Source organism: Bos indicus x Bos taurus, chromosome 7 (genome assembly GCF_003369695.1).
Source record: "Bos indicus x Bos taurus breed Angus x Brahman F1 hybrid chromosome 7, Bos_hybrid_MaternalHap_v2.0, whole genome shotgun sequence".
In the NCBI taxonomy this organism is placed as follows: domain Eukaryota; kingdom Metazoa; phylum Chordata; class Mammalia; order Artiodactyla; family Bovidae; genus Bos; species Bos indicus x Bos taurus.
Genome location: NC_040082.1, coordinates 19,359,166 through 19,503,344, shown reverse-complemented (window position 1 = coordinate 19,503,344; position 144,179 = coordinate 19,359,166). Strand labels below are relative to the sequence as shown.

General features: G+C 37.0%; 1 long non-coding RNA gene across 1 annotated transcript; it reads left to right on the top strand.

The window, feature by feature from the left end:
• Nucleotides 1-36,984: 36,984 nt before the first annotated feature.
• On the top strand, nt 36,985-83,125 carry LOC113896546. Its single transcript, XR_003512048.1, has 3 exons — nt 36,985-37,076; nt 42,057-42,216; nt 83,048-83,125. It is a non-coding gene; the product is annotated as an uncharacterized LOC113896546 (long non-coding RNA).
• The last annotated feature ends 61,054 nt before the right edge of the window (nt 83,126-144,179 follow it).

The following is a 144,179-nucleotide window of genomic DNA, read 5'->3' as shown; positions in this document are numbered from 1 at the left end:
TCACTTAACAGCTTAATTTTCCTGCCACATAGGTGACAATTTTTATCCATGTTATATTCATTTATGTTAAAACTCATCATACCTTTGGTAAAATAGGTATTTGTATTGATTATTCCACATCAATTTATTATGGGGTACAATGTGGTATTTCAATCTGTATATTCAAGTGTTCTTTTATTTTGAAATGATTTTCCTGATTTGTACATTTAAACTTTTGATCCACTATTTTATTTCCCATCTCTGGTGTTACCAGTGTGTATAGTCAGAATCTCCTCCCCCACCTTTTTCTAAGCTACATTAGATCTTTGTTTCAGCGTTTGGGCTCCTGTTGCAGTGCACAGGCTTTCTCTCTAGTTGCAGTGTGTGGGCTTCTCTCGTATCAGCACCCGGACTCTAGAACATACGTATCAATAGCTGTGACGTGCGGGCTTAGTTGCTCCATGGCATATGGGATCTGAGTTCCCCAACCAGGATTCGAATTCATGTCCCTTGCATTGGCAGGCAAATTCTTAACTACCAAGGAAGTTCCTCCCTGGTCTTTTTTTTTAAAAGCCAAATTTATTGATATATAATTTACAGCCGGTCAAGATGCAGAATATCATCTCTCACCCAGAACTTCCCACATGCCTCTCTGTAGTCCCAGAAGTCTGCTTTCGTATAACATTTTGCACCAGTGATCCTGTTTTTTGATAGGTCCATTCTTTGTGGCCTGGGAAAAGGCTTACTTTAAATATTCATGAAATACAAATTAAGCAACAATAAATATCACTTTGCTCTGTTTTACTGGAACATATTAAAAATATGAGATCCATGATAAACATAGTATAGTTGGCAATGTTTTTATCTTACTTGTGGGAATAAATATCAACATATTTTTGGAGGGAATGATAAAACTTTTAAAATATCTAGTTTATTAAACTTATCCATTTTTAAAGGAAGTGTTGGAGATATGCATTGGTATTAATATATAAAGCTATTAATCACAGCATTTTTTTATAAAACTCAAAAGCTATTGCCAAATGAACATTCAGCTATATGAAATTTTTTATATTGTATCTGTTTAATGGGGTATCATGTAGCTATTAAAATATATTAATATGTGCTAAGTCGCTTCAGTCATGTCTGATTCTTTGTGACTTTGTGATTCATGGACTGTAACCTGCTAGGCTCCTTTGTCCATGGGATTCTCCAGATAACAATGCTGTAGTGGGTTGCCATTTCATAACTGTTATAGGATATGATCATTTTAATAGGTAAAAATTGAGTTAGGATTGATTCCTTGGCTTATAAATATTAGACTTCTCCAGGGGCACAATGGTAAAGAATCTGCCTGCAATGCAGGAGATCCAAGAAATGCAGGTTCAATCCCTGGGTTGGGAAGATCCCCTGGAGGAGGAAATGACAACCCACTCCAGTATTCTGGCCTGGAGAATTCCATGGACAGAGGAGCCTGACAGACGACAGTCCACAGGCCCACAGAGTTGGACATGATTGAGCATGCATGCACACATAAATATTACTCCTTTCTCAGAGATGGCCTGACTCCCAAAGATTCTGTCTCTACCACACCTTGTTGATCTGAATTTTCCAAAATTTCTATAATCAACATGGTTTCTTTTACAACCCCATGTAAAAAAGGAAGTTCAGCTATTTCCTGTGGATGTTATATAATGAATATTTGTTGTTGTTTAGTCCCTAGATCGTCTATAGATGACATTGTCATCTGTAATGAATATAGATGCTTCTATATTCTTCCATAATGAATAATGATGCTTCCCCAGTGGCTCAGACAGTAAAGAGTCTGCCTGCAATGCGGGAGACCCTGGTTCGATCCCTGAGTTGGGAAGGTTCCCTGGATAAGGAAATGGTGACCCACTCTAGTGTTCTTGCCTGGAAAATTTCATGGACAGAGGAGCCTGGTGGACTACAGTTCAAGAGGATCACAAAGAGTTGGACATGTCTGAAGTGACTTAGCATACATAATGAATATAAATGGTATATAATTAATATCATGAATAAATGCTTCTGAGGCCACAATGCCAAGTTTGTATGCCAAAAATAATTTTTAAATACAAGGCTTTCTAGAGTTCATTAAAAATTTTAGAAACTACTTTTATAACAAATAAGATGTCAAGGAAAAATTATAGGTCTTTAAATGCTAAAGTAATACCATTCATTTAAGAACTATTTTAAGAGAAAGTACCTTGAGAGAAAAGACCTGAGCTAATTAAGTTTCCTTTAATGGCTTTTGTGGGAGACATTTTATTTTTTGTTGGTCTTTTGATCTTGATGGCAATCCTTAGACTTTAATTCATGGATATATAAACATGAAAGGCATATTTGATACAACATTTGGCTGGAATTGATCTACATAGTCATCTGAATAAATCTTCAAAAATCTGTCATGGCAACAAGAATGCAGAGCATAAACTCCTTGACACATGTGACCTGCTCATGTCGGAATTGTTTAAAACGTCTCTTTAGTTTCAGCCCAGTCCTTCCTAGTGGAGCTTTCTTTATCACTTCTCACTTTCATCCTTCTGGATGTTTATATCTAATAAGAACACACTTGTTTACTTGTTTCAGTTAAAATTATTTTTACATTTTTTTCACATTTCAAAAAAGCAAATATTCACTTTAATTTCCAAGTCAGATTATGTGTAGCAAATGTCTGTTTTTTTTTCAAGACATGAATTATGTTCACAGGAATAAAATATCATTAACGATGCAAACTGAATTGTCTTTTTATCTGAGCTGTGAATCCTTGAGAGTAGAGAATGTATGTTTTGTTCACTATGATTTTTTTTTTTTTGCTTAGAAAATAAGGATCAATAGCTACTGGTTATAAATGAATATCATACTTACATTATGAAAAATCAACCTAAATGACAGGGTGTCAAAATAATCTCAGTGACATAGGCGTATTCAAATTCTCTCTAATTTTTTAAAAGAATGCTTATTTTTTCCAGATATTATAAAGTGGATATATGAAAAATAGAAATGAAGGAGCATAGAGTTGATCTGATCAAGCAAAACTCTGTTGTTCTTCTCTGTTCTTTCACATGTCATCACATGACTTTTTCTTGTTTCTAAATGGAATGATTTCCCCTTTATTTAAATCCTACAAAACAGCCAAGAGTCATGGAACATTTTGGTTCCTCTTCACTTGAGCACTGCTTGCGTTCATAAATTGCTTTCTAGGATGACATGCCTTTAGAGTCTTATGAATCATTAGTTGGTTATGGTTATAATTTGAGAAAGGGACAAGGTCTCACATTTCAGCACTCCCTGGGTATGTAAGGATATTAAGATTTTTCTATCTAGCATAATCTAAGTCTAGTAGGACCTTTCGTCAATAGTAATTACTGGGATTCTGTTAGTCAACTTACAAATAAAAAGAGACTGTAGATTCATAGAACAAACTAATATAAAACCAATTTTGTCATATTTTTAGTAGATCATGCTCTAAATTAGGTGCTCCTTAGATATCTCAACTGTATGGACTAGTTAAACCAAACTCTAGGAAGTCCAGTGTCCCTATGCGTAAACTATACCCTTAAATCTTCCTTTCCCAGCATATCAAGTCACCTTGACACCATTGGTGAATTCTGCTTTTTCTTTGTCAGTGTAGCTGAAAATCTGGTTTGTTTCTAAACAAACCTCTATCAACTCACTGACTTCCTTGGTGAAATACTTCTTGGATACATCCTTTGGGCTAAGTTTCGATCACACTGAGGGCTTCCCTCATAGCTCAGTTTGTAAAGAGTTCACCCACAATGCAGGAGACCCTGGTTTGATTCCTGGATCAGGAAGATCTACTGGAGAAGGAATAGGCTACTTACTCCAGTATTCTTGGGCTTCCCTTGTGGCTCAGTGGGTAGAGTCCACCTGCAATGTGGTAGACCTGGGTTCAATCCCTGGGTTGGGAAGATCCCCTGGAGAAGGGAAAGGCTACCCATTCCAGTACTCTGGCCTGGAGAATTCCAAGGACTATGTCCTCCATGGGGTAGCAATGAGTAGGACAAGACTGAGTGACTTTCACTTTCACGTTCAATCACATTATCAAGACTTTGCTTAAAAGATGTTTGGAAAGTGTTAAGTGTTGTATGTCCATTGTTCTAACTACTCAAAAACCTTTAAAGACAGAAATATAGATAGAAACATAGACATTAGAGGCATTGAAAGAACAATTTATTTTCTGAGACATAGTCACCAAAAGTGGCCCCTGTTCAACCCTTTCTTTAAGAGAAAACGTTGGAGTTATGGATGGCATTATGAAAAGAAGAATTACAATGGTGAAACACTAAAAGATATTTTAAAATAATACCTCTTTTAATGTACTTGTTCCCCAAGGATGAGGGACCAGCCATGATCTTGTTTAGACTCATCCCCAAGCTTGCTCCATAAATGTAAGAACTCTGCTGTTTTTGTCCCAGGCGTATGCTAAATGCTTCTGTTATTCATAGGCTCGCATCTGTTTATATACTATCACATTGTCATGGGAAAGACCAAAATGGCAGTGAGAAATTAATCAGAGCTCTACTTAAGGTGAAACCTGAAGATTATTATATACATTCTAAATTGGCAAAATGTTATTTAGGCAAGTTCAGCCTATCAGGTGAACTCTATATTTCTTTGGAGCCTACTGGCTCCTATTAGCTATCAGAAGAATGGCATACATGTATCTTACAGAAAGGTGTGATTGGACTTATCATGATTGACTGCTCTCTAGTCCCGTGGTCTAGTCAAGATTCATCCCAGAGCCCCACACAACAGTTGACATGTACCATACAGAGATAAACTGTATCTTCTTAGGGTTAGTATATTTTTATTTTCAAGAGTGTTAAAGAAAGATAAGAATTGAGAAGTCTGTAACTATCCTTATCTTATTTCTATGGCCTGGAAAAATGTGCATAGTTTGTCTTTACTCTAGATTTTAAAAATATAAATAAATCAAAAAGGAATCCTGTTTTCTACTCTACTTCTAAAAGCAAGACTTAATAACATTTCATTCAGGGTTTGATCCTTTATACCAACACAAAAGGATAGATAATGTCCTAGAAGATTATCTCAAGGCAATAGCCTTTGCCATGTGTGTTTCATCATAGAACTTTTGCTCCATCCTTGACTGATGGTCATGTTCTGCTATAAGCAGGACAGTGACACCAGTCAACTCTACATCAGATCTGCTTCTCGAGGTTTGCAGAATTGTCCAATAAAGGTCATTCAATTCCTGAGAAAACAGACTAAAATAGACTTTTCACAGGATTGGTGTTTTTATGAATATGGTGAAATTTTCCTAAGGTCTTTAAGCTATGCAATTAGGTACCTTTTTGAGATAGACTGGGCTGGATGGAAATAAAAACTAGTGGCCATTCAATATAAAAAGATGAATAGTCTGACTCTGAAGTCTTACTTTGGTAGAAAATGACTTGTTTTTCATGCCATCAAAATCAAAACTGCTGATCAATGGAGAAATGAAGTTAGCTCAAAAAAAAAAAAACTCTCCTTTTCTGACACTGTTTATAAGAAGACATACTTGTGTTATATCATTGAACAAGACAGACTTTTCTCTAAATCATCTGTTGTGATCTGGCATCTTAAAATGGAAACTATTTTTTTTCATAATCTATTAGTTTTTTTTTTTTTTAAATGATTGACAAATTTAATTTTCTTGGGCTCCAAAATCACTGAGCATGGTGGTTGCAGCCATGAAATTAAAAGAAGCTTGCTCCTTGGAAGAAAAGCTATGACAAATCTAGATAGCATGTTAAAAAGTAGAGACATCACTTTGCCAACAAAGGTCTGTCTAGTCAAGGCTATGGTTTTTCCAGTAATCATGTATAGATGTGAGAACTAGACTGTAAAGAAGGTTGAGCGCCAAAGAATTGATGGTTTTGAACTGTGGTGCTGGAGAAGACTCTTGAGAGTTCCTTGCACTGCAAGGAGATCTGACCAGTCAATCCTAATGGAAATCTATCCTATATATTCTTTGGAAGGACTAATGCTGAAGCTGAAGGTCCAATATGTTTGCCACCTGATGGGAAGAGTCAACTGACTGGAAAAGACTCTAATGCTGGGAAAGATTGACGGCAGAAGAAAAGGGGGTGGCATAGGATGAGATGCTTAAATAGCATCACTGACTCAATGGACTTGAGTTTGAGCAAACTCAGGGAGATGGTGAAGGACAGGGAAGCCTGTCATGCTGCAGTCCTTTGGATTGCAGAGGTGAACATTACTTAGTGACTGAACAGCAACAACAATTGGCGTAAATGGTTAAAAAAAAGAGGTTAAAAATAAATCTATAAGTTTCTCTTTCCTAAAAAACAGTAACAAAATGCACCATTTATATCCTTCAAATTAATTATTTAATTGATAAAAAAGACTGCTTAAAGGCTTGGTCAATGTAAATGTGGCATAATTATTGTGTTGGGGAGCTTTTTTTGTTTTAATTAGAAAATAAAAATATTTGAAAATTTCTTTTGCCTATTGATTTTACCCTGGGATATTTGTGAAAATAGTTGCATTGATAATTCATAGATGAAGGAAGTTTATTCTTAATATATCAAGATACTTTTATAATAATTTTTTTTTTCTTGCTGTTGTTTCCCCATCTCTTATCCCTGTCTTGCTGCCACTTCCTATGTCCCCTCCCCATAAAGAGTTTGCTGACTTTGGAGAATTGTTTCTCTCCAGAGTCAGCATGTAGTGAGTTGATTTTTTAAAAAATTTATTTATTTTTAATTGGAGGATAATTGCTTTATAATACTGTGTTGGTTTCTCGCATGAAACAATATGAATCAACCATAGGTATATGTATGTTACCTCCCTCTTGAATCTCCCTCCCACCTCCCACTCCAATCCACTGCTCTAGTTTGATTATTATAACATATCCAGAAAGAAGCTTATACAAGGTCTTACATGCAGGACAGAAGGATACCTCTAAAGACTTCTTGACAGATTGGCTACCTAATTTGTGGGCCCACAAATTGAAATGAAATGAAAATGCAGAATTTCTTGTTCATAAATGATGAGGAATTTTAAGATGGTGACAGCAGAGCATTAGAGCAAGTGAGGGCCCTTTGTGACTGACTGTGTGGGTCAATGCCTATGAAGCTAATCCTGGCTCCTTGTTCTGGAGGCCTCTTAACTCTTCTCTTTCTCTGCTCTTTACATCACCGAGGAACATTTATTCCCTCATTTATCATAGAATTTGTATTTTCTGTCCCTTCAGTAGTTAGGATCCTTAATTTTGCCTTTCTGTCATTTTTGGATTCATATGTTGCCTAGAAACTGTCCACAGTATCTTTTTTGACAACTTATTCCAGTATATCTTTGTTTCTTTTTTTAATGTATTTTTTTAAAATTTTATTTTATTTTTAAACTTTACATAATTGTATTAGTTTTGCCAAATATCAAAATGAATCCATCACAGGTATACATGTGCTCCCCATCCTGAACCCTCCTCCCTCCTCCCTCCCCATACCATCCCTCTGGGTCGTCCCAGTGCACTAGCCCCAAGCATCCAGTATCGTGCATCGAACCTGGACTGGCATCTCGTTTCATACATGATATTTTACATGTTTCAATGCCATTCTCCCAAATCTTCCCACCCTCTCCCTCTGCAACAGAGTCCATAAGACTGTTCCATACATCAGTGTCTCTTTTGCTGCCTTGTACACAGGGTTATTGTTATCATCTTTCTAAATTCCATATATATGCGTTAGTATACTGTATTGGTGTTTTTCCTTCTGGCTTACTTCACTCTGTATAATAGGTTCCAGTTTCATCCACCTCATTAGAACTGATTCAAATGAATTCTTTTTAATGGCTGAGTAATATTCCATTGTATATGTGTACCACAGCTTTCTTATCCATTCATCTGCTGATGGACATCTAGGTTGCTTCCATGTCCTGGCTATTATAAACAGTGCTGCGATGAACATTGGGGTACACGTGTCTCTTTCCCTTCTGGTTTCCTCAGTGTGTATGCCCAGCAGTGGGATTGCTGGATCATAAGGCAGTTCTATTTCCAGTTTTTTAAGGAATCTCCACACTGTTCTCCATATGATTCAACCACTTGTTTGGTTTTCTTCTTTCCGTTGAAAGCAGATTTTTCTCCTACCCCACCTTGTGTGATCTGGTTCCCACACCGTGTTCTTTGTCCTTCATCCAGCCCCTTGATTGTGGGGCTCTGGGATGAACCTTGACTGGACTGTGGGACTAGAGAGCAGTCCCAGCGTTCCATTGCCCTCACAGGCCACTTTCCCTGAGGATTCCCTCAGATGCTCTCAGGTTATAGAGAGATCTAAGAAACAAATATGCACTTTAAATTTCCAGATGTGGTTTAGTTTTGCATTTATGACCTCATTTCTACTTTTATGTGACCTAAACTAGACACTCGCTTAGAAGGAGACTAAGGTTCCCTTTCATCATCACCAGGAACTCTTAAGAAAACTTGAAACCTTTGGCTTTTTTGTTATTTGTTTTTATCTCTCCTGGGCCCCACCAAGTCTCTTCTAGCTCTGTAGATCAAAAACTAATTCTCAAGGAGGAAGAGGAGGACAGCTCAACAGAAAAGGAAAAGGATGTTTTTAAAAGTGTATACCCTAGTTCAGCACCTCAAGTACTCAACCTGGACAAGTAAGGCCAAGGAACCAAAGAACATATTAAGATTCTTTTCAGTATTATCTCTTCTAGCAGTTAGGTCATCTTCTCCAGACAGCAGTTCAAGGATCTGAGCCAAGGAGATAAGTGAGGTTATTTGTAATTCATCCAGCCCTTTATGTTCCAAAAATAGTTTTAAGTGTCTAAGTTCAGTCGCTCAGTCATGTCCGACTCTTTGTGACCCCATGAATCGCAGCACGCCAGGCCTCCCTGTCCATCACCAACTCCCGGAGTTCACTGAGACTCACGTCCATCGAGTCAGAGATGCCATCCAGCCATCTCATCCTCTGTCATCCCCTTCTCCTCCTGCCCCCAATCCCTCTCAGCATCAGAGTCTTTTCCAATGAGTCAACTCTTCGCATGAGGTGGCCAAAGTACTGGAGTTTCAGCTTTAGCATCATTCCCTCCAAAGAACACCCAGGGCTGATCTCCTTCAGAATGGACTGGTTGGATCTCCTTGCAGTCCAAGGGACTCTCAAGACTCTTCTCCAACACCACAGTTCAAAAGCATCAATTCTTTGGCGCTCAGCTTTCTTCACAGTCCAACTCTCACATCCATACATGACCACTGGGAAAACCATAGCCTTGACTAGACGGACCTTTGTTGGCAAAATAATGTCTCTGCTTTTGAATATACTGTCTAGGTTGGTCATAACTTTTCTTCCAAGGAGTAAGCGTCTTTTAATTTCATGGCTGCAGTCACCATCTGCAGTGATTTTGGAGCCCCCCAAAATAAAGTCTGACACTGTTTCCACTGTTTCCCCATCTATTTCCTAAAGCAGCTTCTTAATTCCTCCCAGTAACCCAATAAGGTAAGACAGGTAGTGATAATCAGTTTTTGTTTGTAAGGAAACTGAGCCTCATGTGACTTGTTTTTTCCAAAGTCACAAAATGAGGGATGGAATGGGGAGGGAGGTGGGAGGGGGATTCAGAATGGGGGACACATGTACACCCATGGCTGATTCATGTGAATGTATGGCAGAAACCACTACAATATTGTAAAGTAATTAGCCTGCAATTCAAATAAGTAAATTAAACAATTTGAGAACTCAGAATTCTCCATTACCTAATTAAAAAATATTGTTGCTGTCATCAAGATATTTACCAGTAGAAAAAAAATTATGTCACTTTTGTCACAGACATCCATATTATCTCTCTAGGTTAGTATCATCTGCGTCTCTAACATAATTTGCTATATTCTACTCCTTTCCAATTCTCATCATTCCTAAATATGATAATTCTTTAGTTTATATGCTTATAATTTTAAAAAATAAATTCCTTTTTAAGCATTTGAGGTTAATTCTTAGATATTCATTATTTTGATAGTGAGGCAAAATAGTAACTTGTTATTGCAATTTTGAGCTGAACTGATAACTAAAGTTTCCATATGTGATTGGGTATTGGGTGCCACATGTGATCTCTCAGTCACTTTTAATACTTTTTTGCCATGAGCTATTTTTTAGCATTAAGTATCATCCTGCACTTAGATGGGGATCTGAAGATTGTACAGTTGCTTAGTTATTTGCTTTTTTCATTGCTTCCCATTTAAGCCAATGACTAAATGAACAATTAGGACTTCGGTTGTGTGAAATAACGTGTTTTATTTGGCATGGACCCTAATGATCAGATAATGAACAGCTTCATTCCTATCAAGAGGATATTCTAAGGGATGGTTTCATTTCTTAATGTTGACCCTCACTCTGAGAGGCAGGCTGCTCTAATCATGATAGTTAATGACCAATAAGTGGCCATTTGTCACATTTTCATTCTTTATTCCAGGCCCCAGCCAATCTCTAACATAAAGGATTCAAGCTATGATGAAATGCTTTAACAGGTAATGATGAGAGAGATGATGAGAATTTTTAGGGCAGGGTTCATGCTCCGTATGTTCACTGTAGTAATCAAGTTGAAAAATAGTAGTTTAGTTCTGAGGCACTACACAGTTTCATTTACTGGATGTTTTTTGACTACCTTACATGTAAGTTGCAACAGTTGAAAAAGAAATGAATTTCAAGGCACAAATCTCTGCCTCGAGTAATTCTATAGTAGGAAGTCAAGTTCTGATCAAAATTTAAATAAAATAGTCCACGATCTACTTGGTTACTAGACCTGTGTGCAAAAAATATAAATTCAAAGGAAATATCAGAAGTATCTGAAAGGTATGAAGACTTTTGAGTTATGTCTTATGTACCCTTGGCTTCTGCATACTTGACTTTAAATATAAACATAACCCAACATTTGAAAAGTTCACAGTTAAATTGTGGAAGTTCATTAACTGCATGATTAAAGCTGATTTGTTATGTTTCAATTTCCATAATCCATTTACAAGGTTTATCCATTTAAAATCTCTAAATTAGCAGTTTTCTCTGCTTCTATTATTCAGGTCATTGCATCTTAGGTAAGCTAAATGTTTAAGTGCTCCCTGTAAAGAAAGCAAACAAAATTTAAATATCTGCCATAGGAAGGTCAAAACAAGGAAAATAATCAGCAGTCTGAATAGAAAACTTCTATTAGTTTTTTATTTCATCTTTCCCACCTCATCACCATAAATAATTACAACTGAGTAAATAAAATTTTGTAAAATATTTTCTTTTAAAACAAATATTTTAATTCTAAAAGAGAAATTGTAATGTGTAAAACTTAGGTCATTTGGATTCCTTTGGCACATAGTATTATCAATAACAGGCACTAAAAGAGGCCTTTTAGTTTATTTTCATTTTAAATTTTAGTTGGAAAATGCATCATGAGAAAGAATATAGGATATATGGCACATCATATCCAATTGAAAAATGATGTAACATTTTATTCCTTATTAAATATTTTCCTCTAATTTATATTTTGCACTATTGATTAGATAGAAGAACACACATAAGTGGAAATCAATAAAATGCAAAGCATCATTGGTTTCCAAGTGTTAACCTCTCAAAAAGGGGTCTTTGTAACAAGAGAGAATTAACAGTTCATAAATTCTTTTTTTAAAAGAAATTTTCTAAAGTTACAGAAAATATCAAAATATAAAATTATTGACTATATTTTTAAGCATTAAGAGAAGTTTTATGAGAACTTTTTGATTCTTTTAAAGAAATATGTATTTACTTAGTTTCTGCTGTGTGTGTCAGACTTTGTAGGATATACAAATATCTTTCCTAAGAATCTTAAAATCAAATAGGAGAAGTAAAATGTCAATATAAGTAACTTCAGTAGTATGTAGAACACACACACACAAAACATAATTGAGGAACACAAAAAGTAATATGAATACTGAAAGATGCAGGTATCACTCCCAGCTGGTGTGACGGGGAGTGAGCTGAATCACCAGAGATTCCACCGATGAAATGCCAGGGCACTGAGATGGACCTTTTAGTGATGAAAGTATAAAGGAAAGTGTTAGTCACTCAATCATGTCTGACTCTTTGCATCCCCATGTAGAGTGAGCTAAATCATCAAAGATTTCACAGATCAAGTGGTGGTGTACCGAGATGGTCCATTTACGGATGACATACGTCAAATTTAGAGGTGCCACTCTACAGAAACAAAGGGCATAGTGACATTCTGACTGACTGAGACGAAGTGGAATTGAAGATCAGGAGTTGAAAACTTTTGAAAAATATGTGTGTGAGTTTATGTATAGAGAGCCTTGAATGCCAAATTAAAAGAATGAATATATATCAATATATCAATGAATAAAATGCTTTACTCTTTCTGCTGTACTAAATCTGTGGCTATTTAAAAAATTGAGGCAGCAAGGTCTTTCGCCTCAGAAAGCTCACTTTAGGCATTGTGTAGATGCCATAAAAATCAGGAATGGAGTAAGTTAGATGATTATTAACCAGTGGAGGTGATGGAATTCCAGTTGAGCTATTTCAAATCTTAAAAGATGATGCTTTTCAAGTGCTGCATTAAATATGCCAGCAAATTTGGAAAACTCAGTAGTGGCCACAGGACTGGAAAAGGTCAGATTTCATTCCAGTCCTAAAGAGAAGCAATGCCAAAGAATGTGTGAACGACCGCATAATTGCACTCATCTCACACGCTAGCAAAGTAATGCTCAAAATTCTCCAAGCCAGGCTTCAAAGTACGTGAATCAAGAACTTCCAGATGTTCAATCTGGATTTAGAAAAGGCAGAGGAATCAGAGATCAAATTGCCAACATCTGTTGGATTGTTGAAAAAGAAAGAGAATACCAGAAAAACATCTGCTGCTGCTGCTGCTAAGTCGCTTCTGTCGTGTCCGACTCTGTGCGACCCCAATGACGGCAGCCCACCAGGCTTCCCTGTCCATCTACTTCTTCTCTATTGACTATGCCAAAGCCTTTGACTGTGTAGATCACAGCAAACTGTGGAAAATTCTTCTAAGAGGTGAGAATACCAGACCATCTGACTGGCCTCCTGAGAAATCTGTATGCAGGTCAAGAAGCAACAGTTAGAACTGGACATAGAACCAAAGACTACTTCCAAATTGGGAAAGGAGTATTTCAAGGCTGTATATTGTCACCCTGCTTATTTAACTTATATGTAGAGTACATTATATGAAATGCCAGGCTGGATGAAGTACAAGCTGGAATCAAGATTTCTGGGAGAAGCATCAATAACCTCAGATATGCAGATGACACCACCCTTATGTTAGAAAGTGAAGACCTAAAGAGCCTCTTGATGAAAGTGAAAGAGGAGAGTGAAAAAGTTGGCTTAAAACTCAGCATTCAAAAAACAAAGATCATGGCATCTGGTCCCATCACTTCATGGCAAATAGATGGGGAAACAGTGGAAACAGTGACAGACTTTATTTTTTTGGACTCCCAAATCACTGCAGATGGTGACTGCAGCCATGAAATTAAAAGATGCTTGCTCCTTGGAAGAAAAGTTATGACCAACTTAGCATATTAATAAGGACAGACATTACTTTGCTGACAAAGGTCCATATAGTCAAAGCTGCGGTTTTTCCAGTAGTCATGTATGGATGTAAGAGCTGAACTATAAAGAAAGCTGAGCGCCAAAGAATTGATGCTTTTGAACTGTCGTGTTGAGAAAAACTCTTGAGAGTCCCTTGGACAGAAAGGAGATCCAACCAGTCCATCCTAAAGGAAATCAGTCCTGAATATCCTTTGGAAGGATTGATGCTGAAGCTGAAGCTCCAATATTTTGGCCACCTGATGTGAAGAACTGACTCATTGGAAAAGACCTGATGCTGGGAAAGATAGAGGGCAGGAGGAGAAGGGGACGACAGAGGATGAGATGTTTGAATGGCATCATTAACTTAATGGATGTGAGTTTGAGTAAGCTCTGGCAGTTGGTAATGGACAGGGAAGCCTGGCATGCTGCAGTCCATGGGGTTGCAAAGAGTCAGACATGACTGAGCGACTGAACTGAACTGAACTGTAGAGAGCATTTCTAAGTGGAATGAGGCTTTTTTTTTTTTCCCCCAGGACTCATGCTAATGTTCTAATTTCATGTAAGTGAAGGTACTTCTGACATGGAGTAGTCACTAGAATGATTTATTTCTTTTCTCTGCACGACTGCATTCACTAATGAGGCCAGAGGCATGGTGTCAGACCACGCAAGTTCCAATGTTCTGCCCTTCCAAAGGTGATCTTCTCAGCAGCTCGAGATCATAGCAGGAGAGAATAAGTGATAGCAAGGACTTGGGTGAGAGGGGAGAGCGTGATGGAAGATGGGAAGAAAGATTTTTTTTTGAAATTAAAGAATGGAATAAATTGGTAAAAAATATTAATACAGCAGTTTTAGACTGAGGGACTATGACACACTTGAATGCTAAATTATTGCTGTAAAATTCTGCTGCTGAATTATTAAAGTAATTTGACTTTTCTTCTTATGGTAGGCAGAATTCTAAGATATCCCCTAAGATTCCTACTGGCTGAAGGGCATGTCCTGTATAGTTCCTTCTCCTTGAGGGTAGATGGGACTTCTGAGTTGTGAGGCTGTCTCTCTCGTGAGTAAATTAAATTATATGGTAAAAGTGATGGAATTTTTGCAGTTGTGATTATGACTCCTTTAATTAGTTAACTTCGAGTCATTCAGAATTCTGAGTGAGCTTGAACTAATCAGACGAGCTCTTAAAAAAGGGTCTAGAATTCAGAAATGCTCTCTGCTGTTGGATTTGAAGGATACTGCTAATTCTAGGGACAGCGGGAAGGCAATTAAGGCTTCAGGGGACAGAGGAAAAGTAGATGCTTCAGAGGACAGCAATCGGGAGGTGGCAACAAAAGTAACAGATTCCAAACAAAGGCCAGAAGTGGAGTTTTAATAAAGCATTTGGACAGCAATCTGAAGTAGAGGATTTATTTGGCAAAAACAGAATGACGTTCAGCAACATGGAACTGAACATTATTTTTCATGCAAAGTTAAAAAAGTGGTCAGTTCTTCCTGACCACTTGCCCAGTCCCTATCTCTTCGAGAGAGACAGGCTTCATCTAAATTATTTCATCTGATTGATGATTGTCATTTATAACTGTATTGCTACTTCTGTCTCCGGTATGCCTTTGGAAAAGGTGAATGGATTCATTACATATTCTAATATATTGTCTATAGATTATATGATAAAGTCAAGCATGTATCAGCTGATACTTTTTAAGTTGACCTGTCTTTATATTTAGGAATGTGTCTTAATAGTAGGTTCTCCTGGTGGCTCAGATGGTAAAGAATCTGCCTGCAATGCAGAAGACACGTGTTCAATCCCAGTGTCGGGAAGATCCCCTGGAGAAGGAAATGGCAACCCACTCCAGTATTCTTGCCTGGAGAATCCCATGGACAGAGAAGCCTGTCGGACTACAGTCCATGGGGTCACAAAGAGTTGGACACGACTGACTGACTATAACTCACACTGGATTGGAAGAGTAAGACACCATGAGTTATCCAGCTGCAGATAAATGAATTCTGCCAATGACTGCATGAGCTTAGAAGAGGATCTCAAGCCTCAGATAAGACCATGGCTCTGGCTGACGTCTTGTTTACTGCCTTGTCAAATCCCAAGCAAAGGACCCAGCTAAGAATGGTCCAGACTTCTAATCTGTAGAAACTGTGAGATAACTTACATTTCTTTTCCCTACGTTGCTAAGCCTGTGGTAGTTTGTCACACAGCAATACAAATTTAACATGTTCCTCATTGGATAAATGCTCTGAGAACAGCAGGATGGGCATAATATATACGGAAAATATTTTTACTAAAAATTGAGTGAGAACCCATTGTCATTGCTCAGTGGCTTAGTTCACCTTAACGTATTCAGGCAAGTAGACTTATTTCCCCCAACATCTGGATGTTACTTTTCAGAGTTAGGTGTAGTTTGGGACAGAGTAGTTCATCAGCTAGGGCATAACATGGCCATGTGATACTGTGACAGAGAAAAAATATACCCCTCTTTATCTCACTTAATGATCATTGGGAAATGATCATTGGTTTGCTAAAGGGAGAAAATGGGCTATTTTGGTTAGAAATGGACATGGGTTCGTTAACATTATCAGTTAATTTATTATGAAACTCTATAATTCATTCTACCTCTTTGCTTCTGTCTGGAAAGCATTTTCTTATATTGCACTGAAGAATGTAATTAAGAGCTGAATCAATCATTGGTGTATCGTAGAGATAGAAATAATGGTTATTAGTTTTATGACTTAGCAGGTAAAGAATTAGTCTGCAAAGCAGGAGACACAGGAGATGCAGGTTCAATCCTTGGGTCAGGAAGATTCCATGGAGAAGGAAATAGCAACCCCACTCCAGTATTCTTGCCTGAAAAATCCCATGGACAGAGGAGCCTGGAGGGCTACACCCAAATGCCTGCAAAGAGTTGGACACAGCCGAGTGACTAAGCACACACACGCACTGCTCCTTTCCTGCCAGCTTTCCTACTTGATTCTAAAATAATAAAAATTGATTCTTAAAAAGGATGAATAAATTAACAAAAACACTGTAAGAAGAGTAAAGTTCCAAAGTTATACTAAGAAACAGCTTGGCAGTTTTTTAGGAATGAAGAGAAAATAGGGTGGTTCTCTATAGGGTATAGCACATGGAATTCATTTATAAGAAGTGCTTCAATGGGATAGCAGAAAGGTTTAGTAGTCCCCTAATTGTGTCCTCAGGAACATGAGCTTGGAAAGGTTGCTTTACCCTTTTCTTCTGAAGTCTAGATTTGAAGCCCCATGCCTTATTGTAGGAGAAGGAAATGGCACCCCTCTCCAGTACTCTTCCCTGGAAAATCCCATGGACAGAGGAGACTGGTGGGCTGCAGTCCATGGGGTCCCTAGGAGTCAGACACGATTGAGCGACTTCACTTTCACTTTTCACTTTCATGCACTGGAGAAGGAAATGGCAACCCACTCCAGTGTTCTTGCCTGGAGAATCCCAGGGACGGGGGAGCCTGGTGGGCTGTCATCTCTGGGGTTGCACAGAGTCGGACATGACTGAAGCGACTTAGCAGCCTTATTGTAACAATAGGAATGGAAATCAGATAGTAACAGAATCTCTCAAAAAATGGAATCAGAGGCTAAGAGGAGATACAGGAACCCAAACAGGGAAGGCAGAAGAGTAAGAGGAGGGAAGGAAAAAAAAGAGGGAGCAAGAGAGAAGGCGTACCCTAGTGTCCTTTGATGAACATGTTCTGAACTGTCTCAGTTCAATCCAATGTTCAGTCCTGTCCACTCTTTGACCCCATGGGCTGTAGCATACCAGGCTTCCTTGTCCATAACCAATTCCCAGAGCTTGTTCAAACTCAGGTCCATCGAGTTGATGATGCCATCCAACCATCTCATCCTCTGTCGTCCCCTTCTCCTCCTGCCTTCAATCTTTCCCAGCTTCAGGGTCTTTTCCAAGGAATCAGCTCTTTGCATCAGGTGGCCAAAGTATTGGAGTTTAAGCTTCAACCTCAGTCCTTCCAATGTATATTCAGGACTGATTTCCTTTAGGATGGACTGGTTGCATCTCCTTGCAGTCCAAGGGACTCTCAAGAGCCTTCTCCAACACCGCAGTTCAAAAGCATCAATTCTTCAGTGCTCAGCTTTCTTTATAGTCCAACTCTCACATGACCCCACAGTGAGAGATTTTCTTTGCCCTCATCTACCATGTTCCTTCCTGAATAATATCCAATTCAATATTTTTCGTCTTCATGGGGAACTAAAGTTTACAAGTCATTTTTACTGGAATTATGACATTTTAGGGTACAAAGTATATACATGCACGCTTTCATATTCAGTTAGCCTTATTTAGCTTAAAGTTTCTCATCCTCTGCATTGTTTTCCTACAACCACATGTTGACTACCTACAGCCTTTGGGTCATTCTAATGTTTCAGGATACCACCCTTGTACTTCTCATCCCACCTAAGCCAGAAGCTCAAGGTATTTTTTTAAACAATTTTCTAATTGGGTTATAGGTAATTTACAGTGTTGTGTTAGTTTCAAGTGTTCAGCAAAGTGAATGCTATACATATATCTATTCTTTTTCTGATTCTTTTCCTGTACAGGCTGTCACAGAATATTGAGTAGAGTTTCCTATTCTGTAAAATAGGTTCTTGTTGTTTATCTACTTTATATATAATCGTAATGTGTATATGTTAATTTCAAACTCTTAATTTATCTCCTTCTTCCTCCATGCCCTGCTAAAAGTACTTTTACCACGTGCTTTGTCCTGAAAAGGTAGTGTACTTTCTCTTTGGTCTCTCTTGTTTTTATGACAAAAATATTATCCTTTAATTATCTATATGTGAATTCATTTATATGTTCTGCAGAGAAATGTGAATACAAATACTTCTCACAGAGCAATGTCATTGGTAACAAATACGTTGAGTTGTGCAGGAAACCAAGGTCGTGTTTCACTGAGCTTGAAGATGGGAGCCTATTCCAGGCCTCTGACCACAGAAAGTTTGTTGTCACGTCTTGGCCTATCCGTGCTTTTAAAAATTCTTTGTCCCTTGTCTAAAGTGGTATCCAATGCAGGGCCATGACCTGCAGTAATCATACTCTTCCTCTGGAATCTCAATGTGTAACTTCTTTGAAATAAATTTTGTTCCCCATGCTCTCCATCACCCTCTGTTCTCTGCCTGAATCCAATAGCTTTGTTGTGTCAAAATCACGAGTCTCTAATCACAGTCCATCAGGAAACCACTCGAGATAAATTTTTCTTGGATATGCTGTCTTTAAAAAGGAACACCAGAATAGGATGTGAACATCCCTGTTACTATTATCGTGTGGTTATTCAGACTCCTATCACCCCTGTTCTTTTATTTTTTTAAATACTATATTTTTTTTGAAGAGGGAGAAATGCTTACCACACAATTAGAGGACAGTATACAAACTGGATAAAGGAATTTTTGAACTGTATGAAAGACTCCCTTAAAGCTGACATCCTTTTTAACAGTTCCATCAGTAGCTTGGTTGAAAATATGAAATGAACGCTCATTAAAAATATGCCTCATCAAAGCTTGAAGAGGGGATGGAAATATTTGAGGTCAGAATTAGGACTTCAAGAAAATGAATGATGGCTAAAATAATCAAAAGGAAATATAAGGATATATGTACATACTGAATTTGAGCCCCAAATGTCAATCGCATAAGTACAGGTTAGGGCAATACCTGGCTTGGGAGCAGGTGTTCATCAATATTAATTAATAACAAAGCAAAACAAGAAACAGAATAAGCTACATCTGCTGCAGCTGCTAAGTCACTTCAGTCGTGTCCGACTCTGTGCAACCCCATATACGGCAGCCCACCAGGCTCTCCCGTCCCTGGGATTCTCCAGGCAAGAACACTGGAGTGGGTTGCCATTTCCTTCTCCAATGCATGAAAGTGAAAAGTGAAAGTGAAGTCGCTCAGTCGTGTCTGACTCCTAGCGACCCCATGGACTGCAGCCCACCAGGCTCCTTGGTCCATGGGATTTTCTAGGCAAGAGTACTGACGTTGGGTGCCATTGCCTTCTCTGAATAAGCTACAGAGTTTCTACTTAAGCAGTAAGATGATGTTTTCTCTAAAATAGATTATGTAATCTTATCCTACATAATATTATTAAAAAGAATAAAATATCCTAGCAACCCACTCCAGTACTCTTGCCTGGAAACTCCCATGGACGGAGGAGCCTGGTAGGCTGCAGTCCATGGGGTCGCTAAGAGTCTGGCACGACTGAGCGACTTCATTTTCCTTTTTGATTTTCATGCATTGGAGAAGGAAATGGCACCCCACTCCAGTACTCTTGCCTGGAAACTCCCATGGACGGAGGAGCCTGGCGGGCTGCCGTCTATGGGGTCGCACAGAGTTGGACATGACTGAAGCAACTTAGCAGCAGCAGCAGCAGCAGTAGCAAATATATATATATATATATATATATATACACACAAGTATATTCATAATTTATATGTGTTGATATGAATTGTAGGGTGAGGCAAGGGAAACCACACAGAAAACCATCACATTGGTTAACTTTGGAGACAAGTTGTTTTTTTATCTAATCTTGCTTTGAAAATTTGAAGTTATAATTGCCATATATAAAATAATGTCAAGGGTATATAGAACTCCTAAATAAGTAAAAATAATAATAGCATCTATATTTCTGTTATATTTGTATAGAAAACTACAGTTTATATTATATAATAAATTAACATTCTTAATTGAAATTATTCTTTAATTTTGACTTTAATTGTTTCCCTATAACTCTGTAAGATATGTAAGGCAGGACTTTTTTACTTTTAGGTGTCAATGTAAACTCGTAGAGGCAAAGTAACTTAATTTGATCTGAGTTCCAGTGATCATAAGAATAACACAAATATGTCTTTCCAGAAGCACTGTTCTGGTTGAGTCAGATTAGCAACAGAGGAAGAGAAGCCTCATTTGGTATTCTGTGTTGAATGTATGCATGTCTAAATGGGAAAATATAATATACAGTGTAAAATAATATCTTAATGTATATTTTATCTGTATAAGTAGTGTAATAGAAAATAATGCCCTATAATGTAAAATCACATAATAAAGTTAGAGATTTAATCATATATTCAGTTCATTTAATGTTTTAGTAGGGATATTAAAAAACTGAAACTCATCAAAGATAATCATCGAAAAGTGTGCTAACATTCTAAAAATCATGGTTTAAAATATTAATGTGAAAGAATTGAGAAATGTTTTTAAAGAGCAAGCTTCAAAGGAGTAGAGACCATTTCTATAGGCACAGAATAATTATTTGTTCAATGACATAATTTCTGTCATTTATTTGAAGAAAAGACATTTGCATTACTTTAGGGGATAGTCATAGAAATAAGTACTGAAAGTTATAGTGAGACAAATTCCAGCTATGTTTCTATAAAGAAGAAATTTCTCATGATAAGTGGTTTTTTGAGGCTTTTAAAAATATTTGGGTCTTGCCTGGAGAATCCCATGGACGGAGGAGCCTGGTAGGCTGCAGTCCATGGGGCAGCTAAGAGTCGGACAGGACTGAGCGACTTCACTTTCACTTTTCACTTTTCACTTTCATGGATTGGAGAAGGAAATGGCAACCCACTCCAGTGTTCTTGCCTGGAGAATCCCAGGGACACAGGAGCCTGTTGGGCTGCCGTCTATGGGGTCGCACGGAATCAGACATGACTTGATGCGACTTAGCAGCAGCAGCAGCCACTGCAGAAGTCTCTTAATTTTAAGTGTCTACTTTTCAGTTTAAGTACTAAAAGCTGTTTTGCTAGTAGCAGAATATTTGCAGGTAAATAATAAGCCATATACATGTGATATTTTTACTGAAACTTAGACTATTATCAAAACTCATTATTTCCATGACCTCAAGGAAAGACTAAATAATTCAGTGAGTGCCTAGGCTCAGTAGTTGTGAGTGCAAGCTCAGTTGCTCCAGGGCATGTTGGATCTTAGTTCCTGAGCGGGGATGGAACCTGCATTCCCTGCATTGCAATGCGAATACTTAACCACTGAAACTGCAGGGAAATCCCATAGTTTTTCCAATTTTTAATGTAAAATGGCCAAAAAGAAAAAGGACCATAACTGGAGGAAAGCTTTATGTTTGGGTTGGAGAGTGATTATGGATAACATGCATAGTGTATATGTGTGTGTGTGTGTGTGTGCGCGCACGTGCACTCACACACACACACACACACACGTTGCAGTCCAACTCTCTGCAACCCCGTGGACTGTAGCCCACCAGGCTCCTCTGTCCATGGAATTTCCCAGGCAAGCATAATGAGGCAGGTTGCCATTTCCTCCTCTAGGGGATCTTCTTGGCCCAGGGACTGAACCTGCTTCTCTTGTGTCTCCTGCATTGGCAGGTGGATTCTTTACCACTGCACCGCCTGGGGAGCCCCAAAATGCACAGTATACTTTGTTTATTGGGAGGAAAATATGTTTTGATGACATACCAACAATTATAAATTTTATTTTTAGTTTCCTTTATTATGGATAAATCCTTTGAAGTGTTGCATACATCAGGACATTGTATATGGGATATTGTTGGAGCTTCATTTTACCTTTCAGAAGAGCTGAATTTAGAGAAGCTCAGTATGCTTTAAGTGTGTAATGGATCTTGATAGTCACCAAGGGAACATATTTTTGTCTTGCTTGCTTTAAAATAAATGGCCTATCTCTTTTTTCTTTGATGGTCAGTTTATTTCTTAAATATATATCAAACCAAATTGATTTTGTTGAGAGTTAACCTCATTATCCAGTTCATTTAAGAGAACATCTGTAAAATGCAAGTTAAAAAATTACTTGAAATTTAAGCCAAAACTATTGATGCCGACAGATTATTTATATATATATATAATCAAATTTTGAATCACGTTTAAAAATCTACAGATTAAAGAACAGAAATTTATACATGAAAGACAAGCCCAGAGATCTGATTTTTTTGGAGTGATAAAACTTTTCATCTTAGAAGTTAAAATATTATACATTGAACTATGTGTTATATATTTTATATATGTGTGTATATGTATGTATAAATATACATACACACACGTGCACACACACACACATATATATATATATTTGGTGGTGTAGAAGGGTTATAGACTCATTTTCTTAGGACATATTATATAATAACTTAGAAATATCTTTTTTGATCAAGTGAGTATAAACTCAGGGTTCAGGGCAGCTTAAAGTTTTGTGGTGGATGTATTTCATACACACAATATATACTAAAAACTGTCATGGTAAATATAAAATATGAACAAGACTCTTGAAAGAATTAGAGTGAAAGTTTATAGTATTATAGCATGTGTTTCTCAAAATCACTGTATTGCCTGATCACTGCTTCAATGTTTACAATTAGTTGAAGGCTTAGCTTGCCTATCTGAATGGTGAAATTTTGATCTTTTTACTTAGCTTGTGTTTCAGGAAGGCAGCTCTGAATCCTTTGTCTACCTTCATAGACTAAGAAAGACTTCTTGAGGCCATACAGAAGCAACAGAACAGAATTTATAACTATGATTTTCAGAGTAATACTGTGTCTCAAGGAGTGATACAAATAACTGGCTCATTTTTTTCTAGTTGTGTGATAGGATGGCAATCTTTTGCTTAAAGGTTCTCCATGTAAAAAATGGATATATCACGAATACCATCTATCTTTTTGTGAATGAAAATAATTTATAGGATGTGTAAGAGTACTTTGTAGTGTATAATTTTCTGCAAAGGCTCAGTAATTAAGAGAACAGCTCATTTAAAAATATAAATCGAGCATCTTAGAGGGGGAAGAATTCCAGGAAATAAACCAGGCAAAGTGCCACTGTGTCACCGTTCTGGGCAGATTGTTTCGCTGCGGCGAGGTGTGGTAGTTTTATCAACTCCTTGAAGCATCAACCTGGCAGACACCAGGTTACCCTTTAGAGCTGACCTTTCTGTTGACAAGATCTCCGACTTGAAGTTCTATGCAGTTACTCAGTGTGAGTCATTCTGCGAATAAAGAACATGAGGTTTTCAAGAAGCTTTTGGTTTAGTAGGGAAAGCCAGGGTTAAATAAATCTTGATAATGTCTTGCATGGAACTGACAAGTGGCAGGGCAAGTGCAGGCTGCTCAGAGCACACAGTAGGAACACAGAAGCTCTTTCCATGTGGATTAAGAATTGGTTGGAAAAACCTTTCCAGGGATGTGCCTTGTATTTAGCTCTCTGCTACTGGGCACAAGTTTGTGATGGGAAGGGGCATAGGCTCCAAGGAGGTAGCACTATGTATCAGAAAAATTCCAAATAAGATTACTTAAGAATTTTTGTTTATTCTATTTATATCATTTGTTGACTGTTGTCTCTCTTCAGTCTGTATTTTATCGTGTGTCCTCCCACCCTACCTTCCAGGTTTTTACAGTTTCCTTATGCACAATAAAGTCCCGAGTTTAGCTTCCAAGTTTCCCCACAATCTGACACTTACTCATAAATCTTAAAATTCAATCAAAAAGAAGCACCCTCTAGACAGGATGGTATTTGAGATTTCTTGTATGTGAATTTTGGTCTTCACATATCTGGGCCTGTAAAAATAATTTAAGACATAACCCAAATCCTATCTTCTTCATAAATTTTCTGATTCCACTCTTTGGAAGAAGACCTTCTTTCCAGAGAAAAAGATTTATTGTCTATAATGTTAATTTGTTACTCACTCCATGGGATATTTTCTGGGATTTCACTCACAGAAAATATTCAAATTATAGAATTATTTAATCTGAAAAGAAAGCATGACTACTTCAAAAATAAGTGAGAAAGTTATTTATAGGCCATAATTATATTTTGAGCTCATGAGTCTTAATACCATAAAGTTTTCACATACTTTTATCCCTGCTCTGCCTCAAACATTGACTAACTCATTCCGAAGAATACAGCACATCTATTTTATAGCTTGAGAATTTTTTTTAACAGTTCTGATTTTAAAATTATAAAGTTATGCCTAAGATATTATACTTTTCTGAATGCTTATATTTGGTTCTCTGGCTAGGTTTTTTACAAGCCCTATTAGATAAGAACTTTTATTCCTTCTTTCCTGTCTTCCTTGTCTTTTCCCTTGCTTTTTCTCTCTGTTTTCCCACCCTTCATTCTTTTTTCCTTCTCATCCCTTTGTGTTTATTCAGTAAATATGGTTAAAATACACATGCCTTTAGGGAGGATGTGAATAGGAAAGGACTGGCTTTCATTAAATAGTCTAAGATAAAGAACTACCAGGATACACCATGGAAACCTTGTGGAGGTAATATAGTTAGATTTCAAGAGATTCTAGAATTAGACTCTGGAAGATGTTTACTTACCAAAAATAGCTACTCCATTTCTTTTTTTCTCCCTGTAAGAAAAACGTATTCTCTTATCTCCAGTTGTCTCTTTTGTATCTGCCCCAATTTCTCCTTTTCTTTGTAAATCTGTCTCAACTAGCTTGTAATCACAAATAACACAAAAAATGCCAGCACATCTTTCTTTCTCTGAGAAGCATGATCTAGATTCAGAGCCACAGCCAACTGATGGGTATATTTGTATTTCAGAGTCCAAATTCTAGAGAGAGAGAGAGAGAGAGAGAATTGAGTTTGCTCAGTTCATGAGTTAGGTCTCCACTCTTAATTCAAACAGAAGAGGGCAAGGATTATGAAGGGACAGACTTGTCAAGTGATGCTACTCCTTCTGGCTAGACTCATGGCAGTATGGGGCTAGTTCATCAGACAAGAGAGCATCCTGAACCTGTCAACTGTATTTGTCATATGTAGGCGTTATGACTACCAAAGGGTGACATTTCAGGAGGCAAAAGTCGAGCTAGAATAAAGGAATGAAATTAAAAAAGAAATAATGAGTATAGAACTTCATAAGTACATCAACTGCTGCTGCTGCTGCTGCTAAGTCACTTCAGTCATGTCCGACTCTGTGTGACCCCGTAGATGGCAGTCCACCAGGCTCCCCTGTCCCTGGGATTCTCCAGGCAAGAACACTGGAGTGGGTTGCCATTTCCTTCTCCAATGTGTGAAAGTGAAAAGTGAAAGTGAAGTCGCTCAGTCGTGTCTGACCCTTAGCAACCCCATGGACTGCAGCCTACCAGGCTCCTCCATCCATGGGATTTTCCAGGCAAGAATTCTGGAGTGGGGTCCCATTGCCTTCTCCGAGTACATCAACAAATTTAAACTATTATTGACACATTAAATGAAAACATGATTTGAGAAGAATAAAAGTGCAATACAATTTTAAGTGAAATATATTTTTTGAATTACTTTCCTTTAAAACTAACAAATATGGATTAGATGTTTCAAGATAATTCCTTCAGCTATTTAATGAAATATATACATCATATATATTTGTGTATATTTATATAATGTATATTGTGTATATTTATATACTGTGTGTGTGTGTGTGTGTGTATATGCTACCATATTTTATTTTCAGTGATAGATTTTAAGGAGATAATAGTGAAAATATTATTGTAGGTGATTTCTTCAAGTAGTACTGTTGTTAGGGGAAACAGACAAGTGAACAGAAAATTACAATGTATTACAACTTATGTGAAAGAACAGGTTGATTATGGGCGTGCATAAGGAGCAATTATCTTAGGATTCTGGGAAAGCTTGCTGAAAGATATTGCATGTAAGTTGAAACCTTAAGAATGAGTAGGAATTAGAGAAAGAGGGAGGGAAAAGAATTGCAGACAGAGGAACTGCATGTGTAAAGTCCCTAAGACTAGAGAGACCGTGATTGGTTTACGGGATTTAAAGACACTAACAAGTCTGAAACGTGGAGAAGCAGCAAGGGATGTGGCTTGAGAGAGGAATCACAGATCAGGAAGCACCTGGTAAGACATGGTAGAGTTTATAGGGTGGAAACTTACAACACTATAGAGCCCTTATAACGTTTTATTCAGGGGCAGAACATGATCAGATTTGCCATTTGTAAAGAAGGAAAACTGTTCAGCGTGGCAAAAATGGAAAGAAAGCAACTTGAATTTTGAGAGTGTTGCAACAATTCTCCTGTAGGGTTATCTGAGTTTATAAAAGAAGTTTACAGTGGGAATGGAGAGAAGCAGAGGGGTCAAGAAGTATTTTGAAATAAAATATGTAGAACTTGTTGCTTGTAGAAAGTAATGAAGATAAAATTGTTCCCTATGGCTCTCAGGTTTCCATTTGAGGATACTGTCTGAATTGTGGTATCATTCATTAATATAAAAACCCTGGAAGAAGAAAAGCAGGCTCCTTGGAAAAGGAAAACAATAATTTGAGTACTGAATAGGTAAAACTCAAGAAACTGAAAGGCACGTAAAAGTGTCCTTAGTTGCGGAAAGTCATTGTTTGCTACCAATATTTAGTAGCAATTTCTTATTTTTAAGATACAGTTTAGTCCTGATACTGCTACTGCTAAGTCACTTCAGTCGTGTCCGACTCTGTGCAACCCCATAGACGGCAGCCCACCAGGCTCCTCTGTCCCCAGGATTCTCCAGGCAAGAACACTGGAGTGGGTTGCCATTTCCCTCTCCAATGCATGAAAGTGAAAAGTGAAAGTGAAGTCGCTCAGTCGTGTCCGACTCTTAGCGACCCCATGGACTGCAGCCTACCAGGCTCCTCCGTCCATGGGATTTTCCAGGCAAGAGTACTGGAGTGGGGTGCCATTGCCTTCTCCATAGTCCTGATAAGAATACGTTAAATACCTATTAACTTTCTAACTTTAATCTAGCCACATCCCACCCCTTGATTGAGTTTTCTAAAACACATTTCTGATTATGTTACTTACCATTCAATATCTTTGAAAGTGAAAGTGAAGTCACTCAGTCATGTCCGACTCTTTACAACTCCTTGGACTGTAGCCCACCAGGCTCCTCAGTCCATGGGGTTTTCCAGGCAAGAATACTGGAGTGGGTTGCCATTTCCTTTTCCAGGAGATCTTCCTGACCCAGGGATTGAACTCAGGTCTCCCGCATTGTAGGCAGACGCTTTACCTTCTGAGCCACCAGGGAAGTCGTTTAATAAATATTGCTGCTAAATGGAAAATAAGTAGTTTATTTATTATTATTGTTTTGCTACCATTTTATAAATAGAAGATACTAAAATTTTGTAATGATTCATAGTTTTCTTTAAATTTACTTATTCAGTGCCTATAATATGCAACACACTACTGATAAACAGAAAGGAAAATGGAATAAGGTAATGATCTTCAGTAGAGTTTAAATCTGTATAACATTCAGTTTAATTTTATATAATTGTGTATCACAAGAGTGAAGTAGAAATAATCAAAATAAAGAGTGCCTTGAAAGTGCTGTCATTCAATAGAGCCTCAGAAACCCAGAAATGTTAAGGAATTCATAAGGGAATAAAGTTTAACCATGTGGGTATTGAAGATACTGAAAATATGAAAAAACTAGATTCTCATTTATCTAGTGATGAAAAAGGTCATTCATTATTTCTGTGAGGGCAATTTCAGGAGATCAGTGAGTCCCTAAGTCAATCGTGAGAATATCATAGAGAGAAATGAAGAGAGCAACCATAGTCTACATTCAATTGCCTTTTATATAAACGGATGAAGTTGATGGATAAAAGCTGGGACTAAAAATGTGATTGATGTGTATATGTGTCTCTGTGTGAATATACATGTAAGAGTGCATATATATATCATTGTGAATCTTATAAAGAATTCAGACAATTGGGATCTTCAGAGAGAATATTGTGACAATGCTTATGAATTAAAAATAATATTCAGTATCCTATGTTCTTGAGTTGGAATAATTAATATTGAGAAAATGACCATATTACAGAAGGCAATCTGTTGGTTTAATGCAATCCCTATCAAATTAGTCATGATGTTTTTCACAGAACTGAACAAATAATTCTAAAATTTATATGGAATCACAAAATTGCTTTGGTAATTCTGAGGAAAAAGAGTAAAGCTGGAGGCATAACCTTCCTGGGCTTTGGATACTACTATAAAGCCGCAGCAACCAAAACAGCATGGTGTTGGTGCAAAAACAGACATATGGGTCAATGGAACAGAACGTACATCCCCAAAAGAAATCCACCTATCTGCAGTCACTGAATCTTCAACAAAGGAGGCAGGAATACACGTTGGCAAAACAAAAGTCTCTTCAGCAAGTAGTATTGGGAAGGTTGGGCAGCTGTATATAAATAAATGAAGTTAGAGCACTCCCTCACACCATACACAAAAATAAAAATGACTTACAGTCTTAAATATAAGGCAAGACCCCCAAAACTCCTGGAAGAGAATATAGGCAAAATATTTTCTGACATAAATTGTAGCAATGTTTACTTCGGTCAGTCTTCCAAAGCAAAACAGATACACACATGGTGCCTAATAAAAAGTATAAGCTTATGCATAGCAAGTGAATCCATAAGCAAAACAAAAAGACAACCTACAGAATAGGAGAAAGTATTTGCAAATTATGCTACTGACAAGGGCTTAATTTTCAAAATACAAGAATAGCTCAAGCAGTTCAATATCAGAAAAACAACGCCCTCCCCTCCAAGTGAACAGAAGACTTAAATAGACATTTCTCCAAAGAGACATACAGGTGGTCAACAGACATACGAAAAGATGCTCAATATCACTAATTATTAGAGAAATGCAAATCAAAACTATATTGAGGTATCACCTTACACCAGTCAGAATGACCATCATCAAAAGTCTACAAATAACAAATGCTGGAGAAATGGTGGAGAAAAAGGAGCCCTTCTACACTCTTGGTGGGAATGTAAATTGATGCAGTCACCATGGAAAACAGTAGGGAGATCCCTTAAGAAACTAAAAATAGAGTTACCCTATGATCCAGTATTTCCACTCCTGGACATATATCCAGAAAAAATGAAAACTCTAATTTAAAAAGATGCATACACCCTTTTGTTCATAGCAGTACTATTTACTGCTATCTGTGTAGTAGCTAGATAGGCAAGCAGCCTAAGTATCTAGTGACAGTTGAGTGGATAAAGAAGATATGGAGCATAAACACAACGGAATATTCCTCAGCCATGAAAAAGAATGCAATAATGCCGTTTGCAGCAACATGCATGGACTTGGAGGTTATCATACTAAACGGAGTAAGTCAAAGACAGATATCATATGACAGTGTTTATATGTGGAATCTAAAAAAGACATGTGTGTGTTAGTTGCTCAGTGGTGTCTGACTCTTTGTGACCCCGTGGATGTAGCTACCCAGGTTCCTCTGTCTATGGAATTCTCCAGGCATGAATACTGGAGTGGGTTGCCATTCCCTTCTCCAGGGGATCTTCCCGACCCAGGGATTGAACCTGGGTCTTCCACGTTGAGGGCAGATTCTGATAAAAAGAAGATATAAATGAAATTATTTCCAAACAGAAACAGATTCATAAATATAGGAAATAAGCTCTTAGTTATCAGAGGAGAAGGGGAGGGATAAATTAGGAGCTTGGGATGAATAGGTACACACTACTGTGTTTAAAAGAGAGAAATGGCAAGGTCCCACTCTATAGCACAGGGAACCATATTCATTGTCTTGTAATTACCTATAATGAAAGGAATCTGAAAAAGAATATATGTATCTATGTACACATATATCTTATATGAGTAAATACATATTAAAAGAGTTTTGGACAATTTCATAGATGTGGAAAGACTATACAATAGAGTTCAAGACTGCCAAAGCAATCAGGACTTGAGGAAGCAAGGTCCTAGATAAATGGCAGATACAACCAAGGGTCCAATGTTCACCAGCTTTCTCTCTTGAGAAGTTTTTGGGATTCTTAAGTTTCACAAGGTAAAACAAGCAGAATGCCTCTAAAAAGCAGAGAGCCAAATTTAAAATTCCAAGGAGACGAAAAGCATAGATCCAGAATTGCCAATGAAGAAAGTGAACATGAAGTTGCTCAGTCATGTCAGACTCTTTGCGACCCCATGGACTGTAGCCTATCAGGTTCCTCTGTCCATGGGATTTTCCAGGCAAGAGTGCTGGAGTGGATTGCCATTTCCTTCTCCAGGGGATCTTCCTGACCCAGGAATCGATCCCGGGTCTCCTGCGATTGCAGGCAGACGCTTTACTGTCTGGGAAAGGTCCTTCTGAATAACCCAGGTTTTTCGATCTGAAGGGCTAGGTTCTAATCATAGTCATTAATTAGAGGCAGAGAATCAACCTTAAAAAAACTGAAGCCCAACCCTGAGTCATGCACAGACAAGGAAAAAAAAAATATTGTTAGCAGAGAGAGAAAAAAAGCCATAAATTTTAGAAGAGCAAAATAAAACTGAGGACTACATTTTCAAGCAAAATGAAAGCAATCAGAAAATGATGGAATAGCATTTTAAAAATTGTGAAAGAAGACAGCTGTTTACTTGGAGTTTTAGAAACTAGTCAAACTATCCTTCAAAGGTGAAGATACAAATAAATATTTCGCGACAAAAATGGGAGAATTTTTCCAATACAAATTAAATTTTGCACATTGAATAATACTGAGGGGCATTCTTAAGGTTAAATAAAATGCTGGGGGATGGAAATACAAATACACATGAAGAAGTTAGACCCCTGAAAGGGCAAACGTGTGAGTCAATATGAATGAATATTCACTGCACAAAAAAGTAGCAAAAATGCATTCCTACACTAGCACTAGAATAGGTAGGTATATGGAGTAAAAGTGAATATTGTAATCTCTAGGACAGGTCTTTCTCACTATTTTTATCCTAGAAAAACCCAAATGGAATAATAATTTTGGGGTCTCAGGAAAGTTCTACATAATAGCTGTCATAACTCTATTTCACATCACATTAGTATGATCAGTTAAATTGTAGATAGAATGATGTAATATTGTTTTCAATGCTCTTTTTGACAGAAAATGGCATTTTCTGTTCATTTTTTCACTATTATATTAGCCTTTTCTTTTTGTGTTATTTCTTTTTTCCACAAAAGGAAATTCAATAGCGTAAGTAAAAAAAAAAAATTAGTTTCCCCTTTAAAAAGTTATAATTGTCTTTTATCTAAGAATGTCTATACAAAGTAGAAGATATGGTACATAGCATGTGCTATGCATAAGAATGGTTTTTCCTCCTATTTAAAAATACAAATATTTTTTTACTCAACTTTCTCTTAAAAATAAGATAAAGTTAGCTAACTTTTCTTAAAATTAATTGTCATTCTTCACAGATTTTAGATCAGATAAGTTTACATATATATATATATATATATATATATATATATATATATAAGAGAGAGAGAGAAGGCAATGGCAACCCACTCCAGGACTCTTGCCTGGAAAATCCCGTGGACGGAGGGGCCTGGTAGGCTGCAGTCCATGGGGTCGCTAGGAGTCTGACACGACTGAACGACTTCACTTTCACTTTTCACTTTCATGCATTGGAGAAGGAAACGGCAACCCACTCCAGTGTTCTTGCCTGGAGAATCCCAGGGACGGAGAGCCTGGTGGGCTGCCGTCTATGGGGTCGCACAGAGTCGGACACGACTGAAGCGACTTAGCAGCATATATATATATATATATATATATATATATATATATAGTTTAACTAAAACCATCAAGCCAAGAATACAGAAAATTCTATAAGCACAGGGAAGGATAAATACACACAAAAATGAGGTTCTAAGCACATTATCCTAATACACACTTAAAGGCAAAGACAAAAAATATTAGTAGAGAGAAAAAAGACGTTGATGTGCTTTTCTCTTAGGCATTGTATTGTTGGGTCTTATCTTTGTAACCAGTCTGATAATGGCTTCATTTTAAATGGACTTTTAATGTTATCATATATTTAATGTGATTAGTGATATGACTAGGTTATAATCTAGGGGCTTCCCTCATAGCTCAGTTGGTAAATAGTCTGCCTGCAATCCAGGAGACTTGGGTTTGATTCCTGTGTCGGAAAGATCCTCTGGAGAAGGAAACAGCAACCCACTCCAGTATTCTTGCCTAGAGAATCCCCATGGACAGAGGAGCCTGGCAGGCCATACTCCATGGGGTTGCAAGAATAGCACACACTTTAGTGACTAAACCACCACCACCTAGATTTTAATCTACTATCATGTTATTTCTTTTCTGTTTGTCCCTTCTGTTCTTTGTCATTTCTTCCCTTATTTTCTCTCTTCTATTGTTTAATAATCTCTTATGATTTGTTTCATCTCCTTTTGGCTTATTTCAGTGAACCAATATTTTAGCGTTTGTTTATACTAAAACAATCACTCAAATAACAGAACAATTACAGCAGTGTTTGTTGTGTTATCTGAATGATTGCTTAAGTGTTAATAGTGTGTATTTTTAATTTATCACATTTTACCTCCAATTACTGTTATAATACCTCATGTATAGGGCTTCCCTAGTGGCTCAGACAGTGAAAAATCCACCTGCAGTGCAGGAGATCCAGGTTCGATCCCTGGGCTGGGATGATTCCCTGGGGAAGGGAAGGGCTACATACTCCAGTAACTTGCCTGGAGAATTCCATGGACTGAAGAGCCTGGCAGTTTACAGTCTATGGCTTGCAAAGAATTGAACATGACTGAGCAACTAACACTTTCATGTATAGTAAAGTAACTTTAAAACGTTATACATTTGCTTTTCCTCTCCTGGTTTTTGTACTATTGTTGTCTTATGTTTGGTGTTTATATATGTTATTAAACTCCTAGATACATTGTTCTAATTTTTTATTTAAACAACTAATTATCCTTGGAAGAGATTTAACTAATGAAAAGTTTTACATTTATCCACATATTTACAATTTCTGGTGGCCTTGATTTTTTTTGTTGATCTAGGTTTCAATCTGGTCATATTTTTTTTTTTTTTTCTGATTGAAGGACCTACTGTAATTTTTCTTACACTGCAGATCTGGTAACGAGGAACTATTTCACATGTTATAAGAATTGATGCTTTTGAACTGTGGTGTTGGAGAAGACTCTTGAGAGTCCCTTGGACTGCAAGGAGATCCAACCAGTCCATTCTGAAGGAGATCAGCCCTGGGTGTTCTTTGGCAGGAGATGCAAAAGCTGAAACTCCAGTACTTTGGCCACCTCATGCGAAGAGTTGACTCATTGGAAAAGACTCTGACACTGAGAGGGATTGGGGGCAGGAGGAGAAGGGGACAACAGAGGATGAGATGGCTGGATGGCATCCCTGACTTGATGGACGTGAGTCTCAGTGAACTCTGGGAGCTGGTGATGGGCAGGGAGGCCTGGCGGCTGCGATTCATGGGGTCGAAAAGAGTCGGACACGACTGAGCGACTGATCTGATCTGATCTGATCTGATCTCTTAAAAAGTTATTATGATGCCTTCATATTTGGAAGATATTTTGACTGGGGAAGAAATTACAGGCCAAATCTTCCCCAGGACTTAAAGATGTTGCTCCACTGTTTATATCACGTTGATTGATTGATACTTGTATCTTAGTAAAGATGAATTTCAAATGACTTAGTGGTGCTAGTTGAAATCGGCTATTATTTGACATCAGTCTGAAGAAGTTTTCTTGTCTGTTTGTAGAGGCAAGTTTGCATTCAAGGGCATTTTCCCAGAAGGGATAAAACATGAAGTAGTGATGAAAGGAGAAAATTGTCTAGCCAACTATACTGACTTATTTAATTCTTATGGCAGTAAATAACACACGATCTATTTTTTTTTTTCCAGAAAGAAATTTTAGTGGTCAACATCCAAATTCAAGGAGACTTAGGAAAGAGATATTCTGTTGGAAGTTTAGAAAAATGACAGTATATTTCAATATAAATGCTGTACTATTTTGTAAGCTTTTATTTCAAATAAAGTTGCATATTATACATTCGGTCAATGTGAGCATTTGGGAGTTGTTCACAAAACCTGTACAGATTCTTTCTAAGTGTGAAAGAAAAAAAAAGATAAACTAAAGTTTGTTGAACTTTGGGCAATAAGATTAATTGTTTTGCACTTTCACTTCAAGAGAGACAACTCATTTGTTGCTTTGTTTTGCTTCCAGAATGTAATTTATCTTGTGCCGAAGAGAGCCAACAGGGAATCCAAATCAGACAATGAATGTAGAACACTTGGTTTTCTACCCAAGTACAACTAAAATGATGGCAAGAATACAAAAAGCATTTTCATAAACCCATTAGGCAAAAGATAATGAGTGGGAGTGAGCGGGATAACATAGCAGGTGATGGAGATCAACCTGATATTTTAAAATATAACTAAAACGTGCAAGTGGCAAGTCCCCCAGCAAACCAGAAAAACCTCAGGTTTTAGTTTACATTTTGTAATGAGGATCAATCAAGAAATAATCATATTTGTCCCACAGGGTCTTGGGATTGGCAGCAACGGCATATTGGATAATGGGACATAGTGATGGGAGGATGGGTAGAAGCAAAGAAGGTTGGAAGTTGGTAATCCAAAGCAATTCAGTGACTTGTTCTATTTCTCTGCTCCAAACAACTGACAGACTACTGCTCCCTCCCCAACTGTAGCATAGATCTGTATGTTTATTCTTCTGGGAAAATGAACCAGAACAACCTTGGATTTAGGGATAGTGGGCACGGTTGAACAAAATGGTACTATACTCAGATCATGGGTTTGTACCTCCATGGGTTAATTTGCAGAAATCAGTAAAACCAAGAGAAATACTACATTTTGAAGCCCTTCAGCTAATAAGCTCTCCTCACGTAAAGTAGGATTTTAATCAACTTTGAAAGTGTTAGTCCTTCAGTCGTGTCCGGCTGTTTGGGACTCCATGGACTGTAGCCCACAGGCTCCTCTGTCCATAGAATTCTCCAGGCAAGGATACTAGAGTGGGTTGCTATTTCCTTCTCCAGGGGATCTTCCCAACCCAGGAATCAAACCCAGGTCTCCTGCATTTCAAACAGATTCCTTATTGTCTGAGCCATGAGGGAAGCCCCTATGGAGGAGAATCGGGTAGCCTATGATCACTAGATATTTAAGAACATCTCTTACATGGGAGACAGAGACCAAAATAACAATTCATAGGAGGCTGAAACAATTCAGGAGATTAAATCAATCCCAACAGATATAAGATCCACAGATGAGAGAATATAATGTTATCCTTGATTTAAAAAGTCTACAATGTAAAAGGAATAATCAGAGAACAAAAAAGAGCTCTTGAAAATGAAAATGTTGTAACAAAGATATAAAAGATAAACATATAAGAGTTAGAATATAAAGAACTTGAAGAAATTACCAGGAAAGTAAAAAGAAGTCAAAGAGAATGTTGGTGCATACATGATCATGTAATTTACAAAAAAAGGGCATCACTGCAAACCCACTTGTTAAAAATGGGCTTAGGAAATTATGTGTTTCATTTGAAATGAAAAAAAAAAAGAAAAAATTCATTTTCAGGTGAAAAAAACTCTAAAACTCCTTACTGTACACTCTGCACCAAAATTAATTTGACATGGATCATAGGCCTAAATGTAAGCAATACAACATGAATACAATATTAAGAGTTTTGGGGAAAATTTAGGAAAGTATATTCATAAGGTGGATAATAAAAAATTTCCTAAATAGAACATAAAGCACTAACCATTAAGTTATGTAAAAAATTGAAAACTGAAATTCACTAAAATTAGTAAATTCTGTTCAGCTTGCAATGTTTTTCACTAAAAGATATGTATGGTAAAGTTTATGGCAGCTTTGTTCATAACAACCCGACTAGAAATAACCTCAATGTCCAACAGCAGTTGAATGAATAAATAAAAGGTTTTATATTCATATATAATCAAGTGTAACACAAAAGTACTTTGTTATGTGCTGTTATTGATGCATATCATCAATACATGTCTGAGTAAAAGAACTCAGACACAAAAGAGGTTATGATTCTCTTCATATTTTGTTCAAAACTGGCATAATTAATCTGTGATGATAGAGGTCAGATTAGTGGTTACCTTTGGGAGTATTGACTGAAAGAGGACAGGATGAAGTCTTTGGGGTGTTGGGGATATTCTTGATTTGGATCATGAAGCACAGGTATATAGCGTTAGTCGCTCAGTCATGTCCAACTCTTTGCAACCCAACAGACTAGCCCGCCAGGCTCCTCTGTCCATGGAGTTCTCCAGGCAAGAATACTGGAATGGGTTGCCATTTCCTTCTCCAGTCATAGGTATATACATATGCAGTAATTCATCAATATATGTACTTAAATTGTGTACACTTTAATCTCATATAAGATGAGTTGCATAAGTAAAAAAGAAAAGAGAGAAGCATATTAGAGTATCCTTCTAGGAGACTTGTTATAGCACTTAGGTTTGTTCTTTAATATTCTAGTTGTCTTCCTTTCAAGGACCTTGTGAGGTTACACTTTCCCACTCTTTTGCAATTAGGCATAGACATGTTACTTTCTGTATTCGATAAAGTGTGAAGACAAATGCAAGTTACTTCTGGGTGGAGGGTTTTAAAGTCATCATATGACTTGTCATGTTGCTTTTTCTCTGGTGCAGGCTTGAGATCCTTTGGAGAGTGGAGACTCTGTCACCTTAACCGCTGTGTCAAGTCAGCATGGAACAAAGCCCTCAGCTGGTTTCTTCTGGATACAGTGTCAGTGAGAAACAAATCTTTGCTGTATTATTAAACCACTGATGTTTGGGTTTGCTTTTTACTGCAGTACAATACAGCTTGTTTTGACTCATTCTAGGGTGCAACATTCAGAAGGAGAGACAATGGTCAAAGAAATAAGGGAAAGCATTTTCTAGAATTGATGGACTTTAATTTCAAGTTTGAAAGCCCCTCCTAGAACTAAGTACAATAAATGAATGAAACACGACCCACATAATGCATGCCACTGTGACATTTTAGAATACAGGAGTAAAGAGACTCTCCTAAAGTTTCACAGAGCAGTGTACAAAAGGATCACAGACAAAGACAGGAATTACAGGAGACACAGAGTTCTCAGCATCAACTCTGGAACCTAGAAGACAAACATTTTCAAAATTCTATTAAAAAACATTTACAATCTATTTTTATATACCAGCCACGTCTATCGATCAAGTGATAAATAAAAATAAAGACATTTTTAAAGAAGCCAAAGCCTCAGAAAAATGGATCTCTAGCTTACTCATTTTTAGTAACCCAAATATTGTCCCTCCTCCTTTCTTTGTAGTTCAGTTCATTCAGTTCAGTCACTCAGTCATGTCTGACTCTTTGCAACCCCTTGTATCACAGCACGCCAGGCCTCCCTGTCCATCACCAACTCCCGGAGTTCACACAAACCCATGTCCATTGAATCGGTGATGCCATCCAACCATCTCATCCTCTGTCATCCCCTTCTCCTTCTACCCTCAATTTTTCCCAGGATCAGGGTCTTTTCAAATTAGTCAGCTCTTTGCATCAGGTGGCCAAAGTATTGGAGTTTCAGCTTCAACATCAGTCCTACCAATGAACACCCAGGACTGATCTCCTTTAGGATGGACTGGTTGGATCTCCTTGCAGCCCAAGGGACTCAAGAGTAAAGAGACACTGATGTATAGAACAGTCTTATGGACTCTGTGGGAGAGGGAGAGGGTGGGAAGATTTGGGAGAATGGCAATGAAACATATAAAATATCATGTAGGAAACGAGTTGCCAGTCCAGGTTCGATGCATGATGCTGGATGCTTGGGGCTGGTGCACTGGGACGGCCCAGAGGGATGGTATGGGGAGGGAGGAGGGAGGAGGGTTCGGGATGGGGAACGCATGTATACCTGTGGAGGATTCATTTTGATATTTGGCAAAACTAATACAATTATGTAAAGTTTAAAAATAAAATAAAATTGGAAGAAAAAAAAAAATAAATAAAAAAAAAAAAAAAAAAAAAAGTCTTCTCCAACACCACAGTTCAAAAGCATCAATTCTTCCATGCTCAGCTTTCTGTATAGTCCAACTCTCACATCCATACATGACCACTGGAAAAACCATAGCCTTGACTAGACGGACTTTTGTTGACAAAGTAATGTCTCTGCTTTTTAATATGCTGTCTAGGTTGGTCATAGCTTTCCTTCCAAGGAGTAAGCATCTTTTAATTTCATGGCTGCAATCACTATCTGCAGTGATTTTGGAGCCCCCCAAAAATAAAGTCAGCCACTGTTTCTACTGTTTCCCCATCTATTTGCCATGAAGTGATGGGACCAGATGCCATGATCTTAGTTTTCTGAATGTTGAGCTTTAAGCCAACTTTTTCACTCTCCACTTTCACTTTCATCAAGAGGATCTTTAGTTCTTCTCCACTTTCTGCCATAAGGGTGGTGTCATCTGCATATCTGAGGTTATTGATATTTCTCCCGGAAATCTTGATTCCAGCTTGTGCTTCTTCCAGCCCAGCGTTTCTCATGATGTACTCTGCATATAAGTTAAATAAGCAGGGTGACCATATACAGCCTTGATGTACTCTTTTTCCTATTTGGAACCAGTCTGTTGTTCCATGTCCAGTTTTAACTGTTGCTTCCTGACCTGCATACAGGTTTCTCAAGAGGCAGGTCAGGTGGTCTGGTATTCCCATCTGCTACAACAAAGACCTCAATTTCCTATCTCCTTGCAAATTGGCATGGTCTTGTGATGAAGTGCTGCTTATGGGGTTTAAATGGAGATAGTGTGTGCAGCTTCCAGGAAGAGTTTTAAAAGGGAGTGGACTTGCACTTCTTTTCTCTACTGTACACACAAAAATGGCAGAAACTCGGGCAGCCAGCTTTCACTGTGTCTCAGGAAATGAAAAGCATCAAGACAAAACAAGGAGATTGGAGGGTCACTTTACCCCTGGATCACTTGTTTTTTTGCTGGTAATAAGTAGACTCTTGTTTGATCCCTTCTGTGGAGTTTCTGTTTCTCAGAAACAAAGGAAATTCTCACTCAAAGGGATTCTGTGAAAGAGGAGTGAATACGAGTCACAGAGGAGAGCTCCAGAACTGATAATGACGGAGAATCTTAGGTTCTGAGGGTGTGGCCTTCTAAAAGGGCTGGATCTTATTTTTTGTTCTAGAGAGTCAAAATGTAATGTCTGAAATTGAAACATAGCGATTTAGCAATATAGAAGAATTATTTAGGAAAATGCGTTAACAATACCAGAGAGAACTTCTAAGAGTTCCAAAATGGGTTGCCTCTGGGGAATGGGAAGCAAAGGGGAAAGGGGTGAAAATGGGTGTCACAGAGGCATGTTATTTTCCATTATGAGCCCTGGTGAGCTAAGTCAACTAAACTCTGCTCATGTATTACCTTATCATTTCCTGTATTTAGAGTGATAAATTAAAAAAAAATAGATATTTAAACCTATGATTTGTATTTTCCACTGCATCTGAATGAGAATGGTAAGAAAGTTCTATTGTTTGTGCTAGTTGACTTACCAGGAGGTGATTTAAGGAAATGGCATTCTTAAATTGAGAGACAAAGGTCAAAGACAAGCAATGCCTTAGCTGTTAAAACGTATATCATGAGGCCCGGATCCTTAACTGCGTACAGCGGCAGTCCACGGGGAGTGGGGAGGAGTGCCTTTAGTTTGTATCTGTGACTTATTGCTGTGACATGACACTATTACATTTTGGTTTTTAGCATTTTTAAAGAGGAAGTAATAGTTATGAGAGATGAAGAACTCAGAATTAAGTACTGTAGTTATACACAGAAGGGTAATTCGGTTTTGATGTATTGGCTCGAGGCTGTTAACTAATAATACCAAATTTTAAGTAGCATCTCACCAGTATGAAAAAGAGGTAGCATCATTATTAATGTCTAAACTATAGTGTGTTTCACACAGGATTATGGTAAAGGTCAGGCCATGTTTCTCTGAATTAAAAGCTATTCTGAGCTATCGCATTCCTAATCAACTCAGACCTAAAGGTGCATAGCTCAGTTATAATGAGGCACAATGAATTTAAATAAACTGCAAGACACTGTATAGTGATTTATATGTGCACTGTGGTATCCTTTTAACTCATTAGCAATGAATGATACGATGTGTTTGCAACTGTTTTTTGCTGTATAACTATTTTTTAATCACAATATTTCTTAGTAAAAGTGCCTTATGCTCCCATTTTCTTCCTGTATGTGTAAAGTAAAAGGTGATGGGTGCTCCTGGCATATACCCAAACATGAGTCACGGCAGAAAGAAACCAGCACATATCCACTCAAATAAATTTTGTAAATTAACCATTTGTGACTATGCTTACATGTTTATGGTTTCATGGTATGGAATGGCCATGGAATTGAGAATAAGAATTGAAGGTTCTATGGAGGTTTCTGAATTACACTTCAGACTTATCTTTGTGGAGGAATTAAAAAAAAATCATTGACCACATTTGAACATATGTTTAAAAAGCATCAAAATTTACGAACAAAATTTTCTGCCTAATAATTCAGTAGTTTATTTACCATCTTTCATCATCTTATGTATACCCAATAATTTTTATAAACAACAGATCCCTATAGCTTTCTCATTCACCAGGCTTTCATACACTCTAGGGCTTTATTTTATTTAGTAAAATCCTTTTGTTGCCTTTATTTCTAGATTAAGAGAAAATCTTATGCATGGCATACATAATCAAACACTTAACTAGAAAGGGGAAATGATCGCATTGGTAATATTCTTTTTATAACTGGCTCAGTTATGTCTACTTTCTTTGTGGTTGTCAAAGGAGACTGGTTATAATATCCTAAAAAAATCCGTTTCTCCCAATGATCAAGAAACCTATTCAGATACTATATTTATCTTCAGTTATACTCTCCACACATGAAATAGCTTCACTACTTTTAAAACTGATTTAGTTTAATACAACCAGATCATTGTATTAATATAGGATTTCTGTCTTGGGGCTCAACTGCTTTTGAGTTTCATCGTCAATTATTTATCCTTCCCATTCTTTTTCTTGGTGAGTTTTTATCTAATATAGATTTGGCTTTATACGTATTAATTCTAGAATAATGGGACAGATGTTTCTAAATATTCCTCAATATCTATTCTCTTTCCTTTCCTTTAAGAAATAGGAGTAAAGTTGCAGTTAGCTAAATGGCCATCCTACTACAAACTTAGTCTTCCTTGAAGTTAGTTATTATGGGCTGAATCATGTCCTCTCAAAATTCATATGTTGGCTTTCTTACCCTCAGTACCTCAGAATGTGACTGTTGAGACTGGGCTTTGAAAAAGATAATTAAGGTTAACAATGTAATTAGCATGGGTCCTAAGCCAGTATGACTGTTGTCCTTATTAAAAAGAGGAGACTAGGAGACAGACAAACTTAGAGAAAAACCACATGAAGACACCAGAGAAGGCGGCCATCTTTAAGCTATGAAGAAAGGCCGCAGAGGAAAGCCACCCTTTGATACCTTGACCTCACTCTTTTATCCTTCAGAATTGTGAGGCAAATACATTTCTGTTGTTTAAACCGCTCAATTAGTGACACTTTGTTATGGCAACCCTAGCAAACTAATACAGTGGGAGTGGCCATGGGATTGAATTTGGGTTTCTGGGGTATAAGCAAAAGTGATGTGTGAATTTTCTATGTCATTCTTTAGAAGACAAGTTAGAATATGCTGGCTTATCTCATTTTCCTTCTCACAGGCTTGAACACAGATGTGACAGGGACTTCACTTTGAGTGTTCAAATAAGGATAATACATGGGACGTCGTGGAGCAACAATATGGAAGAAACCTGGCCCCTGAATGACTTTGTGGTGAAGAGCCAGCCAGCCAGCCAGGACTACTCATATCTGAACTATTATGTAAGAGATAAGTAAACTTTTGTCTTGTTTAAGCCACCGAATTTTGGGGGTCTCTATTACTATAGTTTAGCATTTTGTTGTTTAGTCGCTAAGTCCTGTCCGACTCTCTTGCCATCCCATGGTTGTAGCCTGCCAGCTCCACTGTCCGTGACATTATTCAGGCAAGAATACCGGAGTGGGTTGCCATTTCCACCTCCAGAGGATCTTCCTGACCCAGAGACTGAACCTGTGTCTCCTGCTTGGCAGGCAGATTCTTTACTACTGAGCCACCAGGGAAGGCCAGTTTAGCCCTTACCCAAATTAATAAAACATGTATTGAGTAAGTGCAGGCAGAGAACCTCTATGCTGCTTCCACTTTAATTTTTCATTTATATTCTATACATAATAAATAATGTATATATAATAAACTGTAAACATTTATAATTTAAATATATAAATGATAACATCTATATACTATTTGATTGTATATTACATTGTCCACAACTTCTATTTTCATTACAATTTCGTTGACGTTCTAGCAGTAATATATCTAATGGGTGCTGGTCTTTTTTCCTTTTTTGGGGGGTCATTCTCCAGGTGGTCTTTATGAACTAGATTAAACTCAGTTTTATCCTTCACAAAGATCATCTGAGGGACCAAAGACATCACATAGTCATCATTGTGCCTGGGGTCTATTCACAGCCCACCCCTAGCCAAGCACTTGTCTGAGGTTTTTATGATTAAGTTCTATTATTACTCTTCTTATCCATATTTTACCAAATTATGAATCTGGAAAACATGGTGCTTTTCCCACAGGCAGGCTTATTGATGTTCCACATTTTCACTGCTAATCATGCCGTGTGGGTTTCTTTTTTTGACAGACACTGATAGCCATGGTATGTGAGTTCAGTGGACATAATATCCATCCATTCTGTCTCTTACTTATTTCTAAGTGTACTAGATGATTTATACTAATTTTAAGAAACTTCATTGTATAGAGCTCTTTTCTTATTGTTTTTGTAGTCAGAAAGTCCAACTCTCTTTCTAACCTAACTTTACATAATATTCCTGCTCTTTTTTGTTATCTATTATGTGTTGAATAGGCCTGTCTTACTGCTTCAATCCTAAAATTCGCAGCAAAGGGAAAAATGATCCTCCTGGAATGAAGTAGGGCATCGAATGCTACTAGAAGCCATTTAGAAATTCTTTCCCTTGTGACTTATATAAAAACAGCTTGCAAGCAAAGCAGCCTCACAACCACATTTTAACTGGAGTACTAAATGATGGGCATTTGCTTCCTCTCTAAAGAAAAGGATAAGTTTAGCTTCACTGGTGGTAATTCCATATCCCCACTCTTGCATTAAGTGATTAATCCACTGGAAGTGTGTGATCTGTTTTAGAGTCCCTAGCATTGAAAGACACCCCACATGAGACCAATTCATGTAAATCTGAATTTGTCTAAATAGAAAAAAAAATCTGCATTTACTCTTAAATTTTTTTCAGTTGATGAAATGTCTTTGAGCATCAATTAAATTTTGAGATTACCATAATTTCTTCTCAAATGCAGTACTGAGCAAGTAGAGCTTGAAGGTCCTGGTACATAGGGTTTATATCTTAGTATGAAATAATACATCACATAGTCTTTTGGAACATGAAGGATCCAGGGTATCATAGGAACTGGAAAGTTGTGCTAGAGAGTAGCAGAGGGAGGAGAATGCTGAGAGTGTGGTTCTTGAAAGATTTCTACAGAACTAATAGGTGTCATTTAGTATAACCTAAATGATCCACATAAAATGGATGCTCACAGAACCAAAATTGTTAGCATTATCTGCAAAATTAGAGAATGACAATGGTGAAAAGAAATTGATTGATTTGAGGTCGAAACTACAGCTTCCAAAAAGACATGATTAAATATGCTGTTTATTGTGATTTTGGCTTAGGCATATCTGGTTCTTATTATCTATTGGGACGAATGTGTTGGTTTCTCCCAATATAGCTGCCACATATTTACCTTTCCATTTTTTTCTTCTTTCTCCCTTAATCTCTAACTTTTCTACTAAAAATGAAATATTTGTGTGTATATATAAGTGCTGCTGTGCTGTGTAGTATGCTCAATAGTGTCTCTTTGCTACCCCATGGACTGCAGCAAGCTAGTCTCCTCTGTCCGTGGAATTCTTTAGGCAAGGATACCATTTCTGTCCCAGGACATCTTCCCAACCTAAGGATCAAACCTGCTTCTCCTGCATTGGCAGGCAAATTCTTTACCATTGCGCCACCCGGGAAGCCTGTATATGTTCATGTATACATTTATTTTTAGCTTTATTGAGGTATATTTGACAAATTTGTAATATATCTAAAGTGCATAATGTCATGATTTGATATTTATATTGTATATATATCTAAAGTGCAGAATGTAATGATTTGATATATATATTGTATATGTGTGTGTGTGTATGTATGTTAGTCACTTAGTCATGTCTGACTCTTTGTGACCCTATGGCTGTAGCCTACCAGGCTCCTCTGTCCATGGGATTCTCTGGGCAAGAATACTGGAGTGGGTTGCCATTTCCTTCATATATATATATATATATATATATATATATATATAATATGCACACACACACACACATATGTTGTGAAAGGATTCCCACAATCTACTAAATTATTTTCCTTTTTTTTCTTCAAAATTCCACACACAAGTGATACCATTATGCAGTATTTGTCTTTCTTTGTCTGATTATTTCACTTTACATAATGCTCTCCAGGTTCATCCATGCTGTCACAAGTGACAGAATTTCTTTCTTCTTTAAGACTGAATAATATACTGCTATATTTGTATGTGTGCATGTGTATAAAATACTGTTTTTCAATTCAATATATATGTATAGATATACTTAGCTTTCGTTTTTATCAGTTCATCCATCAGCAAGCATTTAGGTTATTTCCATACCTTGGTTACTGTGAATAATGCTGCAGTGAACATGTGAGCACAGGTGTCTCTGTGAGATAATAATTTCTTTTGCTTTGGATATATCATGAAGTGGGATTGATCTATCATTTGGTAGTACTAGTTTTAATTTCTTGAGGACCCCCATACTATCCAGAGGCGAATTATTTTTAAAGTAATGTAAGTTTGTGTGATATGAAGAAATTCCATCTGATAGGAACATTAGCCTAAAAAGGGACTTGTACACATTGTATGTTAACCCAGAATGCCTTGCCCTTAGGCATTTACCAGGCTACCTTCCTTTTGTCACTCAGATCTCACCTTACATTACCTCTTTTTTTTTTAGATTTTATTTTTAATTATTTTAATTGTAGGCTAATTACTTTGCAATATTGTGGTGGTTTTTGCCATACATTGACATGAGTCAGCCATAGGTGTACATCACAGTACCTCTTTCTTGAGGTTTCTCTTAGTCACTAAGGGCTTCCCTGGTGGCTTATTGGTAAAGAATCTACCTGCAAGGAAGGAGAATAGGCAGGAGACACTGGCTCCATACCTGGGTTGGGAAAATCCCGTGGAGAAAGGAAATGGCAAATTCACTACCAGTATTCTTGCCTGGAAAAATCACAGTCCATGGGGTCACAAGAGTCAGACCTGACTGAGCGACTAAACAACAGCTTAGTCACCAAAGATGAGTAGCTGTCTCCTCACACTCTGCTGTTATCACAGACAGATTCTGTCCCACCAGTCTAGTTTATATTATTCTTCAGAACATTTATTGCTGCCTCGCATTATTCTTTCTCTGGCATATTTACTTCTTCATTAACTGTTTCCTCCGTTAGTAAATAAGTTTCATGAAATAATGAATGTTGTTTGCTTTGTTCAGTGTTATTTTGAAAGTGCCCAAATTATTTCTGATGCACAGCACACTCTCATAAATTAAGGAAACCACACTAAATTCATTTTTTTCCCCTAAGTATATTAACTGATTTTTCTCCCCTTTTTGTCATGAATCAGTTCACCATTATTTGAATTCCATATTTTATATTTTCACTAAGATTTTCTTTTTCTTCTTTTCCCAATTAAGTCTTCTCAATTCTAGTCGAGGAATAAATGTTTGTTTGCAGTTCTGTTTATTTTCCATTTGTATTTGTGGCCTAGACCGTTGGGAAAATAAATGAAAACTAGAATCTGTCTTATTATGAACAATTTATTTCAAAAGTATGAAGGTTATATGAGGAACAGGGCTTTATCAAAACTTAATTTGTAGGATGAAAAGAGTTGCCAAGTTCCATCACCAACTCATATATACCGTATGAAAAGATTAGCCCCCACGAGAGGCCCTTCAAAGACATACTTTCTGGTTTTGTTTACTGCAATCTAGTTTGCTTTGTTCGGTAGGTTGCTTAATATATCATTTGGTTCTACATGTTTCTTTTTCTTGATATTTCTTTTATACTGTCAGATCCTGCCATGTCCATTCAAATCTAAAATTGTCTGAAACTATCTAAGTCACAACAAATCTGCTGTGTGAATAAAATCTTTATGGAGAGCTGTGAGGTTTCCAAGGCACATGCATAATAGAAATTCAATATCACTTCATTTGAGTACAAGCAGAACTACCAATAGCTTCATATCACAGAGACCTACAAATTTGTGCTAAGAAAAGAATGATTATGACAGAATGCCAGGCCTGTGTACAGGAGCCTGGTAATATATTCCACAGGCAGTTGTGTGGTCACCCCAGGGTGCTGGTGTTAGGAGAAAGGGGCACTCCTGAATTTACTGTAGTATTAGAAGCTTCTAATATTAATCAAATCTGATTTTTAATAACATATTCCTCAGTATAAAAGTTAAAAGGAAATAGGAAAAATAACAGTCTCTACAATCTACTTTAAAATGGAGACTCTGGCATTAGCTTCTTTAGCTTTAGTGCTAACAAAGCAATTAGCACAAAAGAAAAGCTTATAAACAGAAAGTTTAACATGTTATCTATTTTACACTTAAAGTATTAGTAAGAAGTAATTCTCTGGACATAAACTAAGGTAGGAAAAATATCTTATGTGTTTGTGTATACAGAAGAGGCAGAGAAAGTTCAAATGCAATTAGGATAAATATTACAAAGTTTATTTTCTTAGGATAATTTTGTTGGAATAAATGTTGCTCTAAATAAGGAGGAAAAAGTTAAAAGTTAATGAGGATTAAAATCATTTAAGGGCTATTTCAGACCAATTTGTGATTAAATTTACCTTATGTAGACTATGACCTTTATGAATGTAACTAGTATCAAATTGAATATACTGAATTATGTTTATATCAATATTTTTCATTTTGGAGAACATTTTTTTAACTGATATTTTTGCCTAATACCTACATTTTCAAAATAATTATAGAATCTAAATTTACAGTTTTAGCTAGCAACATATATGAAAAATTAATGATCTAATGATACTCCTTGGTTAGTTCATACGTAATTTTTCTAAAAACTTAAATGAACACCTAAGATAAGTCTTATAATTCCTGAAGTCATATTAAAGCTCAGAAGTCTAAAGTCATTATTATAATTGATCTTAATTTAATATGGAAATGTATGTCTATATATTACCCCATCTTAAAACTAGAACACCTTTGGATAACTCTGACACAGTTATTTTTTATAACTTGTAAAAGCAAAACAACTCAATAATATATAATTATAAAGCAATAATGAATTCGAATCTTTGTTAAGTTGATCTAAGATCAACTTTATCCATTGATTACTTTGCAATAGTCACCATTTCTGTGAGATCTGAGTCACAAAGAGTTAAGATGATTTTAGGCAGAAATGCATTCAAGATATAGGAATAGATGATGGAATAGGAAGTGGCAACTCATTCTAGTATTCATGCCTGTAAAATTCCATGGACGGAGGAGCCTAGCAGGCTATACAGTCAATGGCGTCTCAAAGAGCTGGACATGACTAAGCAACTGAGCACGCAAAAAGCATGCACATTCAAGATATAGATGCAATTTTTTAAGTTAAAACTTGGTAAAAGGGTGCAATTTTCAGTTATAAGATGATTGAAGTCTGAGGATCTAATGTCAAACATGGTGACTGTAGAGATAATACTGTATTATTCAATCGGAATTTATCAAGAAAGTAGAACTTAAATGATCTTAAAAAAATAATATATGAGGTGATGGATTTGTTAATTAGGTGGTGTGAACCCCTTCAAAGTATCTACATATACCAGGCCAGCAAGATGTAAACTTCAAATAGCTTACCATGTTATTGTCAATTATACCTCAGTAAAGCTGGGGAAAAAAAAAAAAAAAACAACACTTGATTGTGGAATGAAAAAATAAATAAGTCTAGCCATAAAATTTGACCAGCAAAAATTCTACCCAAATCCTTAAAAAACCATGATTTAACAAAGAGTGTTCTGATTACGTAAGAAAACAACTTCTGTTATGTTAATATCTCTTAAGATTTAAAATAATAAATTCTAGAAGCATAAAAAGAGGTTTTATTTTCCCATTCAAGGACTGCTGCCAACAAATTTAATCCATTTAAAGTAAAGGAACCATGATAGGAAGAGTAAGTATGGTTTGGTTTCTCTGAATTAATTAGGTCTCTATGAATTGTGGACCAAATCTGAAACTCTTTGAAATACTTTTTAAAAAGTGACTAAGCATGAAAAGTGTGATCCTAAATAGTACTGCTGAAATAACGTTTTACCAGAAAATGAAAAGTTCATGTGCTGTATTATCAAATATTTTAAAAAATATGTCAATTATTAATGTGATTCTAACTATATATGTAGTTTATTTAAATTGGTTTAACAAGCATGACACTTTATTCAACAGTATTTCTGGACATCTATAGGATAATTATAATCATTATTTTTATTGATCCAGATGATAATAATAGCTGTCACTTATTGAACACCTACAATTTTCCAAACATTGTATGCTGGTATTATATGATGTTTAAGGCTATTGATTTTTAAGTCAGAAACTTTATTCAAATCCTGTTTCTGTCATTTACCTTTGGCGACTTAGGGAGATAATTTGGGCCTCATTTACATTTTCTGCAAAAGAGTAATTTTAACTAGCTCATAGTTTTCTGGTGAGGAAAATTACAGAAGTTAATTCATTAAACACCTTAGACTAATGACTGGAACATAGTGTTCGATAAATTTTAGTTAATAGTACTTGATAGTTTAGATATTTTATTGTGATAGAAGATTTGCTATAATTATTTTACAGGTTAGGAAACTATGACTAAGAGATTTTATGCAAGTTGCCCCAAGTCACATAGCTAATAATAGAATTAAAAACTCCCAAGTTTATTCTCTTTCCGTTGTATTGTACTGTCTCCAAAAGCATTGCAAGATTCTGAATTCTTTCTGTTTTTATACATTTATTTTTTTAAATTGAAATACAGTTGATTTACAATACTATATTGGTTGAAAGTATACAACATAGTGATTCAGCGTTTTTACAGCCTACACTCTATTGAAAGTAATTATTATAAGATAATGACTATACTTCCCTGTGTTATACAATATATCCTTGTTGCTTATTGATTTTATGCATAGTAGTTTGTATCTCTTAATTCCATACCTCCAATTTTCCCCTCCCAACTCCCTCCACCTTTTGATAGCTGCTAGTTTGCCTTTTATATCTGTGAGTCTGTTTCTATTTTGTACATAAATTCTAATATTTTTTAGATTCCATGTATAAGTGATATCATATAATATTTGTCTTTTTCTCTTTGATTTATTTCACTAAGCATTATATTCTCTAGGTTCATCAACATTGTTGCAAATGGCAGAATTTCATTCTTTTTTATGGCTGAGTAATATTCCATTATATATATACACACACATATATATACATACACACATACTGCTGCTGCTGCTGCTAAGTCGCTTCAGTCGTGTCCGACTCTGTGCGACCCCAGAGACAGCAGCCCACCAGGTTCCCCTGTCCCTGGGATTCTCCAGGCAAGAACAGTGGAGTGGGTTGCCATTTCCTTCTCCAATGCATGAAAGTGAAAAGTCAAAGTGAAGTCGCTCAGTCATGTCCGACTCTTAGCGGCCCCACGGACTGCCGCCCACCAGGCTCCTCCATCCATGGGATTTTCCAGGCAAGAATACTGGAGTGGGGTGCCATTGCCTTCTCCGACATGTTCCTTATTCTTGTCTGTTGATGGGCCCTTGGGTTGTTTACATATCGTGGCTATTATAAATAGTGCTGTCATAAACACTGGGATGCATGCATGGTGTCCTTTGAAATTAATGCTTTTTGAATATATACCCAGGAGTGGAATTGCTGGATTATGTGGTAGTTCTCTCTTTCTTTTCTTAAGCACCCCATAGTGTTTTCCATAGGGGTTGCACCACTTTCCATCAACAGTGTGTAAGGATTCCCTTTTCTTCACATCCTCACCAACATTTTTGATTTGTAGACTTTTTGATGATGGCCATTCTGACAGATGTGAGGTGATACCTTACTGTTGTTTTGTTTTGGTTTGCATTTCTCTAGTGATTAGCAGTGTTGAGCATCTTTCCATGTGCCTGCTCGCTAAGGATATGTCTCTTCTTGGAAAAGTGTCTCTTCAGGTCTGCTGTCTATTTGTTTTAATTGAGGTTTTTTTTTTTATATTAAGTTGGATGAAATGTTTATACATTTGGATATTAACTCCTATCAGCCATTTTATTTGCCAATATTTTCTCCATTGCATAGATTGTCTTTTCATTTTGCCAATGCTTTCCTTTGCTGTGCAAAAGGTTTTAAGTTTAATTGGGTCCTACTTGTTTATTTTTGCTTTTATTTCTTTTGCCTTTGGACACCAATCTAAGAAAATGTTGCTATATTTTTGTCAAAGAATGTTCTGTGTTCTCTTCTAGGAGTTTTATGATTTCAGATATTACATTTATGTCTTAATCCACTTTAAGTTTATTTTTGTATGTTATGTGAGGAAATGTTCTAATTTCATTGTTTTATGTGTAGCTGTCCAGTTTATTAGATCTAAATTGAAAAGAGTGTCTTTCCTCCATTATCTATTCCTGCCTTCTCTGTTGTAGATTCATTAGCCATAAATACATTGGTTAATTTGAGGGTTCTCTCTTCTAATTCCATTTATGTATGTGTCTGCTTTTGTCCCAGTACCATACTGTTTTGACTGTTAGCTTTGTATGATAATCTGAAATCAGGGAGGGTGATAGTTCCAGCGTTGTTCTTTTTTGTCAGGATTCCTTTGACAATTTGGGATCTTTTGTGCACGTGAAAGTCGTTCAGTCATATCTTTGTGACCCCATGGACTGTAGTCCATGGAATTCTTCAGGCCAGAATACTGGAGAGGGTGGCCTTTCCCTTCTCCAGGGGATCTTCCCAACCCAGGGATTGAAGCCATGTCTCCCGCATTGCAGGTGGATTCTTTACCAGCTGAGCCACAAGGAAAGCCCAAGAATAGTGGAGTGGGTAGCCTATCCCTTCTCCAGCAGATCTTCCTGACTCAGGAATTGATCCGTGATCTCCTGCATTGCAGGCAGATTCTTTACCAACTGAGCTATCAGGGAAATTTATCACCAAATATAATATATATATGTGATATGTATATCTTACATATATATAGCTATATATATGTATAGTTATATATATAGTTCAGATGAGCTGACCCCAGCTCCTGGCTTTAGATTGGGATGTCACTCAGATCAATGAACATACACTGCATCGATTGGATCAGCACAGGGAATGTGACATGAACTGTGACAGTCAAAATGCTTCACCTTTTGCTTGGCCTATACAGAGTACTATTAAGTCCAGTAGAGTCACTGTTGACCATCTTTGCCACCACATAAGAAGAACCTGCTTGAGAATAAAACCAACAAAGAAAAGAACCAAACAAGAAGGGTGGAGAGGAATAAGTCTTGAGAATGCTGATTTTTAGTTGTGGGACTTTTTACTAATGTAAATTGATCCCTTCCCTTTGGTCTCTAAGAATTGAGTTGGGTATTTTCATCTGCAAGAATCCTTCTAAGAGGGAATAATAAAATTGGAACTGTAAGTGAACTTTCCTAATGCACACTTAAACAAAAACCTTGAATTCCCATTTGAAAAATTAGCCTTGGTTGTTTAACCTTACATTAAAAAAAAATCTGTAACTAATTTTTGTCTTAATATTACTCATGTCAATGATAACTTTTTAATTAAATGTAATAAAAGTTTCATTGATATTCTTATTTCTCTTCTTTTTTCTCTCTCTTCTTAACATGCTCCCTCTCTCCTTTCATACATCAGATTTAGAGAATAAAAAAAATTAGCTTCCATTAATAAAATAAATAAATATAGCTTTTATTTTTATAATATTAGATTTTAACAGGCTATCCACTCAGAGGGAAAAAAGCAACTCTGTCAAAATACTGTTTTCATTACTCTCATCAATTAATTAATTATTTGCTAACTGATTAGTTCATAAGTGATTTGGAATTGCTGCTTGGTTGACCAGTAAACTAAGGGCTTCCCAGGTGGCTCAGTGATAAAGAATCTGCCTGCAATGCAGGAGACCTGGGTTCAATCCCTGGGTCAGGAAGGTCCTCTAAAGAAGGAAATGGCAACCCACTCCAGTATTCTTGCCTGAAGAATTCCATGGATAGAGGAGCCTGGTAGGTTACAATCCATGAGGTCGCAAAGAGTTGGACACGACTGAAGCGACTCAGTATGCATGTATGAATGGCTTAGTGGTTTTCCCTACTTTCTTCAATTTAAGTCTGAATTTGGCAATAAGGAGTTCATGATCTGAGCCAAAGTCAGTTCCTGGGTCTGACCAGTAAAGCATTATTTTGCCAAAGCCTTGTATGCCATGGTGGCAAGTTTCAGTCTTGCTTCTTGAGACATTGCTCGCTCCTTATGTCTGACTTTTGCAGACTTAGAAATTTAGAAACAGAACTATGTTAAATAACTTGAAATTATGAAAGTTCAAATATGAATCCAATGTTTGATATTCAAGTATTTCAAAAGCTTCCCAGATGCGATATTGTGCTCTTAATTTGTATTGTATCCTTTGAAGATATTTTATTCAGAAGTGTCTGATTTTTTTCTCATTGTTAAAATAGTAAATAGTTATACATATTTGAAGTCATCCTGCTGAAAAGAGTCATCCCATGCTTTCTCTTTTGACTAAATATATTTAATCTAAAGAATATAATGCAGGTATACTCTTTTAAAATATTAATTTAATATAGTTAATTATATAAAAATAATGTATAATGCAAATATTTAAATTCCAAATGATATTCCTCATGGATTTACTGAAATGGCAAGTTCTTAGAAGCATTAAATATTTTATAATAATACTCTGCTTTATTTATTTCCTCTGTATTTGCATAATAAGTTTCTATGTTGTAGAAATAATAGATCAAAAGGAAAGTTTCATTTTATTTAATAGTCAAACAGAATTTCTTGAATGTTGATTGTGAATCAGGAATTTTTGTAAGCATTGAACTATCCCTTAAGGAGCTCTGAGTATAAATAAGGGTACAGAGAAATTATATAAGTGACAGTGTTCATGACATTTCTTTGTGTATGAAGAAAAATAAATTATAGTTATCATCTTCCAAGAAACTTAAAATAGAGTTTGGGAAAGAACGCATACAAACAGTGAATGATAAAAATATTGTCGTAGGGTAAATTATAAATACAATTCTATTGTATTGGCAGTGCTCTATGAAAACAGAAAAAGAAGTTATCACTTTTAATTGGAAACACAACTAGTAAAATTTGGATGTACAGGTGGCATATCCAAGTGGCAGAATATTCCAAATTAGAGCAAAGGTGCATTAAAAACCTCAGAGATGTGAGAACCCCAGAAGGGATATTTAAGAGAAGGTATTTTTACTTGACTGGAACATAAAACAATTGGCAACTTAAATGTAAAGTTGGAGTGCTTTTGAGATGAGTAGTTGGAGAATGGCAGTGGTATTTAAAAAAAATCTGGTGATGGGTGTATAAATAGGAATAAAGATGAGTTACCTAGGAGCAACTGTACTTTTCTTTGAAGGCAGTTTCATGAATAGTAATACGAAGGGATAGTAATATGAAGTAGGTAAGACAGGGTAATGTAAAAGGATACAAGGAATTGATGGCAGGATCATTATTGTAATTGTATAGTTCATGTGTCTTTCTGGCTAACTGAATGTGAAAGAGAAATGGAAGAAATTACATTCTAGGTTATATCCAGTATTATGAAGTTTAGTGTGCTAAAGAGTGCTAGTTATAAAACTATGGCTAGCATTAACTTCATTTCTTTAGCACTTCCATGACTGCTGACCATACTGTTAGCTACTCTTTACTATAAATGCCGTTTCTCTCAGTGGTGAGCTGCGGTTTGGATGCCTCTAGGCAAAAGTGCTAGAATAAATATGACACCATTTAGATAATAGAAAACGATGTCAGTTCACATATAAAGAATTATATACTTGGTATACTTCACTACCTGAAGAATTATATGCTCTAAAATCAGAGTAAGAATATTACTGTTTCCTTAATGATAGTGGAAGTAAAATTAAAATTATTATACCAATATCTAATCATAAATCAATTAGATATTAATAAATCATGAAATACTAGTGTGGTTCTTAGAACCATGTCGCTGGAATATATTTTTTAGCTAATTGTGTGATATTTAGTTTTTTCTTTATTGTGGAACATGATAGTCGCATTAATCACACAACAGTCGTTGAAGATTATAATAGTTATTGAAGACATAATGGACATAATATTATTGAAGAGTTATTGAAGAGTTGCTTCATGTTGAAGAAGGAAACAGTTAAGTCCTTTAAAAACAGTCTAGGTTGAAATTTCATAGATAATCTGAGAGAAAGAGTCCTTTTCAACAAAACTTGAGGAATTCCTCTTGGGGCCTTTATACACCCAAAGCAAAATTATTTTTCTCATTTGAATTTTTTTCTAATCTTTTTTTAACTCTTGAAAAACTTATCTAATGACTTTAATTTAAAAATGGTGACTTCCTATTGGGTTTTAATGACAATGTCAGTTTTAGAACAGATCCTGGTTTCTTAAAAGAAGACAAAGGTTAATGAATCCTGTAAAAGCCTAGTAAATGAGTTTTTCTAATTTTTTTTTAACATGCAGAGAGTTTCTGAATTGTAGATTTTTTTTTATATGGAGAGTGTCTGTGTGTATCCTTGAAAGACCACGTACATCTGGAGCTACTCCATATAATGAAGCAAGTAAAACTGTGTGGAATATGTGTATAAACTAACTTTATGTTTATGTGACTCATGCATGCATGCGTGCATTTATTTCAGTGTGTGGTTATTTGATAATTTCAATTCACACATTAAAGTTTTTCCTTTAAAAATATGTAATGAAATCCATTGCCAAAAAAATCTACCATCCTAAGGTTTGTAATATTGAATACCCTCCAAACTGTCGGAATCAAATATTAAATACTTAAGTATATTTTGTTCTTGACTTTGGATTGTTATCAACTTCTATTAAAACTATTACAGCTCCATAATATAAAATGTGCTGTTAGTGAAAAACTGTAATCAGGTCCTGATTTTCTCTCTTGGTTTAACTTTGAGTTACTCTGATTAGATTATGGGCATAAATTAGCCTCTGTTATTACTTCCATTTCCACTAAGCAAGTTGGCAAGGGGGAATCAGAAGTTCCCTGGCCCTGGACATAGATAGGAATGCAGTGGAGGAGCAGTAGAACAGAAAAGGCAGATGTTTTGTTTTTTCTAATGGCACCCCACTCCAGTACTCTTGCCTGGAAAATCCCATGGACAGAGGAGCCTGGTAGGCTACAGTCCATGGGGTCACAAAGAGTTGGACATGACTGGGAGACTTCATTTTAGCACAGATTCTAAATAGATTGTGAGGGCTATTGTGAGGGTTTGGTGAGGAAGATTCTTTGACAGTACCAGGGTTGGGGGGCTGGCAGTTACAGAACTTCTTATAAAACATTATCCTCACACATACTCTTTTATGGATAATTGTGAGTTCCTACAATGTGCCCAAATTTGTTCTACATGTTTGGTAAGCCTTGGTGAGCAAAACTGAAGAAGGAGGGCTTACACCTCATTGCAGGGTCAAATGTTAACAGGTGTTTTACATCTAACAGGGACAGGACAAGTCATGTTTATTACTTACGTCCTAGAATGTGACCATTTCTTCCTTCTTCTAACAACCACGTGAAGCAGGTATACTGACCCAGATTTATAGATGAGAAAAGAGCCCATAACATTTAAATAAATTACCCAAAGTCATATAATCAGTAAGTGATAGACTATGATTTAAGCATGTCATTCAGATTGAAAATGCTCTTCTTTTTTACCACAGCACACATGCCTGAAGAAGTTTGTGGAATATTATAAACTTTATGTGGTTCAGCAAAATCACTGGGAATGTGGGCTTTGGAGAGGCCATCTTTTTTGTGACATTCAGCGTTGCCACTTAGATCTGTGACCTTAGGCTGGTTACTTAAAATTATTAGCCTCAGTGGAGTAATCATATATCTGTCGCATCGGATTATTGTGAGGATAAAGACAATAAATATAAAACATCTAGCACAGTGACTGGGACAGAGTAAGTAAGTGTTAAAATATGCTGTCTCTTCTTATCATGATCATCATTATTTACAATATTTTATTATTCTTTCCTGGTGAGAAAAGCTGTTTACCCATTTAAAATTTGTAACTAGGATTAAGAATCCTGGCTCATGGAGCAAGAAAGAATCTAAGTGTAGATTTAAAGATACAAAATTTGAGAAATACCAGGTATGTAGAGAAGTGTGCTATTGATTTCAACATTTAAACAATTTTAGCTGACCTGTCACCAAATCCTTGGATCATTATGGTGTTTTCCAACATTAAATATTTAAATTAGATACATATTTTCCATTATTAAATTATTTTCATTTGCGAATAAATGAGTACATTTAATGAAGGCATTGTTTAAAAAAGCACAGCATATTTAACTGAAAACATAAATGAGTGAGTTATAATATTTACATAATACATTTGTGCCATATACATCCCTGTTTTCTAAATTTAACGTAATGTTGTACTGCAGTTGCACATTAACCTTACAATTAGACACAAGCTATGCAATTAAATGCTCACTTAAAATTAGCAATTATAAATGTCCTTGCATATATAGTAGCTCCTAAAGAATGCAATGCACTTGCAGTAATATCTACTATATTGTGTGTTGCTTTTCTGCTGTTCAGCAGAGGAATTGAATGGGGAAATAATTTCACACTGCATATAATGCATCTGATATGAAGGAAACTTGAAAATTATTTAGTTACAGATTTCTCTGACCAGGCTTGCAAAGTGGCATATATTATGTTAATGGGCAAGCATTTGAAAATGAATTTGAATATTAAATGCACTAAATTTGGGTTCTGACATGAAGGCAGGCAGAGTTTGAGATACAATTTACAAACAGGTTCTCTTTAACTCTTTCATTGCTATGGCTCACCGTCATGCTTTGAGCTTAACATTTTTAGTCTCACAATTTTTTCATCACTGAAAATTCCATAATATTGGAATCTAATGATTAGCCTGTACAAATGAAGTTCCACTATAGTATTAGATTTTTTTATTCTATATTTAGTTGTACTGCATGTTGTTCAGTGAAAAATAGTTGCTTATTCATGAAAGTTATAAGTAGGAAAGAAATGAGCCACATCAATCACTTTATTAACGGCACACTATATTTTTTCGCTTTCGTTTGTAAAATAACATTTGGGTTGACGTCCATTGGAATGTATGCTACCAAGCCACCATTATATACTCAACCGAAATATCTTGGTTTCAAGTGGAAGCAGAGATCACCAATTTACTACTAGTGGAATTATCATGTTTAAATTTATAGGAAATGAATAGTTAATAGTAAACCTACCCACCAAAGCATATTTTTATTGAAAGAGCAAAGTATTACAGTACACCGGATGTTTTAGGTCATTTATTTTGTTTTTGCTCTGGGTCATTTTACAAAAGCACTTCTGCTCTCTAGCGTTAAAATGAGAGCCACTCTACTCCCCAGATATTACCCAGCAGCACTTGGGGGCTCTTAATGATTAATACCATCACCGTCCAGCCACAAACCTTTCTGCCGCAGATAATGCCAGGCAGCAAGCGCGCTTGACACTTTTAATGTATAATTAAGTAGGAAAAGTCAGCACTCAGTATGCAAATTTTTCAAAATGATAAATGATGCCATACAGCAGTAGGGATTGATTTGGTGTAAATGAAACTAATTAAGGAAATGTCAAACATAATTAATAAAACAGGTTTAAGCTGCAAAACATTGTCAATTGAATGAATGAGGAGGCATTGGCTCCTATTGTTTCTGCTTTATTTAGGTCTTGTGTTTAGCTTGTACTCTTCCTAAATGCACTTTCGCTACCTCACACCCTCCACTACCAATTCCCAGAGAGGGGGAAAATAAATTTGCTTGTCTCTCCACTGACTGCCGAAATTAATTGCAGAAATCTTGTCCCATCCAAGTGTTACATTCACTCACAGGACATTAACATAACTAATTTGAAAGAGCCCAAATGACTGCATAATAGAGCACTGTCAGTATGCCTGACAGTCTTTGGTCATACCAAATTAGCTTGGTTTTCTAATTGAAATTTTTTTCCTTAGACTCTTTTTATAATTTTTTCCTCAGCTATTCATTTTTGATAAGAACAAAGGTTTTATAATTTACAAAAGAGTGCTTGACCTATAATTACTAGGAGGAAATTAGGGGAGGTAGAAAAGTCAGATTTAGTCCTGGTAATGATGCTAGAGACCTTGCTCCCTCTAGGGAGCCTGAAGAATAATGGAATCTTCTATTTTTACGGGCGACCTGTGCACTGGTGCTGACTCTAACTGTGAATCCACTTTACTTTGCAGATCACTTGCTTAACACTAAAAGTGCCAGCCGCATGGCAGGCCATTACTCCAAATGTCATTCAAACCAATGCCATTTCCACACGCCCTTCCCATTCAAAGAGTGAATTGAAGAACATCTGTCAGTCCTCACGGCTCACCCTTGTAATTTTCCATGTGGAATCTCATGCAACTTTGTGAAGCATTTAGGTAGATAAGGGTGAAAGGAGTAAAGGGTTTGTTGAGAGTAGGAAATTTAAAGAGTGCTGAAATGGGGCAATATTATTACCTGCATGCTATGGATGACGCAATCTTATCATGCATGACACAGTTTTTCAAAAGAAGGATTCTGCTACCACTCAATCTTCAGTTTAGAGAGCTGAAGGATAGTTTCCTCAAAGGATAGTTTTCCTTTTGTGTATGTCATAAAATGATTCAATATATAAGAATGGAATCAGTTCACTGTTTTAATACTTTAATTATGAGTTATACACTCCCATGTTATTGTAGATTAATTGAGGAAATTGTATGGAACTGCAGATATGGAGTGCATAAGAACACAGATGGAATATAAACTCTCTTAGTCCCTGAAGTTTCTGCTGAATAGATGGGTAGAGGTGCAAGTGCTGTGGCATGGTTTTATTTGTTTAAAGTCTTGCTTCTATTAAACACTCTACTTCTATGTCTTCTTTCATTTGGATCCAAGAAAGTAAGTAATGTTTACATGTGTATATAAGATTGTAGAGACTCCTGACTTTGAGCTGTCCAAGTCTTTTGGGGCTCATTCCTAGATGCTCTCCACTATATTCTTTCTAGTTTTAAAATAATACCTGCTTGCATGCGTCAGTTGCTCAGTCGTGTCTCACTCTTTAGGACCCCACAGACCGTAGCATGCCAGGCTCCTTTGTTCATGTGATTTTTCAGGCAAGAATATGGAGTGGGTTTGCCATTTTTCTCCTTCAGGGGATCTCCTGACCCAGGGATCAAACCTGTGTCTCCATTGTCTCCTGCATTGCAGTGGATTCTTTACCTGCTGAGCCATCAAGGAAGCCTACATGTAATTATCTATTAATTTTATAAGATTGATTCATTCCATTTTTTTAATCAGCATAAAATTTTATATGTTGTATGCAACTGAAAGGAAAGATGGGTGGTTGCTTTATGTAACTTTAAATGGAATAGATATGGAATAAATCAGTAAGATTCAAAATAAATCAATTATTACTTCTTTTCTCTTTGTCTAAATAGGACACAAAGAAGTACCTCAGGTTTATTTTATCCAACGTTTATGTTGGTAACTTTGAAAAAGTTTTTCTGAGGCACATTTCATATGATCTAATTCTAATTCCACTCCCCTGTGCCCAGTTATAAAATAGGAGTTAAGGCATTTATTGACCAAGAAATATCTAGGGTCAGTTTTCCAGGACACTCTTTAGCCATAGCTAAGCACAGTAGGTTAAACAATGTCATCAAGACCAGAGAGTTCTCTTTCTCATCCCTTGGTTCTGCTTTCCACTGGGTTGATTGCATCTTCAGACTCCACTCTTGGGTCCCAATAGCTTCACGATTAAGAGTGTAGCAGTCCAACAGTTCATTGCAATGAGAGAGAGTTGTTTTCCAGGCAATTAAAGAATTGTTCCAGGATTATCCTTGAATGAACCACCAAGAAAGAGGTAGTCATCCTAAAATCCATTACTAGTACAGACATCTGGAACCAGTTTAAAGACCAAGTCTTGGACTTTATGCCTCCCCTAAAACAGCCCCATCCAAAACCAACTGAACTGAGGGTGGGGAAGAGGGATTCCCCAGGGAAAATTGTGCTGTTTTTATCAAATGAAAGAAAAAATGAGAAAATTCTGGTAAAAGCAGTAGATATACACTCCATAAGTATATAATATAGTTTCTTTAAGCAGAATATATATTGTGTGGTATTCTTATTCACTGCTGGATGTTACTGAATACTTAATTAAAAAATAGGAAATTTTAAGACTTCTGTGAGTGAAAGGATTGCTTTATTCTTATGATGAATTCACTTAAAGGAGGAGATAAAGAGAATATTGATTTTTTTGATGGTTAATGCTTAGGCATTTATAACTGAACAAATGGAAATATGTTTTTTAGACTTTTTGTTTAAATTTACACAAGAGTCACAAAGACTGTATGGAGAATTCACTATCCACTTCACAAATCTTCCCCAAATGTTAGCTTACATACTTCTGGTATACTTGTCAAAACTTAGAAACTGACATGGTACATGGATATTAACTATAGATTGTATCAGATTTTTACCAGTTTTTCACTGTTTTTTTTTTTCTTTTAATTCCTCATTTTTAATACAGAATGCCCTGTGCATTGGGCTTCCCTGGTGACTCTGTGGTAAAGAATTTATCTCCCAATGCAGGAGACATGGGTTCAATCTTTGGCAGCCCACTCCAGTATTCACGCCTGGAAAAATCGCATAGACAGAGGAACCTGGTTGGCTGCAATACGTGGTGTTGCAAGAGTCAAACACAACTTAGTGACTGAACAACTACAACAACCCTGTGTATTCGGTCATTGTGTCTCTATAATTCTGTCCAATTTTTGATAGTCTCTCAGTTTTTCTCACCTTCCATGACCTTGACAGTTTTGAGGAGGACTGGGCAGTATTTTATAGCCATTTGGGTTTGTCTGATGTTTTTTCATGATCAGTTTGAGGTTATGTACCACTGGGAAGGATACCACAGAGGCAATGCTCCTTTTTCACTGTATCATATCAGAGAAACTAGTATCAGCATGATTTATTACTGGTGATTCTAACCATAGTTACTTGGTTACAGTGCTATCTGCCTGGATCATCCACTGTAAAATTATGATTTTTCCCTTTCCATAGTCTATTTGTTAGAGGCGAATCATTAAATCCAGTTCACGTTTAAGGGGAGAAGAATTAAACTCCATCTCTTCAGGGAGGAGTATCAGATAATTTGAAAATATATGTTAAAAGCACTATGTACGTGCTCAGTTGCTCAGTCGTGTCCAACTCTTTGTGATCCCACAGACTGTAAGCCTCTAGGCTTTTCTGTCCATGGATTTCCCAGACAAGAACACTGAAGTGGGTTGCCATTTCCTTCTCTAGGGGATCTTCCCAACCTAGGTATTGAACCTATGTTTCCTGCATTGCAGGCGAATTCTTTACTGCTGAGCCACTGGGGAAATGCCTAAAACCACCATAGTAACATGAATATTGATCTCTGGTTCCTCTCCCTTTTCTAAATCTGACTTGAACATCTGGAATTTCTCAGTTCATGTACTGCTGAAGCCTAGCTTGAAGGATTTTGAGCATAAGCTTGCTGGCATGTGAAATGAGTGCAATTGTACACTAATTTGAACATTCTTTGGCATTGTCTTTCTTTGAGATCGGAAATAAAACTGATCTTTTCCAGTCCTGTGGCCACTGATGAGTTTTCCAAATTTCCTGGCATAATGAGTGCAGCCCTTTAACAGCATTATGTTTTAAGATTTGAAATAGCTCAGCTGAAATTCTTCCACTAGCTTTGTTCATAGTAATGCTTCCTAAGGCCCACTTGACTTCACTCTCGAGGATGTCTGGCTCTAGGTGAGTAACCACACCATCGTGGTTATCTGGGTCATTGAGAGCTTTTTTTGTACAGTTCTTCTGTGTGTTCTTGGCACTTTTTCTTAATCTCTTCTGCTTCTGTTTTTTGTCCTTTATTGTGCCTATCTTTGTATGAAATGTTCCCTTAGTATCTCCAGTTTTCTTAAAGAGATTTCTGGTCTTTCCCTTTCGATTGTTTCCCTCTATTTCTTCACATTGGTCACTTAAGAAGCCTTTCTTATCTCTTCTTGCTGTTTTCTAAATCTCTGCATTCAGTTGGGTATATCTTTCCCTTTCTCCTTTGCCCTTAACTTCTCTTCTTTTCTCAGCTATTTGTAAGGCCTCCTCACACAATCACTTTGCCTTCTTGCATTTCTTTTTCTTGGAGATGGTTTTGGGTCATCACCTCCTGTACAATGTTATGAACCTCTGTCCATAGTTCTTCAGGCATTCTACCAGTTCTAGTCCCTTGAATCTATTCATCACCTCCACTGTAAAATCAAAAGGGATTTGATTTAGGTCATACCTGAATGGCCTAGTGGTTTTCCTTACTTTCTTCAATTTTAGTCTGAATTTTGCAATAAGGAGCTGATGATCTGAGCCACAGTCAGCTCCCAGTCTTGTTTTTGCTGACTGTATAGAGCTTTTTCATCTTTGACTGCAAAGAATATAATCAACCTGATTTTGGTACTGACCATCTTGTGGTGTCTGTGTGTACAATCATCTCTTGTGTTGTTGGAAGAGGGTGTTTGCTATGACCAGTAAATTCTCTTGGCAAAACTTTGTTAGCCTATGCCCTGCTTCATTTTGTTCTCCAAGGCCAAACATACCTGTTATTCCAGGTGTCTATTGACTTCTTGCTTTTGTATTCCAGCCCCCTATCATGAAAAGGACATCTATTTTTGGTGTTAATTCTAGAAGACCTGGTCGGTCTTCATAGAAGTGTTCAACTTCAGCTTCTTCAGCATTACTGGTCAGGGCATAGACTTGGATTACTGTGATGTTGAATGGTTGGCCTTGGCAATGAACTGAGATCATTCTGTCATTTTTGAGACTGCAGCCAAGTACTGCATTTTGAATTCTTTTGTTGACTATGAGGGATACTCCATTCCTTCTAAGGGATTCTTGTCCATAGTAGTAGATACGATGATCATCTGAATTAAATTCTCCCAATACAGTCCATGGAAGCAAAGTTATGACCAACCTAGATAGCATATTGAAAAGCAGAGACATTACTTTGCCAACAAAGGTCTGTGTAGTCAAGGCTATGGTTTTTCCAGTGGTCATGTATGGATGTGAGAGTTGGACTGTGAAGAAAGCTGAATGCTGAAGAATTGATGCTTTTGAACTGTAGTGTTGGAGAAGACTCTTGAGAGTCCCTTGGCCTGCAAGGAGGTCCAACCAGTCCATCCTAAAGGAGACCAGTCCTGGGTGTTCATTGGAAGGACTGATGCTAAAGCTGAAACTCCAATATTTTGGCCAACTCATGCTAAGAGTTGACTCATTGGAAAAGACCCTGATGCTGGGAGGGATTGAGGGCAGGAGGAGAAGGCGGTGACGAAGGATGAGATGGCTGGATGGCATCACTGACTCGATGGACGTGAGTCTCAGTGAACTCTGGGAGTTGGTGATGGACAGGGAGGCCTGGCGTGCTGCGATTCATGGGGTCACAAAGAGTCGGACACGACTGAGCAACTGAACTGAACTGAATACAGTCCATTTTAATTCACTGATTCCTAAAATATCGATGTTTACTCGTGCCATTTCCTGTTTCACCACATCCAGTTGAACTTATTTCGTGGACCTAACATTCCATGTTCCTGTGTGTTATTGTTCTTTAGGGCATTGGACTTTACTTTCACCACCAGATACATCCACAATCAGGCATTGTTTCTGCTTGGGCTCAGCCTCTTTGTTCTTTCTGTAGTTATTTCTCTGCTCTACCCCAGTAGACTATTGGGCACCTAATGACCTGGGGGGATTCATCTTTTAGTTTTCTACCTTTTTGCCTTTTCATACTGTTCATGGAGTTCTCAAGGCAAGAATACTGAAGTGATTTGCCATTCCCTTCTCCAGTGGACCACATTTTGTCAGGTACTAGCTAGCAGGGATATGGCCTTCAGGCACTCAGTGTAGCTGGACAACATGCCTGGTGCCCTGACTGTCCCAGTGCTGGTCCTTGTTGAGTGTTTAAACCTTCACTGGCCATCGGGTGTTGGTCAATATGTGGCCAGAGGTTGAGACAAAGGCCCTGCTGGAGTGACTGGGAAGGGAGTTGGGTAAGGTTGGAGCTGATGTTGGATGATGCCCAAAGATCAAATTGCCAATATATGGTGATCATACAAAAAGCAAGGGAAGCAGGGCATTCCAAAAAAAAAAAAAAATCTACTTCTTCAATGACCATACTAAAGCCTTTGACTGTGTGCATCACAACAAACTGTGGAAAGTTCTTAAAGAGATGGGAACACCAGACCACCTGACCTGCCTCCTAAGAAACCTGAATGCAGGGCAAGAAGCAACAGTTAGAACTGGACATGGAACAATGAAAGTAAAACAAAAGTCACTGAGTCATGTCTGACTCTTTGCAACCCCATGGACTATGTAGTCCATAGAATTCTCCAGGCCACAGTACTGGAGTGGGTAGCCTTTCCCTTCTCTAAGGATCTTCCCAACCCAGCAATGAACCCAGATCTCCCTCATTGCAGGTGAATTCTTTACCAGCTGAGCCACAAGGAAAGCCCTAGATTACTGGAGTGGGTAGCCTATCCCTTCTCCAGCGGATCTTCTTAAGCCAGGAATTGAACTGGGGTCTCTTGCATTGCAGGCAGATTCTTTACCAACTGAGCTATCAGGGAAGCATGGAACAATGGACTGGTTCAAAATTGGGAAAGGAGTATGTCCAGGCTGTATATTTTCACTTTGGTTATTTAACATCTGTGCAGAGCACATCATGTGAAATGCCAGACTGGATGAAGTACAAGCTGCAATCAAAATTTCTGGGAGAAATATCAACAACCTCCCATATGCAGATGACACCACCCTTATGGCAGAAAGTGAAGAGGCTTTACCAATAGCTCTCCTCCACACCTGCATTGCCCCTAAGGAACAGATTGGTCTTAGTCCTTATGAGATGCTATATGGGAGACCTTTTGTTTATGTCAATGACCTCTTCCTAGATCCAGAGGTTCAGACCCTCCAGTCATACCATGGCCATTGGGCAATTCCAACAGGATATACGCTTGTGGGATATGAACCAGGACCCAAAAGATTCTAAAGAGTCATCACTATATGTTCCAGGGACTCAAGTCCTAATTAAAGTCTGGAAAGACGGGTCCCCAAAAGCTCAACTCCAGCCCACATGGAAGGGCCCCTACACTGTAATACTTTCTACCCCCACAGCAGTCAAGGTACCAGGACATGACTCCTGGATTCACTACTCATGAGTCAAGCCGTGGAAGAAAACAGAAGAGGACACTCAATACACCTGTGAGCCCCTGGGAAATCTCAGATACCTATTCAGGACTACCAATGAGTGTCATTCTAATGAACACCCTCAAAATCTGGTTTCTGGGGATAAGATTTCTCAGGATAACTCTAAAGAGCTAACACAGCTTGACAGAGACTGTACTCCAAAACAGGAGATAGATCTTCTGATCCCTGAACAAGGAGGACTTGAGCCATCCTGGCCATGTGAATGCTATTATTCCATGTACTATCAATTGTCTAACCTGTTTTGTCTCTGCCCAGGTCAACCAGCTACAACATGCAGTGCCAGTTCAACAAAGATATAAAACTACAGCTGATGACAGAAAATATCACACACCCTTGGACACCGCTATAAGGACTCTGAGGATTGAGACTAGCAAGAGGGGGAGGCCCAATACCCCTCGCCATCCCAGTTCAGCAGGAAGTAGCCAGAAAGACCTCGACGCTCCTATTCCTAAAGAATTGGGCCTCCCATCTCTTGAGGGGGGAATGTTAGGTAATTAGAATAGGGAAAAGGAGTCCAAAGTGGCGGTGGCTAAAAGACAAGCAAGGTCAAAGGAAGGTCCAAGGACCAGAGTGAAGACTTCAGGCAGAACAAACAGCACTCCTGGCTAAGCCCAATTTGCATAGGGCAGGCCCAGGTGGAGGAAAAACATATAAAAGGAGGAGTCAAAGCGCTTTCTCATGGACTCTCTCTCTCCCGCGTGCGTGCGCTCTCTTTTTCTCTCCCTCTCCCTCCCTCCCTCCCTCTCTCCCCCATGCGCTCCTCCACTCTCTTCTCTTCGAGTCTTGGATTCTCCTGCTATCTTCTAAATAAAATGGAGCTGTAACACAGTTTATCTAAGACCCGAGAGCTGTGACACGCCAAGGGCTTTAGTGTCCATTGCTCCAAATCTTTGTTGTGATGAGACAAAGAACCGAGGAACATACACTTTCGTGGCAGGAAGTAAATCCATAGACTACTGCTTGACTCAGCAATAAAATCAAAACAAAGTAAAACAAATGATATGTCTTCTTGATGATGAAAAGCTGGCACCACAGAATTAACCAAAAGTGAGTTACAGCTGAATACCAACGGCTGAAGGAGAGGACACACGTTTGGAGGTGATGGATGATAAAAGAGCCCTAAATTCTAATTTCTAAATGGTTGGAATATGATGGGAAATTTCTAAAACTGAAAGATTAAGAAACAGCACAATCATTTAAAGACTAATAATGTAAGTAAATAAGGAATAACTACAAGAATTGTAAATGATTGTCAGTGGAAATTGATTGAGGAGGGAACCATAATTTTTCTTTGTATGGACTGCTCTTTCCTTTTTAGCACTCAAAATAGCTTAAAAATAAATAAAATTTAAATGTAAACAAGCTTAACAACAACAACAAAAAAGAGCCTCTTGATGAAGGTGAAAGAGGAGAGTGAAAAAACTGATTTAAACTCAGCATCATTCAAAAACTAAGATCATGGCATCTGATCCTAGCACTTCATTGCACATAGATGGGGGAAATGTGGAAACACTGTCAGATTTCATCTGCCAGACTGATGATGAAGCTGAAGCTCCAATACTTTGGCTACCTGATGAGAAGAGATGACTCGTTGGAAAAGACCCTGATGCTGGGAAAAACTAAGGGCAAGAGGTAAAGAGAGTGACAGAGGATAAGATGGTTGGATGGAATCGCCAACTCAATGGACATGAGTTTGAGCAAACTTAATGAGATAGTGATGGACAGAGAAGCCTGGCGTGCTACAGTCCATGGTTGCAAAGAGTCGGACACAAGTTAGTGAGTGAACAACAACAACAGCATGAATATTTGGGGAAGATACCTAGAGGCCCTACAACTATCCCGTTCCTCTTTAATGTTTTGCCCATTAAAATTTTTTTAGCATTCATTAGTGGATATTGAGGAGAAGGAAATGGCACCCCACTCCAGTACTCCTGCCTGGAAAATCCTATGGACAGAGGAGCCTGGTGGGCTGCAGTCCATGGGGTCGCTGAGGGTCGGACACGACTGAGCGACTTCACTTTGACTTTTCACTTTCATGCATTGGAGAAGGAAATGGCAACCCACTCCAGTGTTCTTGCCTAGAGAATCCCAGGGACCGGGGAGCCTGGTGGGCTGCCGTCTATGGGGTCGCACAGAGTCAGACACGACTGAAGTGACTTAGCAGCAGCAGCAGCAGCAGTGGCTATTGGCTGGAACAATTATTAATGTGATGTCATAATGGTGATTTTATATTTTCCTTTTCCTTCAAATTATTTTCAACTCTTCATTAAGTAGGTTCTACTCCTTTCTTTTTCTCTCTCATTCTTTCTTTTTTATTCCTTCCCTTCTTTCCTCCTGCCTGTCTTTCTTCCTTTCTCTCTCTCTCTTTTCCTCCCCGCCTCTATTCCTTCCTTCCTTTTAACATGTTTATATGATAACGAAAAGTACTTGATAAATAAATAGATTTGGAGAAATTGCGTTACTTGATTTAAAGACTTACTGTGTGTTCTCAGTCATTCAATCTCATCTGACTCTTTGCAACCCCATGGACTGTAACCCTCCAGGCTCCTCTGTCCATGGGGTTATCCTGGCAAGAATACTAGAGTGACTTGTCATTTCCCCTCCAGGGGATCTTCCTGACCCAGGGATTGAATCCATATCTCCTGCCCCTCTAGCGTTGGCAGATAGATTCTTTACCACTGAGTCACCTGAGAAGCCCCAATACTTACTATGTACAACTACCATTATCAAGGAATTGTGACATTGGTATAGAGAGACGTGGATGAAAGAAACAGAAAGAAAAAGTGAAACTTGGCCTAAACCTCTAACCTTATACAAAAAAATTCACTCAGAAAGGGATCATAGATCTAAATGTAAAACATAAAACTGTAAAACTTTTATAAGAAAATAGAATATCTATGTGGCCTGTGGTAGATGAAGGAGTCTTAAATGTGACACTAAAAATGTGGTTCATAAAAGAAAGAGAAAAGATAAATTAGGATTTATCAAAATTAAAAAAATCTTTCTCTTTGTAAAAGACAATTTAAGAAAATGAAGACAGGCTACAGACTAAGTAAAAATATTTGTAAATTACATATCCAATAAATAAAATGTATTTTGAATGTATGAAGAACTCTCAAGATTCTACAGTCATAAAACAATACATTTAAAAATAGGTCAGAGGATTTGAATAAACACATGAAAAGGAGATACAATGATGGCAAAAAAAAAAAAAAAGGGCCCATGAAGATACATTCACTTCATTCCTTTACTGAAATGCAAATTAAAGTCCTGGTAAGATACCATTGTGCTTCCCAGGCGGCGCTAGTGGGAAAGAACCCGGTTGCCAATGCAGGTAGACATAAGAGACACAGGTTCAATTCCTGGGTCAGGAAAATCTCCTGCAAAGGAAATGGCAACCCACTCCAGTATTCTTGCCTGGAGAATCCCATGGACAGAGAAGCTGGCAGGCTGCAGTCCACAGGGTCGCACAGAGTCTGACATGACTGAAGCGACTTAGTACACACCCTTGCATACAAAATACCACTACACATCTGTTATCATGGCCAAGGGAAAAAAATATTGGCAATCATGAAAAGTGAAGATCATAACATTTGCTGGTGGCAAAATGGTATAGTCTCTCTGAAAGCATTTTGGAAGTTTCCTATAAGAGTTAAACATGTGCTTATCATTTGACCCAGCTATCCTGCTCCTGGGTTTTTAACCTAGAGAATTGAAAACCAATGTTTACACAAATATCTGCATAAATATATTTGTGACAGCTCTATTCATATTTGCCAGAACCAAACCAAAACAAACATAAATGGGAAGAACTCAAACGTCCTTCGGTGGGTGAATGGATAAACAGAATGTTCTCATCTATTCAATGGGATATTACTCAGCAACAAAAAAGACAAACTGCTGATATATCCAACAACTTGGGTGAATTTCAGAGGTATTAGGCTGAGTTCTTATTAGGCTGTTTGTTTCAATTTGTATGACATTTTCAAAAAGAAAACAAAAAACCCCTATAGTTTTTGAGAACAGATCAGTGGTTACCAGATGTAAGGTTACAGGAGGAAGTAACTACATGAGGATTGCAAAAGTGAGTTCTGTATAGTGAAGAAACTGTTCTGTATCTTGACTGTGGTGGTGGTTACACAAATCCAATATATATTAGAATTTATTGAGCTGTATTTTGAAAGAAAAAAGTCAATCAGTTCAGTACAGTTGCTCAGTCATGTCTGACTCTTTGCAATCCCATGGACTGCAGCATACTAGGCTTCTCTGTCCATCACCAATTCCCAGAACTTGCTCAAACTCATGTTCATCGAGTCAGTGATGCCATCCAACTATCTCATCCTCTGTCGTCCCCTTCTCCTCCTGACTTCAATCTTTCCCAGCATCAGGGTCTTTTCAAATGAGTCAGTTTTTCGCATCAGGTGGCCAAAGTATTGGAGCCTCAGCTTCAGCATCAGTCCTTCAAATGAATATTCAGGACTGATTTCCTTTAGGATGGACTGGTTGGATCTCCTTGCTGTTCAAGGGACTCTTAAGAGTCTTCTCCAACACCACAGTTCAAGAGTATCAATTCTTTGGTGCTCAGCTTTCTTTATAGTCCAACTCTCAAATCCATGCATGACTACTAGAAAAGCCATAGTTTTGACTAGATGGATCTTTCTCAGTAAAGCAATGTCTCTGCATTTTAATATGCTGTCTAGGTTTGTCATAGCTTCTCTTCCAAGGAATAAGCGTCTTTTAATTTCATGACTGCAGTAACCATCCACAGTGATTTTGGAGCCCACGAAAATAAAGTCTGTCACTGTTTCCATTGTTTCCCCATCTATTTGCCATGAAGTGATGGGACCGGATGCCATGATTTTAGTTTTAAGAATGTTGAGTTTTAAGCCAGCTTTTTCACTCTCCTCTTTCACTTTCATCAAGAGTCTCTTTAGTTCCACTTTGCTTTCTGCCATAAGGGTGGTATCATCTGCATGATGGTATCATCTGAGGTTATTGATATTTTTCCCAGAAATCTTGATTCCAACTTGTGTTTCATCAAGACTAGTATTTTGCATGATGTACTCCTCATGACAGTGAAAGCGAAAGCCGCTTAGTCGTGACTGACTCTTTACAACCATGGACTATAGAGCCCATGGAATTCTCTAAGCCAGAGAATTCTGGAGTGGATAGCCTTTCCCTTCCCCAGGGATCTTCCCAACCCAAGGATTGAACCCAGGTCTCCCACATTGCAGGCAGATCCTTTACCAGCTGAGCCACAAGGGAAGCCCAATAATACTGGAGTGCATAGCCTATCCCTTCTCCAGCTGATCTTCCTGGCCCAAGAGTCAACCCAGGGTCTCCTGCATTGCAGGCAGATTCTTCCCAATTGATCTATGAGCATAGAAGTTAAATAAGCGGGGTGACAATATACAGCCTTGACATATTCCTTTCCCAATTTGGAACCAGTCCATTGTTCCATGTTCAGGTCTAACTGTTGCTTCTTGACTTGCATACAGATTTCTCAGGAGGCAGGTAAGGTGGTCTGGTATCCCCATTTCTTTAAGAATTTTCCACAGTTTGTTGTGATCCACACAGTCAAAGGCTTCAGCATAGTCAGTGAAACAGAAGTAGATGTTTTTCTGGATGATCCAACGGATGTTGGCAATTTGATCTGTGTACTTTGAGACTGAACTGTACTGCAAAAGAAAAAAGTCAATATCATTATATGGAAATTTTAAATATAAAAACTGAAAAGTAAAATTAATACAGATGCAAACTAATTATTTTATTCTTTGTTAAACCCAGTACTGTGGTAATGTTTTTATTTTTGCTCAGGTTATTTCAGCTTTGGCTACTGGGAGGTCTTCCAGAGATCCATGTAAACATGATTTTTATTGAGACTGTTTCATGAAGATTTTATCTGTGAAATTCTAGTATTAACTAAAATGTTGAAAAGACAATTGATTATATAATTGTTCATTGGAAATGACTAAATTCTTCTGATTATTCAGTTCTGTTACAGATAGCATCTGGTTGGTTCAGATTAGTTACTAATAGATTACTTCCTGTGATAGACATTTTTGCCAATTTGTGAGTTCTTGCTTTGTAGCAATTAATTCATATTTTTCATTTTAAGATGACATATATTGATTTGTACAATTTCCTACTTTACCTTGTAGGACTGTCTTACAACTGATTTTCCCCAAGTTATTGCACTGAGTAGGTGGATACTTATTTGGGATCCAAAGAAATAGTTACTGGCAATTACATAACATTATTTGATCAATTTATAAAAAGCAGGAAAATGACTATGAACTTTCTACCAGGAATTGATATTAATATTTCTTAAAACATAATTAAAGACTGCATGATTCATCTGGTTAGCATGAATTTTGGTAAATAAATCATTTCCTTTACTTGGTAAATGAAATACTAAATGATGTATGTACTAAACAATTATGCTGCAAAGTACTAATTATAAGTAAAATAATATGACAGAAAATTATTTGATGTATTTTAAAAGAGATAATAAGGACTTCCATGTACTTTTGGGACGGACAATGGTGGTGGTTCAGTCACTAAGTCGTGTCCAACTCTTGTAACCCCATGGACTATAGCCTGCCAGACTCCTATGTCTGTGGGATTCTCCAGGCAAGAATACTGGAGTGGGCTGCCATTTCCTTCTCCAGGGGATCTTCCCGACCCAGGGATTGAACCCAGGTCTCCTGCTTTGCAGGCAGATTCTTTACTAACTGAGCTACTTGGGACAATATCATCTTGAAAATAGTGTAAACAATTCTAGGTATAATAATCAAAATGCATTTCAGAATTCCAAATACCTTTCTACCACTGTTTTTGAGAAACATAACTTAATGTTTATAACTTGTTTAATAGCTATCACTTTTTATAATAAGTCAAGAAGAAAAACATTAATGGATATGTTTGAGGGAAAGTGTGTGTGTGTGTATGTATATGTGTGTGAGAACTATACTGACTACTTTTATGTTGACTTGTGTGGCCTACATGCTGTATATCTTTTGGATGTTTGGAAGGATTGTTATATGTGGGAGAACATGATATGATTGGTTATAGGCTATGAACAAAATAAATAGTTTAATTGACACTGATAATAATGATTGACCCTGAGGTAAGCAAAAAATTAAAGGGACAGAGGCTCCATTTTCTATATGCTTGTGTGTTTTAATATCTTGATGCTCTGATTATCCATTAGAAATAGTAGCAATAGCTGTTCAAATCAAAATAATATCAGCATTACCTGAGTCTACCTGTACTCATCAAAGATGTGGGCCTATAATTTTCTTTTCCTGTGGTATCTTTGTCTGGTTTTGATATCAGGGTAATGGTGGTCTTGTAAGGTGAATTTGATAGTGTTTTGTCCTCTTCAGTTTTTTAAAATAGTTTGAGATGGATAGTTATGAGTTCTCTTATGTATGTTCACAAATATGTAACACAGTTCAGTCCTGGACTTTTGTTTGCTGGAATTTTTAAAAAATTACAAATTCAATTTCATTATTATTGATTGCTGCTGCTGCTAAGTCGCTTCAGTCGTGTCCGACTCTGTGCGACCCCATAGACGGAAGCCCACCAGGCTCCCCTGTCCCTGGGATTCTCCAGGCAAGAACACTGGAGTGGGTTGCCATTTCCTTCTCCAATGCGTGAAAGTGAAAAGTGAAAGGGAAGTCGTTCAGTCGTGTCCGACTCTTAGCGACTCCATGGACTGCAGCCTACCAGGATCCTCTGTCCATGGGATTTTCCAGGCAGGAGTACTGGAGTGGGGTGCCATTATTGATTAGCTTGTTCATATTGTCTGTTTCTTCTTGATTCAGCCTCGGCAGTTTGTAAATTTCTAGAAATTTGTACATTTCTTCTAGGTTGTCCAATTTGCTGGCCTGTAACTGTTTATAATATTCTCTTATACTTTTTTGTATTTCTGTGGTATCAGTTGTTATTTCTCCTCTTTCATTTCTAATTTGTTTATTTGGGTCCTCTCTTCCTTCTTCTTGGTGAGCCAGCTAAATGTTATCGATTTTGTTTATCTTTCAAAAACCAACGCTTGGTTTCATTGATCTTTTCTATTGTTTGTTGATCTTTGTTTTACTTATTTCCTCTCTGGTCTTTGTTATTTGCGTCTTTCTGCTGACCTTGTGATTTTTGTTCTTCTTTTGCTAATTTCTTTATGTGGTAGGTTAGGTTGTTTATTTGAGATTTTTCTTGTTTCTTGAAGAAGATCTGTATGGTAAACTTCCCTCTGAGGACTGCTTTTGCTGCCTCCCGTGGACTTTGGAGTGTTGTGTTTCCATTTTCACTTGTTTCAAGGTATTTCTAACTTTCCCTATGGTTTCTTCACTGACCCAGTGATTTTTCAGTCGTATGTTGTTTAGTCTTCACGTGTTTGTTTATTTTCCCACTTGTTCTTCCTGTAATGGATTTCTAGTTTTATACTATTGTGGTTACAAAAAATGCTTGATATAATTTCTATCCTTTAAAATTGGTTGGAATTCATTTTGTGGCCTTGAATGTGATCTGTCTTAGAAAATGTTCTATGTGCCCTTGAAAACTGTGTGTTTTGCTGTTTTTGTTTGGAATACTCTACATCTGTAAGTCCAGTTGGTCTGTTGTGTCATTTAAGACTAATGTTTTCTTATTGGTTTCTGTCTGAGTGATCTGTCCACTGTTGTAAGTGGGGTTTAAACTCTCCTACTGTTACTGTATTATTGTCACTTTCTCCTTTTATATCTGTTAGTATTTGCTTTGTATATTGAAGTGTTCTGCTTTTGGGTGCCTCTGTGTTTATGAGTGTGATATCCTCTTTTGTATTGATCCCTTTATCACATAATCCCCTTCTTTGTCTTTTCTTATAGTTTTTGCTTCAAAGTCTGTTTCATCTGATATTAGTATCACTTCCCTGACTTTCTAGTCATTTCTGATAATTCGAATGTTAGCTATTTCATAACATGACTGAAACAAATTAACACACACATGTCCTTGCTGCCATCTTATTACTTGGTTTCCATTTATTTTACAGTTCTTATCTGTTCTTGTTTTTTGTCTTCTCTTGTGGTTTGCTGGTTTTCTGTAATAGTATCTGTGTTTCTTTCTTTTTTTTTGTGTGTGTATCTATTGTAGGTTTTTGATTTGTGGTTGCCATGGATATCCTGTGTGTTGACCTTTAACTATATCTACCTGTTTTAAACTGGTAGTCATTTAAGTCTCAACATATTCTAAAAGATCTAAACTTTTTACTCCCATCACTCACATTTTTGTTTTTCATATTTTATAGCTTCATGTTTACCCCTAAACTATTTAATACGTCTATAGTTGGTTTTTCAATTTTTTGTCTTTTAATGTTCATACTAGCTTATTTAAGTGGTTGATTGTCAGTCCTTCTTATATATATTTTCCTTTCCTAGTGGGGTTTTTCTTTTCCTGTAGATTCTACTTTTCCACTTAGAGAAGACCCTTTTACATTTCTTTTATGGCAGGTTTAGGGTTGATGAACTCTTTCATCAGTACAGAGTATATCCTTTTGTATGTTCACAAATATGTAACACAGTTCAGTCCTGGACTTTCGTTTGCTGGAATTTTTAAAAACTTAAAATCCTTTTAAAAATAGTTATATATGTAGAATATCCATGTAAATCCATCATAGACTAATAAATATTTGCTCCTAATATAAAGATAGAAATTTTCCTCTATTTTTATTTTCCAATAATTGTTGTTATTGTTCAGTCACCCAGTCATGTCCAGCTCTTTGTGACTCCATGGACTGCAGCCTGCCAGGCCTTCCTGTCCCTCACCATCTCCCAGAGTCTGCCCATGTGTATGTCCATTGCATCAGTGATGCCATCCAGTCGTCTCATCCTCTGGCACCGTCTTCTCATTCTGCTCTCAGTCTTTTCCAGCATTAGAGACTTTTCCAATGAGTTGGCATTGAAGTATTGGAGTTTCAGACTCAGTATCAGTCCTTCTAATGAGTATTCAGGGTTGAATTTAAGATTTTCTTTAAGATTTCCTTTAAGATTGACTGGTTTAATCCCCTCTCCAATAATTAACAGCTAGAAAATAAATATAATTTTAATAAGGAAAGATTCATCAGAGCAGCAAATATATAAAATATTTTGCGATACAATTGAATTTTAATATGTGGAAAAACTAAATGTAAACTATACAATCTTAGGAGATTTAAATGAAAATTTGAATAGTTGGCTATATAGAGTATAATCCTGGAAAGGGCTATTTTATATTATCAAAAATATCAGTTTTAATGAATGCATAGAAAACGTTACAATTTAAATACATCAAAATTTGATTTGAACATGGTAGTGTTACTCTTCATAAAGTATAAACTTGAAATTTTTTTAGGAAAAAAGTATGAAATTAAGACATAAGAAAAAAGTAACTGTCTGCATTAGACATTAGAAAATGTAATTTAGTATCAGTGCATAAAGATATATACATTTAATATCAATGTAATTTAGTATCATTGCATAAGCTGTTAGTGGCTCTGTCCTGTCTGACTCTTTTCAACCCCATGGACTATATATAACCTGTCAGGCTTCTCTGTCCATGGACTTCTCCAGGCAAGCATGCTGGAGTGGTTTGCCATTTCCTCCTCCAGGGGATCTTCCCAACCCAGGGTTTGAACTCAAGTCTCTTACATCTCCTGCGTTGTCAGGCGGGTTCTTTACCGCTAGTGGCACCTGGTGAAACCCATCAATACATAAAACACTGTATAATTTGTTCAACATTTTGAACATTGAATAATGTAAGTTAAAGTTTTGAAATATCAAGAATTATATATCAACTCATATGACAGAATATACTTTCTAAGTAAAACAGAATTAAAACAGTATTATTACAACTTTAAAGAAAAAGCTATCTGCATGGAAGTTATGATGAAATCCAATAAGAAGGTGAACAGTTCTATAGCTTTTGATTGCTACAGTGTACCAGACGCTAGAAAGCCACAATTATATTAAATTTTCATATGGTTATTATCATTCCCCAACCACATTATTATATACCTGAAAAAGATAAGTAGTAATAAAAGTCAACAAATCCTATATTTCAGTGTTTATAAGACAACAAGGCAAATTTAGCATGCATATCCAGCATGTTTATATTTGAAATAATTCTATTTTAGGGTGTACAGTAGTATTTATCTATTAAAAAGCACATTTGTTTTAAAATTCTCTTTATGTCCATAAAGACAGAAATTAATCAAACAACTTGCTAAGGATATCACAGGAACTCTATGGCCACTGTGGCAATCATATATTTATTTAGGTTCTCTTCCTCGATGGCTCAGCAGTAAAGAGTCCTCCTGTGATGCAGAAGACACAGAAGACACGGGTTCGATCCCTGTGTGGGGAGGATCCCCTGGAGGAGGGCATGGCAACCCACTCCAGTATTCTTGCCTGAAGAATCCCGTGGACAGAAAAGCCTGCTGGGTTGCAGCCCACAGGGTCGCAAAGAGTGGGACATGACTGAGCGCAAAGCACATTCAGGCATTAATTCTAGGAAAATAAATTAAACATCCAAATATGATACTTGTCAAGTCCCTTGGGAAAAGTTATGTTTTTAATATTAATAGTTTTTCCAGATGTTTGTATCATCAGTATCTTTGGATGATCTTCATTTTAGACTTCTGGATTCTGTAATTACGTAAGAGAAAACAGTCTATTATGGGGCAGAATTGGAAAAGTTATTTACAAACATTGACATTTTCTTTTGGACTTACCAGTAGATAGAGTTTATATTATTGTTATTAAAAGCATTTCAAAAGTCATAAGAAAAAGCATTTTCCAAGCATTTACACAGAAAATAGAAAAGGAAGTACTTCCCTTGTTATGGATTTGTCAATATTTTCCAGTCGTTCATTTTTTTCTTTCGTATTTGGAAGCTATGTTTTAGATGCACACCAATTTGGAATATTGTATCTTGGTGAATTAAACATACTATCAATATATGTAGTTTCTCTTTAGCTCTAATTATTTTCCCTAAAATTTATGTTATGATAAAATTAAATGGTTGTATTGGTTTCTGTGGTTACTATGGTTATGTTTTGGTGTAAAATATTTCCCCTATCCTTTTATCTTCTGTCTTTCAGTACTGTGGTTACTAGTGTTTATTATAGATAGCATATAGTTGGATTTTGCGGGTATGCAGTGTAGCTCTTAAAATGAGAGTTCAAAATGCTTTAACTGCAAACATTCTTCCTCTCATTACATGGTATTATTGCCCAGAATTTTTCACTATTTTTAAAAACTTTTTAACCTCCTAAACTAGACAGTTATATTATTTACTCTACCCATATTATTTTAGATTTATCCATATGCTTATCATTTTTTCTAGGTTGATTTTCTCTCATCCTAAAGTCCATCTTTATTATTTCCTTTAGTGAAGGTCTTATTCTAGCAAAGTGTCTCAATTTTTATTTGCTTAAAAGTATTCTTTTTCACTTATTATTGAAAGATAATTTCTCAGGATATATAGATCTATTCTACTTTATATTATTATTTAAATATAATATTCCAATGATTTGTGGTTTTCATTGTTACTATTAGATTTTAATTTGTCTTCAAAATTATGAGTGCATTTTTGGATGGCTTTTAAAATACTATATTTTTCTTTAGCATTATACATTTAATTGAGGTGAGTCTAGGTTCTAACTTATTTTGAGACAATGATAATCTCAGTGGAGAAGGGACACATTATTGGGGACAAGAACTCACTGAGTTTCAAATGTGTGGGAACTATTTTACTTCTTAAGCTGGGTGATGAGTTTTATGTATCATATTTGGAGATATTAAATACACATGAAAATTTAAATTTAAGAGTGTCTCATTCTCTAACCAGTCATGCTATAAAACTAGGTACATTATTATTTGTAACAATATTATACACTTATATTTTAACATAATATTCATTAATTTTATCATGCCCCATTTCCTCAACTGGAGTGTGAGCTGGTTTATTCTACATTGCCTTGTTCATTTTTTAGACTCTTGGGCATGGAGTTCTTCAATGAATAAGCTTCAGTCGATTTACTCATTAGAAAATGATATGAAATAATGTTAAGAATACAGTTTTCTCAGCTAAATCTCTACAGTATTTAATCTAGTTTCACATTCTGAAAATTTTGAGTTGTTAATTAATTATGCTTAGCCTTTTCATTTTGCATATTACTCGCTTGTTTCTTGCCTAGATTCTGACTTAATATACCTTTTCATATAAGCAACTCCCATCTTCAGAATGAATATGTCCTGCATAAAACCACATAAAACAAGTAAATAACATACTGTGGGGGCTAAGTACAATATCAGGTTAGTCTGTTTCCTTCAAAGAGCCCTGGATCCAAGAGCCCTGCAGTTTTATAATTTGTTGAGGTATAAGACAGTTCTTAGCTGAGCTGACTCTTTAAAAAAGAAAGGAAAAAGAAGCTTTACTAAAACAAGTGCGCACTTAACCCCCACCACAGCTTCATTTGCAGTGGTATTTAAACTACAATGGCATTTAGTGCAAATTTTCTATTTTCTCTTGTAAACGTTTGGAAAATGCTTTCCATTGTAACTTTTAAAATACTTTTAATAACAATAATATAAATTTTATCTACTATTAAGTCCAAAAGAAAATGGCAATGTTTATAAATAATTTTAATTTTTCCTTCTTGACAGTTATTGTCCTTCATGTATCTTGAGTTTATGACTTTCTGGAAAATCTTCTATTACCATTCCACCATTCTGCATATACTCTTTCTCTAGTCTTCCTCTCTTCCTAGAATTTTCTGATGAGTTTTGAACCTTTCTTTTCCTCCACGTCTCACAACCTCTCTCTCAACTAAATTTTCTCCATGTTGTATTTTTTTTTTTTTTAATTTCTTCAGATCTATCTTCTTCAACTTCTCAACTTCGCATGTGGTAAGAGAACCTAAAGTTCTAATCCTGAGGTAATGTAGTAATGGATTGGCCAAAGTGTTCTGTAACATCTTACAGAAAACCCAAACAAACGTTTTGGTCAACCTAATGTCTGCCTATCGGCTGAGGAGTCCCTTTCTGAGCTGTTTTCTCCTAAAGCATGAGGTTTTAAATGTGTTTGTTTAAATATTATATTCCCATTCTGAATGTTAGTTTTTTCCGTTTTGTGGTTTTACTGAAAATAAAGCTTATGTTCCCAATAAGCTTCATATAAACAAGAGAAGATTCATTATTCAAACCACACATAATTTAACTAACAACAATATACAGACTGGCCAGAGGTGATGTTTCATCTGTGTTCTTTAAAAAAACAAAAAATTCCCTGGTATGGCCATCTTCAGGCAGGATTTTAAATTTGGGAGAAAAATAAAGGAAGGTATTTGGATTCTAACCTTTGCTACAGTCTGGCCGTGGGAACATTCCAAATATATTTTGGGGTCCTTTAAACTCATTTCACCAGGACTGAAATGCTTTCACTAAAGATGGACTTTGCATAAGAGTTTATTATTCAATCTAGGAGGTGATTTAGTTATTCTTCTAATATTAGTAATTTTTTGTAAACTGGGAGTAAGTGATGGAATTCGGGCAATAGGGTATATATATCTAAAGTTGACTGCTATCATTATTGCAAAGTTGCCAGTCTGTTCATTAGAGATTAGGGGAATATTCAGGAAATAAGATTATTGATTCTTCTAAGTACAGGGAGGATTTATAATAACAATGCGTTTTAATTCTTTATCTTCGTCTGTAACATATTGCTAATATTTCTATTTGAAGTGATAAACAGGGCAGTCTTCTTGCTTTTATAAAGGCTCACTCTTTTCAAGGTTGTGCCAATTGTGCTAGTCAAAATGACAAATGCCACGTATTACTTTTCCTTTAACTCTCCCCCCATAAGCAATTCTGAGAAGAGACAAAATTCTTCTGTGTCTCTGAGACTTTGCACGAGGTCCTCACTGTGGGAAATGTTCCTCTTTTCGTCACCATTCCTCAGCCTTACTCCTATAGCACACCCAGGTTTTTACTCTGTCTTTGTAACTTGTGATTATCCTGTGGGATATAGTCTGTATATATTCAGTCTGAGATAGACAGATATTCTCTGAATTCTCTTAACACTGTATGCAGGGTACTGTATTATAATTATCTATTTATTTGAATGATTCTTTACTACTCTCTGATTATTAGATTAGGAGCTCATTGAAAGCAGAGATTTTCATCATCTCAGTTTTTCCAGTGCCCAGCATACTACAAATAGAGTAAACGAAGAAAAAAATACGATCTGGTTTAATTACTAGGTTTTAAATAAAGGGTTTATTATATTATAAAAATGATGTTTGAATACAGCTGCTATAGAGTTTCTACTATTCTCCTAAGAAGGACAGCATTTCATGACAGCTATGTTTAGCTAAGCAAAATCATTAGTCAATCTGAGTGTGGACACAGGAACAATTTTGTTAATTTCCTTTCTCAGTTTACCTTCAGTTGTTTGTGTTATCCTTCAGTCACTAAGTTGTGTCCGACTGCGATCCCATGGACTGCAGCATATCAGGCACCCCTGTCCTTCACTATCTCCCAGAGTTTGCTCAGATCTTCAGTTACTGAAGATTGCACAAAATTTACCTGCTGACTTATATCAAAACCTTTTCATGGTAACAATGGTGGAATTATAAATACTTTATTCTCACTATGTATAAAATTTGGGGACTGAAGACTGATTCAGATTGAAGAATGCAGAAGTTTACTTTTGTTCTGACTCCCCTCTCAGTTATGAAAATCTTCATCCTACTACCTTTTGGTCCAGAAAAACTGATATAAAAAACAAAAACTCAAGCCTTGGTTAACGAATTTATGGACATATTTGTATAATTTACATAAGTATATGTTTATTATCTGTCTTACAGAAATTCAGTTATGTCCTAACTGGAAATTTATGGAGGATAATTCTCATAAATTCAGTTTACACATTGCCTGGTCCAGCACCATGACAGATGTGTAATGCATGCTTTTTTATAATGATGTAAAAATGTTCAGTTGCAAAGGTGGGCTGTGGTCACATAATCTTCCTGTTCCCTGCTCAATGAATAATTCAAGTAGTATAATTCCCCATAAGGTTGAGAAGATACACCTATTCCCAAGTCTTGTTTTCTATTATTGAGATGTAAGGAGCTACTGCAAATGCAGAGTCTCTGGGGCCTTGTTACAGGGGCCAGCTTCAAGTTTCTATTGTGAACTCAAAAGGATATGTCAGGAGAAACTTTAGAATAGAATCCCTAGCGAAAGAGCAGGCATACTTTCAGGGGCAGTGTCTGTATTACATGGAGAGTGTGTATGTATTTGGCAAAATAGTGTATGTGTTGAGGGGTGTTCCTTCACTTGCTTTGTGTTTTATGAACATAGCCAGATATTGAAATCTCTCTAAGGATGTTATTTGAAAATATATAATCTTACATGGGGAAATATGGATACCATATTTTGAAATTATGTATCTTATATATGGTTATAATATGGTGCTACACCTTAATTAGATAGCTATAATTGACATATATGAGAATTTTAAATAGTTGTATGGTTATGTGAGGGGAGAAAATAAAAAAATAAAATGTAAACCTAAATGCAAACCTATATGTGATGTGGCTATCTGAGTGATTTTGTAACAATTATCCACTGGACAACAGCAAATGAGGCCATTCATTAGGTTTTTGGAACCTGGGGAGAAGCTGTATGTAATGAAAAATGTTCTGCCTTGAATCAAAATTTTATATCTGTACATTATTGGAGCCTTCAAATTTCACTCCAAATATAACAATTATAACAAAATAAATTTTCTGTGTTTATAAAAGATATTAAATATTTCATGAGGGAAAATAGTGCTAAACTTTAGTAACAGATTTCCCATAATCAAGAAAAACAACTTACTGTGTTTTTTTTTCCCCTGACCAAGGTTCTGATTTACTGAACCAACCACTTTCTACACTGCTAAGTTTCCTTTCGCAAGCATTGCCTGGAAAGAAAGTCCTAGGTGAGTAGTCTCAAAAATATTGCTTCATTTACAATTTTAAATGATATTTTCATAAGAAGTCTGTTGACAAAGACAGCCAAAACAGGAAAACAATAGAAAACTTTATGATGTATAAAATGAATTCTTCAGAAGAATTTGGTTTCGAAATGCCAAGGGTTATAAGTCAAATGTATGCAGCACATATTACTATTTATTACCTTGCATTGGCTGAAATTCATCTCTTCTGACAACCCTGGGTAAATCATGTTACATATTTCATAAAATATGAGTGCTGGTCCTTTTCTGAAGATGCCACTTAGTGTGTGAACTCACTGCCATTGGCTGCCTCCTAGTTGCTGTAAGCTCCCTTAAGACCACTACTTCTGCAGAGTCCTATGGCAGTTGAATCAGAGAAGAAAAGGTATTTATAGAAAACATATGCAAAAGGTTGATAGCTCGTCCAGTTTTTAGTGCACAGACTGACAGCTAAATACAAATTGAGAAATGTAAGTTTCACTTCAAGCAAATTTACTGGGTGAAAACCTCATTTTTTCATTTCATTTGAATACATTCACTGGCTTCTCAGAATATGCAACTTTATAGTGAGCATATTTTTTATTCTTGAAGGCTCATTATTTTACAGTGAGGTTACTGAACCTAGACCACGTAGAGCAGATTACCCAGCATAATATTAATCAAAATATACATGGCAAATGGGATTCCATACAGGCGTCTGTTTTTAACACAGAATAAAAAAGTGTGTTTAGCTCCTTTATTAAAAGGTATTATGGACAATTTATTTTTAAGCCATCTCTCTAAGACTGTTAACTGGCATATAATTTAATGTACTCTCAAGGAACTTGACTTTTACTGTTTCTTTCAAAACAATGATATATAAAAGCACCTTGATATAAAGATGCCTTTGACCCTGAGAAAAGACTTAAATAGATAAGAATAAATTAAATAATATTTTAGATGCATGTAACAGTTACTCTGGATCTTGTAAAATATTTTCTGTTGCCATGTATGCCTTGATGGAAAAATGAGGCCAGTTCTGTTTCTAAAGGCATAACTTTTGTTTTCTGAATAAACCATATCAGCTTTGTAAGTTTTGCTTAAATCTGACAGAGTTGCCAAATGCCTAAATATTTCTAAACCAACAAATGAAAGGAGATCCTGTGAATTTTTATGAGAGAAATAAATTCTAGTATGTCTGTTTAGGAAATTTGGGACAGTTTAGAGGGTACTGGATTTTATACTATCTTTATTCAGTTCAGTTCAGTTCAGTAGCTCAGTCGTGTCCGACTCTTTGCGACCCCATGAATTGCAGCACGCCAGGCCTCCCTGTCCATCACCAACTCCCAGAGTTCACCCAAACCCACATCCATCAAGTCAGTGATACCATCCAGCCATCTCATCCTCTGTCGTCCCCTTTTCCTCCTGCCCCCAATCCCTCCCAGCATCACAGTCTTTTCCAATGAGTCAACCTTTCGCATGAGGTGGCCAAAGTACTGGAGTTTCAGCTTTAGCATCATTCCTTCCAAAGAAATCCCAGGGCTGATCTCATTTAGGATGGACTGGTTGGATCTCCTTGCAGTCCAAGGGACTCTCAAGAGTCTTCTCCAACACCACAGTTCAAAAGCATCAATAGTATTTTCTTAATAGAGAAAAGGAAGCCAGTTCACTTCCACTGAAATATAGCCAGATAATTTAATACTAAATAGGCAATAGGGATAATGATAGGAGAAAAACACTAGGCTAAGAAGTGTAAAACAAAGCTAAACGTTGTGACATTTTTAATTGAGTAAATTTTTTGAATGCTAAGTGGCAACAAAACATAAATCATAAAGGTAATGCAAGAATGCATGCTCTTTTCAAAGAAGTGAAAATATTTGAGAATAATACTAGTAAGTGAAAAACAACAACAAAAGCAGCAGTAAAACCTTGGCATCACCCCTTATTCCTCTGGCAATAAGATTGCATGTCTTGCTCTAGGTACCCAACATAAATGATTTGGAAGGCATCCTAAAAACCTTTTCTATATATTTGCATAGTTATATATATTATTATTTATATCTATATATTGAATGTCCAGGAGATCTTCCCAACCCAGGGATTGAACCCCGGTCTCCCACATTGCAAGCAGATACATTACCATCTGAGCCACCAGGGAAGTCCATATATTATTATTTATATCTATATATTGAATGTGTATACATGCATGTTTACATATATGTATTATACACTACATATGTTTGTACATGTGTATGGGCTTCCCAGGTGGTACTAGTGGTAAAGAACCTGGTTGCCACTTCAAGAGACATAAGAGATATGGGTTTGATCCCTGGGTTGGGAAGACCTCCCGGAGGAGAGCAGGGCCACCCACTCCAGTATTCTTGCCTGGAGAATCCCATGGACAGAGGAGCCTGGTGGGCTACAGTCCATAGGGTCACAAAGAGTCAGACGTGACTGAAGTGATAGCACAGCACACACATGTGTGTGTGTGTGTGTGTGTGTGTGTGTGTATTCCACATATAATTTAAAAAATTTTTTCACTTGAAGTAAAATGAATCAATATTTTGGTATATGTGTCTTTTGTCGGCTTTTTCATACTGTTTTTAAGTGTGGCTAGCAGAGACATTACTTTGCCAACAAAGGTCCATCTAGTCAAGGCTATGGTTTTCCCTGTGGTCATGTATGGATGTGAGAGTTAGACTGTGAAGAAGGCTGAGTGCTGAAGAATTGATGTCTTTGAACTGTGGTTTTGGAGAAGACTCTTGAGTCCCTTGGACTGCAAGGAGATCCAACCTGTCCATTCTGAAGGAGATCAGCCCTGGGATTTCTTTGGAAGGAATGATGCTAAAGCTGAAACTCCAGTACTTTGGCCACCTCATGCGAAGAGTTGACTCATTGGAAAAGACTGTGATGCTGGGAGGGATTGGGGGCAGGAGGAGAAGGGGACGACAAAGGATGAGATGGCTGGATGGCATTACTGACTTGATGGACGTGAGTCTCAGTGAACTCTGGGAGTTGGTGATGGACAGGGAGGCCTGGCATGCTGCAGTTCATGGGGTCGCAAAGACTGAGCGACTGAACTGAACTGAACTGAGTACTAAGTATCTTAACTATTTCCCTACTGATAGACATTGGACTAATTTAAATTTTTGTTTACAAATGTAAAGAAATCTTTATGTCTCTGAGATAGATTTTTTTTTTTTTTGAGATAGATTTCTAAGTGATTGATTGATTTTCCTGGATATTCTAAAATTTTCTCTAAGCAGTTTATGCTTGTTTGTATCTCTTCCCCCAATGGTAAGAGAACTCCTCTCACATCCTCATCAACACTTTATATTATCAGCCTTTATTGATAATCTACTGGTAAAATTTTTCATTAATTTAACGTGCATTTCCGTTACTACCAGTGAAACTGAGTATTTGTACCTGTTTATTGCATACACACAGACATACACAGACACACACTCTTACAAGGATTGTAATCTTAATCCCCCTGAAACAACTCATCCTGGTCGATTTTATTTTCTTTATTTTATGGAAAAGAAAACAGGGTGCAGAAGCATTATGCGGCTTGCCTCAGGAGTTCTGGTATGGTTCTGCAGGAGGTCTCTACCTCAAGGTCTTTTATAAACCTGCTATCAATGTGCCAGCTGGGGCTGCAGTCATCTCAAGGCTAGACTGGGGTAGACCGCTTTCAGGTTGGTGTCAGGATCCAGTTCTTCGGGGCCTGTCAGTGTTTTGCTGTATGGGTTTCACTACAAGTCAGCAACATGGCCTCCGACTTCCTTCAGAACCAGAGAGAGAATGATAGAGGCTGAGCAAACAGAAACTAGAGTCTTTTTGTAACTGATCTCAGAAATGATAGATCTCAGAAGCCCATTACTTTTGCCGTATTCCATTCAACAGAAGTGAATGATTATGTCCAGTTTACAAAGTTAGGGCATTGTGCAGGGGATATACACCGGGAGGTAAGCCTCCTCAGGGTGTTAGAGGCTACCTCCCACAAATGCGGAGGATGATGGAGGCCTGCTTTACAGTATTGAATTCTTCCCACAGAAGAATATGGTAGGATTCCTTAATGGAATAGTTTTAATTATTTTGTTATTGTGAATGTGTTTAGTCAGTCAGTCGTGTTTGACCCTTTGCAACCCAATGGACTGTAGCCCACCCGGCTCCTCCGTCCACGGGCATTCTCCAGGCAAGAAAACTGGAGTGGGTTGCCATGTCCTCCTCCAGGGGATCTTCCCAACCCAGGGATCGAACTGAGGCCTCCCATATTGCGGGCGGATTCTTTACCGTCTGAGTGAATGGGATTTTACAGATTTCTACTTGGAGATGGCATTGCTGTTAAACAAAAGTTTCTCTCTCTGTGTATGAAACGTTTATAAATTTTATTTTTATTTTACTTTTTGAATTCAATTAGCATTTTGATCTGCAAATAATAATGATTTAAGTTCATTTATTTTAATGAAGTATAACTGATTTACAATTTCATATTAGTTTCAGGTAGGTATTCTGCATTGTGGCTGAACATGTTTGCTGATTATACTCCACTTAAAATCATCACAAAATAATAGCTATATTTCCCTGTGCTGTACAGTACCTCCCTGTAGCCTATCCATTTTACACATAGTAGATTGTACCTCTCAGTCACCTATCCCCACCCTGCGTCTCTTCCATTCCCTCTGGTAAATATCAGTGTGTTCTCCATACTTGTGAGTCTCTTTCTGTTTTGCTATATTTATTTGTTTCATTTTTTAAGATTTCACATTAGTGAAATGTGATATTCTCCAGGTTCATCCATACTGCTCCAAATCTCAGCCACTAATTTTACAGCGGAGAAATAGTTCATTGTGTATATATTAATCTTCTTTACTCGTGTATCCATTAATGGAATAGTTTGCTTCTGATCTTTAGTATTACAAATAATGTTGCTATGAATATTGGGGTGCATGTATCTTTTTGAGTTAGTGTTTTCATTCTGTTAGACATATACCTAGGAGTGGAGTTGCTGGATTGTATGGAAGTTCTATTTTCACTTTTATGAGGAATCACCATACTTTTTTCCACAATGGCTTATATTCCCACCAACAGTGTGCCAGGGTTCCCTTTTCTCCACATCTTCACCAACATTTGTTATTTGTGCTCTTTTTGATGATAACCGTTTTGACAGGTGTGAAATGACACCTCATTCTGGATTTAATTAGCATTTTCTAATAATTAGTGATGTTGAGCACATTTTTACATGCCTGTTCGCCATCTGTGTCTTCCAAGGGAAAATGTCTATTCAGATCTTCTGCCCAGTTTTAAATTGGTTGCCATTGTTGTTATTGAGTTGCGTAAGTTGTTTATGTAGTTTGAATGTTAACTCTTTGTTGGTTATATCTTTTGCTAATATTTTATCCTATTCTGTAGGTTGTCTTTTTGTTTTGTTGATGGACTCCTTTATGTAAAAAGCTTAATTTGGTACCATTTAAACTTATGTAAAAAGTTTAATTTGGTACCATTTATTTTTGCTTTTATTTATTTTGCCTTAGGAGACAGATTCAAAAAATATTGCTATGATTTATGTCAAAGAATATTGTTCCTCTGTTTTCTTCCAGGAGTTTTATGGTTTCAGATTTTGCACTTAGATCTTTAATACATTTTGCATTTATTTTTCTATATGGTGTGAGGAAATATTCTAATTTCATTGTTTTATGTGTAGCTTTCTAGATTTCCCAGCACCACTTATTGAAGAGACTATATTTTCTCCATTATCTATTTCTGCTTCTTTTTGTAGATTGACTGACCATTAGTTCATGGGTTTATTTCTGGGCTCTTTATTCTATTCCGTTGAGATATGTGTCTGTGCCGATACCATACTGAGTTGATTACTGTGACTTCGTTCTTTTTTTCTCAGTATTGCTTTAGCAATTCAGAAACTTTTGTGGTTCCATGCACATTTTAGAATTATTTGTTCTAGTTTTGTGAAAAATATCATTGGTATTTAATAGAAAGTGAAAGTGTTAGTCGCTTAGTCACATCCAACTTTTGTGACCCCATGGACGTAGCCCTCCAGGCTCCTTTGTCCATGGGATTCTCCAGGCAAGAATACTAGAGCGGGTTACCATTTTCTCCTCCAGGGGATCTTCACAACCCAGGGATCGAACCCAGGTCTCCTGCATTGCAGGCAGACTGTTTACTGTCTGAGCCGCAAGCTTGGAATTTAGTAAGAATTGCATTAAATCTGTAGATTGCTTTTGTTAATATTTTAACAATATTAATTCCTCCAGTACAAGAGCTCAGGATATCTTTCCATTTCTTTGTATCATTTTTAATTTCCTCTATCAAGGTTTTGTAGTTTTCAGAAACTAGTTTTTTGCCCTGCTTAGACTTATTTCTAGGTGTTTAATTTCTTTTGATGCAATTTTAAAGAGGATTTTTTCCTACTTTCTCACAGTTCATTATTATTGTATAGAAAAGCAACAGATTTCTGTATGTTAAGCTTATATCCTGCAACTTTACTGAATTCATTTATTCCAATAGCCTTTGAGGGGGTCTTTAGTGGTCTCTGTATATAGTATTGTGTCATCTACATATAATGATAGTTTACTGCTTCCCTTTCAATTTGGATGCTTTTATATCTTGTATGACTGCTATGGCTAGGACTTTCAACTATGTTAAATATCACTTCTAATGTATGTTAAATAGGCTGTGAGTTTGTCATAAATTGCCTTTATTATGATATGTTCCTTCTGTATCAACTTTGATGAGAGTTTTTTTTTTCCACAAATGAATGTTAAATTTTGTCAAATGCTCTTGCTGTGTCTATTGAGATGCTCATGCGTTTTATTCTTTCTTGTGTTAATACGGTATATCACATTGATTGGCTGACTTGAAATCATTCTTGCATCCCTAGGATAAATCTTACTTGATCATGGTGTGTGAACCTTTTATGTATTGTTGAATTTGGTTTGCTAGTATTTTGTTGAGAATTTTTCCCCTTTTTTAAAAAAATTTATTTTTTAATTGGAGGAAAATTGCTTTACAATGTTGTATTGGTTTCTGCCATATAAGAACACAAATCAGCTATAATTATACACATATGACCTCCCTCTTGAACTTCCCTCCCCTGTCCCCCTCCACCCCTCTAGGTCATCACAGAGCAGAACTTCCCCGTGTTATATAGCAATTCCCACCAGCTCTCTATTTTACACATGGTAGTGTATATGTGTCAAGGCTACTTTCTCCATTGTCCCACTCTCTCCTTACCCCACTGTATCCACAAGTCTGTCTCTGCATCTGTGTCTTCATTCCTTCCCTGCAAATAGGTTTATTAATACCATTTTCTAGATTCCATATATGTGCATTAATATACATTTTTTTTCTCTTTCTGAATTACTTTACTCTGCATAACAGGTTCTAGGTACATCCATCTCACTCACCTACACAAAATCATTCATTTTATGGTTAAGCAGTATTCCACTGTGTATATGTACCACATCTTCTTTATCCGTTCATCTGTCCGTGGACGTCTAGGTTGCTTCCATGTCCTAGCTATTGTAAATAGTGCTGCTATGAACGTTGGGGTACATGTGTCTTTTAGAATTGAGGTTTTCCCAGGGTATATGCCCAGTAGTGAAATTATTGGATCATAAGGCAGTTCTATTCCTAGTTTTTAAAGGAGTGTCCCTACTGTTCTCATAGTGGCTGTATCAATTTACATTTCCACCAACAGTGTAAGAGGGTTCCCTCTTCTCCACATCCTCTCCAGCATTGATTGTTTGTAGATTTTTTGATGATGGCCATTCTGACAGGTGTGAGGTGATACCTCACTGTACTTTTGTTTTGCATTTCTCTAATATTTAGTGATGTTGAGCATCTTTTTGTGTGTTTATTGGCTATCTGTATATCTCCTTGGAGAAGCATCTGTTTAGGTCTTCTGCCCATTTTTTGATTGGGCTTTTGTTTACCTGATATTGAACTGTGTGAACTGCTTATATATTCTGGAGATTAATCCTTTGTCAGTTGTTTCATTTACAGTTATTTTATCCCATTTATTGAGACTTTTTGCATCTATATTCATCAGAGCTATTGACCTGTAATTTTCATTTGTTGTAGTTTCTTTTTCTTAATTTGGTATCACAGTAATGGTGACTTCATAGAATGCATTTGAGTTTCATCCTCTTCAATTTTTAAAACTAGTTTGAGAAGGAGAAATATCAATAACCTCAGATATGCAGATGACACCACCCTTATGGCAGAAAGTGAAGAGGAACTTAAGAGCCTCTTGATGAAGGTGAAAGAGGAGAGTTAAAAGCTGGCTTAAACTCAATATTCCAAAACCAAAGATCATGGCATCCAGTCCCATAACTTCATGGTAAAGAGATGGGAAGCAATGGAAACAGTGACAGACTTTATTTTCTTGGGCTCCAAAATAATTGCAGATGGTGACTGTGGCCATGAAATTAAAAGATGCTTGCTTCTTAGAAGAAAAGCTATGACTAACCTAGACAGCATATTAAAAAGCAAAGACATTGCTTTGCTGACAAAGGTCCATCTAGTCAAAGCTATGGTTTTTCCAGTAGTCCTGTATGGATGTAAGAGTTGGACCATAAAGAAGTGTGAGCACAGAAGAATTGATGCTTTTGAACTGTGGTGTTGGAGAAGACTCTTGAGAGTCCCTTGGACAGCAAGGAGGTCAAACCATTCAATCCTGAAGGAAATCAATCCTGAATGTTCATTGGAAGGACTGATGCTGAAACTGAAGTTCCAACACTTTGGTCACTGGATGCAAAAAGCCTACTCATTGGGAAAGACCCTGATGCTGGGAAAGACTGAGGGCCAGAGAAGGGGGCAACAGAACATGAGATGATTGGATAGCATCACTGACTCAATGGACATGAGTCTGAGCAAACTCTGGGAGACAGTGAAGGACAGGGAAGCCTAACTCACTGCAGTCCTTGGGGTCACAAAGAGTCAGACACAACTTGGTGACTGAACAACAAAAAGATATATTAAAAAATATATATATAGTATAATAACATAAATATATAGTGAATATATAAACAATATACAGTAAAATAATATAAACATTATATTATTTGAATGTCTAGTTTCAACACTAATGTACCAGATTTGCAAAGAAGCAGACAAGTATGGCCCATGCACAGGAAAAAATTTAATCAATAGAACCTGTTCTTGAGTAAGCCAAGATACTGTAGTTGAGAAAGATCTAAAATAACTATTATAAATATGTGAAAAGAACTAAAAGAAAGAGTGTCTAAAAATTAAAAGAAAGTAAGGTCTTCCCAGGTGGCAACAGTAGTAAAGAATCCACCTGCCAATGCAGGAGACACCAGAGATGCGGGTTTGATCCCTGGCTTGAGAAGATCTTCTGAAGTAGGAAATGGCAACCTACTCCAGTGTTCTTGTCTGGAAAATTCCATGGATAGAGGAGTCTGGCAGGCTACAGTCTAGGGGGTCCACAAAACATCAAACATATCTAGCAACTGAGCACTCATGAGAATAATGTACCAATATATAGACAATGTCTGTAAGGAGGTAAAATTTATTTTAAAAAGGACCAAATAGATAGTCAGAAATTGAAAGTACAATACCTAAAGTGAAAAATACAAAGTAGAGACTGAAGAGTAGATTTGTATTGTCAGAGGAAAAAAAAATCAGTAAACCTGAAAGCAGCTTAACTGAGATTATATAATCTGAAACAGAAAAAAAAAAAAAGCAATGAAGAAAAATAACTAGAAAATTAGAGATATATAAGTCACCATCAATAATAAAAATATATATGTAATGAGAGTTGCAGAAGCCAAGGAGAGAGGTAAAGGATCAGAAACAATATTTAGAGATTAGGGTCAACAGTTTCCCAGATTTGATTAAAAGCTTGGGCTTCCCTTGTGGCTCAGCTGGTAAAGAATCCACTTGCAGTGTGGGAGGCCTGGGTTTGACCCCTGACTTGGAAAGATCTCTTGGTTAAGGGAAAGGCTACCCACTCCAATATTCTGGCCTAGAGAATTCTATGGACTGTATAGTCCATGGAGTTGCAAAGAGTCAGACATAACTGAGCAACTTTCACTTCACTTCACTTTAATCAATATATCCAAGAACTTCAAAGAGCTCCAAGTAGGATAGAGTTGTAGGTTCACATCTAAGCACATCATAAAAAAACCACTGAAACTAAAGGCAAAGAGAGGAATGTTGAATGCAGCAAGGGAAAAATGATTTATCACTTGAAATTATCCTCAATAAGATTAACATTAGGTTTCGCATCAAAAACCATTGTTGGCTAGAAAGCAGTGTGTGCATTTGTTCTCTGTAGTGTCCAACATTGAAATAACCTATTTCGGTGTTGAAAGAAAAAGACTGTTAATCAAGAATCCTGTATCCAACAAAACAGTCAGAAAATTAAGGAGAAATTAAAACATTCCCAGATAAACAAAAACTAAGATTGTTTTCCATTAGAAGACTTGCTATACAAGAAATACTAAAGGGGTTCTTTAAGAAGAAATGAAAAAATCTCAGGCACTTACTTGAATGAATATAAAAAAATAACGATCACAAAGAGGAAATGCAAATGGCAAACAGGCACATGCTCAACATCACTATTTATCAGGGAAATGCAAATCAAAACTACCTTGAGACAGCACCTCACCTATCAGAATGGTATCATCAAAAAGAAGATAAATAACAATCACTGATGGAGATGAGGAGTAAAGGGAACTCTCCTACAGGGCTAGAGGGAATGTAAATTGATGCAGCCATTGTGGAAAACAATATACAGATTTGTCAAAAACCTAAAAATCGACTGTCGTAAGACACAATTCCACTCCAGGGTATGTATCTGAAAAAAACAAAAGTCTTATTCAAAATGAAAAATGTACCCCAATGTTCATGGGAGCATTATTTATAATTGTCACGATATGGAAGCAACCTAAGTGTCCATCAACAGATGAATGGATAAAGAAGATGTGGTGTGATTATATATTTATCTATGATGAAATACTACTCAGCCATGGAAAAGAATGAAATTTTGCCATTGACATCAACATGGATGGATTTGGTAGGCATTATGCTAAGTGAAATAAGTCAGATAAAAGACGTATACTGTATGATATCACTTATATGTGAAATCTAAAAAAAAATGCATCCAACTAGAGACTAAAACAAAGAAGAAGCAGCCTCTGTGTGTATGCCCAGCAGTGAGGAAACCAGAAGGGAAAGAGACACGTGTACCCCAATGTTCATCGCAGCACTGTTTATAATAGCCAGGACATGGAAGCAACCTAGATGTCCATCAGCAGATGAATGGATAAGAAAGCTGTGGTACGTATACACAATGGAGTATTACTCAGCCATTAAAAAGAATACATTTGAATCAGTTCTAATGAGGTGGATGAAACTGGAGCCTATTATACAGAGTGAAGTAAGCCAGAAAGAAAAACACCAATACAGTATACTAATGCATATATATGGAATTTAGAAAGATGCTAACAATAACCCTGTGTACGAGACAGCAAAAGAGACACTGATGTATAGAACGGTCTTATGGATTCTGTTGCAGAGGGAGAGGATGGGAAGATTTGTGAGAATGGCATTGAAACATGTATAATATCATGTATGAAACGAGTTGCCAGTCCAGGTTCGATGCACGATACTGGATGCTTGGGGCTAGTGCACTGGGACGACCCAGAGGGATGGTATGGGGAGGGAGGAGGGAGGAGGGTTCAGGATGGGGAACACATGTATACCTGTGGCAGATTCATTTTGATATTTGGCAAAACTAATACAATTTGTAAAGTTTAAAAATAAAATAAAATTAAAAAAAAAAAAAAAAGAAGCAGCCTCACAGATATAGAGAATAAGCTAGTGGTTGCCAGTGGGGAGAGGGAAGGAAGGAGGGGCAGTATAAAGGTAGCAGATTAAAGAAAAAATTATTATGGATTATGTGAAATCATGTATGACAAACTTTTGAAATCTGTGAAGCACTATAAAATTTAAAGAATCTTCCATTTAACTAGGAAAAAAGTTACCAAAAAAAGCACCAGTAATGGGACTAGATAAACCTAAACATTGGTAATCCTCTTCTTCTATTAATAATTAACATAAAAGACATCTTCACAAAGCATAATTTTAAAACTGTATTGATTATTCTGGACAGTGTGAGTTCCTGGCATTTCCATAGGAATTTTAGTATTAGTTTGTCAGTTCTGCAGAAAAGCTAGCTAGAATTTTAATATGAATTACTTTAAATCTGTAGACCAATTTGGAAAGTATTCCCTTTTTTACAATATTAAGTTTTTGGAATATGAGATGTCTTTCCATTTATTTAGGGTCTCTTTAACTTTCTCAACAGTATTTTATAGTTTTTAAGAGTACAAATTTTCTACTTTCATTATATTTACTTCTAAGCATTTTATTATGTTTATGCTATTATAAATGACTTGTGCTCTTAATTTTCTGTTGTATTGCTCATTCCTGCAACTGATTTTAAAATTTCTTTATAATAATATATTTATTCACTGCTAGGTATCTTGGATATTAAATTTGACTTTATTAATGGGAAAAATAGGTTGATTCAAGATTCTTATGTATATCTTGAATGATGATCCTATAATTTAGAAGTATTTTGGCCATGTCACCATTTTGAAAGAGATGCTGAGATAGATAACTATGCCAGTGTTTCAGTGCTAAAATACATTTTTATGAGGGTTGATACAGACTTTACCAGATGACCTCTTGGGTTTGAGGACAATGATACTGATAAAAATTCAAGTCATATTCTTATAAAATTCAGTTACTCATTTATGCCATTCTGTAATTCTATAAAGATGTTGTAAAGTGAACCATGAGAGCTTTGATATCATTTTCTAAAGTATATTTATGTGAGGTTTTATTTTAAAGCCTTGCTACCATAAAAATACAAAATGTGAAATCATTTAATATCTAAATAAATTGAACATACCATACATGTTTTTAGTTTCTCAAGCTAAACAATGGCAGCTGTCTGTTGAAATTAACTTTTATGCAGAAATAAAATTTATATTTGATTTTATTTGCGCAATTTGCTAAAATTATTTTTCAGGAAGTGTTATTTTGCATGAAAAATTATAATGAGAAAGCTGTAATTTTGTCAACAGTGTTTTTATGACTTATGTGGATAAAATAAAATTTCCAAGCATAAAAATTAAATGTATGCACATTTTATGTGCATGTGTTCATATGTCTGTCATCAGCTTCTGGAGAGATCTCAAATATCTACTAAGTTAGAAACAACTGATGTATCCGATGGGTTCAGTTAACTCAGTATAGGCTCCATGGATTAGTACATTCGTTTTTGAATTTCTGCTTTGTATTCTTTCTTTTCTATTTTATATCCAGCTGCTTTCCCAAAGTATACTTTCAAATATTTAAAATAATTTCCAAAGTAACATTGCCAATATTGAACTCCTGAATTATTCCCTCAAAAGTGTTTGTCCTGGTTTTCTCATTGCTCAGGAAAAAAAGCCTTAAGAGTCATCCTGGACACCTCTTGCTCTCATATCTTACATCCAATTTACCAGATAATTATTAGTTGTTGTACATTTATTGTCTAATTTAGTGCTAATATGAAGTAGATATTATGATCCTATTTTCAGATAAATAGAAGATATCGATAATTATCTTCGCAAAGACACAGTTCTTACTACACCAGGCACTGTTGAACACTTTGAACTATTTTACTTATTGTAACCCAAATAATTCTCCTAATAACCATGTGTGGGAGGCTCAATTACTATATCCATTTTACAAGTGGGAAAATGAGGCACAGATTAAGTATAAGAATTTGTTGCCTTAATTCTTATAAATAATGTGTGTAGAAGCCAAATTTGAAACCTAAACATGGCACCCAAATGCAGTAAGTTCCTTTCAGCTGAAAGGAGGAAGTTTTAGGGAAACTTAAATGAAGTACTGCACTAAATGTATAAAATTTTAGTTTTCCTCCCTTACCAGTATCCGACAGGCATTTACCTGATACCCGACACGTGCCAGGCATTAATGCACAAAGATGGGCACAGCGTGCTTCTTGCACACAGGAAGATTATGATCTTGTTTGAGAGATCAGTGAAACATAAATAACTGAATATATTGTCATCACTAAATATATGAAACATATGGAGATGAGAGAGAGAGAGAAAAGCTGCAATAAATACTTGTGAAAGACAAATCACTATTTGTAAAATAGTAGTCAAGGTATTCATATATAAATGTAAGAAAGAATGTATTCTATTCTTACTCTCTGTTTTCAATGATCCAGTGGATGTTGGAAATTTGATCTCTGGTTCCTCAGCGTTTTCTAAAACCAGCTTGAACATCTGGAAATTCACGGTTCACATATTGCTGAAGCCTGGCTTGGAGAATTTTGAGCATTACTTTACTAGCATGTGAGATGAGTGCAATTGTGCAGTAGTTTGAGCATTCTTTAGCATTGCCTTTCTTTGGGATTGGAATGAAAATGACCTTTTCCAGTCCTGTGGCCACTGCTGAGTTTTCCAAATTTGTTGGCATATTGAGTGCAGCACTTTCACAGCATCATCTTTCAGGATTTGAAATAGCTCAACTAGAATTCCATCACCTCCACTAGCTTTGTTCATAGTGATGCTTCCTAAGGCCCACTTGACTTCGCATTCCAGGATGTCTGGCTCTAGGTGAGTGATCACACCATCATGATTACCTGGGTAGTGAAGATATTTTTTGTACAGTTCTTCTGTGTATTCTTGCCACCTCTTCTTAATATCTTCTGCTTCTGTTAGATCCCTACCATTTCTGTCCTTTCCTGAGCCCATCTTTGCATTAAATGTTCCCTTGGTATCTCTAATCTTCTTGAAGAGATCTCTAGTCTTTCCTATTCTGTTGTTTTCCTCTATTTCTTTGCATTAATCACTGTGGAAGACTTTCTTATCTCTGCTTGCTATTCTTTGGAACTCTGCATTCAGATGCTTATATCTTTCTTTTTCTCCTTTGCTTTTCACTTCCCTTCTTTTCACAGCTATTTGTAAGGCCTCCTCAGACAGCCAACTTGCTTTTTTGCATTTCTTTTTCTTGGGGATAGTCTTCGGGATCCCTGTCTCCTGTATAATGTCACGAACCTCCGTCCATAGTTCATCAGGCACTCTGTCTGTCAGATCTAGTCCCTAAAATCTATTTCTCACTTCCACTGTATAGTCATAGGGGATCTGATTTAGGTCATACCTGAATGGTCTAGTGGTTTTTTCCACTTTATTCAATTTCAGTCTGAATTTGGCAATAAGGAGTTCATGATCTGAGTCACAGTCAGCTCCAGGTCTTGTTTTTGCTGACTGTACAGAGCTTCTCCATCTTTGGCTGCAAAGAATATAATCAATCTGATTTCAGTGTTGACCATCTGGTGATGTCCATGCGTAGAGTCTTCTCTTGTGTTGTTGGAAGAGGGTGTTTGCTATGACCAGTGCGTTCTCTTGGCAGAACTCTATTAGCCTTTGCCTTGCTTCATTCTGTATTCCAAGGCCAAATTTGCCTGTTACTCCAGGTGTTTCTTGACTTCTTACTTTTGCATTCCAGTTCCCTATAATGAAAAGGACATCTTTTGGGGGTGTTAGTTCTAGAAGGTCTTGTAGGTCTTCATAGAACTGTTCAGCTTCTTCAGCGTTACTGGTCGGGGCATAGACTTGGATTACCATGATAATGAGTCATTTACCTTGTAAATGAACACAGATCATTCTGTCATTTTTGAGAAATGATAGAAAAACATCTATTTCTGCTTTATTGACTATGCCCAAGCCTTTGACTGTGTGGATCACAATAAACTGTGGGAAATTCTGAAAGAAATGGGAATACCAGACCACCTGATCTGCTTCTTGAGAAACCTGTATGCAGGTCAGGAAGCAACAGTTAGAACTGGACATGGAACAACAGAGTGGTTCCAAATAGGAAAAGGAGTATGTCAAGGCTGTATATTGTTACCCTGCTTATTTAACTTATATGCAGACTACATCATGAGAAATGCTGGGCTGGAGGAAGCAAAAGCTGGAATCAAGATTGCCAGGAGAAATATCAATAACCTCAGATATGCAGATGACACCGCCCTATGGCAGAAAGTGAAGAAGAAGTAAAGAGCCTCTTGATGAAAGTGAAAGAGGAGAGTGGAAAAGTTGGCTTAAAGCTCAACATTCAGAAAACTAAGATCATGGCATCCAGTCCCATCACTTCATGGCAAATAGGTGGGGAAACAGTGGAAACAGTGGCTGACTTTATTTATCTGTGCTCCAAAATCACTGCAGATGGTGATTGCAGCCATGTAATTAAAAGACGCTTACTCCTTGGAAGGAAAGTTATGACCAACCTAGATAGCATATTAAAGGGCAGAGACATTACTTTGTCAACAAAGGTCCATCTAGTCAAGGCTACGGAGAAGGCAATGGCACCCCACTGCAGTACTCTTGCCTGGAAAATCCCATGGACAGAGGAGCCTGGTGGGCTGCGGTCCATGGGGTCGCTAGGAGTCGGACACGACTGAGCGACTTCACTTTCACTTTTCGCTTTCATGCATTGGAGAAGGAAATGGCAACCCACTCCAGTGTTCTTGCCTGGAGAGTCCCGGGGATGGCGGAGCCAGGTGGGCTGCCGTCTCTGGGGTCGCACAGAGTTGGACACGACTGAAGTGACTTAGCAGTCAAGGCTATGGTTTTTCCAGTGGTCATGTATGGGTGTGAGAGTTGGTCTGTGAAGAAAGCTGAGCGCCAAAGAATTTATGCTTTTGGACTGTGGTGTTGGACAAGACTCTTGAGAGTTCCTTGGACTGCAAGGAGATCCAACCAGTCCATTCTAAAGGAGATCAGTCCTGGGTGTTCATTGGAAGGACTGACGCTGAAGCAGAAACTCCGGTACTTTGACCACCTGATGCGAAGAGTTGACTCATTGGAAAAGACCCTGATGCTGGGAGAGATTGAAGGTGGGAGGAGAAGGGGATGACAGACGATAAGATGGTTGACGGCATCACCAACTCAATGGACATGGATGTGAGTGAACTCTGGGAGATAGCGATGGACAGGGAGGCCTAGCGTGCTGCGGTTCATGGGGTCACCAAGAATCTGACACGACTGAGCAACTGTACTGAACTGACTCTCTGTTTACACACCTCCCTGAGAGACTTCTAAGTTCAAGAAAAGTAAAGACTCTTCATGGTCTCAAAGTGCTCAGCTTTTAGGACCATTTAATTATCTTTTCCACTAAGAAACACAAAAATCACATCTACAAGGTATGATAGGAAATAAAATGAAAGTTCTGAAAGATGAATTCAGAACTCAAGAAAATATAACCTTAGATTTATTTATTTATTTATTTTCGTATGTGAATACATTGCATTTTTCTTATGTAAGCATTTGTCAGATAAAATCTAGGCTGTAAATTGTATAATTGGGACAGTATTACATGAGATGTTAAATATATTAGATGCAGTATTTAACCAAGGTCCTGCCTCTTTTTTTACTTCAAGAATTCTTATGCAGATAAAAGTTAACAATTGACAACGAGAGTTTGAAACATGGGTCTTAAATATTTATAGACACTAAAAAACCCAGTATTTTCCATTTTCAGCTATATCATGTTTATGGATTCTCAGATTATTTAACTTTTTGCTTCCTGCCTCTCTTTGTTTCTCTAGCTATCAAATATATAGTAGAGAAAATAAGAGAAATTGTTCAAAATCTGTGGAAGGACGTTAATTTTAGCAGTAAGTAAATCTTGCTGCTTGAATACCTTTTTTTTTTTTTTTTTTTAAGGGGCAAGATTCTTGTAAAGATGTAAAAAAACAGTCTAGTAGAATAAAGTACATGTGCTTTCTATGTAAATTGCTAAGATGGAAAACATTTTATTTCATGGCATTAATGTCACAGGTCAGTCAAGAGTTTATTGCCAATCCAGAGGAAATTCTCTTTTCAATGACATATGTCATGACCTTCAACTTGTAGTAGTTGTAGAATGCTTAAGGTCAACTATTCTTACATTCAGAAAATCCAAATGATGTACATGACAAATGGTAGAGTATATTGTAAATGATTTCTTGGGCAAACACAGTAAAATATTGCGCTGTGGGCTGAAAGGTTACTGACCCTGTGATATTATGTCTGACACTAATCATTATTTCCCAATTGAGCTATTTGAAAGGATAGTCAATATTTTGTTTGTTAGACTTCTCCTTTTAGTTTATATGAATTGGAAAGATGCTGCCCCTCCCTGTACCTCACCAAATGGAATATAGCTACTGAAATTTTATCAACCAAAGACAAATTGTAATGAAGGGCAGGATTTCTTTCTTTCTGTACAATTTTTCTTTCTTTTTGCTCTGATTTTAATTAGATTTTTTTCATTTTACTCAATGGAAAAAAATAGAAGCTTCACGTAAAATTAAAATTTCAGTGTTAATAGTTTACTATCTAGAAAGAAAAATCAATATTGAGCATGCATCCTTTATATACTATACACTGTACTGATTTTTTTTTTTGCTGTTTTCCTTAAATAACAGCCTCAATAGACAATGATTTAGAAATGATTTACCTGCCTTGTCTCTAAAATGTGCGTTTCTGAGTTCTCAAAAGCAACAATGGATTTTTTTTTTCTTCTCCAAAATTGACACATCTCACCTCTTGTCCCTTTTCTACAGCTGTCCTCCAGCAGTCCCACTGCTAATTAATACGGCTCCCCAGAGATTTTTCTCATAACATACTGGATGAAGGGTGCTGTCCTGTTTCACTATATGACCCATTCATTATAGTACTTGTCTATTCTGTGTTTTGAGAGATTACAGCATCTGAGTACCAGATATGCATTCATTTGCTGCTCTTTTTGTATAAACCATGGCCTAATCATCTCTACACTAGAAATGCCTTAGAAATCACTGTTCACTTTTATTTTAGGCTGTCAAAGAGATTAAGAGAAAAAAGTACTACATAAGTTAATGTATTTGATTCCTAAATCCTCTGATTGGTAGGGATTGTAAGAGAGAACTTCCAGAACCTGTATCACTGCTTTACACAGCTTCTCATTTCATCCCATCCATGACTCTCATGGTTTATGGCACATAACCTAAAACAGTAAACTTGAGCCACTTAGAAAACATCTGTAACCTTGGAGAGGGAGACTCACTCTGAGACTAGTACATCTGGGACCACACACAGAAAGTATCCTAGGAGCAAAAACAAACAAAACCCCCTCAAAACTGCTATATTTTTTATTATGCAATATTTGTGTTTAGCCGTTGTCACTGTTATTATATCTCATTATTACATCTTTTCCCATGTTTATTACTACTGCTCTGCATATCACAGTTACTGTCTATCAAATATTTTTATTGCCCTAGAATTAACTTTATTCTGCCCCTATCTTTGAAGCAACAGAGGAAAGATTTTTCTATTTAAAAACTAGTGCTGAGATGACTCTAAAATAGAGTGTAACAAATTCAGAATGTGGGAGCAAGTATCATAAGAAGCTTTCCAGCCAACTTTGGCCTAAGAGCTACAAGAGATGTATATTATCACTGTGCCGATAGAGTGAAGTGAAGCATGTTCATGAGACTGTAACATAAGCCAAGTTAAATTAAAGGCATTCTTTCCTAGATAGGTGCACAAGAAAGGAACTCAAAATGTCTTGGTACTTTCTTAAGAAGAGCGATCCAAGAATAGAAATGGCACAGATAAAAGGCAACAACCAATCCTCATTACTGTTAAAGACACATAAGGATGTGTCACATTAGGAAGGCACTAGGGTGCCTTCCCTCCATTAGAGCATCATTCACCCTTGCAGGATGGTTTGAGAAGTAGTGCTCTTATTATTGTTGTTTAGTTGCTAAGTTGTGTCCAACTCTTTTACAACCCCATGGACTGTGACCTGCCAGGCTCCTCTATTTATGGGATTTCCCAGGTAAGAATACTGGAGTGGGTTGCCTTTTTCTTCTCCAGGAGATCTTCCTGACCCCAGGGATCAAACTCATGTCTCCTGCTTAGCAGGCGGATTCTTTACCACTGAGTCATCTGAGGCATATTCCTCCCCTCAAAATCCTTTATTTTAATTGATTAATTAATCCATTAGAATTGTTTTGAGTGATAAATTGAGACATTGATGATAATTTAGCAAATTGATGTATAAGAAGCCATGATTGGGTTGTCATTATTTGGGGCAACCAAGAATGATTATCTTCTCAAGACTAGAGAGGATTTACGGAATAAAGAAGAATTAAAAGGTAACTAAGATGAAAGAGGTATATTCCTCAAAATTTGGCTTAGGACTAGACTTATCCATTCCTTCATCATTCAGTCAAAGAGAAAAGATATCCTCTCTCCCCATATATAAACAGAATAGGAAGAGTACAGTTTAAGCATTACTATGAACAAAGCTAGTGGAGGTGATAGAATTCCAGCTGAGCTATTTAAAATCCTAAAAGTTGATCCCGTTAATGTGCTGCACCCAATATGTCAGCAAATTTGGAAAACCTAGCATTGGCCACAGGACTGGAAATAGTCCGTTTTCATTCTAATCCCAAAGAAGGGCAATTCCAAAGAATGTTTAAACTAGTGTACAATGGTGCTCATTTCACATGCTAGCAAGGTAATGCTCAAAATCCTTCAAGCTAAGCTTCAACAGTACATGAACTGAGAACTTCCAGATGTGCAAGCTGGGTTTAGAAAAGGCAGAGGAACCAAAGATCAAATTATCAACATTCATTGGATCAGAGAGAAAGCAAGGGAATTCAGAAAAACATCTACTTCTGCTTCACTGACTGTGCAAAAGATATTGACTGTGTGAATCACAACAAACTGTGAAAAGTTCTTAAACAGATGAGAATACCAGACCACCTCATCTGTTTCCTGAGAAACCTGTATGCATATCAAGAAGCAACAGTTAGAATCAGACATGGAACAATGGACTAGTTCAAAATTGGAAAAGGAGTACCTCGAGTCTATATATTGTCACCCTGCTTATTTAACTTATTTGCAGAGTACATCATGCAAAATGCCAGGCTGGATGAGTCACAAGCTGGAATCAAGATTGCTGGTAGAAATAACAACTTCAGATATGCAGATAATACCACTCTAGTTGCAGAAAATGAAGAGGAGCAAAAGAGTCTCTTGATGAAAGTGAAAGAGGAGTGTGAAAAATATGGTTTAAAAGTCAATATTCAAAAAACTAAGATCATGGCATCTGGTCCCATGACTTCATGGCAAATAGAAGGGGAAAAAGTGGAAACAGTGACAGATTTTATTTTCTTGGGCTCCAAAAACACTGTGGATGTTTTTGGAGCCATGAAACTAGAAGATCCTTGCTCTTTGGAAGGAAAGCTATTACAAACCTAGACAGCATATTAAAAAACAGAGACATTACTTTGCCAACAAAGGTCCATCTAGTCAAAGCTATGATTTTTCCAGTAGTCATGTATGGATGTGAGAGTTGGGCCATAAAGAAGAATGAAAGTGAAGAATTGATGCTTTCAAAATGTAGTATTTGAGAAGATTCTTCAGAGTCCATTGAACAGCAAAGAAGTCAAACCAGTCAATCTTAAAGAAAATCAACCCTAAATATTCATTGGAAGGACTAATGTTGAAGCTCTAATACTTTGGCCACCTGATGCAAAGAGCCAACTCCCTGGAAGAGACCCTGATGCTGGGAAAAACTGAGAGCAGGAGGAGAAGAGGGCGACAAAGGATGAGATGTTGGATGCATCACTGACTCAATGGACATGAGTTCGAGCAAAATCCAGGAGATGGTGAAGGACAGGGAACCCTGGCATGCTGCAGTCCATGGGGTCACAAAGAGTCCGATCGGACAAAACTTAGTGACTGAACAACAAAAACCATTTTTATTTTGCATATTTCTGCATCCATGTTATTACTTCTCAAGGTAGCTGAGTTTCAGTGGGTGCCTCAACACAAGGAAACCCTCAGATGCCCTCATCTATGGGAAATAATTTGTATTTTGTGAATGCCATGCAAATAATAGTTCTTCCCGTTTCTTTTGGAACCAGGTATCTATGTGATAGATAGGTTGTTCTGAATTCCACATATTCTTGACCAATTCTTGTGTGAGAGAGCCTGACTGGAGAGTCTATTAGTGACTCTAGTACTTTTAAAGCCAGGAGACATTTCAAATTGCAGATAAGCAACACATTGTTCTTAATAGCTCAGTCATGTCCAACTCTTTGTGGCCCTATGGATTGTAGCTGGCCAGGCTCCTCTGTCTGTGGAATTCTCCAGGCAAGAATACTGGAGTGGGTAGCCATTCGCTTCTGCATGGGATCTTCCTGACCAAAGGACCACACCTGTTTCTCCTGCACTGCAGGAGGATTCTTTACCATCTGAGCCACCAGGGAAATTGCACAGATAGGCAAACAAGACCTGAGATTTTTAAGCTATTGCTGTCAGATCATAAAGCAATCATTTGATAAAGCTAGCAGTAACACCTGAAATACTTGGTTCTTTACCTTCAATATATATATTCACTGCTTCGTCAACCTCACTTGACCAAACATTCTCTTATTTAATTAAACTCTGTTACAAATTACTGTTTTTTATGTACTAAAATGAAATAAGTCTTGAGATTTGTTTTTACATCTGTAAGAAATACTGTAATTATTTTTGTCTCTACTTCAAAGAAAGATCATCTGAGTCTTAAGGGAATTTTTCAGGCCACATCATACATCAAACTCTAAACTGTGAATTTCATAAAGAACTATAGATGTCTTAATTTCCATTATCATAGTATGAGTAATGAAACTGGTCAGAGAGGGGGATAATTTATGTACGTTAATAAGAAAGGGTAATATCAGGTTCTGAGTGGACCCTATGGTTCTGAATGCCAGTTTCATAGGCTCTATACTCCTGATTTTATCTAATCCAAGGAAAGTGCAGAGTCTTGATCAAGTTCAGTTCCTTTGAGTTTCACCCACACAGCGGTTAGAAAGAAGTAGAATCCAAGGATGCTGCAATATAGTACCTGTCCACTTGAATTAATCATTTTCAGAAAAGAAGACTAAAAGTACAGTTAAGAAGCAACAAGGGCAAAAGGGAGATTTACTGCTGATTGAAATGGACTAGTAATTCTTTGCTCATCCTCATAAAAATCATGCAGTGCAGCAGGAGAAAGAAATTAAAGGAGCGTTTGGAAGGCCAGTGGCAATGGTGTATCATTGTAAAAAAGGAAAGGAGAGTATATTAGGTGAACCATAGCACCAAAGAAAGAGAAGCAGGTGTCTGCTGTCCTCCTCTGATCTTGTATTATTCATTACAGAGAACTTGTCTTCATAACAGAGAAAGTTTCTACTTGTAGGAAAGAAAAATATTTTGTAAAAGACACATGAAAGCTTTTTTGTGTGCAATTCTTCATGTATTTGGAAATATGTTTCTGCTGCCAGAATCAGAACTATATTTGTGGCATTTGCTTAAATGTTTATATTTTTATTGACAGCAGAGTTGACAACAGATATAACTGATGTAGGTGAAAAAGACTACTTTTGTCATGACTTGAAAAATAAATATTTCTATAGATATGTTAACTTTCCCAAGTGTTTTCATGTGTTTCATGTCCTTCATCTATTTGTTTACAGGTATTTATTAAGGGTCTGCAGTATGCTAGGCTCTGTTCTATATACTGATGATGCATTGGTTAGTAAGACATCCTTAGAGAGTTGTATTATGGTGGAAAGATAAACAGTGAACAACTAAATGAATAAAATTTTTTGGTGAGTGATACAAAAGCTAAAATCAGATTGATAAATTTAAGCACAGTGTATTAGTAGCCTGCTGCTGCTGCTAAGTCGCTTCAGTCGTGTCTGACTCTGTGTGACGCCATAGACGGCAGCCCACCAGGCTCCTCTGTCCCTGGGATTCTCCAGGCAAGAACACTGGAGTGGGTTGCCATTTCTATTAGTATAGCCAGAACTAAACCCAGACCTCCTCATTCTCAGGCCAACACCATTTCTGTTATACAAGCAATAAAGGATAAAATAAGATTTATAATATATGTGGTAAAACAGATGCAAAACAAAGACGGTCACTATTCTGCAGTGACGTGTGTTTTCCTCCAGTGATGTGCGTGTTATTATTGGATTTGTTTTTTGTCCTTTGTTTTAGTTAAGCTTGTACTGCTTGTTGGAGAAGGAAATGGCAACCCACTCCAGTGTTCTTGCCTGGGAAATCCCATGGACAGAAGAGCCTGGTGGGCTACAGGCCATGGGGTTGCAAAGAGTCGCACGTGGCTGAGAGCCTAACACAAACACATACCTGCTTGTATATTAGAAACCACTGCTTTAGAATATTGGGCTTCCCAAGTGGTGCAGTGGTAAAGAATCTGCCTGCAATGCAGGCAGATCCCAGGAAGATCCTCGGGAGGAAATACTGGAGAAATACTCGAGTATTCTTGTCTGGGAAAATCCCCTGGACAGAGCAGCCTAGCAGGCATGCTGCAGTCCACGGGGTTACAAAGAGTCGGACAGGACTCAGTGACTGAGCACAGACTCTTTAGATTCATTTTTAGATAAAAACAAACAAACAAAAAAAACCAAAGACTGCTGCTGTTGCTGCTGCTGCTAAGTTTCTTCAGTCATGTCCAACTCTGTGACCCCATGGATGGCAGCCCACCAGGCTCCCCCGTCCCTGGGATTCTCCAGGTAAGAACACTGGAGTGGGTTGCCATTTCCTTCTCCAATGCATGAAAATGAAAAGTGAAAGTGAAGTCGCTCAGTTGTGTCCGACTCTTAGCGACCCCATGGACTGCAGCCTACCAGGCTCCTCTGTCCATGGGATTTTCCAGTCAAGAGGACTGGAGTGGGTTGCCATTTCCTTCTCCCCAAAGACTGCTAGTAAACTTAAAAATCTTGTATATTTAATAGTCCATATTTTACCAATAAAGAGAAGGATTTCAAAGTAACTATACTGACAGGGACTCAGTCAAATATGTATTCTTTTTTGTTTGAAGTGTGCTCATCCACTAAACTTAATTTTGAAAAACCCCCATAGAAGGTGAAACTAACTGACAGATGCTAAGTTTCCCAGCACTTCTGCTTGTCTGAGCCGACTAGAGCCATCACCCAGCTTCTGACTCAGGAACTAGTAAACCCCAGAGGAAGGGTAGGATGCATCTCCATGTCAGGTGGAATAGGGCCATCGCTTCAAGTTCCAGGTGGAGCAAAAGAACCTGGGCTGTGTTCGTGCTGACTACCTGGAGCCGCTTACAGTGGAGCCCAGAGGGGCAGCTTCCAGAAATCAGTGCCCAGCAGTGTTCTCTTGGGTTGGGATTTGGGGTGTGATTTTGATTACCGCTCTGGCTCTTGCCTGGCTTTTTTGGTTTGCTCAGTTCTGAATCTGCTAATCAGACTGTCCAGTAATTCTTTGAGTGACTTGATATACTATTGATAAATACCTTCTCTGGTTAAATAGTTTAGAGGTGATTTCTGCTGCTTGCAATGTTAAAATCACTATAACTTTATGAAGAAAAATCATATATATAATTTTTTTTACAGCTATTAGTTCTATTAGAAACAGATATCAGGTTTTGGATAGGCAAAAGGAGACATATGAATATAAAAAAATCTCTCCAGGTATTTCTAGCAAATTCTACTACTCCTATTGAGAATCTCTGGATTAAGACACCTTTCCATTGTTTTAAATGTCACAAAGCAATTATTAATTCATTGAGTCCTGAGGCAGAAACCTGGAGGGGGGAAAAAATCAAGGGACCATTTGGTAGAATCTTGGCTTTTGTGGGCACAGGAGCCTGGACATTATGAAAATGCGTTTTGGAAACACATTTGAGGGAGCTGGAGACTCATGGGAGATTTAATCTATGTGTACAAAACCAGTCTCAGTTACAACTTCATGTTAAATACACATAAAAATATAAGTATAGAGTACTTTTTAAAGTTCAGAAACATGTTACAGCATATGTTTTGTGAAAGTATATTGAATGTAATGAGAGATAATTTCTTTAACAATTTTGTCTAAATGAAAGCATCAGTTTTCCTAGTGGTATGAATCTCTGTAATTAAGAATATCATGTTTAGGGGCAATGATCAAGCCTTTCAATAAACAAAAGTAACAAAAGCAACAAAAATTAATGAAAGTAAACAAAAAAAAACCAAATAACCAGATCTCCCCTCAAAAAGGGACGGGAAAAAATCTATTTGCCATATTCTAAATAGTGAAAACCATAAACTTCGAAACTTGTAATATAATACAGATTTACTTATTGTTTCAGATTTAATTGTTCCAGACCCTGCAAGGAATTGCATTCAGTGAAACAGAGTAACCAGCAGTATTAAAAACTTTTAACTTTGGTCTTAAAAAGAACTTTAAAGTAGACCCAATTCTGACTGGCTGGGTTTCTATGTGCATGTGTGCTAAGTCACTTCAGTCATGTCCGTCTCTGTGTGACCCTATGGATTGCAGCCTGCCAGGCTCCTCTGCCTATGTGATTCTCCAGGCAAGAACACTGGCGTGGGTTGCTGTGCCCTCCTCTAAGGGATCTTCCTGACCCAGGGATCTAATTTGCATCTCCTAGGTCTAACCTGCGTTGGCAGGTGGGGCCGTGAATGCTAATGCCACTCTGTTTCCAAGTCCCGCTCAAATCCTCTCTAAACCCAGACTTGGAAGACTCTTTGCTTCTCTCTCCAGTCTTCTCTTTTTTTCCTCTCTCCTGCTTTGGTTCCATCACCTTCACCTGAGTATAGGCTTCATCTCTCTTCTTCTGGAAGCCTCTGTGTTTCATTTATTTTTTCCCCTGGTCTCTGTTTCAACATTTTAAAACTTCAGGAGCTCATTTGATTGAGGTAGTCCCTCTTCAGAAGGTGGAGGGAGATGAGGGAAGCTTGACTGAATAGACAAAGACTGCTGTGGGACTGGGAAGAGGAGGCTGAGGTCAATTAGGGGTAAAGATAGTGATTTTTATACTATTGTCCCCAAAATGCATGTAATGATGTTGTGCAATATATTAATTATTATATGTATTTCTATTTCTATTCATTAATAGAATTTATTAATTAGCATTAATTTATTTTTAATCTATTCATTAATAGAATTTATTAATTAGAATTAATTTCTATTAATTAAAATTAATATATTTTTTATAATATACTTCTATTAATTAATAGAAAATATATTAATTTTCTTTGATTTCTTAAATATCTTACATTTACCATTTTGGAGGCAATGTTGCTATTTTGTTTTCTCTTTTTGTAAATCCCAAATTTCATTTTATTTTCTTTTTCACAAAAAAATTCTTCCCCAAATCTGAACAATAAAATGAAGATAGGGGGAAACCAATTTTCTATTGGATTTTTATAATCCTAAATTATGTATCATTTAAGAAACGGCATAACTTGTGCAACTTAGATAATTGTACATTACATTCCTGCCCTCAGAAGCCCAGACCCTGGAGTGCTACTTTCTCTGTTTAAATACCTAAGTTTTGTATTACTAATACTATTCAAGTTTATAGAAGTATCCTGAGAAAATCTAATATCTACATCATTTAAATTCCCTCTCCGTGAACATGACTAAGCTCAGCTGCTTAGTCATGTCTGACTCTTTGTGACCCATGGACTTTAGCACCCCATGTTCCTCTGCCCATGGAATTTGCCAGGCAAGAATGCTGGAGTGGGCTGGCATTCCTTACTCCAGAGCACCCTATAGACTTTTCTAAAATACTAATATCTCTATCTCCATCCATCTATCTTTCTACATACCAATATGAAATGTCTATCTGTATCTGTTGCTATATACAAATATATTGCTCTTTATGCACCTTGAGAGTCTCAATTTTCAGAGTTTGAGAACTTTTATCTTTGGATCTATGTTTGAGATTGAACTTTTGCTGAGGACAGTTATGTTAAAGAGTTAGTTGTGTTATTCAGTTGGGTGTATATTTGCCCCTTACACCCAGGGGATGATGTTTGATTGTTACCATTAGATGAATGTTACTGTCATCTGATTTTGGTGTTGACCATCTGGTGATGTCCATGTGTAGAGTCATCTCTTGGATTGTTGGAAAACAGTGTTTGCTATAGCCAGCATGGTGGCTCAGAGGTTAAAGCGTCTGCCTGCAATACGGGAGACCTGGGTTTGATCCCTGGGTCAGGAAGATCTCCTGGAGAAGGAAATGGCAACCCACTCCAGTATTCTTGCCTGGAGAATCCCATGGATGGAGGAGCCTGGTGGGCTACAGTCCACGGGGTTGCAAAGAGTTGGACATGACTGAGCGACTTAACTAACTTTCTCTTGAGAAAACTTAGCTTTTACCCTGCTTAATTTTGTATCCAAGGCCAAACTTGCCTGTTATAATAGATGTCTCTTGGCTTCCTACTTTTGCATTCCAGTCCCCTATAATAAAAAGAACATCTTTTTTTTTTTTAGTTAGTTCTGGAAGGTCTTGTAGGTCTCAGAGAACTATTCAACTTCAGCTTCTTCAGCATCAGTAGCTGGGGCATAGGCTTGGATTACTATGATATTGAATGGTTTGCCTTGGAAATGAACTGAGATCATTCTGTCGTTTTTGAGGTTGCACCCAAGTACTGCATTTCAGACTCTTTTGTTAACTGAGAGTTACTCCAATTCTTCTAAGGGATTCTTGCCCACAGTTGTACATATAATGGTCATCTGAGTTAAATTCGCCCATTCCATCCATTTTAGTTCATTGATCCCTAAGTTGTCGATGTTCAGTCTTGCTGTCTTCTGCTTGACCACATCCAATTTTCCTTGATTCATGGACCTAACATTCCAGAGGTTCCTATGTAATATTGTTCTTTACGGCATTGGGCTTTACGTTCTCCACCAGACATCCCCAACTGAGCACCCTTTTCCCTTTGGCCCAGGTGCTTCTTTCCTTCTGTAGCTATTAGCCATTGCCCTCAACACTTCCTCAGTATCATATTGGACACTTTCAGATATGGGGGGCCATCTTCCAGTGTCATATCTTTTTGCCTTTCCATACTTTTCATGAGGTTCTACTGGCAAGAATACTGCAGTGGATTGCCATTTCCTCCCCCAGTGGACCCTGTTTTGTCAGAATTCTTCACTATGACCCATCCATCTTGGCTGGCCCTGCATGGCATGGCTCATAGCTTCATTGAGTTGGGCAAGCTTCTATGCCATGCCATGACAAGATTGTTAGCTATGGAGGTTCACTGGTCATAGCAAAAGCCCTGTTCCAACAACCCAAGAGACTACCCTATACATGGACATCACCAGATAGTCAATACCAAAGTCAGACTGATTATGTTTTTTTTTTTTTTTTTTTGCATCCAGAAATGGAAAAGCTCTAACAGTCAGCAAAAATAAAACTTGGAACTGACTGTGACTCAGATCATGAACACCTTATTGCAAAATTCAGACTAAAATTGAAGAAAGTAGGGGCACCCCTAGATAATTCAGGCATGACCTAAATCAAATCCCTTATGCTTATACAGTGGAGGTGGCAAATAGATTCAAGGGATTAGACCTGGTAGACAGAGTGCCTGAAGAACTATAGACTGAGGTTATAACCTTGTATGGGAGGTGGTGACCAAAACCATCCTGAAGAAAATGAAATGCAAGAAGGAAAAGTGGTTGTCTGAGGGAGCTTTACAGTAGCTGAGAAAAGAGAAATGAAAGGCAAAGGAAAAAGGGAAAAATATACCCAACTGAATGCAGAATTCCAGAGAATAGCAAGGAGAGATAAGAAGATCTGCTTAAATTAACAATGCCAAGAAATAGAGGAAAACAGTAGAATGAGAAAGACGTGACCCGGATAACCATGATGGTGTGCTCACTCACCTAGTCCCAGACATCTTGGACTGTGAAGTCAAATGGGCCTTAGGAAGTATTACTATGAACAAAGCTAGTGGAGGTGATGTAATTCCAACGGAGCTATTTTAAATCCTAGATTACAATGCTGCTAAAGTGCTGCATGCAATATGTTAGCAAATTTGGAAAACTCAGCAGGGGCCACAGGACAGGAAAAGTCAAAAGGAGGGTGATACCAAAGAACGTTCAAACTACCGGAAAGTGCACTCATTTCACATACTAGTAAGATTATGCTCAAAATCCTTCCAACTAGGCTTCAACAGTTCTGTGAACCAAAATCTTCCAGATGTACAGGCTAGATTTAGAAAAGGCAGAGGAACCAGTGGAACCAAATTGTCAATGTTCATTGTATCATAGAAAAAGAAAGGAGTTCCAGAAACAGATCTACTTCTGCTTTATTGACTATGTTAAAGCCTTTGACTGTGTGGATCATAACAAACTGTGGAAAATTCTTAAAGAAGTGGGAATACCAGTCCACCTTATGTGTTTTCTGAGAACCTATAATATGCAGATCAAGAAGCAGAAGTGAGAAATGGACATGGAACAATGGATTGGTTCAAAATTCATAAAGGAGCACAACAAGGCTCTATATTGTCACCCTGCTTATTTATTTTCTATGCAGAGTAGAAAATAATGGCATTTCATATGCCATGTGAAATGCCTGGCTGGATGAAGCACAAGCTGGAATCAAGTCTGCTGAGTGAAATATCAACAACCTCAGATATGAAGATACCACTCTAATGGCAGAAAGTGAAGAGGAACTAAAGAAACTCTTGATGAGAGTGAAAAAGCTGGCTTAAAACTCAACATTCAATCACTTCATGGCAAATAGAAAGGGAAAAATTGGAAACAGTGACAGATTTTATTTTCTTGGGCTCCAAAATCACTGCAGATGGTAACTGCAGCCATGAAATTAAAAGACGCTTGCTCCTTGGAAGGAAAACTATGATAAACGTAGACAGCTATTAAAAAGCAGAGACATCACTTTGCCAACTAAAGTTCATATAATAAAAGCTATGGTTTTCCCGGTAGTCATATACGGATATGAGAGTTGAACCCTAAAGAAGACTGAGTGCTGAAGAATTTATACTTTCAAATTGTGGTTCTAAAGAAGACTCCTGAGAGTCCTTTGAACTGCAAAGAGATCAAAGCAATTAATCCTAAAGGCAATCAACCCTGAATATTCATTGGAAGGACTGATGCTGAAGCTGAAGCTCTAATACTTTGGCCACAAGAGCTGGTTCATTGGAAAAGACCCTGATGCTTGGAAAGATTTAAGGCAAATAGAGAAGGGAATGTTAGAGGATGATGGTTAGTTAGCATCACCGACTTAATAAACATAAATTTGAGCCAATTCTGGGAGATAGTGGAGAACAGAGGAGCCTAGTATGCTGCAGTGCATGGGGTGGTAAAGAGTCGAACATGACTCAGTGACTGAACAAGTGTCAGCTAGTGGGTGAAGTCCAGGAATACGGCTAAATCCACTGCAGAGCACAGGACAGCCCCTACAGCAGTCACCCAGTCCAAGTGCTGAGAGTGCCAAGGCTGAAGAACCCTAGATCAAAGATTTGTGACGTAGTTTCACCACTTTTTTTTCTCTATGCCATTTACAGCAGCCAGTATATGAAATTTCAAGCTTTTACTGCTCCACGTCTCCTGTGGAGTATTTTCCTCAAATACAGTTTTTGGAAAATATAACTTTTAGGCATTACATCATAATGTAATTTAAGATAGGTTTAGTTATCAATATTTTAATTAACTTATCATTAAGAAATAACAATGCAATATTTAGAAATGGATAAAAATATTTCTCATGTGAATATTATTTTATATTTCTCCATTTTAAAAGATTACATATTATTAAATATATCCCAGTGATGAGAAAATAGTCTTAGTTTCAGATAGTTTCTGAACATACATATGTTGACAAAAGATTGTAAAGTAATTATTTAAATTAATGATTAATTTATAAATTAGATTTTTACTTTTTACATTTATTTAAGTAGAAGTATGAGATCCTAGATAGTTAACTTTTATGTAATTTAATACAATTTTTAATTGCTTTTCCAAGAAAAAGAATTTTGAATTTTCTTCCAATATTTCATTTGAATCAAAATACTGATAATGTACTACCTCCACAAAAAGCTTGTTTTTATATATTTCATATATATGGGTAATAAGCTGGCTGAAAAAGTTGACTTAAAGCTCAATATTCAGGAAACTAAGATTCCAGCATGCAGTCCCATCACTTCATGGCAAACAGATGGGGGGAAAAAATGGAAACAATGGCAGATTTTATTTTCTTGGGCTCCAAAAGCACTGCGGACGGTAACTGCAGCCATGAAATTAAAAGACGCTTGTTCTTTGGAAGAAAAGCCATGACAAACCTAGAGAGTGTATTAAAAAGCAGAGACATCACTTACTAACAAAGGTCCGTCTTGTCAAGCCTATGGTTTTTCCAGTAGTCATGTATGTATGTGAGAGTTGGACCATAAAAGAAGGCTGAGGGCTGAAGAAATGATGCTTTTGAATTATGGTTCTAAAGAAGACTCTTAAGAGTCCCTCAGACACCAAGGAGATCAATCCTGAAGGAAATCAATCCTGAATACACATTGGAAGGACTGATGCTGAAAGCTAAAGCTCCAGTACTTGGCCACCTGATGTGAAGAGCCAACTCACTGGAAAAGACTCTGATGCTGGGAAAGACTGAAAGCAGGAAAAGCGGGCTACAGAGGATGAGATGGCTGGATGGGATCATGGACATAATGGACATGAATTTGAGCAAACTTGAGGGGACAGTGAAAGGCAGAGAGCCTCCCTCCGCCACCCTCACCTCATCCTATCCCTCTAGGTCTTCAGAGAGCCCTGAGTTGAGTTCCCTGTGATGTTTAGAAAGAGAGATAGAATATTTCTTCTAAAATGAAATTAGAAAAGGAAAAACATTGAAGAACATTCCTCTATGTGCCATTTCATCTGCACCTGTATTTTATCAGAAAATAAAATATCTACTTAATGCTAGGAAAATATATTTACATGGGCTATCTTGTTAAACAGCATTGTTTTAATATTTTGATATGTTAATATAAAGCTTAATGGAACACATGTATACCTGTGGCGGATTCATTTTGATATTTGGCAAAACTAATACAATTATGTAAAGTTTAAAAATAAATTTAAAAAAAAGCTTAATGGGCTGGCTGTAAAGGAAAAAAAAATTAATGTTTTTTCTTTTAAAATTTTTGCAGTATTGTGTTGGTTTCTGCCATACAGCAGCACGAGTCAGCCATACTTATACATACTCACCCCACTTTGTGAGCCTCCCCTCCCCCGATTCTACCCCTCTTGGTCACCACAGAGTGCCGGACTAGGCTCCCTGTGTTACGCAGCAACTTCTGGCCAGCTATGGAGGGTCTGCTGGATTACTGGGCACGTTGCTTTAAATGCCATTCCTTTATTTCCAAGGAAGCAGGCTCCAGACTGGAAGTATTATTTCAGGCTTACAAGAGGTCAATCAGCCAGGAAATCTTTCCCTTCCACCATATCATTAAGCTCATTTCATGTGAAGAGGGTAACCAAAGAACTAGAGGAATTTGACTATTTATACTTAGTTGCTTGGAAGACCTTGGAGAAATTTTTTTTTTTTTTTCTCAGAGAGTTGGATCTCATCGTGAACTAGGTCATGAGCAAAAGATCTGTGTTAAGTCAGGCAGATTTAGTTTTCACATATTGCTGAGAGGTCTGTGCCAAATACTAGGTACATGCAGTACATGGAAAATTTGTTCAGTTTCTTTTCTGTAATTTAGAACTAAGGAAAGGTGTGGCAAGCTGCCATCATTTAAATCATAACCAGCAGGTTTCATAACCTCTCATAGTCATAGTCCTAACTAACCAAAATCTTTGGTAAATAAATCCAAAATTATCATACATTCTAGAAGGTATAATTGTTAAGAGAAACGAGAAGTCATAGTGGAACAAGGTTGGTGCAAGACATACTGTTAATTGCCTACAAAATACCCATTGAATATTTCTCCTTTGCCTAGAGTTCCTATTCCCAACCTTAGGAAAGTATACTTGATTAAGTCAGTCATAATAGTTTAAACTTGTGATACCCAAAACAGTAACCACCAGTCATATGTAGCTTTTGAGAACTTGATATGTGATGAGGCTAAATTAAGATATGCTATAATTATAAAATAGTTATATTAAATATTGAAGATTTAAGATTGTATAAAAATATAAAATATTTTGTTCATCTTTTAAAAATTATATTTTGGTTATATTGGGCTGAAATATATTATTAAAATTAATGTTTTTTCTTTCTTTTTATATTTTTAATGCAGGTATTACAAAATTAAGGATTATGCATGTACCTTGCATTATGTTTTTATTGGCTAGCAGCATGTAATAATGAATTTTTAGAGTTTGCATTTACCTTAAATATTCTTATTTTGACTTCAGTTTTGAATGAAGAAGTGTAAAAAAAAACATGCCCATCTGGAAGAAAGAAAATAATACCAAATGGAACTCTGAATCTATACAAAGTAAAAGAGTTTTAGGAAAAGTCACTATATAGGTAAATATAAACTAAATGATTTCTTATTTTTTCTCTTTTAAATTGAGATATAGTTGCTTTACAGTATTGTGTTAGTTTCCTGGGTACAGCATGGTGATTCAGTATTTTTGCCAATAACATTCCATTATAGATTTTTACAAGGTAATGGGTATAGTTCCCTATGTTATATAGTAAAACTTACTTGTCAATTTTATATATAGCAGCTTATATCTGTTAATCCTGTACCCATAATTTGTCCCTCTGCACTTCCCTCTCCCCTTTGGTAATGACAAGTTTTCTTTCAATACCTGTGAGTCTGTTTCTATTTTGCATATACATTCATTTATATTATATTCCAGATTCCATATACATGTGATATAATATATATAATATTTGTTTTTCTCTGACCAATTTCACTAAGCACAGTGTTCTTTAGGTCCATCCACATTGCTGCAAATGGCAGGATTTCATTCTTTTTCATGGCTGAGTAATATGCCATTAGATAGATGTGCACGTTGTACACACACACACACACACACACACACCACCTCTTCTTTATCCATTCATCTGTGGATGGACTTTTGGGTTGCTTGGCTATTGTAAATAGTGCTGGTATGAACATTGGGATGCATATATCATTTCAAATCAGTGATTTTGTTTTTTCTAAGTATATATCCAGAAGCGGAATTATGATCCCTGGATCAGGAAGATCCCCTGGAGAAGTGAATGACTACCCACTTCAGTATTCTTGCCTGGAGAATTCAATGGACACAGGAGCCTGAAGGACTACAGTCCATGGAGTTTCAAAGAGTTGGACATGACTTAGTGACTCAACAACAACAGGAAACATCTCAATGTCACTTTCACAATTTTTTTCCCTGTGCTAGTTCTATTTAATATTTTTAATGAAACTACCATACTGTTTTGGATAGTGGCTGCACCAATTCACATTTCCATCAACAGTGTACAAGAGTTTCCTTTTCTCCATATACTCTTCAACATTTGTTATTGTAGGCATTTTCACGATGGCCATTCTGACTGGCATGAGGTAACATGTCATGGTACTTTTGTTTTTCATTTCTCTAATAGAGACATTGAACATCCTTTTGTGTGCTTATTGGCCATCTGTATGTCTTTGTTGAAAAATGTCTATTTAAGTCTTCTGCACATTTTTTGGATGGTATTGCTTGTTTTTCTTTTAATATTCAAGTTGAATGCGTATGTGTGTGTGTATGCTCAGAAATGTCCAACTCTTTGTGACCCCTTGTAGTGCAATCCACCAGGTTCCTCTGTCCATGGAATTTTCCAGGTGAGAATATTGGAGTGAGCTGCCATTTCCTTCTCCAGGGGATCTTCCTGACTAGGGATCGAACCTGTGTCTCTTGTATTTCCTACATTGACAGGCAGATTCTTTACCACTAGCACCACCTGGGAATATTAACCCTTTATCAGTTATATCATTTGCAAATATTTTCTTCCATTTAGTAGGTTCTCTTTTCATTTTGGTTGTGGTTTCCTTTGCTGTACAAAAGCTTTTAAGTTTGATTAGATCTCATTTATTGATTTTTCCTTTTTTTTTTTTTTCAAAAGAAGTAAGTCCCTTGGGGAACTGACCCAAGAAAATATCATTATAATTTATGTCAAAGAGTGTTCTGCCTATGTTGTCTTCTAGATGGTTTAAGCTTTCATGTCTTCCACTTAGGCCTCTAAACCATTTTGAGTTTATTTTTGTATGCAATGTAAGGGAATGTTCTAATTTCATTGTTTTACATGTGGTTGTCCACTTTTCCCAGCATCACTTGTTGAAGACACTGTCTTTTCTCCATTGTATATTCTTGACTCCTTTGTCATAGATTGAACATAGGTACATGGATTTATTTCTGTGTTCTCTTATCTGTTCCATTGATCTGTGTGTCTGTTTTTGTGCCAGTGTCTCACTGTTTTGATTACTGTAGCTTTTTAGTATGGTCTGATATCAGGGAGAGTTATAATTCCAGGTTTGTTCTTTTTTCTCAGAATTGCTTTTACATTCCAGGGTCTTTTGTGGTTCCATGTAAATTTTAGGATTATTCTAGTTCTGTGAAATACTCTGTCCTAAGTATTTTGATAGGAATTTGCATTAAATCTGTAGATTGATCTGAGTATATGGATATTTTAATTATACTAATTCTTCAAATTAAAGAGAATGGAATATCTTTCTATTTATTTAAATCATCTTTAATTTTCTTTATCATTGTTTTGAAGTTTTTAGAATATCTTTCACCTTGGTTAAATTCATATCTAGGTATTTTTATTCTTTTTGATGTGATTTTAAATGGGATTTTTTCCTGCTTCCCTTTCTGATTGTTCATTAGTATATAAAAATGCCACAGATTTCTGTATATTAATCTTGTATCTTGAAATCTTGCTGAGTTCATTTATTATTTCTAATAGTTTTTGGATGGAGACTTTAGTGTTCTCTATATAGAGTGTATTATGTCATATGTAAATAGTAGCAGTTTTACCTCTTGGTTTCCTATTTGGATATATTTTACTTCTTTTACTTGTATGATTGCTGAGACTATGCCTTCTGAAAATATGTTAACTGAGACTGTGAGAATGGGCCTCCTTTCCTTGTTCCTGAATTTAGCAGAAAGGATTATAGCTATTCACCATAGAATATCATGTTGACTGTGGATTTGTAGTAAATGGCCTTTATTATGTTGAAAGATGTTTCTCTATAAAAACTTTAAAAAAAGTATACCTCAATCATCACCTCCTTAGACTCTGCATTATTGTTATTTATTTGTTTCTATCTAGCAGTACATTCGGAGAAAGCAATGGCACCCCACTCCAGTACTCTTTCCTGGAAAATCCCATGGACGGATGAGCCTGGTGGGCTGCAGTCCATGGGGTTGCTAAGAGTTGGACACGACTGAGTGACTTCACTTTCACTTTTCACTTTCATGCATTGGAGAAGAAAATGGCAACCCACTCCAGTGTTCTTGCCTGGAGAATCCCAGGGATGGCAGAGCCTGGTGTGCTGCCATCTACGGGGTCACACAGAGTTGAACATGACTGAAGCAACTTAGCAGCAGCAGCAATACATTAGAAATCAGATAATCCATTGTTATTGTTTTTGTTTTAAGCTGTTAATTATCTTCTAAAGTGATTTTTCAGAAAAAGAAATCACTTTTTTAGCATGCATGGAATATTTTCCAGGATAGACCATATACTAGGTCACAAAACAGGTCATAACAAATTTGGGAAGGTAGAAATAATATCAGGTTTCCCTGGTGGCTCAGCTGGTAAAGAATCTGCCTGCCATGCAGGAGATCTGGGTTTGATCCCTGGGTTGGGAAGATCCCCTGGAGAAGGGGACGGCTACCCACTCCAGTATTTTGGCCTGGAGAATCCCATGAACTGTATGTAGTCCATGGAGTCACAAAGAGTCAGACACAACTGAGCGACTTTCACTGTCCTGTTTCTCTATGTCCACTTTGATGATAGTTTTTATCATAAATGGATGTTGAATTTTGTCAAATTCTTTTCCTATTTCTGTTGAGATCATCATGTTATTTTTGTCTTTCTTTTTCTTGTTATGGTATAGCACATTGATTGAATTGAGTGTGTTAAGCTATCCTTGTGACTGTAGAATAAATCCAATTTCATCATGGTGTATGATCATTTTTATGTATAGTTGGATTTGGTTTGCTAATATTTTGTTGAGGCTTTTTGCATCTATATTCATCAGCAACATTGGCCTGTGATTTTCTTCTTTTTTTTGTAGTGTCTTTGTCTGGTTTTGGTATAAGGATATGTTAGCCTTAGAGAATGAATTCAATCTTCTGCAATTTTTTTGAATAGTTAGAGAAGGATGTTGTGCTGTGCTATGCTTAGTTACTTAGTTGTTTCTAACTCTTTGCAACCCCATGGAATGTAGCCTGCTGGGCACTCTGTCCATGGGATTCTCCAGGCAAGAATAGTAGAGTGAGTTGCCATGCCCTTCTCCAGGGGATCTTCCCAACCCAGTGATCAAACCCAGGTCTCCTGCATCGCAGGAGGATTCTTTACCATCTGAACCACCAGGAAGCCTGATATTGTTTCTACCTTCCTAGATTTGTTGTGGCTTGTTTTGTGACCTAGTATGTGGTCTATCCTGGAAAATATTCCTTGCATGCTTAAAGAGTGATTTCTTGTTCTGAAAAATCACTGTAGAAGATAATTAACAGCTTAAAGCAAAACCAGTAACAATATATTATTTATAATGTATTTGTAATGATTTATAATGTATTGTTAGATAGAAACAAATATATGACAATAACGCAAAGGTTAAGGAGGTGATGATTGAGGTATAGTTTTTTTAAGTTTTTTATGCTCTACTTGAGGGTAGATTTGACAATTAAAGGTGTATTTCAACAATGGTAATGAAAATCCCAAATTAGAGATATAGCTAATAAGCCAACAAAATTGAATCATAAATATAAATATAGTTAATCTCAAAGGAGGCAGGGCATAAGGGAAAAATAATGTAAGGAAAAGATGATATCATGGAATATAATTAGCTATTTGGTAGATTTAAACTAAAAATTATCAATAATACCTTAAATACAAATTGTATAAGCCTCTCAGTCAAAATTAAAAAAAAATAGAATGGGTGAAAAAAAGCAAGATCCAACTGTATGCTGCCTAAAAACATGCAAAAATACAAATAGGATAAATATAAAAGTATAAAAAGTGATCTCATACTAACACTTATTAAAGGCAAAGTGGAGAGAATTGAAGACAGATATGTAAATAGATACTTGAATGTGAATGTTCATAGGAGCACTCTTTATACTTTTCACCAGAATTTTAGTAATTAAACATTTACCAACATATTCCTATTCTTAATAGATGTAAAGAAAGCATTTCACCAAATTCAATATTCATCCATGGTTAAACTCTTAGCAAACTAGCAGTAGAAGTAGACATACTTATACTAATAAGGGACATCTACACAAAAACTTCCACTGTATAATCATAAGGGATTTGATTTCGGTCATACCTGAATGGTCTAGTGGTTTTCCCTACTTTTTCAATTTCAGTCTGAATTTGGCAATAAGGAGTTCATGGTCTGAGCCACAGTCAGCTCCTGGTCTTATTTTTGCTGACTGTATAGAGCTTCTCCATCTTTGGCTGCAAAGAATATAATCAGTCTGATTTTGGTGTTGACCATCTGGTGATGTCCAAGTGTAGAGACTTCTCTTGTGTTGTTGGAAGAGGGTATTTGTTATGATCAGTGCATTTTCTTGGCAAAACTCTATTAGTCTTCGCCCTGCTTCATACTGTATTCCAAGGCCAAATTTGCCTGTTACTCCGGAGTTTCTTGACTTCCTACTTTTGCATTCCAGTCCCCTATAATGAAAAGGACATCTTTGTTGGGTGTTACTTCTAAAAGGTCTTGTAGGTCTTCATAGAACCGTTCAACTTCAGCTTCTTCAGTGTTACTGGTTGGGGCATAGACTTGGATTAATGTGATATTGAATGGTTTGCCTTGGAAACGAACAGAGATCATTCTGTCATTTTTGTGATTGCATCCAAGTACTGCATTTCAGACTCTTTTGTTGACCATGATGGCCAGTCCATTTCTTCTGAGGGATTCCTGCCCGCAGTAGTAGATATAATGGTCATCTGAGTTAAATTCACCCATTCCAGTCCATTTGAGTTCGCTGATTCCTAGAATGTCGACATTCACTCTTGCCATCTCTTGTTTGACCACTTCCAATTTGCCTTGATTCATGGACCTGACATTCCAGGTTCCTATGCAATATTGCTCTTTACAGCATCGGACCTTGCTTCTATCACCAGTCACATCCACAGCTGGGTATTGTTTTTGCTTTGGCTCCATCCCTTCATTCTTTCTGGAGTTATTTCTCCACTGATCTCCAGTAGCATATTGGGCACCTACTGACCTGGGGAGTTCTTCTTTCAGTATCCTATCATTTTGCCTTTTCATACTGTTCATGGGGTTCTCAAGGCAAGAATAGTGAAGTGGTTTGCCATTCCCTTCTCCAGTGGACCACATTCTGTCAGACCTCTCCACCATGACCCTCCCATCTTGGGTTGCCCCAGGGGCATGGCTTAGTTTCATTGAGTTAGACAAGGCTGGGGTCCTAGTGTGATTAGACTGACTAGTTTTCTGTGAGTATGGTTTCAGTGTGTCTGCCCTCTGATGCCCTCTTGCAACACCTACCGTCTTGCTTGGGTTTCCCTTACCTTGGGCGTGGGGTATCTCTTCATGGCTACTCCAGCAAAGCGCAGCCACTGCTCCTTACCTTGGACGAGGGGTATCTCCTCACCGCCTCCCTTCCTGACCTTCAATGTGGGATAGCTCCTCTAGGCCCTCCTGCGCCCATGCAGCCACGATCCTTGGACGCGGGGTTGGTCCTCCCTGCCGCCGCCCCTGGCCTCGGGTGTGGGATTGCTCCTCCCGGCCGCCGGCCCTGACCTCGGATGTGGGGTAACTCCTCTCATCGCTGCCCCTGACCTCGGACACGGGGCAGCTCCCACTACTACTCTCACTTCCACATTATACAGTGGAAGTGAGGAATAGATTTAAGGGCCTAGGTCTGATAGACAGAGTGCCTGATGAACTATGGAATGAGGTTTATGACATTGTACAGGAGACAGGGAGCAAGACCATCCCGGTGGAAAAGAAATGCAAAAAAGCAAAATGGCTGTCTGGGGAGGCCTTACAAATAGCTGTGAAAAGAAGAGAAGTGAAAAGCAAAGGAGAAAAGGAAAGATACAAACATCTGAAAGCAGAGTTCCAAAGAATAGCAAGAAGAGATAAGAAAGCCTTCTTCCACGATCAATGCAAAGAAATAGAGGAAAACAACATAATGGGAAAGACTAGAGATCTCGTCAAGAAAATTAGAGATACCAAAGGAATATTTCATGCAAAGATGGGCCCGATAAAGGACAGAAATGGTATGGACCTAACAGAAGCAGAAGATATTAAGAAGAGATGGCAAGAATACACAGAAGAACTGTACAAAAAAGATCTTCATGACCCAGATAATCACGATGGTGTGATCACTCATCTAGAGCCAGACATCCTGGAATGTGAAGTCAAGTGGGCCTTAGAAAGCATCACTGTGAACAAAGCTAGTGGAGGTGATGGAATTCCAGTTGAGCTATTCCAAATCCTGAAAGATGATGCTGTGAAAGTGCTGCACTCAATATGCCAGCAAATTTGGAAAACTCAGCAGTGGCCACAGGACTGGAAAAGGTCATTTTCATTCCAATCCCAAAGAAAGGCAATACCAAAGAATGCTCAAACTACTGCACAATTGCACTCATCTCACACGCTAGTAAAGTAATGCTCAAAATTCTCCAAGCCAGGCTTCAGCAATATGTGAACCGTGAACTTGCTGATGTTCAAGCTGGTTTTAGAAAAGGCAGAGGAACCAGAGATCAAATTGCCAACATCTGCTGGATTATGGGAAAAGCAAGAGAGTTCCAGAAAAACATCTATTTCTGCTTTATTGACTATGCCAAAGCCTTTGACTGTGTGGATCACAATAAACTGTGGAAAATTCTAAAAGAGATGGGAATACCAGACCACCTGATCTGCCTCTTGAGAAATTTGTATGCAGGTCAGGAAGCAACAGTTAGAACTGGACATGGAACAACAGACTGGTTCCAAATAGGAAAAGGAGTATGTCAAGGCTGTATATTGTCACCCTGTTTATTTAACTTATATGCAGAGTACATCATGAGAAACGCTGGACTGGAAGAAACACAAGCTGGAATCAAGATTGCTTGGAGAAATATCAATAACCTCAGATATGCAGATGACACCACCCTTATGGCAGAAAGTGAAGAGGAACTCAAAAGCCTCTTGATGAAAGTGAAAGAGGAGAGTGAAAAAGTTGGCTTAAAGCTCAACATTCAGAAAACGAAGATCATGGCATCCGGTCCCACCACTTCATGGGAAATAGATGGGGAAACAGTGGAAACAGTATCAGACTTTATTTTTCTGGGCTCCAAAATCACTTCAGATGGTGATTGCAGCCAAGATGCTTTACTCCTTGGAAGGAAAGCTATGACCAACCTAGACAGCATATTGAAAAGCAGAGACATTACTTTGCCAACAAAGGTTCGTCTAGTCAAGGCTATGGTTTTTCCTGTGATCATGTATGGATGTGAGAGTTGGACCGTGAAGAAGGCTGAGCGCCGAAGAATTGATGCTTTTGAAGTGTGGTGTTGGAGAAGACTCTTGAGAGTCCCTTGGACTGCAAGGAGATCCAACCAGTCCATTCTGAAGGAGATCAGCCCTGGGATTTCTTTGGAAGGACTGATGTTGAAGCTGAAACTCCAGTGCTTTGGCCACCTCATGCAAAGAGTTGACTCATTGGAAAAGACTCTGATGCTCGGAGGGATTGGGGGCAGGAGGAGAAGGGGATGACAGAGGATGAGATGGCTGGATGGCATCACTGACTCGATGGACATGAGTCTGAGTGAACTCCGGGAATTGGTAATGGACAGGGAGGCCTGGTGTGCTGTGATTCATGGGGTTGCAAAGAGTCGGACACAACTGAGCGACTAAACTGACACAAAAACTTACAAATAACATTGTGCTGCATGCGTGCTAAGTCACTTCAGTTGTGTCTGAATCTCTCTAACCCTATGAACTGTAGCCTCCCAGACTCTCCTGTCTAAGGGAATCTCTAAGCAAGAATATTGGAGTAAGTTGCCATGCCTGCCTCCAGGGGATCTTCTTGACCTAGGAATCAAACCCATGTCTCTTATGTCTCCTGCACTGGCAGATGGGTTCTTTACCTTTAGAGCCACCTTGGACAACATTGTGCTTAACTGCAAAAGACCTAATCTTTCCACTTAAAATTGACACCAAAGCAGTGAGGTTGCTCTCATCATTCCTATTCAACATAGTATGGTACATTCTCAGCAGTGCCATAGGGTTGTTGTTCAGATGCCCAGTTGTGTCCGACTCTTTGTGATCCCGTAAGGCCTCCCTGTCCCTCATCAGTGCAATAGGGTTAAATTATGTTAAAAGCCTACAGGTTAGAAAGAATTAATAAAATTGTCTTTATCCAACACAAACAATGTGTTGTCTACATAGAAAACTTTAAAAAGAACTATAAAAAGTTATTTAAACTAATAGTGAATTTAACAAGGTTACAAGTTACTAGGTCAAGATAAAAAGTCAATTCTGTTTTCATATGCATGTTATAAGCCACTTGAAATTTAAATTAAGATCCACTACTTGTATTTGCACCAAGAAATATGTGCTTATATGTAAACCTAGTATAATATGTGTAAGGTCTTTATACTGGGAACTACAAAACACAGATGAAGGAAATCAAGGAATACACAAATAAAAGAAGAAAGTTTAGTTTAAGGATTAGAGGACTCAGTATTGTTTAGATGTCACTTCTCTCCAAAATAACATATAGATTCAAAGCAATTTCCCAAAAAATCCAAGTAGGATTTTGCAGACATTGCCAAATTGATCCTAAAATTTGTTCATAAAGACAAAAGAATAGTAAAGTAAGAACAAAATTGAGCTACAGAACTTTCTGTTTCTAATAAGATTTATGATGAAGCTATTGGGTTCACACTCCAGGATGTCCATCTCTAGGTGAGTGACCACACCATTGTGGTTTTCCAGGTCATCATGACCTTTTTTATATAGTTTTTCTATGTATTCTTGCCACGTCTTCTTAATATCTTCTGCTTCTGTTAGGTCCTTGCTGTTTCTGTCTTTTATTGTGCCCATCCTTGCATGAAATGTTCCCTTGATATCTCTAACTTGCTTGAAGAGATCTCTAGTCTTTCCTATTCTATTGTTTTCCTTTATTTCTTTGCATTGTTCACTTGAGAAGGCTTTCTTATCTCTCCTTGCTAAATTCTGGAACTCTGTACTTAATTGGGTATATCTTTACTTTTCTTCTTTATCTTTTGCTTGCTTATATTAAAATGACTACACAAAAATTCACCAATTTTTATGGTTTTTTAAATGTATGCTTACATAAAAGCTGTCACAATAAAATGTAACAAAATTATTTCTAATGATGTTAAAGACAACTCAGAGAAGGCAATGGCATCCCACTCTAGTACTCTTGCCTAGAAAATCCCATGGACAGAAGAGCCTGGGGGACTGCAGTCCATGGGGTCGCGAAGAGTCGGACATGACTGAGCGACTTCCCTTTCACTTTTCACTTTCATGCATTGGAGAAGGAAATGGCAACCCACTCCAGTGTTCTTGCCTGGAGAATCCCAGGGATGGTGAAGCCTGATGGGCTGAGGGTTGCACAGAGTCGGACATGACTAAAGCGACTTAGCAGCAGCAGCAGCAGCAGTAAAGACAACTAGGTCCTCCTAGAGCCATCTTACAGGGAAAAAAAGGAATAAATTCTTTGGCCAACCTCATATAATAATCTTGTCAGGCAGTAGTAATGAAATAATAGACATGTAGATCAACGTAACAGAATATGGAATCCAGAGATAAGTCTACACAACTAAATCAATTGATTTTTGACAGATATAAAGCCAATTCAATGGAGAAAGGATTGTGGTTTCACCAAATGGTGTTAGAGCAATTAGATCTCTGCAGACACAAAACCTGAAAGGAAACTTGATACATACCAAAAATTAGCTCAGAATGGCTCATGTACTAAATATATTATACACAACTAGAAAAATTCAAGAAGAAAACAGTAGAGTCTTTGTAATCTTGCCTACAGATTTCTTAGATAAAGAAAATGATTGATTAAAAATTGCTAAGTTAAACTTTATCAAAATTAAATACATAAGTTTTTGAAAGACACCTGTTGAAACAATAAAAAGATGAGCCACATACTATGTGAAAATACTTATTGAAATAAATGTTTGCAAATATTTTCATCTGGTATTGATCTATATCTGGAATAAATCAATATAAAGAACTCTCAACACTCAGTAAGAAACAATCATCTCAGTTAAAATATATGTAATCAATTTGAATGGGCACATTACCAAAGAAAATAAACATGTAAAATAAACAAATGAAAAATTCTCAATGTCATTAATCTTCAAAATGCAAATTAAATTCATACCTCATAGAATGGAAAAAGAAATAAAAATTAAAAAGTGATGATACCAAACACAGGATATGGAGCAAATGGTAATTGCATCCATTGGTGGTAAGACTGCAAATGATAAAACCACTTGACAAGAGTGTATTTTAGAAAGTTAGCATTCCTTTACACAACCTACCAATCGTGGTGAAAATTTATGTTCACACATATATCTATTTGTAAATCTTTGTAAGATTATATTTCTTATCCATATAAGCATACACACACCTAATCCAACATTATTCATAACAGTTAAATATAAAAGAATGGATTTTTGGTTTCATCTATGATGGAATAATAAGTATTGGCCTTAACCTTTCACTGTAAACAACTCAAAAACTAGAACAATATGTGAAGCAATTATTTTTATGATGGTAAACGGCTGTTATCCCTGAGAAAAGGAAAACAAAGATGGTGAGCCTTAATATCACCCAGGATTTCTGCCTGATGACACTTTTCAGACAGTTCGCATGGCCAGAAAACCCAGACAGTGTCTGGTGGCCTTGCTGAGTTAAGAAGCTGGAAACTGTAGATCAGGGAGGCTGAGACAGAAATTTCATCAAATAGTTCTAAGAGGGAGTTATACAGAAAAAGCTGCATCTGTGTCCTTTAGTATTTGATGGCGATCAGGCTGCAGATGAATAGAGCAAAAGTTCACAAGGCTGCACAAAAAATGACGGATAGTCATTTTTAAATGAGCCGTGTCACTCTTCAGTATCCATCCACTTCTAGATGTACTCCTTGTCTTACTCTTGGAGTTTAGGACTACATGTAGGCTGTGTACATACTAAAAAGTATTGTCCTCTCTAGCTGTTTCCTGAATCCCAACCAAATCAAACTTTCTTCTCTCTAAGGGCTTGATAACACCAACGACCCACACAAAAATGCTGCTAAACAAACTCATTTGAATAAAAAATAATTGCTCAGTAGGAATTATAGACAGTAATGAAGATGGTGTAATATTGGTGAAGAGACACATAGAAATCAATGGAAAAACACATAGACCTACATGAATATGGCCAATTGATTGTTGTCGAAGGTATAAAGAAATTAAACAGATAAAGATTGGTCTTGTTAGTAAATACTGTTGGTCATGCTTTTGTAAACATGTCAACCTATTTCTTTACTCAAATATTAATACAAAATAAATCATAGATTTAAATGTAAGACATGAATCTTCCAGTTCAGTTCAGTAACTCAGTTGTGTCTGACTCTTTGTGACCCCATGGACTACAGCACACCAGGCCTCCCTGTCCATCACCAACTCCCGGAGTTTACTCAAACTCATGTCCATTGAGTTGGTGCCATCCAACCATCTCATCCTCTGTCGCCTCCCTTCTCCTCCCACCTTCAATCTTTCCCAGCATCAGGATCTTTTCCAATGAGTCACTTCTTCGCATCAGATGGCCAAAACATTCAAGTTTCAGCTTCAGCATCAGTCCTTCCAATGAATATTCAGGACTGATTTCCTTTAGGATTGACTGGTTGGATCTCCTTGCAGTCCAAGGGACTCTCAAGAGTCTTCTCCAACAAATACTTCAAAAGCATCAATTCTTCAGCACTCAGCTTTCTTTATAGTCCAACTCTCACATCCATACATGACTACTGGAAAAACTATAGCTTTGACTAGACAGACCTTTGTTGACAAAGTAATGTCTCTGCTTTTTAATATGCTGTCTAGGTTGGTCATAGCTTTTCTTCCAAGGAGCAAGCATCTTTTAATTTCATGGCTGCAGTCACCATCTGCAGTGATTTTGGAGCCCCCCAAAATAAAGTCTGTCACTGTTTCCCCGTCTATTTGCCATGAACTGATGGGACTGGATGCCATGATCTTAGTTTAACTTTAACAAAAAGAAATATAAGACATTGCCTATTATTTGGGGTTTAGGCCAAGAATTTTAGAAATGGCTCCAAAAGCATGACCCATAAAAGAAAAACAACTGAAAAATTGAACTTTATCTAAATTAAAAACTCTTCTTTGCCAAACTGTCAAAAGAAGGAAAACATACAGAGTGGGAAAGAATATTTGTAAGTCATGTATCTGATGAATAACTTGTATCTGGAAAATATAAAGAATTCCTAGAATTCAATAATAAGAAAACCAACAGCCCAATTAAAAATTAGGCAAAGACTTGAACAAACATGTCACCAAATAGGATATAAATACAGAAAATAAGCACATAAAATAGCTTCCATATAATTATCCAATAAGAAAATTCAAATTAAAACCATAATGGGATACCATTACTCACCTATTAAGGGGCTAAAATTAAAAAAAATAATGACAGTATCAACTGTGGTGATGACAGAAACTACAGCTCTCATACATTGCTGGTGAGAATGCAAAATCATACATCTGCTCTGGAAAACAGATTGGCAGTTTCTAATGACGTTAAACATATACCTACCATATGAGTTAGCAATACCATATTTGGATATTTTCCATAGAAGGGGGAAAACTGATATTCACACAAGAAACCTGTATGCAAATATTGAGAATAACTTTATCTGTTAGGGTCGGAGAGAGCTGAGTGATACAGGACAGAGCATGGCCAAGCCTTGTCCCAGGGAGGAGGGGACATCACAGGGAGGTAGTAACCAAAGCTTCTCACCCCTCTGTGCAAGTTCCATTGCACCGTTGAACTTCTCTTTCAAAAGACAAATTCAAAGATAAAATTAAGCGTTTTTTAAAAAAAAAGTTTAATATTACCACTGCAGAACCCCAAACATGTGACTCCCTTATGAGTGTGAGGCCTGTGTGTCTACGCTGGTCACACACCAATGAAGAGCCAGCCCTTATTCCAAGTCATGTTCCTAAATAGGAATAGACACATAACCTTCTAAATCCCTTTGTCCTTTTTACTGACAAGGAGATGAGGAAAGCTTGAGCAACCACTTTGATGCCAAAACAGGGACCCCACAGGTTGAAGATGGTAGAGCTTTCCTATTAGTAGAGGATATACTGTCTATGAATGTTATATGAAAGATAAATAAACTTCTGCATTGTTTCAGTCTCTGTATTCTTGAATATTTTGTGATAGCAACTTCTTCCCTAATGCATTTTTTTCTTGGCTTATCTTCATAAGACCCAGTCCCATTGAGAATATGCAAGGTGTCCTGGAAGGTTTGATGAGAGAAAATAAGGGAGATGTCTCTCATGCTGAAAATACTCCTAAAGCCTTGGGGAGAGAAAAAAAAAATGTTACATAAACTATAAAATTGGTAACTTTTTGTGGCAACTCTCTGAAGACAGGACACTAGGTACTGAGAAAAGCATTGAGCAGCAGAAATGGCAAAACTGAAGGGATAACAAGGACGACAGAATCAACAGAGCTGACGCTCCCACATTTCAGTGCTATGGGGAAATCTAAGTTATTGACTGAAAGTAAGTAATGAAAATGCCTTTTGTTTACACACCCGAACTTGTTGCCTTTGTCTTACACCCACTAAAGATATAAAATCTTCCTATTTTTTATTCTTAAAAATATTATTCACACAAGTCTTGGAGAAATGCATAAGACATCTCTGTATGTTTCAGAAAGTTTTGTTATATTTAGTCTTATTGCCTGACTTTTTATTTGTTTTATTGTAAGGGCTTACTTGGCTCTGCTCACAACATAATTGAGGAATTATATGGAGATTATAGGGCTTCCCCTGTGGCTCTGTGGTAAAGAATCTGCCTGCAATGCAGGAGATGCAGGAGATGGGTATTCAGTTCCTGGATTGGAAAGATTGCCTGGAGAAGGAGATGGCAATCCACTTAGAGTATTCTTGCCAGGAAAATTCTATGGACAGAGGAGCCTTGGTGAGGTCGCAAAGAGCGGGACACAACTCACAAGTGAGCACTCACTCACTCACTCATGCAAAATGTACTTTTAATATAAATGATGATACTGTAACATATTAGCATACTATTTTGCATGCCTTTTGCTTCTCTGGTGCATTGACTGTTGTATAAAATTGTATGCATACATTCACTCAACAAGCATTTAAAGATGATCAAACATGCACCTACTAGAACTCTAGTTCTTGTCTCTTTAGGAAAAAAAAAAAAGGAAGAACAGAAGCTTGCTTGTTATTTTGCCTGAAGACACATTTATGATTATTTGATAAAATTCCACCATGGATTTTGGGGTGCCCATTAAGTTACCAGGAACTACCTGTTTATCTTCAGTGATATGTGAGAATTTCTGGGAAAAAATGGATGCCTACTCTCAAAGTTGGGTAGATTTATCCCTCACCTTTGACACAGTAGACAGTGATATATTGTTAGATCTTCCGGGAACATGAGTTGGAATTCTGAGACAGCATTAAATTGGTTTGAAATGTAATTATCTTTGTCAGCAGACACAGTATACTATACTTGGTAGCAGCTCATCGGAAAGTTATTGTAAAACGTGTGGTTCCTCGGGGCTCTGTTCTTGTCCTTTTATTTTTATATTTATATGCGTTTCATGGCAGTGTCATTAATAGATCTTGATTTGATTATCATATTTTTGCCAGTATTATTCAGATTCACTAACTGGTTCTTGTAGAATCAAGTCCTGTGATTTTCCAACTCATTTTTTGCTTTATTAAGACATGGAATTGAATGATAAGGATAGTTCCTTCAAAAGAATGTTCATAAAGACTTATCTAAGTTATTTTATAGATTTTTTCATACTTTGCACTTTTCTTCAGCTAGATTACATGGCTTCAATTGAAAAATTACATTAAAGGATACTAGGCAGTCCCTATCAGCAGTTTATTTATTTTTATTTTCATGTGGCATAGGAATTTCACAAAAGGATTTTTCGCTATTATTAACAGAAGATTTACACTGACTTTTTTTCCTCTGAAATTCTATAATTTTTGAACCAAATGCAGAGTTATGTAAATCCAGTGGGACCATCCAATTCTATCACATTATAATAGAATCACTAATAGAAATGTCCCTACAGCAAATTTTATCATTCTCAAGGTTTGACGTGATTACAAATGTGTGATGAGGAATTTAATGTGTTTTCAGAAATAATCTCACAGTAAAATCCTATGGTGGTTCTATCTGGACTATAAGGTCAAACTTCAACTCTTAAGAATATTCTTAAGATCCCGAAGCCCCCTTTTCAGCTTTGTTTCTTAATTTTTTGTTGTTGTTATTGTTGTTGTTTGTATAGATGTGTGAGTCTTTTGCATCCATCAAGTGGTTACTTTCTCCAAATACAGGAGGACTGGGGTTCCCTGATTCTGAATTATACATTAACCTTGCTTTTCTTCCCCATAATTTACATTAAGTGAGTGCTTCTCTTTTAGTTTTATTTGAAGCTGCAAATAAAAGAGAGTACCTACAAGAGAGTCAGATATTCATTCCTTCCTTCGTGAATAAGGTGTTTGCTTATCTCTGCAGCACTTGCTAAGAGCCCGTAAAATTGGTTCTCGATAATGTGATTCAGGTTAAAACAGGAGATTGAGGAGCCAAAAGAATTTTTATCATTGCTAAAGCAGAGGGAGTAAAAAGAATGAAAATACTAGCAAGACAGGCATGGAGTTAATGATGGAGAACCCTCTAATCCTTATATCTATTCATATCTCTTTTGGAAACAAGATAACCAACTTTTAGCTGGGTAGGAGGGCGTGGCAACCCACTCCAGTATTCTTGCCTGGAGAAACCCATGGATAGAGGGGCTTGGTGGGCTACAGTCCATGGGGTCACAAAAAGTCAGACACGACTGAGTGACTAAGCACAGAACAAACGCTTGAGATAAATATTATATTTTCCAGTTTATTTGTAGCTAGGTGTGACTTTTTATTAAGCTTAGGGCATTATGGTGTGAAAAAAATGAGTTGTGTCACTTATAGAATCTGTCCTCCAAGGTAGAGGCTGTTCTTCCATTTCTCTCTTCTCCATTCTGCTTTTTGGAATGTGCTTGGGCTAGTGAACCATCTTGGATTATGAGAGCCAATGTTAAAACCTAACAAAGAGCAAAGCAACAATGTAGAAAATTGGATCCCTTGATGATAATGGAAGTAGCACTGCCATGAAACTCTCAACTGCCTTCCCCAGGGCTGTGTTAGTAAGAAATTAGTTCCTGGATTAAATCGCTCTTTTCTTGGATTTGTTACTCACAGTTCAGCCATATACTCAGTAAAGTAACATATTAAAGATTTTTCACTTTATCTTATGGGCAAGCATTTAATAGTTTTATGAAGTTATGAAGATGAAAGACAAAGACTGGAAAATGGATTGAGGAAGAGGCAGAGGAAGGTGAAGGATGAGAGCTTTTCAAAGAAATGAATTATTTGTGTGGTACAATGAGCAATGCAGTTTTACAAAAGGAATAAGCAGTGTAGACGCTACTGTAGAAGCTTTCAAGAAGTAGAACTTGAGCAGGAATACAGAAGAAAAGAAGACACTTTTAGAAAAAGGCTCTATTGTTTGTGGTAGAGAAGCAAGACAAAGAAGGAGGGCTTCAGTGTTGAGCAGTAATGGGAACTGAGGGAGGAGGATAAAATAAAGGCAGATAATATTAAAACTCTGAATGTCAGAATGAAATGGATTTGTATAGGAAATCCATGAGGAATCATCATGTAAATACTTGAGAGGACTGATGTATCTTTAGTAGTTTTATAAATATTGGTTTGGTAGGATTATACAATTATTGACTCCGTTGCATGTGTGTGTGGGTTGGCGGGGAGCGTGCACTGACTACAGAGGAGTACCCAATACAATATGTTGGAATCCTAGAGCAAGATATAACTCTTATACCATGTAATTTGTACAAAAACTCAAACATTTCCTATTTAATATAAGCAATCTTGGACAAAATATCAGAAGAGTCACAAATTGCATACTGCATATGGAGTATTATCAGGGCAGGGAGAAGGACCCACATCATCTTATGGTCATTTGCTTTCCATGTGTTACTACATGCTGCAGTTGATGGGTATTTCATTTATGACGATCCATATATTTTCTGGGCTTCCCTTGTGGTTCAGATGGTAAAGAATCTGCCTGCAATGCTGGAGACCTGATTTCGATCCCTGGGTTGGGAAGATCCCCTGTAGGAGGGCACCTTGCTTATTTAACTTATATGCGGAGTACATCACGTGAAATATTGGGCTGGATGAAGCACAAGCTGGAATCAAGATTTCAGGGAGAAATATCAATAACCTCAAATACGCAGATGATACCACCCCAGAGAGTGAAGAGGAACTAAAAAGCCTCCTGATGAAAGTGAAAGAGGAGAATGAAAAAGTTGGCTTAGAACTCAGCATTCATAAAACTAAGATCATGGCATCTAGTGCCATCATTTCATGGTGAATAGATGGGAAAACAATGGAAACAGTGACAGACTTTATTTTTTGGGCTCCAAAATCACGCAGATGATGACTGCAGCCATGAAATTAAAAGATGCCTGCTCCTTGGAAGAAAAGGTATGACCAACCCAGAGAGCTTATTAAAAAGCAGAGATATTACTTTGCCAACAAAGGTCCATCTAGTCAAAGCTATGGTTTTTCCAGTAGTCATGTGTAGAGGTGAGAGTTGGGCCATTAAGAAAGCTGCTGCTGCTAAGTTGCTTCAGTCGTGTCCGACTCTGTGTGACCCCACAGACAGCAGCCCACCACGCTCTGCCGTCCCTGGGATTCTCCAGGCAAGAACACTGGAGTGGGTTGCCATTTCCTTCTCCAAAGAATTGATTGTTTGGAACTGTGATTTTGGAGAAGACTATTGAGAGTCCCTTGGACAGCAAGGAGATCCAACCAGTCCATCCTAAAGGAAATCAGTCCTGAATATTAATTGGAAGGACTGATGCTGAAGCTGAAACTCTAATACTTTGGCCACCTGATGCGAATAACTGACTCATTTGAAAAGACCCTGATTCTAGGGAAGGTGGAAGGAAGGAGAAGGGGACAACAGAGGTTGAGATGGTTGGATGGCGTCACCGACTCGATGGACATGAGTTTGACCAAGCTCTGGGAGTAGGTGATGAACAGGGAAGCCTGGCATGGGGTTGCAAAGAGTCGGACATGACTTAGTGACTGACCTGAACTAATACATTTTCTGGTTTTATCTAATTTAAATCTCCAAAGATTACTGCTGCTGCTGCTGCTGCTAAGTCGCTTCAGTCGTGTCCAACTCTGTGTGACCCCATAGACAGCAGCCCACCAGGCTCTGCCGTCCCTGGGATTCCCCAGGCAAGAATACTGGAGTGGGTTGGCATTTCCTTCTCCAATGCATGGAAGTGAAAAGTGAAAGTGAAGTCCATCAGTTGTGTCCTACTCTTATCGAACCCGTGGACTCCAGCCTACCAGGCTCCTCCATCCATGGGATTCTCCAGGCAAGAGTACTGGAGTGGGGTGCTACTAGTGAATTTTAAAAAATCCTGTATAGAAAGTTCATATTGAAGGCAATGCTAATACTACAAGAATAAGTAAACTGTAAGAAATCTGCTGAGTTGGCAGTTCTTTTACACTTAGTTCAGGTCTTTGTCTGCTGTGTTATCAGATGAAAATAATGATAGTCTTGGTATGTTTGATATGAATCTATCAGTAAATGTTAAATTAAGACATTAAAAATGAGGGTTTTAATAAGTCTCACATATTGGTGGTCAATCATAAACACAATGTCTTTGAGGAAGGACACGTGAAAGATGCCTGAGGACTCTGAGTGGCTATTTTTGTAGCTTCTAGATTTATTTTTTCTCTAAAATCAAGTTAATTTGTATAAATGGTGATGCAGGAACCCAGAATTAAATTGAAGACAGCAAGGATTCTAGGAAAAACTCATAGATCTTAGACATATTTTGAGTTTCATTCCTTCATGTTTATGTTCAAAACATTTCATCTACCATAACCAGCAGTTTTCTAGACTTTAAACAATATTGTTTTAAACTGTTACCATCCAGTTAGTCAATCTCTGTGTGAAGCTCTTCTGCGCTTTTAGTCTTGAGCTGTGGACTTTCTCCAGGTCCTCTCTATGTCTTTTGGTTTCAGCATTTTGAAAGAATCTTAAATAAAAAATACAGGAGAGTTTTAGTCCTTACTCTCCATAATAACATCCATGCCCATGTTTTTGAAGTTTTATGATTTTCCAGTTTCACATCTCCTACTTTGTAGATTGATTTTTTTGTAATTGCTTTTTTCAGTTGATCAAGATATAGTTAAGAATTATGTATGTTCAAATACCCTAGTGAAAAGAGGCAGATATGTAGGATGGGGTTTTCTTTACAAAGGTAGGTGTTTTCCAGAGATATACATGACTGCATGGTTTAAGTTCTTGCTACTGTCTTCGTCTGTTTGAACTGCTATAACAAAATACCATAGACTGAATGGTTTATAAACAACATAAAATTTATTTCTCACGGTACTGGAGGCTGGGAAGTCCAAGATTAAGGCACTGGCAAATTAAGTGTCTGATGATAGCTGCTTTTTGGTTCACAAATGGCTATCTTATTGCAGAAGGGGCAAAAGAACTCTCTAGGGTCACTTTTATTAGGACACTAAAAGGCTCCACCCTCATAACCTATTAATACCTCCCAAAGGCCCACCTTCTAATACCATCACATTGGATGTTAGGCTTTCAACATATTAACTGGGGAAGGGAGGTCTACATTTAGTTTATAGCAACTACACTTGGTTTGCTCACTATATTTTTTTATGCAAAGAATTAAACTACATTCTGTATCCCTTTATAGCCATGGTATCTTTTAATTACCTACCTTTTCCTGCCTCTTTAGATGCTGAAATTATAAGCAAAAAAAAAATGGTTCAATTATGACTCTTTTCATGTGTTTACATTTTGTTGATAATTCTTTGTGAAATCTATTACACAACATTTTAGAGAAATTTGCAATATTAACCTTTATGTCAGTAGTAAAATCAATTGAAAAAATTGGATTCTATGTTTATTCTAAATTAAATTTCCAGTGGCTTTTACTTTATAATGTGCAAAAGGTCATGATTTTGAAGTGTAGGAACTCTTCTAGGATAGGAGACTGGAGTACCATTCCAAGGTGAAAGTCTGTGTTCAACTTCAAGTTTGGGAAATTCATTTGCTTCTCATAAACCAGCTTATCTAAACAACTAAAAAACTGCATCACAGGGAACTAAAGAGCCTGTACTTGATTTTTAGTGTATTATTAAAGAATATGTTGCAACATCAAATTAAAACAATCTAAGTTCCACTGGAAGAGACCACTGGAGAGGCAAATAGCATCTGACCTATGTGACTTAGAAAAGTAGTCACGAAACAAAACAAAAAACAAAAAAAAGAAAAGTAGTCGTTATGCTTTCTTTTCTCAGTCTTGATCTCTGACTTAAATGTTTACTTGTCAGTCATTGTTTTGTTTTTATGACTGTATTATGAAGGCCTTTCTTAAAAAGATTACATACACACGTGTGTGGGGTGTGTGTGTGTGTGTGTGTGTGTGACCAAAATAAGCATTTTCCTTCCCACTGCCTGGGAAGATCATACTCGATCATTAGTATTTACATAGCATTTGCTTCCATTGAATTCTAAGAGTAGAGGGATTCTCTTTTAAAGTCATTGGTAAGACAGTTTGTTTTTTCCATGAACATACTGAAATTATGCACTGGGCAAATTAGTGAATTTTACCAAATATGTCTCAAGGATAAATATAGCAATTTTCACAGTGAATGTTTTCCATCTCTCAGGAAATCTGTTTGTCATAAAATGACAAGATTTTTTTGGAGGGTTGGGGGAATGGGGCGATTGCCTTTGCAAACTGATTTTGAATTTCATTAAATAACAAGGCAAACCTGAAAAATATTTTATATTTAATGGAAGTACTTAAGCATGATCTTTTGGTGGGAAGCAAATGGAAAGAATTTTTAGCACATCTACTAAAGAAACAGATTTTCCTTTACTGCTCCAGGGTGATCATTATAAACCATAACTTTAAAATTTTAAATTATGAAAAATATCTCATCTTGGGAATTCACGTGAATTTATACCAATAAACTAGTCTTGTAATGTTGTAAGTGAGAATTAGTGTGCTTTTATAAGACAATAATTTTGCCATTTTTCTGTGTAGTAATGCCAAAATAATCAGGTTTAAAATATGATGTACAGTGAAAATTGACATAAAATATTTTATATTTGTATCTCTACTGCCATATTTTTGGAAGAATGAAGTGAATGAAATACTAGATGGAGAAATAGCTACCATTTTATGCCCTCTCAAGCATATAAATAAAAAATCCAAAGTTTACAGATGACCTGAATTCTGTGTTTCACCAGGTAACTCTCTGAAAGATGCAAGTCTTCCACCCAGTTATTAAAGCCATAGTGAAAGTTAACTTTGAGAAAGCTAATATGCTAATTGTGTCACAATACTACAGGGATGTGAGTGAAGAAATACTCAAAAAAAAAAAAAAAAACCATTACAGATTTTTCACAATTATTTCACTAAGAAATGTTCTTCCTGGTGGCTATTTTAAAAAAGCAACAAAACAGTGTTGAAGTGTCTTATAAATTGTACCTCAAATCAAAAAGTGGCAAAGTTTTCATTTTCTTTCCATCTCTCTTCCCTCTATGAATTCCTTCTATTTTGAGTGATCTTTCCAAGGAGGCTTAAACAATTAAATGCTGTTGAAGCAACCTGTTAGCTTTTCTTTTTATCTATTTCTCCCATTTATGTGGCATCTGGCTTCCTGGCACCTTCTAGTGTTGCTGTTTTTATTCATACCAAAGCTATGTGGATTTTAATGTAGTTAGTTATTTAAGTTTTGACATCATAGTCAATTCATGTTTTAAGCCAGTCTCTGGTTAGAATGTCTGTTTAAGACACAATTCTTAATATAGAAAGGAAAGGGCAAGATTTTTTTTTCTTATGAAATTGCAATGTTGTCAATTAGAAATTGTATTGTACATGGCACTCCTATCATAACCATATATAACAGAAGTTTGATTGATCAAAAAGTTTTTATAAATTGATATGATTTGTCATCAGTTTTTCACAAAGGTTCTGGCTGACAGCTTAACAAAAGGGATGTAACACCACCTAAAGTAAAGAGCAGTCATGATAGTAATCATTTCATACATTACGTATTTTCTTTTATTAATCTATAGCCAATGTTTATTTCCTATTATGCTACCCATATAAATGTAATTGATAATGATCAACAAAATTCCACTATCATTTTAATAATGTATATGCTAATTCCTTATTATTTTCCTAGCAATTGGCAGAATTTTGCTCTTTGCACCTGGAGGATGTTTGAGATTCTGCATAACCCAGGTTTATTTTCTGTGTATTGCAAAACGAGGGATGTTCCCTTTAATAACCTGAAATTTTAATAAGGGTCTAAGAAATAGTTGGAAAAAAATCAGTGAACTTATATTTAAATTAGGTCTTTGAGAGCTTGGAGATTCTAACTTGGTGAACTCTAATTAAATCCCTTAAGGCCACTGGGTCTGCCTCCCTAGTTCTTGATGGTGAAAGTAAGGTCTTCAAAAAGAGTCCCTTGGCAGTATACAAGTGGAGGCGAAAAATCCTACAGCCCTTCACTATAGCATTTTACAAAGCTAGAATTCCAGAAGGAGTACCAGGCAAGGGGAGCTACAGAGGCTGAAACCTGAGAACTAGTAAAGCTGGAAAGTAGAGGAAAAAGAATTTGGAAAGAGCAGTAATTCAAGAACATCATTCATGGAGACGGCAGTGTGGATGTGAAGCAAGACAAAGGAGCAAATGAGATACACATGTGCTGGTAACGACGGAGCAAATCTTAGCTGGCATGTTTTGCAATTAACATTTCCAGGAAGAAATGCTCAAATACAAAATTGTCATTTTTTAGTTCTGACATTAGAGTGTTTTTTTCCCCTCAGGGCACATTTTCCATATAAATATCTAAGCTTCCCCCCCCACTCCCCCAACTAGATTTTAGTTGTGTGGATGAGTTTATCTGTGATTGTGAGAGCAAAATAGGTGTATTGAGTCTTCTTAAGGCCAAGAAGAAGCGATCAAAATATGTGGAACTTACATTTGTCTGTATTCTCAGTAGCTTTGCCTGTTCAGTAATATAGAGGACATGAACTAAATAAACCATTGAGTGAATGCTTCTTTATTTTGTCCATGTGATAGAGGCTGGAGGTAGGGAGATTTTGTACTTTCTCCTCACATTTAAGATATTTTCAAAAGTAATATTTATTAATAGTATTCATAATTTAATCTCCTTAACTCATTGTGCACTAAATACTCTGTATTGCCTCTTAAAAAACAGATTGTCAGCCTTGCAGAGAGCTGTTTTTTTTTTTTTTTTTTTTCCTTTTCTGTTTTACCCTAATCATTCATTTTCTACCAAAATATCCGGTTTGGATGCCAAAGTGTGTGTCAGTCCTTGCCATAGATACCTGTATTGTGTTCCTTTTTTACTTTTTGGCATTTACACTCCCTTTTACTAGATTGTATTTTAGTAGATTAAGACAAAACAAGGATCTGCCAGTAGTGTCAAATACCCACAAAGTTTCCTTCCCCAGTGGGTTCCTGTGAAAATGGACAGAGAGCTAATTGAAAAGGAGAGGCACGCTGTTGGGTTCTCATTAGTGTATTTCAGTGCCATGGTCACGTGAACTAGTGCGTTCTTTCATATGTGATTGATATGTGATGTTCTGGCAGCCCCCGTCCTGACCAGATGCTCTACAAAGTAGGAATAATGTAGGAAAACTTAGAATTTATACTTTTGTAGTTTGCTCTGCTTTTTATTTCAAAAAGGCTTTTAAAGTCCTATGAATGCTATTTAGATCACTTATATGTCGAGATGGAAATACTGATTCTTGATGCTTTGAATAAACCCCTAACCCCAAAGGCATATTGAGCTACTGGGTGCTAGCTTTGTTCTTGAATACAAGTTCCAAAAAGTTTTATTTACTTTTTGAACTCTTTGCTAGGATGAAAGTGCCATAGTGCTTTTGTGGTCTGCCACTTAAGTGGCTTCATCTTTTCTTGAGGGAAAAATGAAAGTAACAAGCAAAATATAGAGGAGGTTTTAGTTTGTTCTCTGATCAAAAGGGTCATTTATTGATCTGGTGCTTGAAAGGAAAAGATCTGTTTGGGGGAAAGTCATTGTACTATCTAGAGTCTGAACTCTTCTATTCTTATTATCTATTAGAGCACGATAAGTCTACAATTCTCTTTCTGCTGAAGCAAAACTCATAATTAAAATAAGAGCTCCATCACCATTATGACCATATGACTGTTGTAGTAAACTTGCAAAGCTGAAAATAAACATCCATGCTAATTGAAATGCTGATATTTTAATTAGTCTTAAATGTAGATGATTTCTTCCAAGTGATAGTTCACACTATAATATTTTCGTTGTTTCCTCTCTTACCCAAAAGAGAAAATTAGGAAGAACTGTCCTTTGAAATTAAATATTATCTACTTTCTTTTCTCCCTTCTCACTTTTCAGACCTCACAAATTAGCTTGAATATACTACTGAAGGATTGTCCGGTTACTAGAAGAATACACTTAAAGCAGAAATTGCAGTTCATTTCAACTGTAGACCTACTACATCAAATTGAACAAGTTAGTAAATCCTCCCCACATTTGTTTTCTTCTTGGAAACTTCTAATATGGACAATAAGAGCTAGAGTTTAATATGGGCTTCCCTAGAGTTTAATATATATTGAGAAATTGAGGTACATAGGGCATTATACAAAGAAGACATTTGACCCCTTCTTAGAATCAAGCCTAAAGATTGTTGGATATATGTAATATAAATCTAGATAGATAGATAGAGGTATATATGTGTATGTGTTGTAGGTATAAATCATTGTAGTAAGTGATGGACTTGGATATATTAATATCATATAAATATTAAATACATGTAATTGTGCTGATACAACTTTCCCAAACTTTGTTCTTTGGGATACCAGTGTTTTATAAGATGTTATATTCTTTTGGGGGGAAAAAAGGGGCTCCCTGTTGAAATAAATGTAGACTTTCTTTGGATATTTATAACATAAATTAGAAAATTAGAGACTCTGGGAAAGAATGCAGAACTAGAACTAATGATTCTAAAACCTATTTTGTCTCATTATAATGATTAATGTAAAACTTTTATTAAAAATTTCATCACTGTTCCAAATATACATTTGGAAAATAAAGCTTTATAGCAACAAAAATGTGCATTAAAACCTTGTAACACTTATATTTGAATACTGGTTCAACTATTTAACTATAATACTAAAGAGAAAATATTTAGCTTTCTTAGATGACAATTCTTACTTGCAAAGTAGGGGAGATACTATTTATCCCATGCTTGTTGTTTTTATAATGTGTGGCTTATGTGATGTATCAACTTACTGCCCATTCCACTTCTGTTCTGCTATTTTAGTTGAGATTTCTTTAAAAAAAAAAAAAAACTTCCTATTTTTATAAGATTAAAGTCAATGTCTTTGTTAGATAAATTCCACATGTGAAATCATGAATTTCAAGAGTTGTCACTCAATATACAAAACTAAGAATCTGTATCAGTTAATAATGCATTTGGCTAGAAGTCTTAGGAAATCTAAGAAGCGCTTAAAATTTTTTTGTTTGCTTTTCTTTTTCTTCTTTCCTATATG